The sequence below is a fragment of the Delphinus delphis genome, chromosome 20 (genome assembly GCF_949987515.2).
Source record: "Delphinus delphis chromosome 20, mDelDel1.2, whole genome shotgun sequence".
NCBI classification, from domain to species: Eukaryota; Metazoa; Chordata; class Mammalia; order Artiodactyla; family Delphinidae; genus Delphinus; species Delphinus delphis.
This window is the reverse complement of record NC_082702.1, coordinates 48665696-48789350: the sequence shown is the minus strand read 5'-3', so window position 1 is coordinate 48789350 and position 123655 is coordinate 48665696. Positions and strand designations below refer to the sequence as shown.

The window sequence follows — 123655 nt, the reverse complement described above, 5'->3', positions numbered from 1 at the left end:
AAGCTGGGTCGGGTCAGTCTCCACTTTCAGAGAGTTCAGTCTGGGAGGGGCAGTCCCGTGCACCAGCCATCTCCTTGTGTATCACACTGTATTCACATGAGGAGGAGATTCAGGTTCCCTCAGAGGAGGTTTTGGAGGAGCGAGGAGTTGGCCAGGTTTATAGTAAGTTCTGTGCAGTTGGTGGTACCATTTTGCAAATTTGGTAACTGAGTTTTGGAGACATTAAACAATTTGTCTGGGGTCACTCAGTGAGCAGGGAAGCCAGGATTTGAATCTTAGGAGGAAAGTGATGTCAATGGAGTATCCAGGCTGTCCCCATTTGTGTGACATAGAGAACATTTAAGTTCCCTAAAGATCCCTGGACGGTGGTCTAAGGCATGCAGGCAGTGTCAGTGGGGCAGGGAATCAGGACCCAGGCCTGGGGGGGTCAGGTGGACCTGGTGTGAGCCATGGTACAGGGATTAAAGCCTTCTGGGCCTTGTCTGTGGACCTGGGATAATAATAGCAACAACGGTGAGACCCCACATTTATCGTGGGCTTACTGTATACTTTCACTGCCTCAATTTTCCTCATCTCTAGACTGGGAATAACAAGACTAGTAATGAGAATAATAAATGATAGGTAGCATTTATTGAATATATTTTGCATGAAACTCTCTGTTCTAAGAGAAATACACACCCTGGTGTTCCTCATCTGTAGCCTGGGAATAATAATAAAAGTAATAATAAGAATAAATGATATGAATGATTTATTAAATACTTAATGGATTATAGGCCCCCGTTCAAAGTGATTCATGCATCTGAGTTTCCTTCACAGATGGACTGGGAATAATAATAAATCATCATAGTAATTAGTGATAGCTAACATTTTACTGAGTGTTTACTATATGCCAGGTCCTGTTCTGAGAAGAACAGACTAGACAGACAAGGGCCATGGGTCCCCAGGAAGTCTCTCATATTGTTAAGGGAATCACTGACTGAAACCACCTGCCCTGGCCAGGCCCAAGAGTACCACCTGCAGGAGTTCTCTTACAACAGGAGGTCCTGGTAAGGAATGCAGAACTAACAAGCTACCAGCACCCAGAAGAATTCGGGAAAGGTCAAAAGGAGACCAGGAAGGACCCTGAGTCAGAATGATTGGCCAGAGACAACCCGGAAACTAACCCCATCACCATAAAACCTGAGACTGCGAGCCACATGGCAGAGCGGTCCTCCTCGGTTCCCTTACCCTGCTGCTCTGCACCCGGGCGCCCCTCCCCAATAAAGTGTCTTGCTCTGTCAGCATGTGTGTCTCCTCGGACAATGCATGTCCGAGTGTCGAAGGCGTTCCCCTTCCAGGGCCAGCACTCGACCCCGTGCCTGGTCACCTCACTCGGCTCCACAACACTGGCCTCCTTCAGACGCTCCTCGCACTGGACAAACTCAGTCCCCTCCACAGCCCTTGTGGGCGCCATCCCCTCTGCCCAGCGCCCCTTCGCCCAGACACCTACGGTGCTCACTCCCTCGCCTGCCCCCCTCACCTCCCTGCTCAGGCACCACCACCTCAGTGACATCCTTCCTGACACTGCTACTTAAAATCCGGGGCCTACCATAGTGCCTGGTACACAGCAGACATTCAGCAAATGCTTGTTTAACCCACACGTGCTTAGCAGGTGGCAAGGTGCCCTTTGGAACTGGGTCCCCCAGGCCAGCCTCCTGAGCTGCTGACATCCTTAACAGTCCTGCACTCCGAGGAGACTGGGGTAAGGGCACCCCAGATGACGACACAGCAGGGCAAAAGCCCTGAGATGACAAGGTGCTTGGAGAAGGGTGGAAAATCAGCTGTGTGGCTTGAAGCAAACGTGTGAGGGTGTGAGAGGTGAGGCCAGGTAGGCGGGCAGGTCCGAGGGAGCCTGTGGGTAATGCAGGGACTCTGGGAGGCTGGGATTTTACTCTGAACCACAGGAGACTGACAGGACCTGCAGCGGGTTTTTAACACGTCCCTTCTAGCCCTTACTGGTAAAACAGACGGTTCAGGAACCCGAGATGAGGCCGCGGAGATGGAGTGGTCTTGACACCCACGCAGTCATTGAGCTGTCGGGGGCGTATACAGAGCTCCCGCGTCCTGAGCCGGCCCAGGGACTGGTGGGCAGAGTCCGGCGAGGCCCCGCCCAGACTTCCTGAACCACTCCCCCTTCTCCCGGAGAGAGGAAGGGCACGACCCCCACCCCCAATGACTCCTGTGGCACAGACTCAGCCGGGGAGTTGGAGGATGCTCCGCAAACGTCGCCTTTATTTCCGGGCGGCACTTGAAGGAAGGTGGGGCCGGGTGGGTCCTACTGGCCTAGGGGGGCGTCAGGGCCAGCTCCGCCGGCGGCGCCAGGTCGCCCTCGCTTGGGAGCTGGGGGCCGTCCTGCGGGGGCTGAGAGTCAGGCTTTGGGGCCCTGGAGCCCGCCGACGCTGACCCGCGCCGCCCTTTCCCTGTCCCCACCGCCCCGAGGACGCCCTGCACCCGCACACCCCCCTCTCAGAGGGGCTCCGGATCCCAGATCCCGCCCGCTGTGTCTCGGCCCGTCTTGCCTCCATCCCGGGCTCTCTACCTCTCCGGCCTGGTCCTCTGGGGTGGTCTGAGTCTGGGCGGGGACCTGCCCCCCGAGTTTCTCCAGCTCCGCCTTCAGCCTGCGGAGAAGGGTCAGAGGAGAGGAGGAAGAGAGAGGGAGTGTGGAGGGGGCACAGGGAGGAAGCGACTGATACTCTGAGCCCTGAAGACTGCAGAGAAGCCCCGGCGGGAGGAGAGCCCCGCCCGCGGAGGCCCCGCCCTTCTGGGAGGGGCAGAAGGGGAGGTGTTGGCGGGGCGGACCTCGGGCCCCCCCTCCTCCTTTCCCCTCTTACCCGTCTTTCTCTGCCGGGGCGCTCTGGACCTCGGGCGGCGAGCGCAGCCGTCTCTCCACCGTCTCCAGCTTTGCCCGCGCCTGCCTCTCTGCGGGTGGGCGGGGCGTCATGGGCGGAGCCGGGAGCTCCCGCCTGCCGCCCCGGCTCCTACCCCACCCCGCGCAGGAGTCCCACCTTCGGTGAGCAGCTGCTCCTTGCTGCTCTGCAGGGCACGGATCTCCCAGGCCAGTCGCTGCTTCAGCATCTGTGAAGAGAGAGAGGAGCCCTGTCCGTCCAGCTGTCCTCCTGGCCCCTCCTCCTTCGCGCCTCTCGGAAAGTCCTTACTTGAATTAGGGCGTTCATTCATTCATTCAGCTCTCCGTTAATTCAGTGTGCAGCTTCTGCTGTGGCCGGGCGCTGGCATAGATGCTCTCCCCCTTAATCACTCCCCATGTCCCCGTGTACCTTAAACCTCATCTCTTCCCACTGTCTCATCCCCCAGCCTCACTGTTTGCTCTTCCTCAAATACCCCAGGCACAGTTCAGCCTCCCCGGGACATTGGCACTCAGATACCCGCATGGCTTCCTCACTTCCTTCGTGTCTGTGTTCAAATGACACCTGCTCAGACAGGACTTCCCCACTGGCGTTACATGATCTATCTACTTATTTTCTTGTTTAGAGTCTGGGTATGCATCTCCTTGCTCCTAACCAACTTGGGGACAGCAAAGACTTGGCCCCTTTGGAATGCTGTTGGACACATCCAGAGACATGGGTTGAACGAAGGAATGCCCTGAACATGTCTGTCTGGTTCGGAGTTCCCATTTGCCACTGCAGGATAAGCACTGTAGGCAAGCAGGAGGGAAGCACGATCAGCAATGGCTGCTGCAACACTCTGGGCAATGGACGCTGGCTGTGGCAGTGGGGGATTATGAGATGTGGTTGGGTTTAAGGTAGAAGCTGAAGGACTGAGTAGAGGCGGTGAGAGGAAGAAAGGAGTCAAGGACTACCCCTCGGCATTGGGCCTGAGCAGTAGGCGGACCCTGGGCTGATCAGCAGAGACACTGAAGCCAGGGGAGGAGTGGCCTTGGTTGAGGCAATGATAATGGCTCACGTGGAATTCCCAGGGGTCCTTGTGCTGGCCTGTCAAATCCTCCAGACGTTCTTCCACGTGCAACCTAGGGGCCGACATCCAGGAATGAGAAAACACATGCTAGGACTGACACCCAGCCTGGCCCAGTCTGGGGGTTTCTCATTCATAGGCCTTCAGATCTTTGCCTGGTGGTCCCTTGCTAGGAGCCCCTTTATGGGCTTTTTCCTCCAAGCCTTGCTTCCAACAGCACCACTTCCAACAAACTCTCCCTCATGCAAGCCCCACTCCCATTCCCCACACCGCGCCACCCCAGGCCTTAGACCCAGGGTTACCCCGGCTTCCTCTGTCCTTGACTCTCTGTGATCTGAGAGTTATGGATAGAAATTTGTTCCATGTGCTCCGCCAACATGTACTTCCTGGGAAAGGCAAGAGAACCCTCAGTTATATTCTCTGAATGAGCCCCCACTCCTTCCAGCAGGAGAGGGGCTGGGAGTCCTCATTCTCCTTTCCTCTGAGCAAATGTGAACCTTCATAGGCCTCTCTTGACACTATCACCCTGTCCATTCTGTCCCCCATCAAACCATGCCTTCCCAAGAAACCTTTGTGAAGGGTACAGTAGTTTAGTTTCATAAATTATAAAGTCCTAGATTGAGGCCTGGATCTGCTATTCCACTGTGATTTGGACAAGTTATTTAACCTCTCTGGGTCTCAGTTTCCTCATATGTAAAATGGTGGTACTGTCATTGCGAGGATTAGTTGATAAATGAACATAAACTGCTCATCAGACAGTGGTAGGTGTGGTGTGGTTAAGCATATATACACTTTAACTAACTATCATCAAGTTTTACCACATTATTAAAATCATGATGTGCCAGCATTTGAGACTTCTGGTCACAAGAATGTAAAGGTTCAAAGGATGGAGAGATAGATGGATAGATGGCTGGATGGACAGTGAACTGGATGGGTGAATGGTAGGCTGGAGAGAGGATGTCTGGTTAGAGAAATGATGAGTGGAGGGGTGATGGATGGATGGAGAAATAAAGGAAAGATTGTCAGAAGGATGGATAGCTGTCTGGATGGATGGTTGGGGAGAGAAATGAACGGTTAAATGGATGATTGGAAAGGTGGAGAGAAGATGAATGAACGATTGGATGGGTGAAAGATGATTAGATGGAAGGCTGGAGAGATAATGGCTGTCTGTCTGGATGAAGAGTTGGATAGTTGGATAGATGTATGTATGGATGAGTGGGACAGTGGGTGGATGGGTGGGTAGATGGATGGCTGGGGTCATAAATGAGTAGACAGATAAACAAATGAATGGATGGCAGAAGAGCTGGCTAACCAATAGGGGAAGACTTAGAATAATACTAATGGGTGAAATTTATTTGATAAAGAAACTAGCAATGAATGATTAAATGAGTTCATTTTAACACCACCACTTAATACTAACGATGAGCAGGGGTGTCTCTTGTCTAGCCACTCGATTTTATAGAAAGGGAAAGTGAGGAGTGTGTGTCCAAGATCTATTTTCCCTAGCTCTTGCCCACTCCTCCCTCGGGCTGGGGAAAAAGGCGGGGAAGAGCTGGGCAGGACCTCTTACCTGTGAGCCTCACTTTCCTTCCTTTGGCAGTGCAGCTGGAGGGTCCTCAGTGCCTCTGTGGGAGGAGGAACCGAGGGGCTTTGTGAGAGCTCTTGAGAACTCAGGGCTGGGTAGAAGCAAGGGGCCTCGCATCATGCTGGGCATTGGAGGGCACTGAGGGACTTCAGTGCTTACTCCGAGTCAGATGGCAGCCAAGGGAGAGATTGAGCAGAGAGGGGGGCCACCCTGACTCAGGTGTCAGGGGGATTCCTCTGGCTGTCTGAGAACTTCAGGCATTTGTGGGGTGATGCGGTAGAATAATGAGGACGAAGCAGCTGGTAAATACCTTGCTTTTTGCTCAAAACCTCCTCCAGGTGCACTTTCTCTCCATTCACTGGAAAACACAATGACACTTTGAGTCTCCAGGGGGCCTCATCCTGTGCCCTGACTGCAACTTCATGCAAAAGGAAGGCCCAAGGTCACAAAGAAGATATGATACAGCCTCAGGGGAGGAGCGGTATCTCCTCACCAACCGTGCACCCATCTCCCGCTGGGGACCATCCTGGTCCAGCTTTTCCCGCTTGGGGCGCACATTCCCTGTAAGTGCTGAAGGAGTGAGGGGCTGCAGGGCTCCCTTGTGTACGATGTCTATGGTTTATACTGAGGGTAGAGATGATGAGAAATACAAAAGTACACCACGTCAAGTAGAAATAAAGGCTGTGAAGAAATAAATCAAGCAGGGGAATGAGAGAAGGTGGTGGTCTATTTCTAGAGGGGGTCATCAAGGTAGACCTGTTGGGGTGAAGTTTCAGCTGACAGCTGAAAGGTGACTCGAGATAGCACGAGGCAATGTGGATTATGTAGGACGAGAACCTCTCAGGTGGACGGAACAGCCCTTGCAAAGACCCTGAGGTGTGCACAGGAACGTCCGCACTGGTCATGAGATCTCTGGGTCCCTCTTCTGGTCCCACTTACAGGAGTCCAGGTCCCTACGCAGGGCCTCCCAGAGAGCTTGGGCTTCTCCCAGTTCCTCGCTGGATTTCTTCTTTGCTGGGTCAAAAAAGGGAAGAAGACATGGTGTGAGTGCAGCCACTAGCCTTGCTATTCTCTCACAGACCATGACACTGCACACTCATCTTCAGACAACTCGGAGGGGCCTGGATCTCATAGATGAAGAAGTGGAGACTTTCAAAGCCCAGGTCCCTCTTGGGCAGCTGGCCGTCTTACATCCCGGAGCTTACCTTGCTGAAGCTCATTAATCCGGTTAATCAGGTCTTCGACCTGTGGCTCCAGGCTTCCCTCTGCAGAAGGAAAGAAAGATTGAGCCAGAGAAGGCACATGCCTGGCTGTCTAAGGCAGAAGGAGGGGGCGGGTGTTGCCACTGTGTCTCTGCTGCTATAGATCAGAATTTATTGAGTGTGCGCTGTGTCCCAGGCTCTGTAAGAACCCCTTGCAGGGCTTGCATTCTGGGTGGGAGAGATGGACACTAAACAAAGATTCATGATGTCAATGCTGGTGGCAGGAAATGCCAGGAAGGGAAATAAAGTGAAGCAATGGGCTGAAGAATGAAAGGGTAGAAGGTGCCTCTTGAGATGTGGAGAGGCCCCAAATGATGTGAAGGAAGACAGCCCTGCAGTTCTGTGGGGTGGGGAGTGTGGAGTGGGGGACATGCCAGACAGGAGGATGATGCGTGCAAAGCCCCCGCAGTGGGGCTGAGTGAGGCGCATGCCCCAAATATACGGCCAAGCGGTCTGCTGTGGCTCGTGTGGCTCTAGTGAGCTGGTGGAGAGTAGCTGGAGGCCAAGTGGGGAAGTGGGAGTGGCAGGTCGCCCAGGGCCTCCTGGGATGTGGTAGAGACTTCTACATGGAGATCTGAATGCGGTGGGAGACAAGGGAGACGCCCCTGCCCCCCATGAAAAGGCTGGCGGGTGGGTTGTCGCTTCTGTCCACCTGGACTCTGGTGCTGACCTCATATGAGATATGGGGAAAATGCCACTTTTCATTATGACAGCTATCAAGTTCTCCAATGACAGGGAGATCAACTGTCTCTTTAGGGCGTCATCGCTAACGTCTCACATTCCGAATTTCAGTGCTCCGTATGGGGAAGTCCTCCTTGTGTCTCTCTGGCTTCAAGGTTGGAAGCACAGGGTTGAGATAAAAATCTGCCCAACCCTCGCTGGGTCTCACTACCAGCCTATGAGACACTCTGGAGTTAAGTTCAAGTTCTGGATTTCCAGAGGCCACCACCTTCATCTCCTGTGGCTTCCAGGAGACTGAGTGCTCTCTGAGGTGCTGATTATGATACAAATCCCTGGGGTCTTTGTTTTACTGGAGACGGGCAGAGTCACTGCATTTTCAATCACGCAATTCCCCTACCTAAGTTTAGTCTAGGCAGCAGCTCCAATGTACTTTTGCATGTGGCCACAGAGTTGGGGAAGGGGAGGTTCCCCTTTATTTGGAATAGACCAGTGGATTGTAGTATTTTAAGCTGCTGATGGACTGGGGGGGATCCAACCTCAAACATGGCCAGAACTCTGCCCCAGCCCTGTTGTGGGTACTGGATGCTGGCTGGCTCCCAGTCTCCCATCAACAAGCAAAGCAAGGTGCAAAGCTGTTTGCATTGCCATTTGTATATAAAAAAGGAGGGCAAAGAATACACACCCAAGAATGTATTTTTTTTAATGTCTAGAAAAATACCTAAGAATTTAAAAATAGCTGCTGCTGGCCTATGGGTCAGGGAAATGGATGGCTGGGGTGTGTGTGAGTGTGTGTGTGTGTGTGTGTGTGTGTGTGCATGTGTGCATGTGCGTGCATGCATATGAGTGTTGGAGGGTAGAGTTTTCTATCCCTTTATACTTCTCGAATTCTTTTTTTTTTTTTTGGTACGCAGGTCTCTCACTGTTGTGGCCTCTCCCGTTGCGGCGCACAGGCTCCGGATGCGCAGGCTCAGCGGCCATGGCTCACGGGCCCAGCCGCTCTGCGGCATGTGGGATCTTCCTGGACCAGGGCATGAATCCATGTCCTCTGCATCTGCAGGCGGACTCTCAACCACTGCACCACCAGGGAAGCCCTACTTCTTGAATTTTGAAGTTGTGTTTTTGGTTTAAAGAATTAAATTGTATAAGAGGGAGAAAGTGCAATGGGATAATTTCCCAAGGTTGTGAGTTGAGAGGGTGGGTTTGAACCACATCTTCCTGACTCAAAACCTCAGGCTAAGCCTCAGACACGAGGAGACACATGACCTTTCTGCAGCTTCTTCACCATTTCCAGCAACTCTTCAGTCTTCTTTGAAGACTTGGTCTGACCTGTGGAGATGAAAATCAGAATTGCAGCATCCAGTGACAGTGAGAGGGGACTGAGGAAAGGTCCAAGCTAATCTGGGCAGGGAGGAAGAAAGCCTCACTGGGTTCTGAGGACACCCCTGGGCTGAACCAAAGATAGGCTGAGGGGCAGCTCTCCAGCCAGAGCAGGGTCCCTGCAGGACCCCTGTCCTTGTTTTTTTTTTTTGGCTGCACCACACAGTTTGTGGAATTTTAGTTCCTTGACCAGGGATTGAACCCAGGCCCTTGGCAGTGAAAGCATGGAGTCCTAACCACTGGACCATCAAGGAGCTCCCAGAACCCCGTCTTGTGTCTCTAGGGTTGATGGCGTGTGCTAGATGAATCAGGACCCGTAATGGCCGTTTCTTCCTGAGAGGTCCAAGACCACCACAGACATCCCTTTAATGAAATTCAGGTGTGAGAGAAGGGGATGCCCTTTTGCTGCTACTGCTGTTCAAAATCAGTATGAAGTTGTAAGCAATGCAGTAGGACAGAACAATTTCATATGAATTTCTTTAAAATCATTATAGGCCACAATTTGCAAATTCTTAAAGAATTGATGGGTCTAGGAAATGGTTTACTAATGGCTGCTAACATCCACGAAAGACAACTGGATATTATAAGCCTCCTGATGGAAGAACATAACACCACCTGTGAAGGATTCTGCTCCCCTCAATCCCAACCAAAAAAAAAAAAAAAGGAAACTTCAACCTTTGTCACTTTTGCCAATGGGATAGGCAAAACCAGCATTTCATTTCAAACTTTCTGGTAGTAAATATTAAAAACTTACTCCTCTGGATCAGAAATTCCACCTCTAGATATTTTAAGGAAATAATTAAGGATGGTGGGCAAGATTGTTCCATTGTTCATAATCTTAAAAGACGGAAGCAACTTAAAGTTACCTTAGTTGACTACAGTACATTCAGAGGATAAAATTCTTTGCAGCCATTAAAACTCATGTTGTAAGTCAGGGGTTCTTGGGAATTCCCTGGAGGTCCAGTGGTTAGGACTCAGCACTCTCACTGCCGGGACCTGGGTTTGATCCCTGATCAGGAAACTAAGATCCCACGAGCCTCGGGGGAAAAAAACAATCAGGGCTTCTTGACCTAAGCTTATTAAATTTTGTTGAAATGTTTGGTGGTATGTTCATTTTCTTTACATCTTTTTGTCTTGTCTGAGATCTTTTACAAATTGGTATGTATTAATTTAATTTTGCATAAATCTCATTGCTTTTCTCTGGTATCATTGGTTGCTATGTCTCCTCTGGAGACTTTTATGTTCTTTAAATATTCTTAATATTTGGAATGAAATAAAAAAATTAAATCTACTTTAATAATGGAGATATTTGTGATTACTTGTTTTGTTTTTAATATTATGAAAATTTCCAAAGGCACATGGAAGTAGAGAGGATACCATGATGAACTCCAGTTTACTCAGTGTCCAGATCTGACAAGCATTAATATTTGCTTCAGCCGAAAAAAACATATTTGCTTCAGCTATGTTTTTCTTGTGCTAAAGTATTTTCAAGCAAGCCGCAGACTTCATGACATTTCATCCCTAGATACTTCATTGAGTCTCAACTAAAAAAAAAAAGTCTCAACTACTAGAAGACATTGTCTTAGATGACTCCAATCCTATAATCACACCGACAAGATTAGCAATCGTCACTAATCATCGGATCATTTATATCATAAAATGCCCACAACATATGTGGTTTCCCCTGATTGTCTCCATATGTCTTTCACAGCTGGCTTGTTGAACCATTTCTGTGAAAGCTCCGTCTGTGTTTTTCCTCTCCGCTGCATGTATTTTTTTATTGCAGTATAGTTGATTTACAACGTTGTGTTAGTTTCAGGTGTACAGCAAAGTGAATCAGTTATACATATACATATATCCACTCTTTTTTTTTTAAAGATTCTTTTCCCATATAGGCCATTACAGAGTATAGAATAGAGTTTCCTGTGCTATATAGCAGGTTCTTATTAGTTATCTATTTTATATATAGTAGTGTGTATATGTCAACCCCAATCTCCCAGTTTATCCCTCCTCCCACCCTTACCCCCTGGTAACCATAAGTTTGTTTTCTACATCCATGACTCTACCTCTGTTTTGTAAATTTGTACCCATTTGTACCTTTTTAAGATTCCACATATAAGCAACATCATACAATATTTGTCTTTCTGTGTCTGACTTACTTTACTCAGTATCACAATCTCTAGGTCCATCCCTGTTGCTACAAATGGCATTATTTTGTCCTTTTTTATGGCTGAGTAATATTTCATTTTATATATGTACCACATCTTCTTTATCCATTCTGCTGTTGATGGACATTTAGGTTGCTTCCATGTCCTAGCTATTGCAAATAGTGAACATTGGGGCACATGTATCTTTTAGAATTATGGTTTTCTCTGGTATATGCCCTCAGAATGGGAGAAAATATTTGTAAACGAAACAACTGACAAGGGATTAATCTCCAAAATATACAAACAGCTCATGCAGCTCAATTAAAAAAAAAAAAAACCACAATCAAAAACGGGCAGAAGATCTAAATAGACATTTCTCCAAAGAAGACATACAGATGGCCAAAAAGCACATGAAGAGATGCTCAACATCACTATTAGAGAAATGCAAATCAAAACTATAATGACGTATCACCTCACACCAGTCAGAATGACCGTCATCCAAAAATCTACAAACAATAAATGCTGGAGAGGGTGTGGAGAAAAGGGAACCCTCCTGCACTGTTGGTGGGAATGTAAATTGGTACAGTCACTAAGGAAAACAGTATGAAAATTCCTTAAAAAACTACAAATAAAAAAAAAAAAACTACAAATAGAACGACCATGTGATCCTCTCCACTGCATTGCTAGTCCTAGTCACACGGTAAGATCATAGGTGATCAGTAAATCTTTCAAATAGTCCAGCTAACATGTTGACAAAAGTTAAAAAAAATCAATGTGACAGGGCTTCCCTGGTAGCGCAGTGGTTGAGAGTCCGCCTGCCGATGCAGGGGACACGGGTTCGTGCCCCGGTCCGGGAGGATCCCACATGCCGCGGAGCAGCTGGGCCCGTGAGCCATGGCCGCTGAGCCTGCGCGTCCGGAGCCTGTGCTCCGTAACGGGAGAGGCCACAACAGCGAGAGGGCCGCATACCAAAAAAAAAAAAAAAGAAAAAAATCAATGTGACAAAACAAAACAGCCTATAGAGCATGAACCCCTTTGAAACACTTTATTTTGAAATAATTTCAGATGTATTGAATACATAAAAGCTGTAGAAATAGGCCACAGGGCTATTTGCCCTTGTATCAGATTTCCCATTTGTGAGCATTACTGCACATGAATTGCAGGCATCATGACCCATTATTTAATATTTCACTATATATTTCCTATTTATAAGGGGACTCTACCAGGTAACTGCAGTATAACCATCAAAACAGAGATGTTAATATTGACCAATATTAATGTATGATCCTCAGATGCCATTCAGCATTTTTTCTCTTATATATTAATATTATTTAGCACTACTTACATTTTCCTTTCTAAAAACTTACAAAAATGCTTCCACCTCTACACAGCCCCCCAAATCCAAGTCCCTTGTTGAGAGTCACCAGTTAGGCCTTTAGCCTTCAGACATTTTTCTAAGCAGCACACGTAGGGCTGTAGTTGAACTGCCTCTTCTTTTTTTCTTTTTCTTTTTTTTAATCCCAACTTGCTTTTCTCTCATAAGAATATGATCTCTTTTGAAGCTCACTCTCTGTTAATGAATCACCATCTTCTCCTTTTAAAATTAATTTTAATTAAATAAATTAAATTGGAATTTTTTTCCTGCCTCTTAAGAAAAAATGTCCACTATACAGGCATTCCATAATGCATGGATATACCTAAATTTAGTCATTTCGTGATTGCTCCTGTGTTTTGCTTCCATCAACAACATTCCAATGACCCTGCTTGGTCCACACATCTGTGTATTCTAAGATTACCAAGCATGGTGAGTGAAGATATGAAAATACCAGATATATTTTTCTAAAGCCAATTTTGATGGGTTAGAAATGGTAACTTGATATGCTTTTCAACTTTCTCCATTGCTGGCGAAGTTGATCATAACTTCCTTTTTTAAAAAAATTTGATAATGTCTTTTTTTTTTTTTTAAAGCACAGTGGCAGCTATACTAAGTGCTTTATAAGGAAGATTTATTGGCATGTCTTATTTCTTGTTGAAAGCTTGCACTCAATGTGAGGCTAAAATCTAAGAGAGCTCTCAGTGTTAGTTCATTATTCATGCAGTAAAAAAATTACTGAGCACCTACTATATGCCAAGCAGGCATTGTTTCAGGTGCTGGGGAAACGGCAATAATTGGTCTGTTCTCATGAAGCTCACATCCTAAGATAGACAATATACAAGTGCATAATTATTGTCATCTGCATAGATATATCTGGAAAGATGCAATCCAATGTGCTCATTAATATGATGGTTTAAAGAGTGTGTAGGAAAGGTGGTCAGAGATAAATGAAAGGAGGGCCAAGAGTCGAAACGCTTGATACAGAGTGATGGGTACAAGGGCATTCGTCACGCTATTTCCTGTGCTTTGGTACATTTTGAAAATTTCTATAATTAAAAAAAATGCTAGTGGCGAACAGGGGATCATTGTCTTGGGAGATTTTCTTCTTTTGGCTACACCTAAATTTCCAACTCCTTCTAGGAAAGTTTTGTCTTTCCTCTCACTGGGGTGTGTGGTGTCAATATCAACAAAATGCCCTGGAGAATTTTCTCCAAAGAAGCCGTCTGTGGGAGTGCCATTCACAATTAAGATTTAAGAGTCCATGCAAAGTGTGATATGGGCTGGGTGTGAAATGATGATATTGGGGAATTACTGTTAATTTTCTTAGCTACGGCAGCAGCTGAGTGGGTTCTGCGAGACCATCCACCCCTCTTTTGTTTGAAGAGATGCATACTGAAGTATTTAGTCTATTGTTTACTTTAAAATACGTAAGCAATATAGCCAATAAAGTTGACAGCAATTAATCGACCTGCTGAGAATATACATGTTATTTATCTGCACTTTGTTGAAGAGCTTTTTTTTTTTATAAAAGGCTTACAATTTTTCTTCTTTAAGTACCGCTATCAATGTTTCATTATTGTAAGGGCACGAAGCCTCCCTTCCTTCTACCCTGGCCACCAGAGCCCACTTGCCCTCACTACCTTCAGCCTCCTCAAGGACTACCGGCGGCGCCACCTCGGAAGGGTCCAACTTCCCCGCCATTTTCCAACGCTCGCACGAGTGGCGCGCCTGCGCTTGGGATGATGATTGGCTTAAAAAAAAATCACGCGAGTGGGGATAGGCTGTGCAGAGCGCACGCGTCCAGTGCGTGTCTGTGCGTCAGTTGACCAGGGTGAGGAGAAATGGGCTTTCAGCTCCCGGGAGGGGACAGCCCAGAGCCCCCGAGCAACAGTTGGCCCGCACGCGTGCACCACGAGGCCTGCAACTCCAGGTTAGAGAAAAGAAGGGCAAAACTAGGGTCTTGGTCGTTGGCGAGTGACTGCTGCGTGCACGCATGGAAATTACAGGCAGGTCTCGCCATCTCCCTCTCTAGGATGCTTGTGTTGTGCAGGTTGTGCAAGTCTGGGACAAATGTCCATACGCTGTGTGGTGGTACGCATGCGTTGAGTCCCTCTTCGTTCACGAATCCTCACTTAACAGCCTATGAGAGGTTAGGTCTCTCCATTTCACGAGTGAGTAGAATGAGCCGTGGAAGGTAAGTGGATCTATGTAAAAATTCTGCATCTCAGCCACCATGTGAAGTCAGGTGCTTTGCCGCGGGTTACAAAGACAGGTAGGCGCTGGAGGCCATCTTCTCAATACTAGCAGCAGCCAGCACTGAGGGGGGCCGTTTTTGACTGGGTGAAGGTGACGTACGTGAAGCACAAAGGAATGTCCTTATGGGGGTCGGTTTTAGGCTTTTTATATGCAGTTTTTTTCTTTAAAATATCTTCAGGCCGTTTCTGGGCACAGGCTGGTCCTGCATTCCAATTCCAGAACCCCCGTGGGCCACCCAAGGAGACCCTGGCCAGCCCTGGACCCTCAGGGCTGAGATCCCGTGGGGGAGGCAAACCCCTGATGCAGGACGGAGGGTGTGGTGCCCAGGACTGGAGGAGACGGTCCCTGATAGAGGTTGCAACATCATCCAAGTGAAGGAGGTGTGGCAGAGGGAGGGGAAGAGGGAGTCCTACGGATTTCCCCAGCGGTGGAGGGGCAGAAGGGGGCTGGGGAAGCAGCCTGCTCACCTGTGTGCAGTCACACTGCCACCCATGGCTCATGTGTGGGCAGCCCCCCAGATCTCGCTCCACTGCCCGGGGAGACAGGGACCAGCCACAGACACCACCACCAGCAACCTCCCCCTCCCCCCCGCCCCCGGCCCATTTCCAGGGTGGAGACAGGAAGTAAAAGCCAAAGGTGGTGGTTCCCCACACGGCACAGTCTGGGAGCTCCGCCTCTCAAGGTCCAGTAAACAGGCCGTTATGGGAAGCTTGGTCCGCGAAGGCAGCTGGGGCTGCTGGGGGTGTGGAGTACTTGGGTGGGTAACGAATGAACAGACGATCCTCCTCTTTCTTCACCCAACGCAGGAGTTTGGTCACTACGAGGATGGCACCTGCCTTGGTCACCAGGGGGCTGAGGCAGGTGTACAGCTCAAATTTGGAGGTCACCTGGGGTTTGAGAGGAGACAGGGTCAGCTGGGCCGGAGCTGGCCATGCCCGGTGCTGTCCACCCCACCCTAGCCCCATACCGGTCCCATTTGGAAGGTGCACCTGGCAGCAGCTCCTCCTTGGTGCTGCCTGGTCACTGGGCTAAAGTGGGTAAGCTGATGCTATCGTATCATGAGTGGGCCAAGGGATGAGCGAGATCTAGTGGCTTTAGCTGGGTGATGCTGGCTCTGTGTGTGTGTATGTACACTCTCTGGACCTCAGTTCACTCCTGTGTGCACTGGGGATGGTGACAACAATGCTTCATGTTTAATGAGCAATGGTTGTATACAAAGTCCTGTTCTAAGCGCCACACACCTGTTTTTATCATCTGTAGCCTGGGCAAAATAGGAGGATTAACGCAATTTAATCTTCATTCCAACCTGAGAGGCTTAACCTGACCAGGTCACCAGCACCTTTCCACATCACCTCTCTCTGCTCTCCCCCTCGCTCTCTCTGTTCCAGCCACTCTAGCCTCTCCTTGCTATTCCTCAAACATAACCAGGCTCAGCCTCACCTCATGGCATTTGCACAGTCCTTTCCCTCTGCCAGGTGTACTGTTCCTGGAGATACCCACACGACCTGGGACCTCCCCTCCTACGTGGATGTCATTTCCTGACCGCCCGATTTAAAATCCTGGGCCTACCAGATCTTGTTTTTGAAATACCGTCCTCCACTGAAAGGTACAAGGGCTCATTGGACAGATGGCCAATTTCAGGACTGGCACAGAGAAAGTACAAAATGAGCTTGGAATACCTTGTGCCAGAAAGTAAGAAGTGCTTAAGCGGTCACGCAGACGTGTCAAAAAGATACAGGGGCCAGTCTGGCTAAATCATGGCTCCTGCTGGCTAACTCAGAGACAATCTGAGCACACAAATAAATGAAAGGAAAAGACTTTAGCCCAATGAATTCAAGAAAATTCCATAATATAAAATTCAAAATTCAACAAATAAATAGGAGCAGGGAAAGTTCTTCCATACAGTAGAATCTCAACCAATAAATGAAGTTATGATGGAGTCAGAAAAGTAACCATCTGGCAAATACCGGAGAAACAACTGTCAAAGGCAAAAGTCAGTAATGGATATTAAAATTAGGGGATGGGGCTTCCCTGGTGGCGCAGTGGTTGAGAGTCCGCCTGCCGATGCAGGGGACACGGGTTCGTGCCCCGGTCCGGGAAGGTCCCACATGCCGCAGAGTGGCTGGGCCGGTGGCCATGGCCGCTGAGCCTGCGCGTCTGGAGCCTGTGCTCCACAACGGGAGAGGCCACAACAGTGAGAGGCCCGCATACCACAAAAAAAAAAAAAAAAAAAATTAGGGGATGAAAATACGGTGAAAAGAGAACACTGACATAATCACCACAAGATATTTACTAATTACAAAATCACCACAAGATATTTACTAATTACAAAGGGCAAAAACACCTAACTTTAAAGTGGAGAAACCCGGCAGCTACCACCTTAATGAAGCGACAGAAGTTAACATCATCAATGGGATACAGTGACGTTGTGGTCCTCCTGATATGAAGCAGAAAAGGACACAACATCACTTCTGTGATACACTTGCCCAAAATGCATGACCTCAATTTAGTCTTGATAAAATATTAGAAAAACCCAAGTTGAGGGACATTCTACAAACTAACTGGCTGGTACTTTCTAAAAGTGCCCAAGTCATAAAAGACAAAAAACCAACTGAGGAAATGTTCCAGAATAAACGAGGCTAGGGAGACACAGTAAACAAATCTAATATGTGATCCTGGACTGGATTCTGGACCAGTAAAAGGATATTAGTGGGACAAGTGGTGAAGTCTGAATGAGGTCTGTGGATAAGATGTGATTGTACTGATGTTAATTCCCTGATTTAATGAGTTCCTGTGGTTATGTTAACATCTGGAGAAACTACGTGAAGGACCTATTTAAAGTAACTTCTTGCAACTTCTTTGTAAGTCTAAAATTGCTTGAAAATGAAAGCTAAAGAAATTTTTTTTGATTAAATAAAATTCTCAGCCTAGAACAATGCCTGATACATAACAGGCATGCAAATAAATGATGTAATAAATATGCACTAAATAGCAGAATCTAGGGGAAAGTGCCGTTTCCCGTGGGGTCACCTGACCAAACGCCCTGAAGCTGACCTTGAATAGACCCATAGGAAGTGAGGACAGGAGCCCTGAGGAGACCCCAGGGAAGGATACCCCAGGTGGAAGGCACAGCAGGGGACCAAGCCTGTAGTGTTCAAGAGTGCTGGGAACTCATGGCGTCAAAGCTCAACTGGTACCTGCAGACACGTGGGCGGGGCTCATGGGAAATCGGCGAGCACAGTGATGGTGGATAACGGGGCCTCTTGAAAGTCAAAGACACTCTACTGGTGGCTAACCAGGAGACACTCTACTGTAGACTGGTGGTTTGTCTACAAGTGTCAATGCATGTGTCTAAAAAGAAGAAAACTTAATTTCTGTTTTATGTGAAGAACAAATTCAGATTTGGCACTTTTGTGTTTTAAGTGCCTAAGAATGGAAAGAGATAATTAAAGAGTATTAAAGAAATTTAAGATCATGAACTGGGAGAGTCCTAGGCATAACTGCTAAGAATCTTGGAAACAAAAAGAAGTTGAGTGTCTGTCATGCAGTTTCCTTAAGCTACAGTGAACACTGTACAGTGAACATCTTCTCTCTGGAAGAAGACAGAAACAAGGAGCAACTGTGCATGGTAATTTTCACTAAATTCTTCTAAGAATATTTACCTTGTTTACAACTGGATTCATTTATTCCTTCTAGTATTGACTGGAATACTCCAGTCAGATACAGGAATTTTTTGTGTAACTGTAATTTCAAAAATTTCCACATGATGGCAGAAGATCCTAATATCTGGAAACACGTTATTGAATGAAATTCAGAAAACTCTGTATTTCAATTTTACCTGAAATAGTATGCGTCTTTCCATATTTCTGCTAGTAATTTTCACACTTGTATTGTCTGATAGAGACAGTTACTGCTACTTAGAACATTTAAAATGTTTTCAGTAATTTTAAAATTTTAAAAATAAATTTGTTTTTCCAGAAAAAAAACCAAAAAACCACCAGACTCTCTACTGGTTGTTTCTCTGGTATTTACCAGATGGTTACTGTTGACCGAGGGAACGGTCAACAGAATGATGGAACTAAAGGTTCTGGGCACTGCAACTGCTGGGTTTCACAGACACACGGAGTGGCCAGGACACTTCTGGAGGCAGAACCGCAGCCCAGGCCAAGGCGTGGTGCACTTGAAGGAGGCCGTCACAGCTGGAGGGGATACAGGGGAGGGAAAGAAGGCTTGAAGTGGGGCAGTTAACTCCTTCAGAGCCCCCCACTCAACTCACCCAGGCCAGCAGCGTCTCCTTCTCAGCCACGTGGTAAATGAGGCGCAGGGGCCGGGAGGTGTTGTGGAGGCGCGCGTGCAGGCGGTGGTACAGGTCGGACAGGCGCTGTCGCTCCTCCTGTCTGCTGTATGGGGCCTCCAGCTCGGGGCTGCAGTGATGGACGGTGGTGGGGGACAAGGTCAGTCTAGGGCTTTCTTGGCTGGCCTATCTCCCCTCAGTCTAGGGAGTTAAGTTAGGAGCTGAGCCTCCCCCATTAGACTGGAGGCTTCACAGGGCCTAAGCTCCCCATCAGACTCGGGGATTCCTTGAGTCCTGGGGCCCTCCTCTCCATTAGAACAGGGGAATTCTCGAGGCTGCTGGCTGAGCCTCCCGCATCGGGCAGGCCCATTCTATTGCATCTCTCTAGAGCATGGCTGGCTCTCTCTCCAGACTCATGTCTATGAGTTGCCGAACCTTCCACTTAGATAAGCCTTCCCACCGGGCCACTTGCCTGCAGGGTAGGGGCCCACCTGGTAAACTGGGGCAGCTGGCGGTGATGGTCGGGGATGTCCAGCGGCTTATAGAGGAAGTGCCGGAGGCCGGCGGCCTCCACAGCCTGCACACTGTAGGCCGAGGCACCGGCCGATGGGGTGTTGGAGAAGCTGGCAGCTTCCCTGAGGGTGCGCATGGCCCCAAGGGAGTGCATGCCGTCCTCGACCAGGCGCCGGCAGGTGGCCATGTCGTGGAAGGCCTCGGGGTCGGTGCCGAGCAGCAGCAGGCAGACAGGCAAGGCGTCCAGGCGGGCCACGTAGGCGTAAAAGAAACCATCGGGATTGAAGCGGGGCAGGCACACAGGCGCCCAGGCCTCGCCCGCTGCAAAGGCCGGTGCCCCCACCCAGTCCAGCAGCAACTGCAGGTCGGCTGGGTCCAGCCGGCACTCGGCCAGCACAGTCCGCTCCTGGGCTGCTGTCACCAGGCGACCGCCAACCGCCAGCACTGAGAGGGCCAGGCCAGGCGCCGTGCAACGTCGGAGCAGCGCACCCAGCGCATCCCGCAGCGGGCGAGCGAGGGGGACGCAGCGCACGGCGCCCAGCAGCAGGGCACCCGGGTCCCGCTCCACACTGTCCAGAAGCCGGTCTAGAGTGCGCTCCGAGCCGGCCAGCAGGCGGCGGAGGTCGTAGTTCTGCTTGCGCGCGAAGATGCGGGCCACGCTGGCACGCGTCAGGGTGCTCACGATCTGTGCGTGCACGGCCATAAGCTCCCCCCGCAGCTGTGCTACTGACTGAGGCGTCCTTGACACGGCCACCAGCAGCAGTGGGCCCTGCTGCAGGAACACCAGCTTGTGGTCCTCTGGGGGAGGGAAGGGGCGGGGGTAGAGATGCGTCAGTGGTGACAAGACGGGCTCAGGTGGGGCTCTTCCACCCTTCCCCAGAAGGCATACACTCCTGGTCCAAGCCCACACGGTCACTCTAGGGACACAGCACTAAGGTAAGGACAAACTGGGGGAGTTTGGACATTTGCAGGGACACGATGGGATGGTCAGGGAATCAGGCACACAGCATGGAGTGAGGAAGATGCGGCAAGGACTAACAGAGCTAGAGAGGCACCAACTCAGCCCAACAGCCCCCAAACCCACCCTCTTAGGCAAGAAGGAAATATCCAGCCAGTTACTTAGATCCCAGTGAGTTAATCACTCAGAACCCATCAGGGCCAACAGACAGACAGACGCCTGGCCAGCCTCCACACACACTGACTCACTCCTAACTAGCTGGATAGTCCCCCAGGCAGCCAGCCAGACAGAAAGACCTACTGCCGGACAGACAGCCACAGTCCCAGTCACCATCACCTGTTCTGCCTCCTGCCCCTTTGCTCACCAGCATAGATGGCGCGAATGGCATCTCCTGCACTCTGCACAAAGGACACGAGAGCTGTCATCACACCCATGGTAGTTGACAATGCCTCCACGCTACCATACCGCGAGTAGATGGGCTTGCCAGCCTCACTCAGCACAAACACGTGCTTCCGCTTGCTGCGCCAGTCCTCGTCACTGGGGTCCCCGCCCTGGCCCCCTGAGCCACTCTCAGGGCCGCCCACGGGACTGTTCTCAGAGGCTGCCGGACCCCAGAGCCCATAGGTGCATGATGGAGCCTCGGACTGGAGCAGCAGGCCGGGTGGCTGGTCCTTGGTCTCGGATCCTGAAAGGGAGCCCCTGGTGAGTCATCTGCCTGTGGACTCCCATTAACCCCATGTGCCCACAGACCAACCAAATCCCTACCAGCCCTGCAATGACCCCCTGCTGCTGACACAGTCCTCCAGGTGTCTCCTCTGCCCCTCAATGACATCCACTAACACTTACGTTTCAACGATCCCCCTAAAACTCCAATAATCCCATCTCACTGTCATTACTGAACCCTTTATATCCCTACAGACTAATTATTCCCCTTTCAATGACTGCCATTCCGAAGTCTTCAAAGCACTCCACTGCCTCCGAATGAGTATCAATATCTTCATCTTCAATGATTTCCCCCATTAGTCTCGGACCCCTCATTTATTTTCCTGGTGTCTACTCACCCCTCAATAGCTACCATTACATCTATTAACATCTGTGTCTTTGAATGTGCCCCTCACCACCCTAACCCCTTATTTATTCTCACTGATGTCCACTGATCCTCATGACCCCATTGACTCTCCCAGTCTTGGTGATGACCACTAATCCAAATTCTGCCACGATTATCCACTAACATCTGGATCTTTAGGACTCCCCTCACCCCCTATTCATTCCCACTGCTGTTCACTAACATTCCAATGACCCCACATTAACGTCACTAATACCTGGGTCTTCAATGACCTTCAATGACTGCCCCGACCCACAATTTAATCTACTCCATGTCCACTGCATTCCCAAGAATGACCACCGTTAACCACCTCTACTAACATCCAAGACTTCCAGTGACCTCCACTGACTCCCCTGACTTTTATTCTCATTGATATGACTTCCCTTTATTCTCACTGTTATCCACTCCCCTCCCTACAATAACCACCATAACATCCACTAACACACAGGACTTTAATGATCTCTGTTGCCCTTCACCATGACCATCATTAACATTCACCAATGAAATCCACAATTTCATTGCCCTCTACTGACTACCCTCCCATTTATTTTAGTTGATGTCCACTGATCCCCAGTGACAGCCAGTGTTATCCACTGGCAAACTATATATCAGTACTTTCCTCATAAAATCCCAATGACCTCATATTCCCTCATTTTCTCATTGACAGTCCCCAAGTACCTACTCCCATACTTGCCAACAAGCTCTCAAAGACGCCCTCCCCCCCAATTACTGACTGATTTTCAGTGAAGTGTACTGATCCTTCCCAATGACCCCATTAACATCCACTAATTCCAAAGTGGTCAATGAGCACTCATTCCGCAATGACTTCCGCTGATCCTCCACTCTATACCTTTACACGTACACCAGAGTCTTCAAAGATCTTCCTACTGGTCCTCTGACTCCCCAGATAATTTCACTGATGTCCACTGTCTCCCCATCAATGATCATCATTAACGTCCACTAAGATCTGGTTCCTTAAAGACTCCCTCCAACAACTCCCATCAACTCCTCAATGATGTAAATACTCTGAGCGCCCACTGGCCCCCACTGATCCCCTTTCCCACCTCAATGATTTAAAGACCCCAAAGGGGTCAAAGGGGGACTGACTTCTAAATAGTCCCCCTTTGACCGTATTAATATTTTTTTGGTCATTCACTGACCTTAACATCCTCAATCCCTAGTGCCCCTCTCTAACCCCAACGGATCCCTTTCTGATTCGTCCATTACCTAAATTCATACCAACTCCCCAGTGAACATCCATTGACGCCCATTCATTTCTTTTTCACTCCTCAATCATTTAAACTACAACCTGAGTACACAATGACTTCCCACTGACCCAAGCTATGGTTTAAACTACTTCCCCGAGTCCCAAAAGGCTCCCCTCTGGTCCCCCATGGACCTCCCCCAACAATAACACCCACTAGGGATTCCTTCCAAGACCCCAGTGAAGGGAATGCATACCTGTTTTCTCCACGCTCGCATCTCCAGTACCGGGTAGGTCCCTGCAAATCCCTCCACCGTCTCTAGCCTCCCCACTGGGGAACCGCATCTCCTCCAAGTCCTCCGCGTCCCCGGGGGCTGGGGCAGCAGTGCCTCCTCCGGCCTCCATCTGCACATCCCTGTGGGGGAGGGGAATGGAGAATGACCCGCAGCAAAAGAAACTTCTTAAAAGCTGTTACTGAACCTGGCCCCCTTGTACACACTCCTGGGGCTCGTTTCCCCTCGCGTTTCAACAGGATGAGACATTCAAAAACACGACCACATACTTGCAACCTCCAACACTTTCCGAAAAGTGAGGCTCTACCGAGCCTCTGGAAATAAAGATATATAAACACCTGTTTTAACTCCGTATCTCAATTGGCCAGGTACCATTACTTCCCGCAGCCGCGGAAGCATCACACTTCCGGATGTGGCCGCTCTCCTGCCACACTTCCGGGTGCGACGCGGCTCTGAAGACACTTCCGGTTGCGGACCTTCATTCGCTCGCTGGGCCGGACCCCTCTCTCCCGCCACCCACTTGTGTTCCCTCACCGTAGAGAAGGCGCGCGCCACTCCCGGATCTACGTCGGATCTGGCCCGGAACCCAGAGCCCTTTCTGCCCTCGTTCCCACCGCACCCGCACCAGCGGCTAACAGGGGCGAGTCCGGGCCACTTCTCGTACCCAAGGTTGCCGGCGTGAGGGGAGCGCGGCTCACGTTCAGCCAATCCGGAGTACGGAGGGCGGCACTGCCTCCTTTATGGCCCAATCAAGCGAAGCCGGTCCCCTCCGACCGTTCCGCCGCTTTCCGTCGGCTTCGTATCTCCACCAATACTGTGCGTCGGATTGCTATTGCACCCGCCGATCCCTTGACTGACATCTCTCTGGACCCAATCGAAGATTCGAGCCTATTCCTCTCTTCACTGGAGGAGGTTCGCAGCCTAGGTCATGATAGATGCCCGTGCCTGGTCTATAGACGTGCTCGCCAGAATTGAGGCAACTTCACCCTCCTTTATCCACCAGGAAAGGCAGGGGCGTGAGGGTGGAGTGGAGTCTGACAGAGAGAAAATGATTGACGGACAGTCACCGCTTCCAATCGGAGTGCCGTGCGCAGGCTGGCCAGCCTATGGGACTCAGATTCTAAGGCGAGAGGCGGGCCTCTCAGATGTAGGAAGTATTCGTGGGTGTCTGGGTATTCAGGCAGGCGAAGGGCTTAGCGGCCTCTGGAAAAAGGCAAGCGCGAGCCGTGGACATGCTCATGGCGCAGAGGGGTGAGTTTGTAAAGGCAATGTGTAGGCTGACCAGGGCCTGCCCAGACCGGCAAAAGGCCGAGCTGACCTCGCTTCCGAAGATAGGGCTCTGTGGGCGGAGCCATGCAGATTAGGAGCCCAGGCCTAACTAGGGTGCTTGTGGGCGAGGCTTTGGGAGCCTTCTGAGACCTCGTTGGTTGAGGAAAATGCCCCTTCGGCCTCTGAGCGCCACCACTGGCTGGACGAGGGTAGGGCAAGATGCCCGCCGCTGGGATCCGTCCCCTGGAGGGTGTCTAAGCTAGCTTAGAGGAGTGCGCGGTCCGGATGATCCGATATTCTTTTCCTGGGCTGCATCAGGCGGTCCTAGCCGACAAATTTAGTGTGAGGGTGAGCGCAGATGTAGACAGTCCTGCTCTGGATTCTCCTTCTTTGCTCTGAATGTCTCTGCCCGCGACTCCTTGTCTCTGAGCCTCTTTCTCTCTCTGTGTCTGGATGTCTCTTTGCGTCTGCATCTCTGTCTCTCTTCCGATGTTTATGTCCCCGTGTGTCTGTGTGCCCTCCTTCCTTATCCCTTTAGCTCTTTTTACGTCTTTTTCTCCAGGTCTTTGTCTTAGTCGTTCTTCAGTTTTCTCTCCTCCAATATCTCCCTTTCTCTCTCTTCCTCTGTGTCGCTCTCACTTTGCTCTCAGTTGATCTCTGGCTTCCCACTCTTTCCCCTTTGGTCAACCGAATGGAGCTCAATGAGGCAAAGTCCCTGAGGACCAGCCTACTTGGAACCCCGACCTCCACTGCCCACAGGATTCCCATTTACGTTGAGCAATCTTAGGAGAAGTTGACTCTCATTGTTACCGAGTCCAAGCTCGTTCTGCTCGCCGCATGACAGGACAATAAATCAAGACAGGAGGTGTTGGGGCAAGGAATAACAACTTTATTTGGAAAGCTGGGAGTCTGAGAAGATGGCAGACTAGGGTCCTAGAGAACCGTCTTGCAGGGGGTCTGGATGCAAGTTTCTTTTTTTTTAATTAATTTATTTTTGGCTGAGTTGGGTCTTTGCTGCTGCGCACGGGCTTTCTCTAGTTGTGGCGAGCGGGGGCTACTCTTCCTTGCGGTGCTTGGGCTTCTCATTGCAGTGGCTTCTCTTGTTGCGGAGCATGGGCTCTAGGCGGGCGGGCTTCAGTAGTTGAGGCTCACGGGCTCTAGAGCGCAGGCTCAGTAGTCGTGGCGCATGGGCTTAGTTGCTCCGCGGCATGTGGGATCTTCCCAGACCAGGGCTTGAACCCGTGTCCCCTGCATTGGCAGACGGATTCTTAACCACTGCACCACCAGGGAAGCCCTGGATGCTAGTTTCTTTTATAGAACAGAGAGGAGGCAAGTGAGGAGGTAAAGTAAAAAGCCCATACGTTTTGCAAATATCTTCTGATTTCACCAGACTCAAGGAGGGGATATGTTAATTTCTTCTTTCCTGCAGTCATTCACAGGTAGCTTGGGTCAGGATGTTTCCCCGTGAGCTGAACGAAGGTATTTTAGTTTAACTTTCAGGCAGAGGGGGCAGGGTTACCTGAGACGGGCCATTAAGTATGTATGCTTCATGCTATAGGCAACATCCTTTTAGTGATTAACTTGTAACAAAAGCAACGGAAATCAAAGGTTAAAGTAAAAGAAACAGATCTAATATGGAGTCAGATTTGTTATTCCCTATTACAATTCCCCACTGTCAATGTCCATTCCACAATCTTATGGGAAAAGGGGCAATGACCCCTCTGGCTACTTCCTGCTAGATAGGGGTGATGTGGGTGATTGTAGAATGGAATTGATCAGCCTTGGGCTGATAAGAATATTCTATTCTAGTCTAAGAATAGTCCTTAGAATCTTTGGTAGATAGGACAATTCTCAATTATTTGAACCCGATGAAATCCCTCAGTCCTTCTGTTGTCTAATTTGTAATTGGACTTGGGGGTTTTGGTTCAAGTTTCTATACATATCTATTAATTTTAACTTTCTGACTGTGTCATAATTACACTAGATTGCTGTGTTGTTCAGTTGAACAAGATTAAACAAGTAGGTTGACCCACCCTTCTCCAGTTATAATGAAATTGCAATCTCAATACTTATCATTTTTGAAGAGCAAACTTAAGTCTTCTAAGGGTTCACAAACCCATTGTTCTCTAGGCCTTTCGGGAGTTGGGCCATTTTCTGATGACGGTGGTGCTGCTTTAATCTGAGTATGATAAATCCATGGCTTTTCTTCAGCTAACTTGACAGATGAGTGCACGGTAAGTAATACCACATGTGGTCCTGTCCGCCTTGCAGTCAGCTGAACTTCAGGCCCTTGTTCTCTCCAGGTTTTAAGGAAGACTCAGTCTCTGGGTCGGAAAGGATGTAAGGCTACTTCAGTTGGATAGGCAGACCTGTTGGAGGCAAACTCTTGAAGAGAGGTCAGTATAGTGCCCCAAATTTTAACTAATTAGCAACAGCTAGATCTTTCAGAGCGTTTACAGATTCCCTGGTCCAGGTAGACACCTGGACCTACCATAAAATATTTCACAGGGGCTTAATTTAAGCCTGCTTCTGGGAGCCACTCTGATCCATAGCAGGGCAGCTGGCAGAGCCTTATCCCCAGTTAAATTATTCTCTTGACCTATTTTAGCAGTGCTTCTTTTTAATATATGATTCATTTTCTCATTTTTTTCCCTGTTGATTGTGGTCCCAGGATGAATGTAACTGCCCATTAATTTGTAGTGCTTTAGACGTCATTTGTTGGATTATGCTAGAGGCAAAAGCAAGCCTGTTATCACTTTGAAGGGTGTTAGGCAGTCCAAACCCGGGGATAATTTCCTTAAGGAGGGCTGGAACCACTTCAGAGAATTTTCCTGTCCTGGTGGGTTATGCTTCCGCCCATCCTGCAAAAGTGTCCACAAAGTCTAGCAGATATCTGAAATTTCCTACAGCTCAAGGCATTTGAGTCAACTTTATTTGCCAGTCCTCAGTGGGGCAGGTTCCTCTGTGTTGGGTCCCCATCTGGGGAGGCCTAACAGAAGCCTTTGAATTATTTTTACCCCAAATCATGCAATTCTGGGTGACTCACTGGATGGTTTTTTGTAGGTTAGGCCCCATTATATACTTTCGAATCCATCGTAAGGTGGCATCTCTCCCGTGATGGGTACAATTATGAATGTGCTACAGCACAGTGTCCAGGAGTATCTCAGGAATCAAAACAATTCCTTGTGCACTACATTTCCAGCCAGGTGATGTGTGGTCAAGAGTGAAACCCCACTCTTCGGCCCTCTCCTTGTCCTTTTCTGAATACACTGCCTGGTGTTTTGACAAGTCAGTCTGTGGGAGAAGTGATCCTATCATGGCTTGATGGTTGCCTTCTTTGCTCCCTTCTTTGCAGCTTTGGTCAGCTAACCAGTTGCCCTCTATTATATGAGTTTCACCCTTTTGGTGGCCTGGGCAGTGCATTATGGCCAATTGGGAGGGCTTATGGACTGCTTCTAACAGTGAAACCACTAGGTGGCATTTCGGGGGGCTCCAGGGAGCTCCGGTTCTTTATGTCTCAGCACAGAAAGAATTAAGCGAGAGGCAAAGTGATAGATAAGAAGTGATTTATTGGAATAGGACACTTGTGAGGCTTACAAGTGGGTGGGTGAGAGGGTGCTGCACCCTGAGAACTCAGTGGGCTACAGTTTTATAATCAGAGGAAAAGTGGGGAGGGGGAGATGACCACCTTCTTCCTCATTCTTGAGTAGATGTCACAGTTCCATCATCAGGTCATCCTCCAGGTTGGGCAGGGGAGTTTTCTTGTCCCTACATGGTCAAGCCAGGAGCGTCATGGCACTATGGAAAAATGATTTCAGCTCTCGGTACAATGAGGGTCTTTCACTTTGAAATGTCACCTTTCCATAAATTATTGTTTTTTATGTGTGCAGAGAGCATGTCCTAGGGGTCATTAACTTACTGAGCTCACTGGGCAGGATATGGCTCTCATGACACCATTGTTTTATTGTTTTGGGGCATTTCTCATGCTTCTGTTCCATGGTTTTATTGCTAAGCAAGCCTGCTTGGTTTTGCGGTTAAGCAAACCTGCTTTCTTGAGTGATCATTAACTTACAGGGGTCTCCCACCCCTTTTTCTTTACCTACAATACCCTAGTGGGATTAACTATTTAATTACCTACTTTGTCCCTTTACTCTGTCTCTATCAATAGTGACAGGATTTCAGAAGAACGTTTTATGTCTTTATTGTTCGAAGTGAGGAACCCCTTTTCCTTCCAGATTGCCCCGTGAGCATGCACCACGGAGAACACATAGCAAAGAGTCTGTGTATATATTTACTCCCTTGCCTTCAGTGGGAGTAGGGCTCTTGTCAGTGCAATGATTTCCGCCTTCTGAGCTGAGCTCCCTGCGGGGCAGGGCTTTTGCTTCAACAATCTTTTTAAGGTTTACCACCACATACCCAGTGTGTTGGCTACCTTGGTCCATGCAGCTGCTTCCATCGGTGAACAGTTCCATATCTGGCTCAGCTGAGGGTTGGTCCGTTAAGTCTGGTCTGCTAGAGTACACTAGCTCAATGAAGTGTAGGCAGTTGTGCTCTGGGAATTGTGCAGCATCAATTGGGAGCAATGTGGCTGGATTTAGGGCTGAAGTGACCTGAAGTCTTACGTTGGAATTGTCTAAGAGAATGGCTTGGTACTTTCCCATTCTCCCAGAACTCAGCCAATAGCCCCCTTTTTGTTCCAGTAAAGAAAGGACGTGGCGAGGGACATCCACAGTGGTGGGTTGCCCCAGAGTAAACTTCTCAGCTTCCTGAAGTCTGTCACATGTAGTGGCTACAACTCGAAGGCAAGGTGGCCGTCCCTTAACAGTCTCTTCTAGTTGTTTTGAGAAGTAGGCAGTGGGTGAGGGGATATTCCCCAGAGCTTGAATTAACACCCCAAGACTTATGCCTTGCCTTTCATGGACATACAATTTGAAAGGTTTCTTTCAGTCTGGTAATCCCAAAGTCGGGGCTGAGACTAAGTTTGTTTTTATTTCAAAGGCTGTTTGGCACTCTTTAGTCCAAGTAAGGGTCTCAAGATCATGTCCCTTTAAAGCCTCATAGAGGGGTTTTCCTATGAGATCCAAATCTGACAGAACCCTGCCATTCCCAGGAACCCTCTCAGTTGCCTGTGGGTCTTGGGTATTCCCAAGCCTGCAATTGCCTGTTTTCTATCAGGCAAAAGATCCCGCTGTCCTTGGGAGAGGAAAGAGCCCAGATAGGTGACTTGCTTACATATCTGGGCCTCTTTCTGGGAGACCTTATATCCACAACTGGCCAAATCGTTCAGGGTTCTGATGGTATCTTATAGACATTTATCATATGTAGGACTTGCTATGAGCAAATTGTCCACATGTTGGAGTTAGACTCCTTCATCCAATATTAAGTTTCTGAGGTCCCTAGCCAACATTTCCCCAAACGAAGTAGTGTTACTGAATGAATCAGGTCCTGCAGCTTGCCGCTTACAAAATCAATACTCACAAATGTCGGTAGAAAGAAAAGGTGCCTTTAATCAGAACACCAGCAATCTGGGAAGATGGTGGCCTCAACCCAAAACCACCTCCAAAGATTTTGCTCAGAAATCAAAGTTTTGAAAGGGAAACAGAGAAGGAATCTCAGTTAATCATTGAGATGGGGGTCAGAGTTAGCGCCACCGCCCACTGTGTGCAGGCTTGTCGACTTCTGATCTTCCTCTAGACATTATCTTGTTCACAGAGTTTGCTCACACAGTTTGTTCCAGAGTTTACTGAAAGGGAAGCTAGGGAAGAGATCTGGTCATCTGTTAATTACTTATTCTTCATTTTTACTGCTTTGATCTATGGAAAGAACCGAAAAGTTAGGTAAGGTATTGTTTGATTAAAAGATTTGAAAGGTGTGCTTGGGTCAGATATGAGTAGAGCATGGGGCTGCTTGGTTTAAAAGTTAGTTACAATATAGCCTTGCTAAAGTGACAAGGAAAGGGGCTTCCTGCTGAGGGCGGTTTCCTGCAAAGAGCAGCTTACCGTAGGGGAATTCTTAAATCCTTGAGGCAGGACAATCCAACAATACTGTTGGACTACCTGTGTTTCTGGGTCCTGCCACGTAAAAGCAAATAGCTGCTGTGATTCTTCTGCGATAGGAATGCAGAAAAAAGCATGTTTCAAGTCCCAAACCGAGAGCCAGCTGTATTCTCCAGCAATCGCTGTGAGCAGTGTACGGATTAGGTGCCACAGGGTGCAAATCTTTGACTATTTCATTCATAGGCCTCAAGTCTTGGACAAAGCAATACTCTGCCGAGTTTGGCTTTGACCGGGAGAATAGGGGGGTTGTTCAGGGACTTGCAAGGTTTAATCAGTCCTGTTTTCAAAAACTTTTTGAGAATTGGCTGAATTCCCTTTTGGGCCTCTTGACTCAGAGGATATTGTTTTAGATTAGGTGTCCCAGCATTCCTTTTTAATGGGATTCATATTGGCCATGCATTTTTGGCTTTCCCTGGGGTGCTGTCAGCCTACACTTCTGGCCTTACCTTTTCATAGACTTCAGGGGGGAAAAGAGCTCCGTCTCCTTTTCTGGGGTTTCCATGAGCCCCATCTGTAGGCTCAAAGCGTGCTCTGGTGGGTCCCTGATGTCAAGCTATTCTGTCAAAAATGTTACTTGAGCTTTTAATTTACAAAGGAGGTCCTGTCCCAAAGGAGGGATTGGACACTCTGGCATATATAAGAAAATGTGTTTCAGGGTGAGGTCCCCTAGTTGACATTCTAGAGGTTGTAAGAATGAACGATTTTGTACTTCTCCAGAGACTCGCATGACCAGGATGGATTGAGATGTTTTCTGTGCCACCTTGGTGTTTACCACAGAATATGTTGCACCCATGTCTATTAGAAAGTCAATCAACTTTTTCCGCACTGTCAAAGTTGCCCGGGACTCCTGTGGGGAGATTGGAATTTGATGCCTCAAGTCCAAGGGAGCCCCCGGGCCTCTTCACTTACCATGAGCTTTCCTCTCTTTCTACCATGCAAGAGAGCCTCCCTGCTTCCTCTTATCGTTTTTGTTCCTGTGTTTCAGCCTAGGGCAATCTTTTTTCCAGTGCCCTTCCTCCTTAACAGTAAGCCCATCGTTCTTTCCCCAGTGGTGGCTTACCTCTCTTTGGGTTACTCACCTTCTGGGAATCCAATGCTGCTGCCAGAGAAGTGGTGTTCTGTTTTGCATCTTCTTTCTTCTGTCGTCATCCCCTGTTGTTGAACACGTTAAAAGCAACACCTACCAATTGAGAAGGGTCCATTCCAAATGCACCATCTAACTTTTGTAGTTTTCTTCTTACATCTGGGGAGCTTTGCCCGATGAAGGTCATATTTGCCATCCTTTTATTCTCGGGCCTCAGGATCTGCATCCCTGTAGCATCTATGAGCTTGATAAATTCTATAAACGCTGATGGATTCTCACTGGGTTTTTGTTCTATCTCCTGAATTTTGTTTAAGCTCTTTTGCCTAGGTACCCCCTTTTGAAGACCCGCTACACTTTCTATTGATATAATGCTCTAGGTGTGGCATGCGTCCATTTTTAGGTCCCAATTAGGCTCAGCAATAGGAATGCCAGATTTGCTTCTGGAGTTTCACCTGGATCTGCTAGATAGAGCTGGTGTGCTTCCTCTCTAGCCTTGTCAACAACCATCCTCCTTTCATCCCCAGTAAGCATCCTATTCTTAAGAGTGTGAATGTCCGCCCGAGTGGCATGTTGAGTGGCAAAGACAGATATAAAAAGTTCAGTCATGCAGAGGGGGTCCTCTCGGTAAGCAGGGTTATGGTCTTTCCAGTTTAGCAAATTGTAAGGCACGGCACCAAAGACGGAGGAGAGCTTAAACAAGCTTTATTTGGGAACGCTCCCGGGCGAGGTTCACTGGTCCGAGAGAAAGGGGCCAGAGAAGTCGCGCTCGGGTGCGGGCATGAACAAAATTTATAGGGGCGGACGCAGGTGAGGTGCTTGCTGTGTGAAGCAGCCCTTTTTTGGTAATCTCTCGGGTGTTGTGGCAATGTCAGGTGTCGGTTGCATCAGCCTCAGAGCCGTTGGTTCCGCCCCTCGGGGAGCGGGAAGACGGGGGCCGAGTGGTGTGGCAATGTCAGGAGTGGTTGCATCAGCCACTTTGGCGGGGGTTCCGTCTGGCTCCCTGGGCCCTTCCCCGGACCTGCTGGCCTTACACAAATATGAAGTTGAGAATGGATTGTGCATCCATAGAAACCTATCTGGTTGGCCATTTGCATGAAAGCCTTCTATGGGATATCAGCACAAGGGGAATTTCCCAGCTCCGGAAGTGGCTCCAGGTCCAAACTGAGTGCGCTGTTGGGTTTTAAGTGGTGATACCAAACCAGGTCTCCGTGCCCCAGCGGTTAACCTAGAAACGTCTACTTGATCCCCATTAGTAGGGGAAACAGGAGGCGGTAAAAGGGGTGAATATATTGGCGGCATGGGGACGGTCGGCACAGCTGCTGGTACAGTCGGCTCTGCCGGTGGGGGAAGCGGATAGGCTACAGTTCCGTTTTTTTTTTCCCTTTTTTGTTTGTTTTTTGCGGTACGCGGGCCTCTCACTGCTGCGGTCTCTCCCGTTGCGGAGCACAGGCTCCGGACGCGCAGGCTCAGCGGCCATGACTCACGGGCCCAGCCGCTCCGCGGCATGTGGGATCTTCCCGGACCGGGGCATGAACCCGTGTCCCCTGCATCGGCAGGCGGACTCTCAACCACTGCGCCACCAGGGAAACCCCCGGGGTAAGTTTTGACATAACATGTCCCCGCTGTCATTTCCTCTCTCTCCCTATTGTATAACAGATTTTCCCTTGGGTTTCCTTTCAGACCGATGCACCGTAAGGCGTTAGCCCTCTGACTCCTTTTCCTCCTGATGTAATAGTATAAATGCTTCAGTGTGTAGGATCTTGTCATTTTCCCCTGCTCTTTCACAAAACAATTCTAACTGCAAGATCGTATAATAATTGAGTGAGTTATTCAGGGGCCATCGCTCTTCTGATCCTAACACATATTGTGGCCATACACTACTACAATATAATATCATCTCTTTCTTAGTTCTAGGCTTGTTATCGAGTCCAAGCTCATTCTCCTTGCTGCAAGACAGGCCAATAAATCGGGAGCGAAGGTGTTGGGGCATGGAATGACCACTTTGTTTGGAATGCCGGGAGTCGAAGCAAATGGCGGACCAGTGTCCTAGAGAAGCATCTTACTAGGGTCTGGATGCTAGTTTCTTTTAGAGAACACGTAAAGGGGGAGGTGAGGAGGTAGAATAAAAGGCCATGAGTTGTTGCAAACATCTCCTGGCTTAATCCAGACTCCCGGAGGGGATGTGTTAATTTCTTGTTGCCTGCAGCCATTTACAGGTGGGCTGGGTCAGGATGTTTCCTGTGAGCTGAACAAAGGTATTTTAGTTTAACATTCAGGCATGGGGCTGGGGGTGCGGCAGGGCTCTCAGAGAAGACAGGCCATTATGTATATTTTAAGCTATAGGCAACATTCCTTTAGTGATTATCTTGTAGTAAAAATAGAAAACAAAAGTTAAAATAAAAGAAAGATGTAATACGAAACCAGATTAGTTCTTCCCTGTTACAGGGCCTGATGTAAGGCCGGCACGTTACAGAAAGCCAGGCTCTTGACATAAAGCTAAGCTCTTGAAGAAAAGCAGGGTTAGGAAAGTTAAACCGGGATAAGACGGGTAAAGCCAGATCACCTGACGAAAACCCTGAAAACCTGAGGTCATGCCAGGCAGGAGGAATGCCATAAAACAGGGTCAGGTGAGGTAAAGCAAAGTCAGCTGATGTAAAGCCTAGAAGTGTCGTAAAGCATTGTCAAGTGATGTAAAACAGGGTAAGGTGACGTAAAGCCTGGGAAATTAATGTAAACAAAGCCTGGTAGTGCCGTAAAGCATTGTCAACTGAAGTAGAGCAGGGTAAAGTGTCATAAAGCAGGGTCAGGTGACGTAAATGCCAGGAAACTGAGGTAAAGTATGCGGACCCTTGTATTTAGTGCCAGTTATGTTACAAAAGCTGGGCACATGACGTTCAGCCCAAAGACCAGACATAAAGAGGGAACGTGAAATAAAGCTGTGGCACCAGCTATGAAGCCGGGAACCTGAGGTAAGGCCGGGGCAACTGACCTAAAGCCGAGGGATAAACGTCAGGAAGAAAACATCCTGGATTTCACCCTAGGGGTCTGGCTCCATTCTCTTTGATGTGCTTTGTGGAAACTTGTCACAAGCCTCTAGTGTCTGTGCGTCATCCCCGTTATATTGACATAGTGTTGGTGGTGATGTCAGCAAGGTTACTGATAATACACACTTCATGAGTTCATCGTCAGGCAGGTATATCCTTCAATGTTTCCTCCTACTTGTAGCCCCAGAACCCTTCACCCCCCCACCCCGCCCCCCACCCCAGTCTGCTGTAGCTGAGGGAGCCAGGTGGGTCTCAGGCCTCCACCAGGTCCTGTTGAAAGAACAAGACTGGCCCTTCATCCCACAGAAACTCTTCTGTCCCATTTCATTCCTTTTCTCCCCGTAGATGACCAAAAGCTTTGTGAGGACATTTGCTGTCTTCTAATTAGCCACGTCATTGATTCTGCTTGAGGACAGCCATGAGGCTGGAGTCCCAAGCAAAGATTTCCTCGTGTGGGCTTCGTGACCCACGCCAGTCTCCTTGCCCTGCACGATTCCCTGTAGCTGGGTCTCAGACATGGGCCTGGCCACACAGAACCTCTCACGTAAGGTCTTCTGCCCTGAGTTGACTCCAGGACACTGTGCTGCAGAACAAGGAGTCCTAGAGGATTCCTCCCCTGCCTCAGCGTCCTCTGAGCTTCTGGAACTGACTCTTGTGAACCACAATGTGTCCTTTTATGGAGCTATCTGGACACATTGTTCTGGCTCTAATGTTGTACCGTGTGTTCCCTCAAAGTTCTCTGTATAACAGGTTATCTGAGTCACAGTATTTGCCCTATGGATTCCTGGATGGTGCTGCATTTTGAGCAAAACCAGGTTTCCTGGTACACAACACGTGGGATGAAACGGCACCACAAGCAGCTGACCCTGCAGCTCTCCAGGACTATGGCTTGTTTTCCCTCCATGTTCCCTACTGCTTCTCCGTGTTCCTTGTTCTCTGCTTTTTCTTCTCCTTCCCTGCGTTCACTCACTGACCCTGCTCTCCTTCCTCCTCCCCAGTGCCTGTTCCTGTTCCCAGCTCCTTTACCACGTTCCCTGATCCCTCTCTTCCTACTTTCTGATCCCGTTGCTGTTCTCTGTGTGATCTGGTCTCTGTTTTTCCTCCCCGTTCTCTTCCCGCTCACTCTCAGCCTGTCTCCATCTATCTGCTCCGTGGCTTCACCAAGACTCTGTTTCCTCTTCTCAAATATTTGATTCACTTCTCTTCTCTAGTTGGGGTAGACTGCAGTAATGGAGAGCAGACGGGGACCGACTTTGCTGTACTTTGTAGGTAGATTTCAAAACAAATGTGGGTTGCTGCTTTCCTGAACTCCTGTCCCATGAAGAAGCCCCATTTGCATGAAAACATTGAGTTCAGTCCACTTGCTGGTGACCGGCTCCTGAGGCCCTCTCTGCTTGCCCACCGTCAATGAAACTATATAAATAAGAGCCTCCCGCATTTCACTGCACCTCACCCAGTTGGTTAGTTGTCTTAATCTCTAAGCTCGTAAATCTCCCCAAGCCTGTCAATGTTCCCAAACACCTGAAGACTGCCAGGCTCACCAGTCATTCCAAACACACCATTCTTGCTAATCCCATCACCCCTCCTCCAAGCCCCCAAAGCTCACTAAGCACATGAATTCTTATCTGCATGTGGGCACTTGTTTTGTTTTGTAACAATTCACGAAGTTGTACACTTATGTTCACACATCAGTATAATAGAATAAATAAGTATACCCAAATTGTCCTCTCCTCTCTGCCTCTTCATTCTTGTACTTTGCTATTTGAATTCTTCCTCACCTGCAAGTCACACTCCTGGCGCTGTTTTTTCCTCAGTCTCAAGTATAGTCTGCATCCTTACCCCACTGAGAGTATAAAACCTCAAGCTAGAGAGGGTGCTTGATCCAGAGTGTTTTGTGGGTAAGAAAACTTTCATCATGTGAACCTCTCTTAAAGATCATGGAAGCCTTGAGTCGTCTGGGATAGGGAGACAGGGAGAACATCTGGCCTGTTTGGAGGGTTGAGTGTTACATTTGACTGGTAAATCCCACAAGGTCTTAGACACGCACAGGAGATGGTCTTGAGATGTGGGTGTAGTTCGAAGAATAGGGTCGTGCCTCATGGATGCCATTGGCAGCTTGACCCTTTTCCTCTGATGAGCCTGTAAGCCTGGCTCCCAGTCCAAGGCAGGGACAGGGCTATGGCTCATGGGGTAATGGACAGGTCTGTGGAAAAGGGCATGGTGCATGGGGAGAGGTTCCTGTGCTGCCTGTGACTTCCTCCTATCTACAATCTGGTTTTCCTCTGAATCCCAGTGGACCTATATCCCTCTTCCTGCTCTCCTGTTCTCAGAGGGTCTTTGGGGGGGTACACGGCTCGAGGCAGGAGGCACTCACATTGGGAGTTCAGGCGTCATCATGGCAGACAAGATGAGCTAGTCAAGGCCCATCCTGCCAAACCCTGTCTCCTCCACTGTACCCTGGGGACTTTGAGAGGTCCAGAGCGTGCCTGATCGAATGGATTTAATTCTGAAGTGAGTGATCTCCTGCTGTGTACGGAGAAGATCTTGGAGAATGGTTATGACCTGGGGTCACAGTCCAAGAGGAGAGCCCTGGAGGAGAACAGGGCCACCAGAGCCTGACCTGCCTGCGTCCTCTAGCCAAACACCCGCTTGGCCCTGGGCCTTGCCAGGACTGGGAAGGAGCTGATGGTCTGGTTACAGACCAGTGTGTATCCAGAATTTATGAAGCATGGTGACTGCTTTCTGACCCCTAATTGCCCTCTCACCAAGTCCTTGATTCAATCCGCACATTTCCTTGCTTGACTTGTGCTCTCCTATGATTGCTGCACATAGGGTCTCCAGGGGTCAAGGAGACCTGAGACGTCAGCAAGCTGTAGTGCAGACCAGATGAGCTGGTTGAGGCCTCAAAGACTCAGATAAGAGAAAGCCTGCTTTTCTCCCCATCCCATAATGAGGCATGGACTGGCCTTAGTAATGGCTTGGGCATGGCCAGCCCCATAGATTGGGGTGGGAGCCACGAGCATTGATTATTGACCTGTGCATCTCCTTCCACTGAGGGCCTGAGAGGTCTTGGACATTCTTAGGCTGAAGATGAAGCCATTAATGTTGCATATAATTAGCCCAGTCTAGGACCTGGGAGCTTCATAACTGGCCTCAGATCTTTGTGTGACCTTCCACAAGATCTAGCCAGGGCCTTCCTAGGGCCTAATGTATGGCTACATAAGTACTTGAGATCTCTGTTCCCTTCCATGAAATGGGATCATTCCAGTAATTTGCAAAAGGAAATACACCAGAGGTGTTTCACCCATACCTGGACCTGATCTAGATGATAAGATTCCGGATTTTTTAGCTTATACTTTAATGGGAATTTGGGAGACCTTGGGAGGGGATGAGAGTATTTTGCCTGTGGAAGTGTTGTGAATTTTAGGTGCCAGAGGGTGAACTGTAGTAAACAGCCTCTAAGATACCCTTCGATTATTCCTGCCTCTTGTTGCTCATACTTGTGTGTAAACCCGTCCATCTGAGTGTGCACTCGATTTAATGACGGTTCTGAGGCATAGAATGTTGCAGAGTAATGGGATGCCATTTGCTGATTAGGTTATAAAGACTGCATCTTCCTTCTTGGGCAAACTCTTTTGATCTCCCTCATCTTTCTTGCTCTAGGGGAAGCCAGCTGCCATGTCATGAGGCAGGTGAAGAGGGTCTCAAGGCAAAAAACTGAGTTCTTCCAAGAGCCAAGTAAGTAACCTGAGAGGCATAGCCTCCTCCACTCGAGTCTTGAGATGTCTGTGGTTCTGATTTTCTTCTTGATCATAGTCTCACAAATCACCCTGAACCACAATCACCAAAGCTGAAAAAAGAACCTTTTGAAACATTGGACTCCATTAAACTTTAAATTATGCTATTTGAAAGATGTTGTTAAAAGAACAAAAGGAGGGCTTCCCTGGTGGCACAGTGGTTGAGAGTCCGCCTGCCGATGCAGGGGACACGGGTTCGTGCCCTGGTCCGGGAAGATCCCACATGCCACGGAGCGGCTGGGCCCGTGAGCCATGGCTGCTGAGCCTGCGCGCGTCCGGAGCCTGTGCTCCGCAATGGGAGAGGCCACAACAGTGAGAGGCCCGCGTACAGTTAAAAAAAAAAAAAAGAATAAAAGGCAAGCAACAGATTAGGGAAAAATCACATAGCTAATAAGGGACTGTATCTTGAATACATAAAGAACTCTCAAATTTCAACAAGAATATGAATAACCAAATACAAAATTGGCAAAAAATTGAACAACTACTTTACAAAAGAAGTTCTACATATGGTAAATAAGCATATAGAAGGGGCTGAACTAATTAGTCATTGGAGAACTGCAAATTAAAATCACAAAGAGATACTACTGCATATTTAATAAAATGTCTAACATAAAAAAGTAATGAAATTTAGAAAATCAAGAGGATAAACAGTAGCATCAACACCACAAGACAGTTAGTGGGAATTTTAGCAAAATGTGTGCAAGACCTGTATCCAGGTAACTATAGAATTTTGCTGCAAGAAACCAAGAAGATGTAAATACGTTGGGATGTATACTATGATCATTGATTGGAGAACTCCACAGAAGTTTCATTTTTTAATATAATAGTAATGAAAACCGTAATGTGCATTTTTCAGGAAACTTATGAGATTATTTTAATATTTACATGAAAATGCAAATATTTTAGAGTAGTTAAAACCATTTAAAAAATGAGGGAAGACCTACACTAGCAGGTTTAATCACATACTTAGATTATATTAAAGAAATATAGGGCTTCCCTGGTAGCGCAGTGGTTGAGAGTCCGCCTGCCGGTGCAGGGTACACGGGTTCGTGCCCCGGTCTGGGAAGATCCCACGTGCTGCAGAGCGGCTGGGCCTGTGAACCATGGCCGCTGAGCCTGCGCGTCCGGAGCCTGTGCTCCGCAATGGGAGAGGCCACAACAGTGAGAGGCCCGCGTACCGCAAAAAAAAAAAAAAAAAAAAGAAATATATATGGTAGTGAGAAAGTTTACACATATAGATCAATGGACCACACTAGAGAACTCCTCCCCCCCACACCTCTACGGTGCAACAAAAATGACAAGATAATTCAATGGGGAAATGATGGTCTTGCCAACAAATGGAGTTGGAACAGTAAATATTCATACAGAAAAAAAAATACTCAACCCTAAATTAACACCATACAATGAATTAATACAAAATACGTCAATCACCTAAGCATAAAAGTTAGAATTTTACATTTCTAGAAGAAAACATGGAAGAAAAATTTTCACAGTCTTGGGTTAGGAACGTTTTTTTCCACTTATGTCTCCAAAAGCATCAATCATGCAAAAAAAAAAAATGAATTGGACTTCAAAATACACCACGAAAATAAAAACAAATAACACAGACTGAGAGAGAGAATATGATAGATTAGATAGATAGATAATTGACAAAGAAATTTTACCAAAGAAAGTGTGCATTTGGTAAATAAGCACATACAAGATGATCAACATCATTAAGGATTGGAGAAATGCAATTTAAAACCACAGTGAGATACCACTGCACATTTAAAAATTTTTAAATGTCTCAAATTCTCAGACAAAGAATATATGGAAAGAACTCTTAATAAGAAGAATACAACCCATAGATACTTTTTAAACTAAGGTACGCACATGACTAATCAGTACACGACAGGTGCTGAATATCATAAACCAAACTGGGAATTCACATTTAATCCAGAATTATCTGTTGTTTGTGGCCAGTCCCCTCAGTGTCACTGCAGCCTCCACGGGAAAACAGATTGTCCTTCATTTTCTTTTTTTTTTTTTTGCGGTACACGGGCCTTTCACTGCTGTGGCCTCTCCCGTTGTGGAGCACAGGCTCCGGACGCGCAGGCTCAGCGGCCATGGCTCACGGGCCCAGCCGCTCCACGGCACGTGGGATCTTCCCGGATCGGAGCACGAACCCATGTCCCCAGCATCGGCAGGCGGACTCAACCACTGCGCCACCAGGGAAGCCCATGTCCTTCATTTTCAACCCCCATCAAATCTCCCAGATTGCACAGGCCCATCGATTCATGTTAGGGGAGCCTGGAAAGGGTCTCTGCACACTTTCTCCTTCAAAGGTTTGGGTATATATAAGGATAAATTCTTTAGTCTCTTCATAGCAGGGAATTCCTGAATTGTAACTCCTTTCTTACCCTGGCCAGCCTCCTGTGTTAAATTCCAGGATCCTGGCCATATTAGCAGGAATATGCCTGTCCATGAAATTAACATTTAAACAAATGAACTTTTCCAACCTCCATGTCCCCACCAAAATACAAGGTCTTTAAAAACGGCTCTGGGTGAATGGGGTTGGGTGAATTCCTAGAGCCCAGCAAATTCTCTTGAAATATTAGGACTCTGGATTCCCACAGATTCCCTTGTATTAATCACCTCTTACTGCTTTAACAACTTATCACAACTTCAGTGGCTTAAAACAGTACAAATGTGTCTTATTACAGTTCTATAGGTTAGAAACCCAACATGGATCTCACTCACCAGGCTAAAAATCAGGATGTGATTGGGAGGGCTTCCCTGGTGGCGCAGTGGTTAAGAATCCGCCTGCCAATGCAGGGGACACGTGTTCAAGTCCTGGTCCGGGAAGATCCCACATGCCGCGGAGTAGCTAAGCCTGTGCGCCTCAACTACTGAGTGTATGCTCTAGAGACCACGAGCCACAACTGCTGAGCCCGTCTGCCACAGCTACTGAAGCCCACATGCCTAGAGCCTGTGCTTGTGCTCTTGTGCTCCGCAACAAGAGAACCCACCACAATGAGAAGCCCATGCACCACAATGAAGAGTAGTCCCTACTCACCGTAACTGGAGAAAGCCTGCACATAGCAACAAAAACCCAACTCAGCCAAAAAACCAAACTAATTAATTAATTAATTTAAAAAAAAGATCATTGGGGATGTGTTCTTTTCTGGAGGTTCTAGAGGAGAACCTGTTTCCTTGCTTTTTCTAGCTTCTACAATCTTCCTATATTCCTTGGGTCATGGTCTCCTGCCTTCATATCCAAAGCTGACAGTGTTGCATCTCTCTGAGTACTCTTCTGTCACCACATTTACTTTTCTGACTGAGATCTAAGAAAGGTTCTCTACTTTTCAATATTCACACAGTTAAATCGGGTCCACCCAGATAATCCAGAATAATCTCCCCAACTCAGTGTCCTTAAATTTAATCATGCCAACAAGCTCTCTTTTGCTATGTAAGGTAACATAATCACAGGTTCTTGGGATTAAGACACAGACATATTGGGAGGGGGGCATTATTCTGCTATGGATTGAATTATGTCCACCCAAATCCATATGTTAAAGCCTTAACCCCCAGTGTGATGGTATTTGGAGGTAGGGCCTTTGGGATGTAATTAGGTTTAGAGAGCCGTGAGGATGGGTCTTCATCATGGAGTTAGTGGCCTTATAAGAAGAGACCAGAGAGCTTGCTCACTCTCCACCATGTGAGAATACAGTAAGAAGGCAGTGATCTGCAAACCAGAAAGTGGGCCCTCACCAGAAACCAGATCTGTCATCACCTTGGTTTTGGACTTCCCAGGCTGCAGAACTGTGAGGAATAAACATCTGTTGTTTAAGCTACCCAGTCTATGCTATTTTATTATAGCCGCTTAAGCTGCCTAAAACACTTGCATACTCTTCAGGCCATGCCACACTCCTGTTTTTCATTATAGATGATCAAGGCAACTGAGAGAGTATATGAGTTCATTTGTATAACTTCTAAGGAGGATAACTATTTACATCCAAAAGTAGACATCGCGGGAGAAGTTGAACTTCTCAGGAGGCACTTACCTTGGTTCCTCATCTAGGCTAAGCTGACCATTGTCCAGACTCCTACCCCTAACCCTTGGTATGCGTTCCTCAAAAGTATACCCAACCCATCTTCCCAGGACAAAAGGTTCCACTCCCTGCACATTATTCTTCATGAGTCTCCCAGTACTGACCAGCCATGTCCATTCTATACCTGCCCCAGGGTGCCCTGAGTCTCTGGAACAGACTATTTGTAAACCACAACGTGTTCTTGTCTGTGGATATCTACACACACTGAGGTGGCTCCGGGCTATGACCTCTGTTCCCATGAGCCTTTCTGAATCACAAGAAATTAAAACTGAATATATGCAGCAGGAATTACTAGGGAAGATTTCTAGCTGGGAGTAGCAGCAAGGCAAACTCTGGGTCTACAAGGGAGAATGCAGCTATGCTATTTTAGACTGTGTCTTGGGCTTGTTGAATATTATATGGCATGGTTCCTTTTATTTATTTATTATTTATTTATTTATTTTATGGTGTTGCATTTGCTTTTTTTTCTTCCAGTTGTATTGAGATGTAATTGACATACAGCACTGTATAAGTTTAAGATGTACAGCATAATGATTTGACTTATATACATCATGAAATGATTACCACAATAACTTTAGCGAACATCCATCATTTTATATAGACAAAATTAAAGAAACAGAAAAAGATTTTTTCCTTGTGATTGGAACTCTTAAGGTTTACTCTTGTAACAACTTTAATATATAACATATATATGAGCACTGTATATGATAGTGATAATTATATTTGTTCATATCGTACATTACATCCCAGGTACTTATTTATCTTATAACTGGAAGTTTGTGCTTTTGACAGACTTCTTCCAATTTCCCCTTCCCCCAACGACTGCCTCAGGTAACCTGATCTCTCTTTCTATGAGTTTGTTTGTTTGTTTGTACATGGTTCCTTTGAAAATCTTCCATTTTAGTAAGTGATCAATCTGTTTTGGTCTGGAACGCATATTCTGACCTGCTTTTATGGGCTGTAGCTCAGCTATGAATTTAGCTTTCAAAGCCTTTGCAGTGTGACTCTTGTCTCCCTCACGTGTGTGCTACCCAGAGGCCAATTTTGAAACTTGTTTGGTTTTCTATATTGTAATTCACTTCTCAAACCTTCTTCTGTGTTGGTTATAGCCCCTTTCATACGTACATTTCTTAAGGGTCTACCAGGACATCAAATACAGATTTAGTGAATCCCTTTCTCCTGCTCCATCATTTCCATAAAGCTCCCCATACTCTCTAGCTGGGATAGGAAAAAATGCCATCTTGTTATTGTAGGGAAGCAATGAGGATGTAGGAATGGAATTTCAAGCTCTAGGCAACAAGATGACAGCAGTCACACACACACTGAGGGAGAAGCAGACTACAGAATTAGTCCAGGGAAGTCACTAAACAGACAAATAAAAATCCATCAACTACAACCACCCACAAGGCAGCAACAGAATCTAAAGTTAGTATAACATACTGTCTAAAATGCCAGTTTTTCAAGAATGCATGCAAAGAAGCAGGAAAGTGTGCCTTATACACAGGAAGAAAAAAATCTGTCAATAGAAATCTTCTCTGAGGGGGCTAAGATGTTGGACTTAGTTGAAAAGGACTTCAAAACAGGTGTTATAAATATGCCTTAAAAACTAAAGAATCAAAGAAAATACAATTACATGACTCATAAAATTGATAACATGGATAAATACATTGAAATCATACATATGAACTAGTAGGAATATCTGGAGTTAAATAAGTACAATAACTGGTATGGGTGATTCACTGGAGAGGTTCAACAGCAGATATGAGCTAGCAGAAGGAAAAATCTGCAAAACTGAAGATAGATCAATACAGATTGTCCAATTGATGGACATAAAAGAATGTTTTCAAAGAAAAATAAGAGAATCTTAAGAGACCCTTGGGAAACCATTAAACATACTACATTAAACATGCAATGCTAATCCCAGAGAGAGACGGAAGGAAGGAAAGGAGGAAGGGAGGGAGGGAGGAGGGAAGGAAGGAAGGAAGGAAGGGAGGGGTCAAAAAGAGACATTTAATGGCTGAAAGCTCAGATATGAGGAAAAGTATTAATATGTGCATTTAAGAAGTTCAACAAATTCAGAATAGGTTAAGCACAAAGAATTCTACACCTAGATGCTGGGGATGACATATACCTAGCCTAGGCCACTGTTCTAAAGTGCTGCTCCTTTGGCGTTCTTGGCTGAGACACTCCACAGAGTTTCTGTAGGGCTCTCAAGCTACTTAGGAGATAAATAGTCAACTGTATTTTATTTTCGTCTTTTGGGCATATCTGTGAGAGAAATACAGGCTGATGATGGGTTCACAAATCAATTGGAATCATTCTTCTTAGGTTACTTAATGCAAGTCACCAACTCCACCTGCCCTAGACTCCTTTGCTTTATTTTGTTTATTCTTAGGAAGGGCCTTTTCACAATTTTGTTTTTACATTTTAACTTGTTAAATGAACTTTAATTTTGGAAATTTAGTATGGAGAGTTCCTGTATACCTTTCATCCGGTTTCCCCAGGGAAAGTACCTAAAATACATGGTATGCAACCATTGTACATTCGTTAAAACTATTAAATTAGCGTTGGTACAATATTATGAGCTAAACTATAAACTTTATTCATGTTTAATCAGTCTTGCCACCCATATCCTTTTTCACTTCCTTGGTCAAATTCTGGATAACAGATGACATTGACTCCTTAAGTGCCATTAGTCTTCTACAATATGTGGCAGTTTTCAATCTTTCCTAGCTTTTCATGACCTTGAGAGTTTTGAAGAGTACTAGTCAGGTATTTTATAGAATGTCCCTCATTGTTGTCTGTCTGGTGTTTTCTCTTGTTTAAATTTGGGTTATGGATTTTCAAGAAGAATACCATAGAGGTATTCCCCTTCTCATTGTATCATGTCAGGTGATACATGATATCAGTATGAACCATCACTGGTGATATTCACCTTGATCACTTAGTTGAAGGTGTCTGTCAGGTTTCTCCACTGTAAAGTTGCTAATTTTACCTTTTCATACTTTATTCTTTGGAAGTGAGTGAGTCATTAAGTCCAGTCTGCGCTCAAAGAAGGAAGTGAAGTCCTCTAGGGCAGTGGTCCCCAACCCCCAGGCTGTGGACCTGTAGTGGGCTGCAGCCTGTTAGGAACCAGGCTGCACAGCAGGAGGTGAGCGATGGTCAAGGGAGCGAAGCTTCATCTGCTGCTCCCCATCGCTCCCCATCGCTCGCATTACCGCCTGAACCATCGCTCGCATTACCGCCTGAACCATCGCTTGCATTACCACCTGATCTATTCCCCCCAACTCCTCATCTGTGGAAAAATTGTCTCCCACAAAACCGGGCCCTGGTGCCAAAAAGTTGTGGACCAGTGCTCTAGCGGTATCTACGTATGTTATTTGGAAAACTTTTGTACGAAGGATTTGCCTCTTTTCCTCATTTATTTCTTTATTCAATCTTTAATTTATATCCATATAATTAGTGATATTTATTTTTTCTTTTTGGGCATAATCCTATACTGTCACTATATATTTTGGGCAAATTATTCCAGCTTTAGCCATTGAGATCTCTTTGAGATCAACTCCTGTTTCCTTTTGGGATATCTGTAATTCTTATGTATTTATTTAAATTTTGTGCTTTCTTCTCGGCCATGGTCACCGAGGGGTGGAGAAAATGGAGGAGAGGTGGGTTCAAGGGTTACAGACTTTCAGTTATAGATAAGTTCTGGGGATTGAGTGTACTGCATGTGCCGTAGTTAATGATACTGTGCTGTATACTTGAAACTTGCTAAGAGAGTATGTTAAGGGTTCTCACAGCACTGAAATAATTTTTAAAAGAAAATGCAACTATATGAGATGATAGATGTATTAATTTAGCTTGACTGTGGTCATCATTTCACAATGTATACATATATCAAACCATCATGTTAACTTCTTTAAATATATACAGTTTTATCAATTATACCTCAATAGCTGGAAAAATCTGTACATCCTTGATTTGTGGCACAAGATGATGCCCTGGGATCATTTTGCATTGTCCCTGCTTCTGTCCTGGAATCAGCCATTTCTCCCTGGTGCTGCACTCTTTGTCACGTTCTACCAAATATTTTCCTAACTCAGAGCCTTTCAAGGGCTTCCCACTAAGTCAATACCTATGAAAAGGTCATAATGTATTCCAGTGAGGGACACGTTGAGCCTGCTAGGAAAGTAGAGACAATGTCTCAGTATAATGACAGTACATAGATATCATGTACTGGCAAGAGCCATGGAGTGGATGTGGAACCAGACTCTGAGGTTGCTGGCCAGGTGGTATTGAAGATTCCATTTGGATCAGAACACCAAGGATACAGGATTTAACACCAAGGCAGGAACTGTTTTAGATGGTGTCAACCTGTCTCTAGGATGGCTCCTGGCAATGTGTAATAACTATAAAGTACTTGATGGAGAAAAACCAGAAATGCCATAGCAGACAGAAGAAGGTAACATAGACCCATAGAAGTAGGCGTGTTGGAGTGGATTAACTACGTAAGACGAGAAAAACTATCAGACCACTCAGTTCTTTAAGAGGGCCCATGAGATAACCGTTTATATCATCCATAAGTAATGTACTGGGGAGAAAGGCATCAGAATCATAGCAAGTTATTTAGTGGCTCCCCTCTAAGCTCAGTACTGAAGATAGGAAATGCCATTCAGATCTGAGATCGCTAATAGCATTGGAAATGGTAGGTAACCAAGAATATAGGTACTAGGTATAGGATTTAACCGTCAAAAGCCTGGTGATACAATTATCTTCGTGAGCTACAAGGTGGGAATGGAAGACAAAGGGGCCTGAATGGCTGAAAGTAATCGAGTTAAGTAATAGAAAAGAGTCCCCCTCAAGCAGATTAGATGGGCAGCCATCATGGTAGTTCTCAGTCTGTACAATCAAATGAAGTAAAAGAGGGATGGGAGGCTCAGGGAAGCCGTCAAAATGAACACTTCCCCAGTCCTGAGCCACTGTCTTTACTGGGAACACACTAAATGCTGGAGAGGATTGGTCCACAGAAGGGAAGACCCTATAACACCATACAGTAAACATTTTCCTGGTCCTCCAATGGGACTCTGGACCTTTTGGTAACTATATACTGGGACAAGGAGTCTAACTGAGCATTTCCATCACTGTTCAGCGCGGGTCTGAGTTCACATTGCTATCCGGAGAAACAAGTTTGATTGGGATCATATGAGAGCCAGGTAATTAGTAGAATCCTGGCCCCAATACAGCTCACTCTGGGTTGACCAGGTCCACATAAACTATGCTTGCACTGGATCATTCCCAGGTGAAAACTTAGGATCCTCTCAGGTCTGTTCTGAGCATGTGCCTTGTCCTGGGCCTGTGCATAACCTTCTAACTTCCCTGTCTATGTGAGTGCTTTTGAATGCGTGATTTCCCAGAGAAAGTCTTCCCAGATTTTGCTCTGAAGTTTTGCTCTCTGGCCTTAAGCAATCTATTGAATGTTTTGAAGGTAATATTTTTGCCCCAGGCATCTGAGGGTAGTTAATAGGCCTTGTAGTGTTTCTGAGGAATGCCTGTTACTTTTCTGCTCTGTTGTGCTGGCTTCCAAGTTAGATGAAACAGAGATGAGGAACTTTTATTAGTTTTATAGGTAGCCCCCAGACAGATCTGAACAGATATACAGTAATTTGAAAAAAAGATCTACTCAGTTCCTTCCTGATCCAGGGAGAAGCGTTCCTTTCAGGGAATGCAGGTTGCTACTGCTTTAAAACTGCTGCTTGGCTGGGGAGAGGGGTGGAATAAGGGCAAATAAAATAACCACAAAACTTTTCTGCAATTTTGAAGATTCATTTTTTTCTTGATTCATCATTGGCTTAATTGAGGTACATTGTTGATTGCTGGAGAGTTCTGATAAAATTGGTTCTGATAGTTTCTGTTTTTGATGTGTCTGTGGGGAGACAAGAGCTTAGAGCTGCCATTTTGCTGACATTACTCTTCCAGATACTGGCTTTTAAATACCATTCTCTGATTTTAAAAAATATGGGGTTTGCAAATGGGTACAGGAGCCAACCTGAAATTGCTCCCAGTAAGCAAAGCTGGAACAATTTGAGCAAATACATAGATAATACTAGTACTGGATTATATAACCCAAGAAACTAAATATCCACGAGTCTATGAAAATGTGAATGAATCATTGAATGCATAAATAGATGGGGGGAAAGGAGGTCGATCTTCCTTATAGAACAATTTGAACTGATTCCAATTACTTTCCCTTCCCTGGAGTGTAGGCTGGACTTCTAGCTCACTTCCTAATGTTAGGGTATGGAGGGAATTCCCTTGGAAGTCCAGTGGTTAGGACTCTGCACTTTCATCCCTGAGGGCGCAGGTTCAATCCCTGGTTGGGGAACTGAGATCCCACAAGCCTTGCGGTGCGGCCAAAAAAAAAAGAAAAGAAGAGATAGGGTATGGAGAGAGAAAAGAAAAAGTGGCTTTACAGTGGAGAAGACATGGTAGAAACCACCTTAACCAAATGATCAGGATTAACATCACCAGAGATACCACGGGCATATAACGTACTCCTGTTATGATTTCATGAGAAGGGTACTTGCTCTTCGGGGATTTTTTTCTCCCATAAAAAATGTAACCCTAGTCTAATAATGAGAATACAGGAGACAGAAATCGAGGGATATAGTACAAAATATATGATCGATACTGTTTACATTTTCTAAGTTGTACAAAAAAGGACTAAGAAACTGTCGCAGGTCAGAGGAGACGAAGGAAACATGGTGACTAGATGCTGCGATCTGGATTAGCTTCTGGCACAGAAAACGACGTTAGTGGGGACACTGGTGAAATCTGAACAGGGTCTGTCATTTAGCTAATAGTACTGTGCCCATGTTAACTTTCCAGTTTTGACAAATGTACCCTGGTTATGTAAGATATTCTCCTTAGGGCAAACTAGGTTAAGGCTGTAAACAATTCTGTGTACCCTCTTAGAATGTTTTCTGCAAATCTAAATTTATTCTAAAGTCTAAAAATGAATAGAACAAAACAAAATAGAGAATGCGCTGTCTTTGAAGGACTCTAGAAAAGTTTGGTGTTGTGAAATTGTTAAAAGGAGACATTTAATCAGTTCCCAAAATATGAACTGTTCAGACTCATATCTGCCGTACATCTCCTACAACTCTAACTTGTGTCTGCACCTTACTGTGTTGTCATAGTGTTGGCTGTGCTGTATTTTATTTTTGGAAACATGTTTTACTTAAAAGTAGTCAAACTCACTAACAATTTCCTGCATATTTTGTGCCTTTTGCATCTTGAAGTCCTAAAGATAGTCTCCTTTGTGTTATGATAAAATTTTAAAAGTTTTACTCTTTGGGAGCTAGAATACCCTCCCCTCTCTTGCCCAATGATTCTTGGGTTCAGCAAATCATCTAGGGAATGTTCGGGGCATGTCAGGTGGAGTTTGACTCCAGATCCCACTGGATCTGTTTCTTTGTCCAGGCTGTGTTTTGCTTTGGATGGAGTGAGAAGATGGCAGGAATGTTGGAATGGGAAGGGTTAGGGTCAGGCATGAGTTTGCTGGATGAATAAGAGATAAAAGGTAAATGAAGGGCTTACCTGGTGGCGCAGAGGTTGAGAGTCCGCCTGCCGATGTAGGGGACGCGGGTTCGTGCCCTGATCCGGGAGGATCCCACGTGCCGGCGGAGTGGCTGGGCCCGTGAGTCATGGCCGCTGAGCCTGCGCGTTGGAGCCTGTGCTCCGCAACGGGAGAGGCCACAACAGTGAGAGGCCCGCGTGCCACACACACAAAAAAAAAAAAAGGTAGATGAAGAATACAGAGGATCAAGGGGATTTTTCATCAGGATGGAGTTTGTTATCCTGAGATTTATTTTCATAAATTTTATTAATGCATATGTTACTTATAGAAAGTAAACAAAACTTAAGGGTACAACTCAATGAACTTTCAGAAAATCACCCCAGCTTGTCCCCATTTCCCACATCAAGGAACCAAACATTATAACCCTACAGTGAAAGGACAGGCTGAAGTACTGCTTGGACTACTTCAAGTAGTTTAAATGAACTGGAGGAGTTTTTGCATTCCACGTAGTTGTTAGTGGTCTGGATGGAAAGGTCATAGGATTAACAGTTGGATGAGCTGGTGGGGTCCTTGGGTGGAACAGTAGAGTTGTGCCCAGAAAAGTTATCATGTGTGCTGGGGAACTGTTGGGATTCAGGCTGTAAGTGGGCAGGTGTACATCAGGATTCTTCTTTGGAGGGGAAGGATTGGGCGCCACATCAACTTGGGTCCATTCACAGCCACCAGTCATGGAGGGCACACACTTGGAGTGCAAGGACTGGTTTCCTACCCATAAGCGGCAGCCTACATCCAATGAATGGTCTCGATGGGATATAAAAGTCCACAGACAACCCATTCCTGAAAATATAAACCCCATTCTGTGAGCCCACATATCGATACTCACTACCCCACATATGTCCATCAGTGTCTCCATACACCACCGTCATCAACCCCAAAAGCCCTGTCACTTATCCCACAAACCCAGTTCACACTCCACAGTTCCAGTGAGGTTTGTGGGCAAGGCCCCAGGTAGGCCAAGAAAGAAGAGAAGCATCAAGACCCTCCTGCCATCTCTGCTCACGTACAGACTGTGGTCCTTCTCAGAAATGACCAGTAGGTGGCAGAAAAATATATGATTTGGGTATGTAGACATGTGCTCCCAAAATTATGGAGCTTTGACAGTCTAGAGTTTTTCTAAGGACACCGGCTCATCTGCCTGGTGAATACTGAGAATTACAGATCATCGTGATATCATCAAATTTTCCATCAAGACGTTTTGTTCTCAGCCCACCACTTATAACACTGCCCACCTACTTCTATGTCACTTGTCCAAATCTGTACTTGTCAGAATAGTGTTGTGGTTAATCTCACCTTTCTCTTTGTTAAAACCCATTAGGAGGAAATAATCTACTTTTCTTTTTTTAAGGGATTTAAAAATTTATTTATTTTTTTTGGTTGCATTGGGTTTTTGTTGCTGTGCGTGGGCTTTCTCTAGTTGAGGTGAACAGGGGCTACTCTTTGTTGCAGTGCGCGGGCTTCTCATTGCAGTGGCTTCTTTTGTTGTGGCGCTCGGGCTCTAGGTGCATGGGCTTCAGTAGTTGTGGCTCACGGGCTCTAGAGCACAGTCTCAGTAATTGTGGCGTGCAGGCTCAGTAGTTGTGGCTCACGGGCTTAGGTGCTCTGCAGCATGTGGGATCTTCCCAGACCAGGGATTGAACCCATGTCCCCTGCATTGGCAGGCGGATTATTAACCACTGCGCCACCAGGGAAGTCCCTCTACTTTGAAAACTATAAAAGTCTTGAATGTGGTATTTCACGTTTCCTACTAGAGTTTTCTGCATTACAATAGAGATTTGGCAATCCAAAGTGATGAATGTGTAATAGAATGGTGTGTGAATAATTTTGGACAAGGAAAGAGTTCATGTGCTTTTGAAATTAACTTGGTGGAGGCAGCCGTATAATTTTAGTAATAATAATAAAAGCTGATATTTATTTAGCACTTACTATATGCTAGGCACTGTATGAAGCATTTCATATTGGCACATTTAATTTTCACAATAACCCTAAGAAGTGATGGCTATTTAACAATTTTTTTTTTTTTTTTACTAAGAAGTACACCGATGCCCAGAAAGTTCAAGTAATTTGTTCAAGGTCCTACAATTAGAAAACTGCTCAGGACTTTTCCTTTTTATCTGTTCATACTACATGCAGTTAACAATGTGGTGCTTGTTGTTAGCATTGCTGGAGCCTTATGAATTCAGGTGAAATGTTATTGTTCTCTTGACACTGTGACGCGTGGGTTAAAATCTTCTTCCTAGATCTGGGAAACAGTTTTAGCTGTGTTATCTTGAGTAAGTGTGACCATAAATGAATGCTTAAGGGAGCACTGTGATAGCATCCAGGCTGATGTTAGAGAATATTTTCAACCAGGACTGTCTTGCTGGCCCCAGGTTACATGACCCTATTTTATATTATGTTCTGTTATGTTGTTATGTTATTTTTCAGGCCGTGCCGTGTGGCATGTGGGATCTTAGTTCGCTGACCAGTGATGGAACCCGGGCCGCCTGCATTGGGAGCGTGGAGTCTTAACCACTGGACCGCCAGAGAAGTCCCATGACCCTCTTTTAGCATGATGGAGTGGTTAAAACACACATCCTAGCTGCCAGGGACCATCTTGAGTCTATCTTCTCCCTCCTGCACAGGCAGAACATCACTCAGTTCTTCCAACCTGGTGTGTTTCTCTGGTGGTCTAGTTTGATGCTCATGGGCTTTGTGGAACAGCTCAGCCTCAGCACCCCTGGGACTGAGTGAGTTTTGTCAGCGATGTGTTGTGTTGTGTTTTGCCACGGTCCTGTGCCTAGAAAACAGCCTCCCTACTCACTGGCCCATCTCCTAACACTTGTGATAGTGGTTAGGATGCTGGGTTGAAAGTAAGAGAACCCAGCTCTGGTGAGCTCATTAAAAGGGAGGTAAGGAATCAGGGCCTACCTCATGGCACATTGGATGGAAAGCAGCTGAACTTCAGGAGGGATGGAATCAGAAACTGGAAATCCTGAGGTTTCTTTCTCTGCCCTCTGCCTATACCTCTGTCCAAACATCCTTATACCTCTCTCCACACCTCTCTCTATATCTTTGTTATTTACTTCTGAGGCCCCTGCTTTCCTTGTTTCTGAATGAAAATCCTAACCACACAAAGCTCTCAAATTCCCTTGTTTCGTGTTTAGCCACATAGGAAGATCTGCCTTGTCGGCCCCAATTCCAAGTTCCTCAGCAAATATCTGATGAGTTCAGTTCTGAGACTTGCCTTTTACCAGTCAGCTGTGGGTAGAGCCAAATCACGTGGTACACACATGGCTTCTGGGAGCCTGTCCCTACGGTGTGAGAGAGAGGGGCTCCAGAAGGAGTGCACAGATCCACAAAGCTGCAACAGACAGAGAAGCGTCTCTCCATAGCTGTGCTTGGGTAGACCTTGCTCAGAACAGTAACAGGGTAGTGAATGGTGTATGAGGCCCGCTCTGGGGCATTCTCTGAGTTCCTGGTGGATGATTGCCATGTGATCACAGGTGTCTCTGGTCAGAGAACACTTTCGCTTGAGAGAGCTGTAAGGGCTGTGATCTCCGTCTCCTGTTTTCTGAAAGTGGCGCTCCTCTTCTCTTTTAGGAACTTCTCCTCCCTCACCCTTGTGGCCCTTTGGTCCATGAATCACCTGGCCCCACCCTTCCCTGGACAGAGGAGTCAAGGCTTGGGCCAAGCCCGTCCAATTGGAGTACCACAGCCCAGACCTTAGTGACCGGTCGGTGAAGGGCACATGACCCCGGGGTGGTCTCCTTGGAAATTTTCATGCCTGAAAAGAGAAACGACTGCCTTTTTTCAGTGGGGTGGCTGAGCCGGCGGATAGGAGCCCATCGGAGGAAAGGTGCCAAAAGAATCCAGAGAGTGTGAGGTGGAGAGGTAGATCAGGAGGCCTCAAGGTACCCAGTTTTTGCGTCAAGCCAGGTCTGAAGCCAGAGGCAGTTCTGTATTTCCTCACTGTGAGATCCCATAAATTCTTCCTCTTTTGCTTAAGTTACTTTGAGCTACTTTTCTGTCTCTTACAACCTAATGCACTCTCTTGTTTGCCTAAACCCACAACAGTCTCTGAAGGTCTTCACAGGCCCTGTTTAATCATTTCATTCACGGTTGTTTATTTGTAAGTCTCTTCAAAGGAGAGCATCTAACTAATCATCAACAGAGCCCCAGAATGTCACCCTTCATCACCCTTCAAAGTAGGCTCACATCTGATGCTGGGATTAGTAACACTTGGTGTTGCATCGTGAATGAATTCACAGGCTTAGTGATGTTATCTTGTTATCTGTTTTCTCTTAGATGAATCATTTAGGGACAAGATCATGAAATAAGTTTTAGAAAATTGCCTAACTTGAGGGGAAAATCCACTACATTTTTTTCACCCTTAATGTTAGGCATTCCTAAAGCCTAAATACAGAATCATGTGGAAAGGAGGGATAGTTACATCCACATAGAAATGCTGTGGTGTCAAGAGCATGTGTTAACCACACACCCAGATCACTTAAATTAGTGGAAGATCTGATCCTTATCATTTGTTTGCGTTACTCACCTCCCTGACAAGCAATGGTGGTATCAACCAAATGTTATACGGATCCCTAAATTTACCTTAGCCTGCAAAAATAAAAACTGAGCTCAGAGTATGTGAAAGAAATTTGGAACATGCTTGGAAGAAAATCTGGAAATTACTAAGAGCATTATTTTTTAACATATATATACCAAGCATCATGAAGGTTAAGACATTTCCATCTTCTGTCATTAACAACATGAGTTGCAGTCTCATAGGGAAGGACCTCATTTGAGTCACATTCTCAGCAAACATCCTGAAAGACCAGAAGGCAAGACCCCTACACTCCAGTAGTCAAATTTTGAGATTAAGTTTTTGCGTGAACTTAGTGGATCCTAGATGAGAAAATTCAACAAGAAAAAAAAATGAGGACAAATCTGTAATGGTCAGCATTTAATTTTTTTGCATTAGTTTAGAGTCAGTGGTTATAGATATAGTCATAAATTTAGTACGTTATAGCAGAGGCTTACAAAGGAATTGTAATTTAAATATAATGCATTCATTACATATTTAAGTAAATTTCACTTTGAAAAGAGAGAAAGTATATTTCTAAAATATACTCAGAGGTAGAGTGTGTTTCTCATTGCATCATGTCAGGGGATATATGGTTTCAGTAAAAATTATCACTGCTGAAATTAGCCTTGATTGCTTGCTTAAGATGTGTCTTCACTACTTCTCTATTATAAAATCATGATTTTCTTCTTTCCATATTCTATTCTTTGGCATATGGCAAGTCTTCCCCATACTGAAGGGGAAGGAAATGAATTTCCACTTCTTAGAAGGCAGGTATCTCAACATGTTATTTGGAATTCTTCCATAAGGAAGATTTGTTCCCTCCATTTATTTATTCAATATTTTATAAATATTGGTATGGGCTGATGGATATTTATTTTTTTCTTTGGGGTATAATTCAATATTATATATTTATTTTGCTAGGAAAATTGTCCCATATTTTATTTATTTATTTATTTATTTATTTATTTATTTTTGCGGTACGCGGGCCTTTCACTGTTGTGGCCTCTCCCGTTGCAGAGCACAGGCTCCGGACGCGCAGGCTCAGCGGCCATGGTTCATGGGCCTAGCCGCTCCACGGCACGTGGGATCTTCCCGGACCAGGGCACGAACCCGTGTCCCCTGCATCGGCAGGCAGACTCTCAACCACTGCACCACCAGGGAAGCCCTGTCCCATGTTTTAATTTTTCCATTTGTTATATAGTTTTCTAGGAAAATGGTTCCAGCCTTGTCTGTTGGGCGTTCTTTCATACTGATTCATGTGTCCTTATAACATAGATGGGATCATCTTGTGTTTTACCTGGCCCAGCCCTGTATTCAGCCCTTTTTCCAAAGAGCTCTGGTTTCCCTTTAATGGATAATGGTGTTTAGAAACCAAGATCTGTGCACTGAATGTGCTCATTGCTTTCAAGGTGTCAGTGCTTCTAGGTCTGCTCAGGAGACAGAGCCAAGAAACAGACAAAGAAACAAATAAATATTCAGTAAATATCTATTCAATGAATAGCTTTTATATATATATATATACTGCTAATTTTGTATATAAGCATATCTATAATTATTTCTGCATCTGAGTATCTGAATATATAGTAAAATAGACATGAATACTCACTGCACTGATATCTCTGACTATTCTGTCACCACAAAATGCAATGTATTCAATAGCATTTCTCTCCCTTGCTTATGCAGGGGGGCTGGATGAGTTCAATGGTGGCACCGAGAGGCCCTAGAAGAGGGCATGGGGACAAGAAACTGATCTTTGACCTATTTGTGACCTCCTCCTGAGGCAAAAGGCAGGGTGTGTGATTGAAGTCAGGGCTTATAGCCTCAAAAAGATTGTATGTTGTTTGTTGGGGTATGTTGTGACTGTGTGCTTGCGTAGACTTGGGCATTCTCAGAGGAGGGGGGAGACTAGGGCATGGCCTCACTCTGGTGAGTGCCCAGCATGGGGTGAGGGTGTAGGGACATGGCTACGTCCAAGAAAATTCACGGCCAATTTAGAAGGAAAATGGGGGGTAACGACTGTGGGGACTAATCTCTGAGCAGATTACAGAGTTTACTCTACAGAGTTCTTTCATATCCCAGGACCTTTATAACCAGGGCCAAGAAAGTCGTCATAAGAATGTTGGCATTCTCTTTGGGAGTATTGATTTCCCTTTAGGAAATGGGGATGATTTCGGTACACTGTTAATTTACATTAATATAACATTATAACCATGATTAATACTACCCTGGTGAATCCTGTTGTTGTCCCTTAATCTATACAAAATTGGGATAGTTATGATGCATCGTTGATATTACTTTTGCCTTTATAATTGAAATTAATCCTATAATTAGGAATGAAGAGATACTTGTAAATTAGGGGGATAAATCTATATTTTTATGAGTATTCGTGAGGTGTAAAAGAGGTAGATCGTGACTTATTAAAGCTATGTTAGTAACAGTAACTACTAACCATAGAGTATACAATACAAATCCATAGTTTTTGAGCGTTCACTTGGTTTCGGGTCATACCTCAAGTGTATTCCGTGCATTAAACGTGTAACCTTGTCGGTAATCCTGTAAGAGAAGTTCTGTGATTACCTGCATTTCATAGTTGAGGAATCTGAGGCAAAAAGCTGTTGAATGACTTGTGCTGAGGTACTTCGGTCGGGAGTTCATGCAACTTGGATTTTAACCCAAGCACCTTGAGTCCATGCTCTATTTATTTAACCTCTGTGTTTCTCATGGTGATTAAAAGAATACTTATCATAAGTCACTAGTATTATTTATCTACATCCTGTCAATATTATGTCAATTAAAGACAGGGAGACTGCAAGAAGGTCTTTTCCTAAATCTTTCCTTATCCCCCACGCTCCCACCTGGCTCCCACCTTCCTGGTGGTCTCTGCCTCTTCCTGCCTCTCATCACCATGCCTGCTCTTGTGCACTATTACACCACTGGATTGTTGCTTAGAAGTTGGGGAGTCTGTTAAGAATGCAAGGTCCTGGGGACTTCCCTGGCGGTCCAGTGGTTAAGACTTCGCCTTCCAATGCAGGGGGTGCAGGTTCGATCCCTAGTCGGGGAGCTAAGATCCCACATGCCTCACGGGCAAAAAACTGAAACATAAAACAGAAGCAGTATTATAAAAAATTCAATAAAGACTTAAAAAAAATGGTCCACATCAAAAAAAAAAAATCTTAAAAAAGAAAAAGAAGAATGCAAGGTCCTTTGCTGTGGTGTTTCACCATTTGGTTCGAAGGGGTGAGAGTTCACCCTGCTCAGGTGGTTGAGGGAAGGATCCCAGGTATGAGTGCAATGGGGCTGCACATTTTGTATTTTGAGTCTTGGCTGGAGGCACATGAGTGGGATCTTGAATACCTAGACATGAGGGGTCCCATGCATACTCTTTCCACCCTCTCGATCATTGCTGCTTTATTCTAGGACTTGGCCATGTCAGCAGGAAAATGTAGCCCTATGAGAGCGCATTAGCAGGGAAACCCTACCAATTCCTCCCCATAGGTGTCTCCCCTCGAGAACAGAAGATTTTGGCCAACAGAAGATTCTGACTGAGAGAATGTGCAGGGAGGGTGTCTGGAGTCTAACAGGTCTGGGTTACACACAAACACCACAGTCATTCCACCCCACACATATTCCTGAGTGCCATATCACTCTCTTTCCTCCACAGGTGATCAGATCTCTTGAGGAGAAATTTGAATTTATCTATGCTAGTGGTAAGGAAAATTAGCATGGTTACATTCCTGAGTGGAGTTCTCAGCAAAAATACCCAATCTAGGATGAGTCACACACCCCCTAGCCCTTTGCCTTCTCTCACCCGCTGGCATGGAACCCTCAGTTTTGGCCAACAGAACAGAAATATAATCTGTCTTTAGTAACTTAGAACATTGTGCTCCCCCCCGGGACTGCTCATCTATAGCTGATTTGTTTCCCTGCCTGGGGTTCCCTGAGGCCATTAGGGCTAGGTTCACTTAAACCACAGAGTGGACACAGTGTGCTGACCTTCCAAATTTGACTTCTGTCTTCATGAGCAGTTTTGAGTAACAGTAAATCAAAATTGAATAGACGTAGCATGAAATACGGAAAAGCGTATAACTAAGATACCTTCTCCATATCTACAGGACAGGTCATTCTACCATGAATGACCCATCCGCTGTTCTTTCAGCCCAGGACCTGGTGCCTACTCTCTTTGTGCCTTGCTGCCTCTCCCTCTTCCTTTCCTCCTCTCCTCTCTATCCTCTTGGCCGTTCCGTAGTTCCTTTTTTTAAATCTGTGTTTGCCCTTTCTCTTTGATGAGCTTCTGATCTTCCCTGTTCTCTGTTGTCACTACCTGCTTCACTTGCTACTGTTTGCTCCACTTGCTGTCTTTTTGTTCCTTCCCTCTCCTCCCAGGACTCTGCCAATCCTTCATCTTCTGTTCCACCTTTTTTCTATTGTCTGCATTGAACAGGGCACAGAATTAAGACATGGTAAACTTTGCTCTGCTTTCTGCATCTTCCAGAGAGATTTCCGTAGGGATAGTGGTCACTGCTTACTCATACTCATACAGTCATATAGGCAAGATTTCTCCTGCCCTGTCTTCAAGGTATACAATTTACCAAACCAAGCACCTGTCTAAACTGTGTGAACAGTTCTGAAATAACTTGAATAAGACCCTCACAGACGTCATGCCAACCTCCTCAAATCTAATAACACTTAAGTGGTTTGTGTTTTCTTTCTTGATCCAGATTCTGGTAAGAGGAATACTAGGAGTTGTAGAATTTGATAGAGCGGTGTCCATAGGAAACACACACATTTCTCCTTGGAGTTTTTTTTTTTTTAATTGAAGTATAGTTGATTTATAATATTGTGTTAGTTTCAGGTGTAAAGTGATTAAGTTGCATATGTATATTCAGATTATTTTCCACTATAGGTTATTATGAGATATTGAATATAGTTTCCTGTGTTATACAGTAAATCCTTGCTGCTTATATATTTTATGTATAGTAGCGTGTATCTGTTAATCACATACTCCTAATTTATCCCTCCCTCCACTCCCTTTCCCCTTTGGTACCATAAGTTTGTTTTCTGTGTCTGCGAGTCTGTTTCTGTTTTGTATATAGATTCATTTATATTATTTCTTAGATTCCACATGTAAGTCATATCATATGATATTTGTCTTTTTTTCATAAATTTATTTATTTTGTTTATTTTTGGCTGTGTTGGGTCTTCATTGCTGTGTGTGGGCTTTCTCTAGTTGCAGCGAGTGGGGTCTACTCTTTGTTGTGGTGCATGGGCTTCTCATTGCGGTGGCTTCTCATTGTGGAGCATGGGCTCTAAGTGCTTGGGCTTCAGTAGTTGCAGCATGGGGGCTCAGTAGTTATGGCTCACAGGCTCTAGAGCACAGGCTTAGTAGTTATGGCGCATGGGCTTAGTTGCTCTGTGGCATGTGGGATCTTCCTGGACCAGGGATCGAACCCATGTCCCCTGCATTGGCAGGAGGATTCTCAACCACTGTGCCACCAGGGAAGCCCCTGATATTTGTCTTTGTCTGACTTACTTAGTATGATAATCTCTAGGTCCATCTATGTTGCTGCAAATGACAATATTTCACTCTTTTTTATGGCTGAGTAATATTCCATTGTATGTATATGCCATATCTTCTTAAACCAGTTGTCTGTTGATTGGCACTTGGGTTGCTTCCATGTCTTAACTATTGTAAATAGTGCTGCTATGAACATTGGGGCACATGTATCATTTTGAATTAGAGTTTTCATCTTTTCCAGGTATATGTTCAGGAGTGGGATTGCTGGATCGTAATGCAGCTCTATTTTTAGATATTTAAGGAACCTCCATACTGTTTTCCATAGTGGCTGCACCAATTTACATTCCCACAAACAGTGTAGGAGAGTTCCCTTTTCTCCACACACTCTCCAACATTTATTATTTTTAGGCTTTTTGGTGATAACCATTCTGTCCAGTGCGAGGTGCTACCTCACTGTGGTTTTGACTTGCATTTCTCTAATAATTAGCAATGGTGAGCATCTTTTCATGTGCCTGTTGGCCATCTGTATGTCTTTTTTGGAGAAATGTCTATTTAGGTCTTCTGCCCTTTTTTCGACTGGTTGTTTGTTTTTCTGATATTGAGTTGTATGACCTGTTTGTAAATTTTGGAAATTAAGCCCTGTTGGTCGCATCATTTGTAAATATATTCTCCTTTCAATAGGTTGTCTTTTCATTTTGTTGATGATTTCCTTTGCTGTGCAAAAGCTCTTAAGTTGGAATAGGCCCCATTTATTTATTTTTGCTTTTATTTCTTTTTGCCTTGGGAGTTGGATCTAAGAAAATATTGCCACAATTTATGTCTGAGAATGTTTTGCCTATGTTCCTTTCTAGGAGTTTTATGGTGTCATGATTTATAGTTAGGTCTTTAAACCATTTTGAGTTTATTTTTGTATATGGTGTGAGGAAGTGTTCTGATTTCACTGATTTACATGAGGCTGTCCAGCTTTCCCAGTACCACTTGCTGAAGAGACTGTCTTTTCTCCACTGTCTATTCTTGCCTCCTTTACTGTAGATTAATTAACCCTAGAGGTATGGGTTTATTTCTGGGCTGTCTATTCTGTTCCATTGATCCATATATCTGTTTTTGTGCCAGTATCACACTGTTTTGATTACTATAGCTTTGTAGTATTATCTGAAGTCTAGGAGGGTTATGCCTCCAGCTTTGTTCTTTTTCCTCAAAATTACATTGGCAATTCTGGGTCTTCTGTGGTCCCATATAACTTTTAGGATTGTTTGTTCTAGTTCCATGAAAAATGTCATGGGTATTTTGATAGGAATCACATTAAATCTGTAGATTGCTTTGGGTAGTATGGCCGTTTAAACAATATTAATTCTTCCAATCCAAGAGAGTGGAATATCTTTACATTTCTTTGAACCATCATCAATTTCCTTTATCAGTGTTTTATGATTTTCAGCATATATGTCTTTCACCTCCTTGGTCAGGTTTATTCCTAGGTATTTTATTTTTTGATGTGACTCCTACTAGGGCTACAGACAGTCAGTGACTTGGATCTTGGTCTCCAAAAATATAACTGGGATAGGTATAAGAAGTAATAAAATGATGGTTACCAATTTAATCAAATATGTTAAAGAAATGGACACACAACACGACATGCACATTTCAATCACACAGTCTAAAGAATTTTTATGAATAAACACACTATGTAACAATACCTCGGTCAAGATATAGAACAATAGCATAAATACTCCAATTCCCTCATATCCCTTTGGAGTTAATCATTCACCCATGCCAGCTTTGGACAAACATTGACCTAATTTCTATAAATATTGATTAATTTTGCATATTTTAGAATTTAATATAAATAAGTTAATGTAGCATAATCTCTTTGGTAAATGGCTTCTTCCTCTCAGCACAGTCATTTTAAAATTTATCCATGTTGCCTGTACTAATAGTTCATTCCCTTTCTTATTAGTCACTGTTACAATGTATGAATAAACCAAAATTTGTTTATTCAATCAATTTCTGATGGAAAATTGTTTTCTCTCAAGATTTTGGCCATTATGAATAAAGCTGTTATATATAGTCCTTACCAGTCTCTGTTGTCATATGCTTTCATTATTTGTGTAAATTCTAAGGCTGTAATCTGTTGATCATATGATAATTTTATTAGCTTCATAAGAAACTGCTGGGCTTTTTCCAAATTGGTTGTCATATTTTGTACTCCCAAGAGCAATTTAGAAGAGTTCCAGGTGATTCCCTGGGTGGCGCAGCGGTTAAGAATCCGCCTGCCAATGCAGGGGACATGGGCTCGAGCCCTGGTCTGAGAAGATCCCACATGCTGCAGAGCAACTAAGCCTGTACACCACAACTCCGGAGCCTGTGCTCTAGAACCCGCGAGCCACAATTACTGAGCCTGTGTGCCTCAACTACTGAAGCCCGTGTGCCTAGAGCCCATGCTCCGCCACAAGAGAAGCCACTGCAATGAGAAGCCCACACACCACAAGGAAGAGTAGCCCCTGCTCACCTCAACTAGAGAAAGCCCACACGCAGCAACGAAGACCCAACACAGCCAAAAATAAATAAAATAAATAAATTAGGGGCTTCCCTGGTGGCGCAGTGGTTGAGAGTCCACCTGCTCATGCAGGGGACATGGGTTCGTGCCCCAGTCTGAGAAGAACCCACATGCCGCGGAGCGGCTGGGCCCGTGAGCCATGGCCGCTGAGCCTGCAGGTCTGGAGCCTGTGCTCTGCAACAGGAGAGGCCACAACAGTCAGAGGCCTGCGTACCGCAAAAACAAACAAAAAAATTAATTAATTAATTTAAAAAAAGAAAAAAAAAGAGTTCCAGGTACTTCAAATCCTTGTCAACACTTGGTATTATCAGTCATTAATTTAGCCACTGTAGTGGATGTGAAGTTGTATCCTGCAGAGGTTTTACATATATTTTTGCAATAAATATTATAATGGACTATTAGACATTCATGTACCATGTTTTATAAAATATTCAAATACTTTGCCCATTTGTATTGTTTCTCTTTTTATTATTGAGTGGTAAGAGGTTTTTAAATTTTCTTTAATGTATTCTGGATACAGGTTGTTTGTCAGATAATATATACTTTGCATATAACACTTCTTTCCGAAGCTTATTGTTTTATTTTTGGAATTACAGCTTTTGAAGTGTGGAAGTCTTATATTTTAATGAGGCACAATTTGTCAGTTTGTCTTTTGTAGATTTTTGCTTTTGGTGAGTATCTGTTGCCTGGGCCACTGATAGATTTTATTTCACTTAGGCACTCACCACACTAAGCTAGGAAATATATGTTATCAATGTATACACAAATATTTTAAAACATTTTTGTAACTGTGTGTGTGTGTATGTGTGCGTCTATGTGTGTGTGTGTGTGTGTGTGTGTGTGTGTGTGTGTGTGGCCTTGTAGTCACAGAAAACCTCCTTGTGCCCATTGGGTTCCCCCAGTCTGTGACAGGTATGCCATCTGTCCCATAGTTGCTCTATTTTTTGAATCATCCTCTGATTCCAGGGTGGATAGTTGAACTCCAGGGAGGATGAGATCACAGGCAATTGGTCTATGGATTTTGCAGCCTCCCATTATGCTTATTTACCATAACTATACCCACTCAGATTCTTAATTCTTTTTCCAGGAGCTCTGTCTTATTCTGAGAGCTTTTAATGGGAGGACCTCCTTCTTGGAAACTTGAAATTGGGAGTCTGGATAAATTAGGTGGGGATTGTAGAGGTGTAATTACCAGGCAGTGCCTTTATTCCTGACACCGCATGTAAGTCCGCCCAGATTTCTGAGTCTGGGCCAGGAACACCATCTCCCCTGCAGGGCTTCCTCTCTCAGAATGGACACAGATGCTTCGGGAAGCTTTGTGCCCAAGGGTAGGGACCATAAATCTGAGTAGATGTATGTAAAAACTACATAAACCTGATACTCTAGTTGATAAAATTATTTTCACAGGTGTATATGTTGAAAATTCTGAAACTACTTTATATGTATACTAGAGTCGAACAAATAAGTAAATAAATTATATAAAATGGGAATCAGGTTTCTTATTGTCAGAGAAAAAATGTACAAATAATCAAGGGTTGAGGGCTAGAATTAACCCTGTATTACTCTATAGTTGGAGATAGTATGAACTCATGTTTATTTAATATATATTGAGGGAGATATAGAAGTAGTTACGTCTATGTGTATATACATGAATTAGTAGCTCTGTTTACTGAGAGGGCCTGGAAGCAGTGACCCCAGTGACAGTGAACAACCCAGCACCCAGGTATGGGTTTCTAAATTCCATTGTTCAGTTATAGAAAAAAAAATAACCATGGGCATGGTCAATAGAGTGTAGAAAAGGAAAAGTCATGGCTTTACAGTGGAGAACCCTGGCAGACACCACCTTAACCAAGTAGTCATTATTAATATCATGAGTGATGTAGTGTCAATGCTATGTACTTGTGCTGTGGTGCAATGAAAAAAGCATTTCCTCTTTGTGGTCCTCTTCCCCAAAATTGATAGCCTCAGTCTGATCATGAAAACACATCAGCCAAACCCAACTTGAGGAACAGCCTGTGAAACACCTGACCAGAAAAATTGCAAGGTCATCAAAAACAAAGTTAAACTAAAAAGCTATCACAGACCAGAGAAGACCGAGGAGGCAGGTTGACTAATTTCTGCAGTATCCAGGTTTGGGTTCTGGCACAGGTGAAAGGAAAAGGTGTAGAAGTCTGAACAGAGTGTCATTCAGTTCATAGTATTGTATTCATGTTAATTACTTAGTTTTGCCAAATGTATCATCATTACATAAGATGTTATCATTAGGGCAAACTAGGTAAAGGGTACATATGAATTCTGTGTAATCATTTTGGTACTTTTTTTTGTAAATCCAAAATTATTCCAAAATTGAAAAAATTAATTGAATAAAATGAATAAAGAGAGAAGACACTGTTTTCAGAAGGACTGTGGAAAATTTTCAAGGGGAAAAATTGTGTTCAAAGGAAAACTTCAATTAATTCCTTAAAACATTCATTGTTGAGACCTCATTTTTACCATAATGCTGTAAGTCTGCTATCATTCCAATCTATGTCTGCATCTTATATTTTTATAGTGTTCATGGTGCTTTATTTTACTTTTGGAAAGATGTTTTATTTTCAAAGTAGTCAAATTTATTAATATTTTTCTTCATATTGTGTGCCTTTTGAGTTTGAAGTCCTAAAAATATTCCTCTTTTTGTTCTTGTAAAAGTTTGAGTTTCATATTTTATTCTCAGGACTTTACTCTGACAAAGAATGATTTTTATATTTGCAAAGGAGTCTTGATTCAGTGGGAATAAGGAATATTTTTTCTCCCTGGCCCAGTAATTCTTACTTCTGCATATCATGTGGGAAAGGGTCAGGGCATGTCAGGTGGAGACTGACTCCAGTCTCTCTGGATTTATCCCTTTGTGTGAGCCCAGGGCTCTTGCTTTTGGTAGGTTGAGGAAATGTCAGGAACTCTGGAATGAGAGGGATTAAGGTCAGGCATGCTGTTGCTGGATGAATAAGAGATAAGAGGTGATTGAAGAATTGAGAAGATAAAAGGAATTTGTTACCAGGGTTGGGTTTGCAAGCTTGGGATTTATTTTTATAAATTTTATTGATGCATACACTACTTGCAAAAAGTAAACAAAACTTAAGTGTTCATCTCAATGAATGTATACAAAACTAACTCAATTCTGTTAAGAATAGCCACGTCAAAAAACAATATTAAAACCCTATAATGTAAAAGGTAAGCATCTCAGGAATTGTTTCTGGAGTAGTGGTTTCGGGTTGATAATTATGGGTCTGGATTCTGGTCCATTCACAGTGACCATAGCACGTGAGGGCACACATGGCGTACAAGGACTGGTTTCCTTCCCATATATGGTAGTCACAGGCTCTCTGTTGCCACACACACTCTTTGAAATCAGGTTGAGGGCAAGGGCGCCAGCAGAGGAGGCATGGCTGAACCTAGAGGTGGAGAGAGACCCAGGGCTTGTTGCCACCTGCTACCCACTCCTGTTCACAACCCCACCCTAAAAAGACAAGGGTCTGAATACAGGTAGAGGCTAAAGGGAAGAGTGAGGGGGGCAGGGAACAGGAGGGAAACTGGGGCAGGAGGCGGCCAGGGAATAGGAGGAAGGTGAGAGAGCAGGGGTCATCCACAGAGGGAGATAGAAGGGAGAGAGCCCTGGACACAAGGACGTGGGACAACCACCAGTGCCTGGGCTGCAGAGAAAAAAGGCTTAGGAGGCCACTCACGTGACATTTGCATCTTTTTTTGTACAGTGCCTTGAAACCTAGTCTCTGCTCACTGGTGAGCCGGTACCAGAAGTATACCGGGTGGCATTTTGTGAAGTACAGCGCCTCCCTCCTCAGATACCCTGCGGTGATCAGAGTGCACGCCCTGAGAGTCAGCACAGCCTGTGTGGGTGACCCCAGAGAAGGACACGCTCTGGCCCCTAGGTAGTTGGCCCCAGAGGGTCTGGAAACCCTGAGGCTGGTATGGAGTCAGCCATGAATGATGGTCCAGCATTCTTCCCTGGGAAGTATCTGTCAGATCATGGAGAAGGGGCCCTTGGTCCTCGGTGGTGCTACAGTTGCAGAAGTAGAGTGGGTAGCAAGGTGGAGGGGCTGCATGTGGACAGGGTGCTCGCCTGCAATATGTAATTGTGATTGTTGAGAAGTCCTCACCTCATAACCACAGCTATCCCAATCCTTGGATGTGTAAACATAATTGATTTTGGGGGCCTTCCTGGGAAACTTGAGTATCTGTGATGGGAGGGATAGAAAGAGTAGGACCTCAGTTTTTCATAGAAGTTGCTGGTCTCTAGAAAACATCCAATTCCCTTGGCAAGAGCAGATTGGACAGCTTGTGATTTTGAGGGAAGAGGGTAAGAAGGAAGTGTTGGGTAAAAAATTAAAATGCTGTACTAAATGGTTTTAGCTCTGAGAGGGGAAAAATCCCTTTCATAGCTGTTGACTACAGAGCAAAATTAAATCCCTGTTACCATTCAGTAAAGCTGGTTATGAACAGCTAAGCTCAATTTTGAGTTGAGAAACTCAGAATTTGACCATCTTGCTATGTCGCCTAAAGAGTAAATGGTCTAAGTAAAGCCGAAAGTACTAATTAGAACATAAAAAGATGGAGAGTTTTACGATGTTTCAGTTGAGTGACAAAGTTTGGTAGAATGACTAAAACAAAACTATGGCGGCAGGGCAGGGAGAAGAGCAAGGAAATTTTGAATTAATTTTTAATATTTATTTTCACATTTGCTTCATTGACGATAAGAATAGTATCCATACCTCATTCCTTGATTCAAGTATTATTTATTGAGTGCCTAGTATAAGCCAGGACCTGAGGAAATGGGACGAAGACAGTCTTTGCCCTTAAGGGTTCCAAGTTAATAGGAGAGTATGTTGGTGGTGGTAGGTAGCTAAGAAGTGTGTCATAATAGTGTGACAAGTGCATTAGGACACATAAGAGACACCTTATATGGTCTTGAGGGTGGGATAGAGCATGAGAGGGATTTATTCTAAGCTTGAAACTTAGAGAAATGTGCAAAAAGTAACAATAGAACAGGAATCTTAATAGTTAATTACTATGTTTCGATGGAATCAACTCTACAATGGGAGATAGAATTGACCTGGCTGGTGACAAGGAACCAGTCTCACAGTTGTTGTTTTATGTATCTATAAGATTAAAAAGAGCAAGTGAAGGTAACTTAAGATGTTGTTTCTTTATAAAAGTTATAGATACAATGAAATATATATTATGAATAATATGTGTGTGTGTGTATATATATATATATATATATATAAAAACATGAAAGACATGAAAAGGAAATCAAAGACAGGTGAAAAGATTTTGAGTCAAAAGATAATAGGGACATATGACTTTAACAAGCAAGAGCAAGCTTAAATAACTATTAAGAATAATTAATACTAATATTCTTATAATTAATATTCTTGACATACACACTGCTATACTTAAAATGGATAACCAACAAGGACCTACTGTATAGCACAGGCAGCTCTGCTCAGTATTATGTAACAATCTAATCAGGAAAAGAATTTGAAAAAGAAAAAAAATATTAACATGCACAATTTTGAAATAAAGCAAGAGATGACAGCATGTCCTTTCAAAGTCATACTAGGTCATTGGTGAAAGGTCTCATCCAAGGATTATTTAATTATCTAAGCGAATGCGTCCGTGTTTAACTTTTTTCCTTATTATTTGATGGGAGCATTGAAACTCTGATCTTAGACGTTAAATTTTACACTTCTTTCCAGTCAGAAATCTAAACTCCAAAGATTTCAGTTTATGGCCCTGAAGGGCATTAACCAGTTTTGCATCTATTAACAAGTTTATTTCAGCATCCCATTGAATGACTATTTAAATTTCTGTTCCTTGAATTCTACTTTGAACCAGGTGTACCATCTAAGTGATTTCTTAAGTTATTAAATATATATTGAATTAAATAGTTGACATGTGCTTATCGTATGTTTACATGAGTCAAATTTTTACCTTTTTGAAATTATCCTTCAGTAAAAGTCATTACTTTTCTAGGGAAGTCCAGCAGGAAATATTGATGTTTTGAGACATTATTTGATAATGGACAACACAGGACCACTCGGTTAGACTAATTCGAAAGCCTCATTTGCTATTGGCCTGCAAACTGGGTCAAAAGACTGAAGTTCCCAATGGGCTCCATCCCAGAGATAAGGCCCTAGAGATAAAATGGTCCTCCAGCCCATCCAGATCCAGTCTTATTGTTGAGTGAAGAATCCATTATTTTGTTCTAGCAGTATTTTTATATGTGTACAAAAACAAATTTGAAAGGATAATCACCATATCTCAGAGCAGGAAGGTATAAAATTATAAGGGATTTTCACTTCCCACTTTATACAATTGTATCATTTAAACATTTGAAAGTGAGCATATATTAGCTTTAATAAAACAATAAAAATATCCCGCATTGAAAAATGTCAATTTCGTATTACTTATTTATGTCACCCTTTGCAATCATCATGGATAATTTGAGGTGGACTCTCCTACTTAAATGTTTTCCTCCATTGGATGAATATTTAAAGTTCAATAATAATAATGCTGTTACTGGCAGTGCGCTCCTCTCCCCAATTGAACCTATTCCCTGAACCAATACTGTGTATCATGTATGAGATATTTGATATATGTTATCTCATTTAATCCTCAGTACTTTTTTTGGAGTGGATGTAACGATCACATTTTAGGGATAAGGTAAACAGAGGCCTTAAAAGGTTAAATTATTTAGTCAAGCCAAGTTGGGATTTCATGGTCCCCAATTCCATGCCTCTTCTGCTATTCCACACCACCTCTGTTCTGCTGTGTAGTGTTCATATTAAAATGCAAAAACATGAGCAAATTTCCAGAATGCAAGGCCCCAGTCATTTCATTATTCCTTTGAGATAAATCTAATCTGGTCACAAAAAACTCGGAAGGTGTGAATTGCATAATGATGATGGGTGAGGGCCACTGTTTTCACAGATCTCTCCATCCCAGATTCGTTTCCCTGTAGAAGTAGTAAAGCCAGTCGGCAGCATCACTCTTCAAAGAATTAGAAAACAAGGAGCACAAAATCATTTCCAAGTCACCTGCTGCCAGAAAATAAGATTTGAATGGATTTTCTAATGTTTCAAAGTACTTCTTTGCGGATAGATAAGAAATTCATAAAACCAGCCATGAGAGTTATGTTGCCTGTAAGTGTAAACAGTCATGATAGAAGAATGACTGCAAACACCCAGAGAGCCTTTTAAGAGGAGACGGATAATAGGTTATACATCTCAGAGAGGAAGAAAAAGGCCCCTTTGATCATTCTCATGCAAATCCCCGGTAGCCGACAGAAAGCTGCTTTAGGTTGTGCCGTATTTTCTTTTTAAAATGCGTATGGAACAACTAGCTTAGAAGTAATGATGTCCTTTTGAAGATGTTTTTTCTTAAATTGGAAACAATTATGGGAGTTAGACTCTTCCTTTTTTAAAATAGAAATTTCTCTGTAACTCAGCCGCTGGAAAATTCCTTCAGAGGCGAAGAGAACACAACAATGCAATTAGCTTCTGGATTTGTTTATCACAGTGGCTTAGAGTCCCCTCTCCTTTCTCTCCATCTTGTATGTAATCAGAAAAAAGAGGCACAAAACACCAGCACCAGCTGCCTCATTTCCTATTCCTTGGATTTCAATAGAGGCACAAAAAATGGCCTCCTGACTCAGCTGAATGCGGTAGAACGTTGCAGTTAAGAACCTTTTTTTGTTTGTCTGTTTAATTTGCTGCGACCTATTTCTCCAAACACAATTCCTTCCTGGTGCCCTTGACTTCTCTGGCCATTGTGATGGGTCACCGGTGGTCAGATCACGTGGGATCCCTTATTGGTTGCTTCCCTCTGGCTCTCTCTCCAATTGTTTGGAACAGTGGTATAATTCTGCAGAGTGTAGTGGCACTCCCCAGTCAGATGGGGAGGTAGGAGCACCTTTGCCCAAGTCCTTCTCCCAGCCTAGAATGCCCTACTCCCCTTCCTCCACCAGTATCTTCAAGGTACAGCTTCAGTGCCACCTCTCCCACTGACAGACTCCTTCCCACCATCAGGCATTGCAGAACTTTCACAAACTTAATCACCAGACCCACAGAAGAGACCAGGACTTAATTATTCTCTAATTATTTTTGGGTAATGTAGCTTAGAGTTATTTGTTTCTTCATTAATTGAACACCATCCTTGGGGTCTTCTGGAGGATGGATTGAAGATGAAGAACACATAGTCCATGCCCTTAAGGACCTGCCAGTTTCCTGGCAGTGGCAGACAAGTCAGCAGCTTTCACAGCCGGGTAGGAAAACTCCCCTCAAATTTGAATTGTTCCAAACTGAACCTTGTCTCCTTCCCCCAAACTAAATGGCAACAGCAATCAGTCCCGAAGTGACTCAAGTCCATCCCCTTGGGGTCACCCTTGCCTCTGCCTTCTCCCCATTCCCAGGTCCAGTTATTAATGACCAAGTCAGCAATCCCAGAACCTGATGAGCACCCCTGGGCCTTCACCCACACTGGGCCTTCTGCCTGAATATTCTTCTTTAGTCTGGTGAGATCAAGAGAAAGGAGTCTGTGAGGACTAACGCAAAGTCTAGGAAAAGTTTGCATGGGACCTATATGAGTTATGACTATTATTATTTGAAAAGGCAGAAAACTCAACTCAAGCTGCCTTAAATAATCAACGAACTTTATTGGCCAGTAGGGAAAGGGTGAGCCTTGGTCCGGGGCTCCAGTGATCTGACCAGGATTCAGTTTCTTTCTCCATTTCTTTTTTTCTTTGGTGCTTACTCCAATTTCTAGTAGTCTTTCCCCTCTCGTCCCCAAGATGGTACCAGCAACTTCTTTGGCTACATATGTCCTGCTTCTGTCCAGAGGGATCGGAGAGGGTCTGTTTCTCAGAAGTCTGCAGAAATTTCATTGATCACTGACTCAGGTTGGATTATGTGTCCACCCTGAACTGACCACTGTGGCCATGAGAAGGGTCATTTAGAGTGGCCTATGGCAATACAGATTCACTCTAGACTTGGAAGTGAGGTTAAGACTACCCAAGCCATAGCAGGGAATAGTTTTTCGAAGAAAGTTCGGGTGCTGCAGCCGGTAGGGAAGTGGGGAGGCTGAGAAAGCAGTAAACAAATGTCCCTTCTAGGGCCCAATCCATGCATGCTTTGATGGCATGATGCAGGTTCGGACTGAGTGATGGCAGCTGTGGGAAGCCAGCGGGATCTTAAGGAGTCCATTCTTTTCAGATTTCTCTCTCTTAATTATTGGAAAGAATAGTGATGAAGGGAAAGGAGAGATTTTAGAAGCCAGTAGAATGTTAGAGAGTATGATAATGTGTAAAGAGTATGGCAGTCCTTTTGGGGAGGAATTAAACCAATCTGTGTCATGACAAATGGAAAAATCAAGGTTAAATAAATCCAACAAATGAATACATGACTGTGTATTAAAGCCTTTCTGTCATTCATCAAGGAAGAGCTGAGTATTAGAAACAAGACACTTGTTCATTGCTCTTTGCATTTTACGTATGGACTTGAGAGTAAATGAATCCGTTTCATACAGTCTAAGGCAATTAAGAAGGAAGAGCTCCCCCAAGTGGCAGATGATGTAGAAACATTGTGCTCACCCACCTTACCACTCTGTTGTCCTAGAGACTAGTAAATTAGTTAACTGTCTAAATGTTATAATTTCTCCTCAATTTAGTTTTATTTAAATTTTTTTTATTTTTAAAGATTTATTTATTTATTTTGGCTGCATCGGGTCTTAGTTGCAGCACGTGGGATCTTCGTTGAGGCACACGGGATCTTTCCTTGTGGCATGAGGGCTCTTTGCTGCGGCATGCGGGCTTCGCTCTAGTTGTGGTGTGCGGGTTTTCTCTTCTCTAGTTGTGGCACGCGGGCTCCAGAGAGCATGGGCTCTGTAGTTTGCGGCTCGCGGGCTCTCTCGTTGAGGCGTGCGAGCTCAGTAGTTGTGTCGCGTGGGCTTAGTTGCCCCGCGGCATGTGGGATCTTAGTTCCCTGACCAGGGATGGAACCCGCATCCCCTGCATTGGAAGGTGAATTCTTTACCACTGGACCACCAGGGAAGTCCCTCAATTTAGTTTTATTAATGAAGGAAGTATAGATATACTTCTTTAAACAAAGATTTACAATCTGAGGGGACACTAGAACATCAGAGTATTAGAGCTAGCAGGGACCAGCCAGGATGACTTATCTGGTAGATGAGAAAACAGATTGGGAGAGAGAAGTGACAGGCTGATGCCATGTGGAGAATCAGTGGCTAAACTATCGGTCTTTGAATAGCCAGTCTGGGGGTTGAGCCTCCTTGAGGACTCAGGCCTTTGTTTTTCTTCCCCTCTCATGTAAGATCTCAGGGGCAGCTCCTGGAAAGTGTTAAGCTGGAAAAGATGCCTGGGAACCAGTGAGTTCTTCTTCTTCTTCTTTTTTAATGGCTTTATTAAACTATAATTGATATGCAAAACCTGCACATATTTAATGTACATTAAATTTGATGTGTTTGGACATATAGGTACACCTGTGAAATTATGATTTCACTTATGTGAGGTACTTAAAATTGTCCAGGGTGGGATGCCTTTTATGCGGGCATAAAGGCTGTTGTCCTAAAAAATGACCAGTAGATGGCAGAAAAAATCCATGTACCTGGTAAGGAGGCACCTGTTCCTAAAAGTCTGAAGCTCTGAGTATCTGTTATATCAGGAGATCAGTTCTCTGCCTGGTGAGTATAGAGACTTACGGAGCACTGTGATACCAGCCCACCCCCATGTCAGTCCTCCAGATCTTTACCTCTTTCAAGAGTCTGATGGTTAATCTCATTCTTCTTTTCATTAAAACATATTAGGAGGAAATAATCCACTTGGAAAACTATTTTATGAAAGGCTTGAATGACCGACCATTAGGTCGTATTTCATATTTCCTACTAGAATTTTCTTGCGTTACAGTAGAGATTATTTGACAACCCAAAGTGATGAATCTCTGATGGCCTGAGTGGTGTCTGAAATAGTTTTGGATGAGGCAAAGTTCACCTGCCACTGAAATCGAATCAGTGGAGGCAGCCAGGTACTTCTAGTAATAATAATAACGTATATTTATTCAGCATTTATCATGGGCCAGGTACTATACTAAGCACTTTGTATTAGTAAACTTATTTAATATTCACAATAATCATATGAAGAAATGCATATTAAAGCTGTTTTACAGAAAAGTATACGGAAGCCCAGAGAGTTTAAGCAATTTGCTAAAGGTCATATAATTAGAAAAATGTAAGTGATTTAAAAAAATGTATTTCTAGTACACGGAATTTACAACATTGGTGCTTGATGTCAGCATAGTTAGGGCTTCATGAATGCAGATGAAACGTGATTGTCTCTTTGGCCCTGAGATGCGTGTACTAAAATCTTCTGCTCATCACTGGACCACTGGAAAGAATGAATCTGGGAAACTGATTTAGCTGGATTTTCCTGAGTAAGGATGAGCATAAATTCTTAAGGGAGGATTGTGGCAATGTCAAGGCGAATGTTAGCAGAGTATTTTAAAGTGGGACTTTCCTGCCAGCTCCAGGTTACATGGCCTTCCTTAGTGCCATGGAACAGTTAAATCACACATCCTAGCTGCTTTGAGATGCCCGCTCAAGTCTACCCTCCATCTCCTTTGCAGACAGAACACATCCAATGTGATGTGTTTCTCTGTTGTATAACCTGATATTCAAGAACTTTATGCGGGATGTCAGCACCCCTGGAACAGAGTGAGTTTTGTCAGTGATGTCGTGTGCTGTGTCACAGCCTTGTGCGTCGCAAACAGCCTCCCTATTCACTGGCCCATCTCCTAACACTTGCTGCAGTTGTTAGGATTCTGGATTGAAAGTAAGAGAACCCACCTCGAGGCAGCTCATTCAAAAAGTGGCTACAAAATCAGTTCAAGTGTACCTCATGGCACATAGGATGGGAAGGAGCTGGACTTCAAGAGTGACGGAATCCAAACCTGGAAAGATCCTGAGATCTCTTTCTCTGTCCATCTCCTGCCCCTGCTTATGCTTCTCTCTGTACATATTCATTCATCTTATTTCTTAGACCTGAACTTTTCCTGCATCTTCATAAATATCCTGGCCACCCACAACTCTAAAATCCTCATGTTATGTGTTCTGCCACACAAGAAAATGTGACTTGTTGGTCCCCTAACCAAGTTCCTCACAGAAATATATGATGGGCTTCTTCTGGGACATTATTATGCAAACACCTTAATTTTTCTTCGTCTCAGGCCATGGCATGTTTTAGAAGTTTGTTTTGCTTTTTCATCATAGTGGGGCTTTTCTTGCTTACTTTTAGATAAGGCTGTGGCAGTTCTTCCAATATAACCTGTTAATTTCAAAAGACTTCGTGAGTTGGCTGTAATTCACATTCTCAGAATTGGGAAAATCTGTGTCTTTTGAGATAGAAGAGTTCCTTTTTCTTTTTCCTTTTTTTCCCCCCCTAAAATATGAGAATGCTAGTTTTTCAGGTGCCATGAGGCTCTTTGACAACACACAGGCTGCTTTAGTTGTTTTCAATGAACATTATCGGCAGCTGCTCAGCTGTGAGAATGCTTTTTTTTTTTTTTTTAATTTTCGGGGATGATGGAGAGCCTCCTGTAAGCTGTGCACCCTGAAGCTCGCAGAATCACTGATGACCTCCTGGGTACCAGGGACGCCCCTTGCGACCTGCAGGGGGCGCAAGCACTCCTCGTTTCTTTAAGCACGTGAGCAGGTGAAGGCTCCGGTGAGAGTGTCAAGTGGGCACCATCTAAGTTTGGACCGCAGTTTCCTCTTTGTATTGCCCTTTCTCCCCTGCATGCTCACGCTGGTGTGATGGGAGGTTGATCTGTGGAACTTGTCCGGTTGCCAGATCCTCACAGAAGTCTCCAAGCTGTCTCTTGGTGCCTCCGTCGTCATTCCAGTCACCTTCCCTGCCAAGCTGATATAAACGGAAGATTAGGAAGATGGGCTGGGGTGCGCCCTGGCTCTTCCCGCTGCGATTCTCCACCTGCACTCCAGCCTTTTAGAGATTTTCCAAGACCATCCTTTAGGAAGAATGCAGGGTTTCAGAAGACAGGCAATCTCTTTCCCTAACTAGATGTGTCTGCTTATATAGGAAACTGGCTTGAAGAGTAGGAGAGAGAGTTGATACAGGCTGCAAGGAGAAAGGAAGATAGATTGCGGTGGAACCCCAGTAATTCTGGAGGATCAAGGTCATGAATCAAGAAGTCTACTGAAGAATAAGCCGGTCTTGAGTATCCTCACCGGCTTTATCTTATAATAAATAGTTATTATAAATTCCCTTTCTCATACCATAGAACAAAAATCAATTCCAGGTGGCCAGTAGACCTAAATATGAGACGTAAAACAAGAACGGTTCTAGAATATAATTTAGGAGAATATCCTCATGACTCGGTGGCTGACAAGAGTCTCTTGAACAGGATACACCCACACACCCACGTGCCGTGTGCCAACGCTCTGCAGGACCAGGTGTTTTACAAAGTTTGTTTTCCACTCACACAATCCATTGAGGTAAAAACAACTCTCCGCTTTTGAGTCTCGGGAACTTAAAATTCCACATCTGACAGGTTGCCGGTTTTGCAAAGCTGATGAGTATGTGATGAGAAGTCTGATTGGCGTTCTCATCCAAGCTCTCACCCCAACCCACAAGTTGGCTGCAATGATATTTGTAGTTAAAATCAGGGCTCTTTTCAAACAGAAGTGTTAGTCTCAAATTATGAGAAAAAAAATCTAATGTTAAAAAAAAATCTAATGTTCATTAATCACCTATCATGCCAGGGACTAAGTGAGCTCATTCATACACACGACCTTGCTCAATCCTTACGATGGTCCTACGAGGCAAATATAATTGCGCCCATTTTTATAGCTGATGAAATGAATTGATAGAGAAGTGAAACGTCCTCCCCAAGGTCACAAAGCTAGCAACCGCAGGAGCCAGGATTGGATGCAGAGAGTCATCTTCATTTACTATCCATGAAGCAAAAAGGGTAGGGGATTATTTGGATTAGAAATTTTCCAGAACATACGCTACCCACTGCTGGTCTCCATTGTAGGATGACCTCAGTTTTCCTTCCATGGAACCGTAGGGTTTCTATGTACCTTCTTCTCAATAGCCAGGCGAGTGTTTATTTTCCAGTGAGACTCAGATGTGTTTGGGGCCAGATTCATTTGGCTTTTGGAAATGTTTGCTGAGTGATTTTAAATGGCACGTCTAGCCACGGGGGTATAGGTGTTCTGTGCTTGATATTTCAGAGTAGTGATCAGTGCTTCCTTGTTTTTCTTTCTTTCTTTCTTTTTTTTTTTTTTTTTGGCCGTGCAGCATGGGGGATCTTAGTTCCCCCACCAGGGACCAAACCTGCGCCCCCTGCATTGGAAGCACGGCGTCTTAACCACTGGACCGCCAGGGAAGTCCCGATCAGTGCTTCCTTTGGAAACATTTAAATTTTCAATTTTATCAGACATATAGAATTGGAATACATATGGAAGAGTACAGTGGGGCAGAGTATAATATCTATTTTGTTGTTTCAGGAAATATTTCTTTATTGTCCAAAAACATAAAAAAATAAATGTTCAGAAGCAGAGAGAATATCATTGATGAAGATCAGTTATCCTACTCTTTGACTCAATCCTTTTTATTTTTTGCCTTCCCCTATTTCCCTCCAAGATTATGCACAGACTTTTCTGTGAAATCTGTTTTTCATTCAGTCTCTCTCCCTCCCTCTCCTTCCCTTCTCTCTCTCTCTCACTCTAAGGGCCCAACACTCAAGACAAGAAGTAGATGCAGGTTTGACACTAGCTTGAGGGTGGAGAGGGCCATGTGAAAGTTGTGAGAAGGAAATGAATTCGGCTGCCTCTTCCCCTCCTGTAATCAAGAATTGTAGAAAAGATGCTTCCCTAACATCTGGGAGTGGACTTGGTGGGCAGTGATTGCCATCTCTGTGGGATAGCCTCAAATACAATAACATAAACTAACCTCAGAGAGAGATGTTGAAACAGCAGGTGGAACCAGAAACACCCAGCCTTGGAGCTGATAAACCCAGTGGTGACTTTATTAGGAAACAACCACATACTGTAATAGGATAAACCCATCCATGACTTTTTTTAAAGAAAATAATGGTACCACCTTATCTTGTATTTTAAATTATTTTAGGTGTTTTGTTGAAAGTCACGAGTGAGTACAGCTCCTTTGAGAAGCGGTTTATCCTGGATGGAGAGTTAGAGAATAATAAAGTTATGCAGCTGCTAAAATACTTATTTAGAAGGATGGGATCTAGATGTGAGACGTTTAGGAACTTGGGACTGCAGGTTTGGGGGAGGGTGCTAACCTGTAGAATTAATCAGATTCTTTCAATTTCAGCTTACCTCAGGGAGAGGCAAAGTACGTTCAGATGTTACCTGTGAGGAAGGACAGCTAACAAGTCACAGAATGCCCGAAGCGGGCAGTCTCCCTGGATCCAGAAACTTCAAGCAGTAGGACCTGGGAGAATATGCAGTCTATGGAGTCTGTGGCAGATAAAAGACAATGAATTTCTAACATCAGACAGCTTCAGTCTGATGGGTGGGCACCAGAGCTAAGTTTAAAGAGTGGTGCCTAAAATACCACTTGCTGGTTCCGTGTATCCATCCTCGATGAGGGGTCTGTTTCTTTAAGTCTTATTTCACATCTTATTTAAGGGCTAACATAAGAAACCGGTTATGTTAGTTCAGAGTTGAGTTCTAGTTTTTTACTAAAATGAATTTTATTAAACAGCAACAACAATAGCAATGAAACGGGAAGATCTGATGGAAGGAATTAGGTTTGAAATTAGATATCACTGGAGTTTAAAACCTTAAAAATGTTTTTTCCAATTTTATTGTGATACAGTTGACATACATCACTGTATATGTTTTAAGGTGTAGAGCATAATTATTTGACTTACATATGTCATGAAATGATTACCACAGTAAGCTCAGTGAACATCCGTCACCTCACATAGATACAAAATTAGGGAAAGAGAAAAAAATTATTTTTCCTTGAGGAGAAGTCTTCGGATTTACTCTCTTAATTTTCATACGTAATATACAGTAGTGTTAATTACATTCATCATGTTGTATATTACATCCCTAGTACTTATTTATCTTATGACTAGAAGTTTGTGCCTTTAGAATGCCTTCATCTAATTATCCCTTCCCCCATCCCCCTGCCTCTGTTAACCTCAAATCTGATCTCTTTTTCCATGAGTTTGTTTGTTTGTTTGTTTTGGAAGTACATTGACCTACAAAGTTTTGAACACTTCCTGGTGAACAGGACAGTGATTCCATGTTATTATACATTTCAAAACGTTCGCCATGATAAGCCTAGTTACCATCTGTCACCATACAAAGACATCACATGATCATTGACTCTATTCCCCACACTGTACATTTCATACTGTGACCTTTATTTTGTAACTGGTAGTTTACACCTCTTGATCCCCTTCACCTCTCTCCTCCCCTCACTACCCTGTCCTCTGGCAACCACCTGTTTGTTCTCTGTATCTATGACTCTGTTTTTGTTGTGTTTGTTCATCTGTTTTGTTTTTCAGATTCCACATATAAGTGAAGTCACGCAGTATTTGTCTTTCTCTTTCTGACTTATTTCACTAAGCATAATACCCTCTAAGTCCACCCATGTTATCACAGATGGCCAGATTTCATTCTTTTTATGGCTGAGTAATATTCTGTGTGTGTGTGTGTGTGTGTGTGTGTGTGTGTATCACATCTTCTTTATCCATTAATTTATCAATGGGCACTTAGGTTGCTTGAATATCTTGGCTATTGTAAATAATGCTGCAATGAACCAGTGGGTGCGTATATATTTTTTCAGTTAGTGTTTTCATTTTCTTCAGATAAATACCCTGGAGTGGAATTGCTGGATCATATGGTAGTTCTCTTTTTAATTTTTTGAGGAATCTCCATACTGTTTTTCATAGTGGCCGTACCAGTGTACATTCCCATCAACAGTGCGTGAGGGTTCCTCCTCTTCCACATTCTCGTCAACACGTGCTATCTGTTGTCTTTTGGATGACAGCCATTCTGATAGGTGTGAGGTGATATCTCATCGTGGTTTTGACTTGCAGTTCCCTGATTCTTAGTGACGTTGAGCATCTTTTCATATGCCTATCGGCCATCTGTATGTCTCCTTTGAAAAAATGTCTATTTTGGGTCCATCCCATTTTTCAATTGGGTTTTTTTAAAAACCAGTTCTTTGTGTATTTTGGACATTAGTGCTCCTCTCTGTTTTTGGGTTGTCTACCTGGGGGTGTAGGTCTTGACTATATCACATCACACTCCTCCTACCCATCTTGTTGTGGTTCCTTTTTTATATCTTTAGCGATAGAAGATCTTTTATGCTAGTCTTCTCATCAGTAGTTGTTCTGTAAATAGCTATTACTTTGGTCAGCCGTGGGAGGGGGTGAGCTCAGTGTCTTCCTACTCCACCATCTTGGCTGCCCCTCCTGGGGTTTGACACCTTGCTTTGCCATTTCTTAGCTGAGTGACCTTAGTCAGATGACTTAATTATTTTGGTTTTCAGCCTTCTCAGTTCTAAAATTGGGTAATTGATATGTAACCTTCAGGGTTGTTGTGAAAAACAAGTGAAATCCCTACTTCAGTGCCTGAAAGTTTGTGTGCAGTCAATAAACAATTGTGTGTAAGTGAATATTACTTCAGTCTCTTGGTTACACACATCAAGGGATTTATATTTACCCCTACTCCTTTGTCCCTGGCTGGCACTAACCTTTCTAATAAATACAGAACTTACAGGTATAGAGTTCATGAAGAAACAACCAATTTTTTGTTAACTTACTTTGCAGATGCAAAGCATTTTAGGAATAGTAGATTCAGTGCTTGCAGCTGCAAAACTTCCATTAAGTTTTATGTATCGTCCTCTTCTCTTCCCTTGATGAAATAAAATGCTAGAGATACGTATATTGAGTAACAATTAGAATTAGTGAGAGACAATGACCAAGTCTTTTTTTTTTTTTTTTGGCGGTACGTGGGCCCCTCACTGTTGTGGCCTCTCCCATTGTGGAGCACGGGCTCCAGACGCGCAGGCTCAGCGGCCATGGCTCACGGGCCCAGCCGCTCCGCGGCATGCAGGATCCTCCCGGACCGGGGCACGAACCCGCGTCCCCTGCATCGGCAGGCGGACTCTCAATCACTGCGCCACCAGGGAAGCCCTGACCAAGTCTTTAAAACTCTCAAATAAGAGGAAAGTTGGCCATCCTTTGGGAGGAAAGAAAGCCCTCCTTTACCTCAATTAACAGGTGAAACCACCAGGATTCTGCCTAAATAACAAAAGTAATTGAAGTTGCATTTATATGTCACAAGAGAATCTTTTTTTTTTAAACATCTTTATTGGCGTATAATTGCTTTACAATGGTGTGTTAGTCTCTGCTGTATAACAAAGTGATTCAGCTATATGTATACATATATCCCCATATCCCCTCCCTCTTGTGCCTCCCTCCCACCCTCCCTATCCCACCCCTCTAGGTGGAAACAAAGCACCTAGCTGATCTCCCTGTGCTATGTGGCTGCTTCCCACTAGCTATCTATTTTATATTTGGTAGTGTAAATATGTCCATGCCACTCTCTTACTTCATCCCAGCTTACCCTTCCCCCTCCCCGTGTCCTCAAGTCCATTCTTTACGTCTGCGTCTTTATTCCTGTCCTGCCCCTAGGTTCTTCAGAAACTATTTTTTTTTTAGATTCCATATATATGTGTTAGCATACGGTATTTGTTTTTCTCTTTCTGACTTACTTCACTCTGTATGACAGACTCTAGGTCCATCCACCTCACTACAAATAACTCAATTTCATTTCTTTTTATGGCTCAGTAATATTCCATTGTATATATGTGCCACATCTTCTTTATCCGTTCATCTGTCGATGGACATTTAGGTTGCTTCCATGTCCTGGCTATAGTAAATACAGTTGCAATGAACATTGTGGTACATGACTTTGAATTATGGTTTTCTCAGGGAATATGGCCAGTACTGGGATTGCTAGGCTGTATGGTAGTTCTATTTTTAGTTTTTTGAGGAACCTCCATACTGTTCTCCATAGCGGCTGTATCAATTTACATTCCCACCAGCAGTGCAAGAGGGTTCCCTCTTCTCCACACCCCCTCCAGCATTTATTGTTGGTAGAGTTTTTCAGTGATGACCATTCTGACTGGTGTGAGGTGATACCTCACTGTAGTTTTGTTTTGTTTTGTTTTGTTTTGTTTTTTTGCGGTGTGCGGGCCTCTCACTGTTGTGGCCTCTCCCGTTGCGGAGCACAGGCTCCGGATGCGCAGGCTCAGCGGCCATGGCTCACAGGCCCAGCCGCTCCACGGCATGTGGGATCTTCCCGGGCTGGGGCACGAACCCATGTCCCCTGCATCGGCAGGCGGACTCTCAACCACTGTGCCACCAGGGAAGCCCCTCACTGTAGTTTTGATTTGCATTTCTCTAATGATTAATGATGTTGAGCATACTTTCATGTGTTTGTTGGCCATCTGTATATCTTCTTTTGAGAAATGTCTGTTTAGGTCTTCTGCCCATTTTTGGATTGGGTTGTTTGTTTTTTTTTGATATTGAGCTGCATGAGCTGCTTGTATATTTTGGAGATTAATCCTTTGTCCGTTGCTTCGTTTGCAAATATTTTCTCCCATTCTGAGGGTTGGCTTTTAGTCTTGTTTGTGGTTTCCTTTGCTGTGCAAAAGCTTTTAAGTTCCATTAGGTCCCATTTGTTTATTTTGTTTTTATTTCCATTTCTCTAGGAGGTGGGTCAAAAGGATCTTGCTGTGATTTATGTCATACAGTGTTCTTCCTATATTTTCCTCTAACAGTTTTATAGCATCTGGCCTTACATTTAGGTCTTTAATCCATTTGGAGTTTATTTTTGTGTATAGTGTTAGGGAGTGTTCTAATTTCATTCTTTTATATGTCGCTGAGAATAGATGCATCTTTGAGGACAAAATTTAAGGTGTACTTTGAAGATAACTCAGAGATATTAGACACAACATCAAAACTTGATTTCCTATGGGACAGCTTGAGTGAGAACTCACTGTAGTAGTGTTTAAAAAGTGAAAGCTTAGAGAAATCCAGGCCATCTGCTTCCCCTTAACTCCTTTTTCCCAGAGCTCAGCCCTCTGGCATGGAGGTAAGATCTTCAAGGTAGTGGTAAATTTCAGCTCTGTGTTTAACTGAGCTAGCTGGGAACCAGGTCAATTGTAGTTGTTCCTTTTTCTTTTTTTTCTTTTTTCATTTTCTTTTTTTTTGCCACACCACGAAGCTTGCAGGACCTTAATTCCCTGACCAGGGATCAAACCCAGGCCGGCCCTCGGCAGTGAAAGCGCAGAGTCCTGACCACTGTACTGCCAGGGAATTCCCCAATTGTAGTTTCTTTTTTTTTTTTTTTAATTAATTTTGATTGGAGTATAGTTGCTTTACAATGTTGTGTAAGCTTCTACTGCACAGCAAAATGAATCAGCCATACTTATACATATATCCCCTCCCTTTTGGAATTCCCTCCCGTTTAGGACACCACAGTGCATTAAGTAGAGTTCCCTGTGCTCTGCAGTAGGTTCCCCTCAGTTGTCCCCAATTGTAGTTTCTTACAAAGACAAAGCTGATGGCTGAATTTCAACCATTTTATCTCTTTATTCTGTGCTTCTACTGTTGATACTAATATTTACAGCCAGATCCCTACATACGTTTTACAGTTGCTGAATCAGAATAGTGACATAGAGGGCTGTGGCCCCAACGAATGGAAAATGACTCCCCGTAGCTTACATGCAAAAGAAAGTTATTTCGTTATAACCAGGTTAAAACCAGTTATAACCAGGAAGATGACTGGTTAGCTCAACAGATTGAAGGGAGAATTGAAAATCAGTCAGGCACAGTGTCAAGGCAGCTCTAAGAGTCCAGTAGCAGGTGCGATTGGTCATTCTTCTTTGGAGACAAATGAGAATATATAGCAATGGCTTAGATCCACCTTCATTCCCATGGTGCGTCATTTCTCTTGAGACTCAAGTTCTGGGAAGTGGAGTCAAATTGTCCTGAATGTCCAGTGAGGAGGGGAAGAGTGTAGGGCACTATGATTGACACAACGAAAGGCATTGATCAGTTTTGCAAGGAAAAATCAGAGCGCTGTTACTTAAAGAACATTGGAAGTATTCTGGGCAGGCAAGACCTGTCCCTACAAGTGACATCTCGCTGGCAGGTAATGATTTTACCTAGAGTGGAGCTTTCCCAGTAAATCAGTTGCTAATGATGAGTGAAGTGTAATGGCAGCTAATTATCTGACTGACACCTCACTCCTATTAGAGCTTAGCAATGGCAGGCCAATGGCATAGGTGACGTTACAAAAAAGGGAAAAAGAGGAGAGAGCAAGGAAGAAGAGGAAGAAGGAGGGAAGAAGAAACAGTGGCTCACATCACAGCCGCCATAACCAGTACAGTGCCCTTCACATAGCTCTCTCATCATGCCACGTGGTGGCTGGAAGGGCATGCAGGTAGGACCTATCCCCAGAAAGAAAACCTTTCATCTAGATCAGCACTGTCTGGTAGAAATATAGTGCCGGCCATGTAAGTAATTTTAAATTATCTTATAAGATACACTAAAAGAAAAGTAAAAAGTAACAGGTGAAATTATTTTTAATAATTTGATTTCTTCTCTCAAAATATTTTGAGGTCAATGTATAATTAATGCAAAATGTGAGTGAGATACGTTACCATTTCTTCATGCTAAAGTTTTGAAATCTAGGGTGTTTTTTATGCTTACCGCACCCCTCAGTTTGGACTAGCCCCATTTTAATAGCCACAAGTGGTTAGTGGCTACCATATTGGACAATAGAGGCTTAGACGATTCTGGCATTCCGGCATTACTTTGAAACATCAGATCACTTGTATAATTATTGTACAGTTGTACCATAGTATCTGAGGCGTGCGTGAGGGCCAGGTGTCCTGGTTTTCTTTCATTTTAAGCAAAAGTAAAGGTAAACACACTTTACTTCCATTCCATGTTTACTGAGCTAAGGTGGTTGGTTTGTTTTTCTGATTCACGTTTGTCGTTTTTCCCAGTTCCTCTTCTGAGGAGTAATCAGTGTTCTGTGAAACTTCCGCAGAAGTTCCTTGGAGACAAAAGAGAGGACCCTGGTACCTATGAGGAACATGAGTCCAGGAGACAATCAATAACTTGTCCAAAGATTTGCCAGCTCGGTGGTTGCTGAGCTGGGATTGCAGTCTCGTTTGCTTTCTCCGCACTGTAGCCCTGAGCTTTGTCTTGCATCAGACCCATCTCATTTCTTTGCTGTTGACCTTGGTGTGTAGCTTCCTGGACCCTGAACCTCCAGGAGAGGATGGAGATGGTCAAAGGAGAGCCGCCCTGCCCCGTGAGGGTGAGGAACTAGATCAGGGGTAAGAGGAAGCTGCCTCTGTTTAGTCTGCTCTGTACAAAGGTGGTCACTTACATCCACGTCTTTAAAAAATTTATAGCCTAATGACTACATGTTTGCTGATGTGAGCATTTTAAACCTTCAGTGTCCTGGTTACAGGGAAGCTTGGAGAATGACTCTGTTTGTCTCCATCAATGGTTTCCCTTCAAGCTCATAGGCCGGTGTGGAGCATTTGTAATTTTTTTAAACAGTAGCTTTCTTGTCTTTATGACAAAAGTACATGCTTCATGTGGAAAATTTGGGGAAAAAATAGGTCTGTGTCACACACAGAAATAAATACATACATACAATACATACGTATGTAAATCAATCAATAAATGTCACCTGTTTTCCTAGCGGTTGGGGCAGGGGAAGAAGCTCAAAATTTTGTATTTTGCTATATTTCTTTATGGTGTTTTTTCAAGATATATGAATATAACATTTATACAGTTTATTGTTTCAATAACAATGAGAGTCTACTGTACAATTGGTTTATCACTTACTTCTTTTTACCCTTTGCTTCACTGCTTCCCATGGTAGATTTTGATTTCTGATCCTTCCCCTGGGTCACCAGGATGGCTTCACATAAGTCCTTTCTCTCTGGCCTCATGATCCAGCTGTGCCCTGGGTCTCCATGGAGGGAGGGCATAGACCAGTGCTCACCATGTCTTCTGGGCTCAGCACACCTGTGGGACAGGCCTGGCAAAGGAGGAAATTGGGGGACCACAGAATCGACCAGCCACTCTGACTCCCATTGGGTTCCCTGAGGAGCCCCAGGACTGAGTATCCCAGTAGGTTAATATTTCTGAATGTACAAAAGCCTGTTTTCGTACAGTTGCAAATATAGCAAGAAGTACGTCTAAGGGCTTCTGTGAATTTGGAAGAAGGGTGTTCACTACTCTGGGGCTCCACCAGAGGGGGGACTGGAAGGAAACAGAGTTCAGGACTGTGAACGAATATGTGTTCTTACCCCAGTTTGCGGTGGGCAGACACAGTCACGTGAAAGCTAGGACCATGCCATCTGGCCAGCAGATGCCTGGACCCTTCTAGCCCCACAACACACACTCGCCCCATCAGTCCCCAGAGAGGCTTAGCAAGCAGACAGCGAGGGCTAGCCTTCACCTCCTTGGGGATACGGAACCCAGATGGGCCTTGGGAAGAGGAGCCGGTTGTCCAGGTGGTAGGTGTGCGGGCAGTGGGAAGTCATGTTGATGCATGTCTGCCCCCATGAGTTAATGCTCCTACTTTCCAGGCACATGTGGTTGGAGCAAAGAGTTCACTTCCACTGAGGGAGAGACCCTTAGTTTCCTTCTCCCCCAAATCGGGGAGCAATTGATGGTATTCTTCCCACTAGCAAACACCGAGAAATTTTTCTTTTACTAGCTTTTTACAGATGTCTTAATTGACCTACTCCCAAAATTCATCCTAACACGTGCCGATGACTACAACAGAGAAGCAGGGGGAGAGAGATTTTTCAGCCTGCTAATGTATGAATAACAACACCTCTTTTTCTCCCCCTTTACTTAAGAAATAAAGTATACTGTCTACCAAGAGAGAAGATGACAGGCGTGTATGCAGAGATAATTGCATGAATTTGCCTCTCTGTTTGTCTAGTGAAATCAGCTCTGTTTCAAAGAAGATTTTTTTTTAAATGCTTTCCCGGAGTTACTTTCCTCCTGTTGATCCCCTTCTGATGGTTGACAGTAAGGTTTGCCAGTTTCCTTTTCCCAGAAATGTTACGCTCACATCAGGATTCTCTCCAGCAGTGTTCCTACAGAGCTCTTGACTGTTCTTTTCCTCCAGCCAGGCCAGTCTGGTTCTAGAACCAGATCAAACATTCTGCCATTTACACTCTGTCTGGCTCTGGGCAAATCACACCACCTCTGTGAGCCAGATTCCTCACCTGCAAGGTGGGGATGATTCTCTCGACCACACGGGTGTGGTGTGGATACAACGAGATGGTGATTGTGAAGGCTCCAGAGACAGTGCACGGCTTATAAAAAGCACCAATCAATGTCATCGTCCATCTCTCCTGCCCCACGGAATAATGATAACAATTCCTACCATTATTGAGCACGTGGTGTGCGCCAGGCATCTCACTGGCATGTTCTTGTTTAATCCTCAGGATGTGGGAACAGTCTGACGAGGTGAGCATTACAAGTCCTTTTGCAGATGAGGAAAATGAGAGATTTAGGGATTCAACTCTGGTCCATTCACTATAAATGAGGGAGCCAGAATTTGATGCGTGTAACTTCAGAAGGGATCATCTCAAGCGCTGCACTGGAGTTCTTCCTCACAGGGAAATCTTATTGTCTAAAACATCCTAAATAAGCTTGCTCGTGGGAGGTGTGTGCGCGTGTGTGTGTGTGTGTGTGTGTGTGTATGTTTTACCACTTGGGAATAAAATGTGAGTACATGTTAGGCACTTAAAATTACTCCTCTTTGGGCTTCCCTGGTGGCGCAGTGGTTGAGAATCTGCCTGCCAATGCAGGGAACACGGGTTCGCGCCCCGGTCCGGGAAGATCCCACATGCCGCGGAGCAACTAGGCCCGTGAGCCACAGCTACTGAGCCTGCGCGTCTGGAGCCTGTGCTCCGCAACGGGAGAGGCCGCGATAGTGAGAGGTCCGCGCACCGCGATGAAGAGTGGTCCCCACTCACCGCAACTAGAGAAAGCCCTCGCACAGAAACGAAGACCCAACACAGTCAAAAATAAATAAATAAATAAATTTAAAAAATGACTCCTCTTTTCCTACCCGGTGACGCTGCTGGTTTCCCATAACTCTGCACTCCAGAGCACGTGGAAACCAAGCCCTGCCCCAGGTTCCCTCCTTCCTGGTGGAGGACTCCCTTTCAGAGTAGAGGGACCTAGAATGCCATGTCCTCTGTCCCTCAGAGGCACCTGACCACTCAGTCCCTTGTGATGCAAACTCAGAAGCTCACTGGAGAGGTTGTACCACCCTGCAAGCAGCATCTACTCCTGTGTCAACTTAGAAAGGTAGTGAGCCAGCCCTGGGAGACAGTCCTTCTCCTCCTTATCAACACACGCTGCCTGTCAGTTGCCGCTTTCTTTGAAAATAACCAATTTATTTTCATCATTATATTGATGCATCCTGCTTCCCCTGCCACAGCAATGCTCTCGGACTCCTGCTCTTTGAATCCGTGAATTACTTCTTAGGCCAGGTCCTGGGCTGGATGCTGGGGAATCAGTGGAGGCCAAATCAGGTTATGTGAGGAATGCCACACTCTCTGGCCAGGAGAACAGACAGTAAACAAAATATTCCATATAAATTGTTTGCAAGAGAACTACCTGCAGTTAAGAGAAGTATAGAATGCTATGCAAACACAAGACGAGGGGGCCTAAGAGGACCTGGGATGTAGGAGTAGAGGGGTATTAGTTTCTCGTTGCTGCTGTAACAAAATATGCGTGGAAGCTTAAAAAAAATCTTAAGGTTCTGAAGGTCAGAAGTCTGAACTGGGTCTTACAGGGCTAAAATCAAGGTGTTGGAAGGGCTGTGTTTCTCCTGGAGGCAGGAGTGGAGAATCTATTTCCTTACCTTTTCCATCTTCTAGAGGTTGCCCACATTCCTTGGTTTGTGACTCCCAGCCAGTAATTACATCACTCCAACCACCACTTTTGCAGTCATATCTTCTCTGACTCCCCTGCCTTCTACTTTTCCTGGATCACGACCCTTGTGATTTCTTTGGGACCAGTGAGATAAGCCAGGATAATCTTCCCATATCAAGATTCGTAACTTAATTGCATCTCAAGATCTCTTCTGCCCTGTAACATACTCACAGCTTTCAGGAATTAGGATGTAGATCAGTGGAGAGGCCATTGTTCTGCCTACCACCTGGAGTAAAAGAGGAGTTGAGGAAAAAAACCAGGAAGAGCAAAAGCATTTAGAAGAATACACACGGGATAGTAGGAGGGAAGCAGGTGTTGTGGGCAGCAAGGACCCACCACCCAGAGAGAGTGCCCTGTGGAAAGGTCCAGAGGTGGGCAGAGATGTGCTGCCTGGACCCGAAAGAGTCCTGGGTTGGTGTTGTAGAGAGAATGAGAGCACATGAGGTCAAAGCAGCTGGCAGTGGTCCACTCATGAAGGACTTGGCTCTGCTCTGAGAGGACTAAGACGGAGGACTTCAGCAGGGAAGGGGTGGCTTCACATCCAGGCTTTAAAAGATGACTTCGATGGTGTCTGGGGGATCACATTAGAGGGGGGCAAGAATGAATTCCAGGGGGCATGGCAGTGAGAAGGAAGAGATCATTGTGGCTTGTCTAGGATGGTGGGGTCAGATTCAGGAGATATTCAAGAGGTGGATGAAGGTGAGGTGTCAGGGGTAACGTCAAGGCTTCCGGCATGAACACTAGTGTGACTGGCGGCACCTGCATGAAGACAGGAAGCTTTGAAGGAGTGAAGGTGTGTGGTGAGTTCAAGAATAACGTTTTGGACCTAGCTTGAGTTACCAATATGACATTTAAATTGAGCTGTTGAGTAGGCCTACTGGTATGTCATAAGTCAAGGCCGGTCCTCTTTCAGAGATATTTATTCAAGCAGTATGACAGGCTACAAGGAGATAGGATTTGGAAGCAAAGGTTTACGTGAGTCCTCTTTTTCCATCAATGTTCTGTATGACTGGGTCAAGCCATATAGATCCTCAGAGCCCCAGTTTCCTCATTTTAAAAATCATTAGTAAAATTTCTGTCCTGCTGATAATACCAGATTGTTCTGAAGATCAAATGATAAAGTAAATATGAAAGTGCTTCGTAACTTTTAAATGTTTTATAAATGTTATTTTAATGTTTTTTTTAGTAGGATTAATGATTCAGGTACGTAAAGTAGGAGGGGGCATATTACCGTTATTGATTACAAAATCATCTTAATCACATTGTATAGTATTTTGTCCACCTTCTCTCTCCGTGGACTAAATAATTCCACTTCCCATATCGTCTTTGAGATTCCATGTTCTAATCATTTGATCATCTCTGTGGACAGAGCTGGCCCTGGACAAAACTGCCAGGAGAGTGGGGGGGGAGGCGGAGTCCTATGATGCGGTGGCGGGAGAGGTGACAGGAGAGTGCTCATTGGAGAGGAGGTTAGGAGAACGTTCCTGAAATGTTTACTGTCTGCCAGCACCTCGCAACTGCTTTACGACATGGGCGTTCTTTTCCCATTTTACTGATAAGGATGCAGAGTGTTCGGGGCGTTCATTGACCTTGTGGATGGAGGCTGGTGGGTGATGCAGCCCTCAGCATCTGGAGTCCATGCTTCCCTCCATGCCCAAAGCCTCCGGGGAACAGGAAGAGTGGGACTTTTGTGCCCCGTTGTCCCCTGGAGGTGCTCATTGAGCTGACACTTTTCCGGTTGAAAAAGAAGAATCTGACTGATACTCACTGAGGTGTTTTTGACTTCCCTGTGAGCTCCTCAGCCCAGAACAGAGCTCTCTGAAAATAGAAACTCTCCGTGTTAGCCATATTTATGGAGGTGATCATTTTGCCATGTATACAAATGTTGAATCATTATGTTGTACATCTGAAACTGATACAGTGTTATATGGCAATTAGACTTCAATAAGAAAAAAGAAAATGGAAGCTCTCTCTTTTATTGTTGTTCTTTAATATTCTGAAGCTTCTAGTAGGTGTGCAATACAATTTTTTTGTAACTGAATAAATGAGTCCTCTCAGTGTCATTTCTATTATAAAAACGATTCAGAAATGGCAATGGCTCCCTTTGGCAGTATTTCAGATGGAGAGAAAGCCTGGAAGAGTAATTGACGGTGTGCATTCTGTAATCTAAGGGGTCATCCTCCAATCAGGCTCCCTACTTCGTAGACTCATAATCCTTACTGACGCTGGAGCTCTTCTCTGGAAGGCACCTCTCCAAATTCTGCGTCTGACCCTGCTCTCATCCCTGCTTAGCACAATGAGGCCCAAGTTCCCAGCCTGCCCGGGATACAGGGTGGTATTTCCTATTTGCTTTCTTTCCTCAGAAAAACAATTCAGTGCATGGAACAACAACAACAAAAACATAGCAGACACAAGCATTTTCATTTGTAGTGGCAAAGTCTGGGATATATGCCCTCTATAACAATTAGGCTTTTTGTTGCCTTCGATCTTCAGTAATATCTTACACCTTGACATGATTTCTGATGTGACATTTCCCTGTAGAGATGCGAGTTAAGACGTTGGTACTGACTTTGCATTTGAGAGGAAGTTGTTACTGCAGCACTTGCAGTTTAGAAGATACAGGAAAATAAGTCATCTTTGCATGATTTATTCCCAAAGCCCATTATCACAAAATGCCCCTGATAATTCAGGTTCATATTAAATTTCTGCCATTCAGAGAAAGGACAGTTTGGGCAAATAAGTGCTCATTAAAATTTATTTAGAGGGAATATTTTCCATTAGGGTGTTTCATTATTTAAGAAAGAAATAGAAGCCTAGGCAGTAATGCATAATGCTCACACCAACATGGCGTTTCAGATAAATTACATGTGGATGAGGGTGAATGTGTTTGGGTTGGGAAGGCTGAGTGATTCTAGCAGGTACTGTAGTTGCATAATTATAAGCCAGGTTGAAAGAAGTTGCTGAAAAGCAAGGATGAGCCCAAAGAAATCCACCAACAAGCCAATAAAAAATTATTCCATGCTGGTCTAATTTTTGTTCCTTTTGAAACTGAGGGTTGGGGCCTCCGTATCGGTGGAGCCGGCGTGTGTGTATTACTGTGAGTCTGTGGGTGGTTAAGAGGCTAGACAGGCAATACAGGGGGTGAGTAGAGAATAATGGGCACCCTGAGGGATACCGACCCTAACTCAAGGCACCACACTTCATTATTTTTAAGGCAGAGGAAGGATGGCTGGGGCCAGATGTGGGGTTTGGCTCACCAGTGCGCAGCCAGGACATTTCAATAACCACACATCTCTCTTAAAGAGCTGCATTTTCACTCACCACTGAGGCTGGATAATATTCTTTCACACAGCCTCAGGGAAGTTCTCAAGGTGCCCTCTTTCTGCGTCGAGGAGGTCCTTCGTGCAGACGCCTTGGATGATTTCCCTTCCTCTCAAAACAGGATCTGGTACCACTTCCATGTGTGTGGGGGGATGTTCCCCACACCAGCCAGCGAATCTTGGGACACCAGCTGCGTGTCTTACAATTCAACTCAATTCAGCTGCTTGGAGACTACATCATATTCCACGAGTTAAGTGTTCAGTCCTACAAGACTGTCTGATCAGGCCTCCCAAGGTGGCTGCTGTCTTGCTCTCTGTACCTCCCCTGCTTCACCTATACTCTACTCACGTGACCGACCTTCCTACGTACTTACCCCTGCCCCCGCTAGTGATTGTTCTAATCTTTTTTTTTTTTTTTTTTTTTTTGCGGTACGCGGGCCTCTCACTGCTGTGGCCTCTCCCATTGTGGAGCACAGGCTCCGGACTCGCAGGCTCAGCGGCCATGGCTCACGGGCCCAGCCGCTCCGCGGCATGTGGGATCTTCTCGGACCGGGGCACGAACCCGTGTCCCCTGCATCGGCAGGTGGACTCTCAACCACTGCGCCACCAGGGAAGCCCTGTTCTAATGCTTAGGTCAGAACATCTTCACCTGTTAGCTTATCAAAGGGGCCAGGAGGGGCCTCGTGCCCCTTTGCTAGTTTCCCTGGTAACCGATGAGCCCATCCGATGTCAATTCTCCCTATAACTAGGAACCTCCCTCTCCCCTGGGAGCGAAGACTTCTGCCACATCCTGCATGCCGCCGGAAGCACACGGTGCGATGTTGTTCCAGGACCTTGCTGCAGATATGTAAAGTCCCTCTAACCATTAAACCACTGACGTCTCTGTCTCTGACTCCAGGCTCTTTCTTTCGTCTTAGAGCTGGGTAAGTACCGACCTTGCAGGCCTGCGGGGTGCAGCCCAGCAAACACTCCTCTCCCTCCCTCTTCCTCCTTCCCGCCCACTTCAGATGCAAGTTGCAAGGCCAGTTGGTTATCTGTGCTTCTGACCTACTGGCTAGAAATCAGGGGTTCCCAAGAGCCCCTCCTTGGGTTCAATTAATTTGCTAGAGTGGCTCATTGATTTTAAGAGAAACATTTTACTTACTAGATGAGCAGTTTATTATGAAAGGGTGTAACTGAGGAATAGGCAGATGGAAGAGATGCACAGGGCAAGGCGTGTGGAAAGGGTGTGGAGCTCCCAGGACCTCTCCAGGCCTGCCATTCTCCCAGAATCTCCACCTGTTCACCAACCCGGAAGCTCTCCAAACCCTGTCCTTTTGGGGGTTTACGGAGGCTTCATTACATAGGCAGAAGCACATAGGCATGAATAATTAAATCATTGGCCATTGGTAATTGGTTCAACTTCCAGCCCATTGTTCCCTTCCCGGAGGTTGTTGGTGGTGGGGGGATACTGAAAATTCTAACCCTCTAATCATGTGATTGGTTCCCCTGGCAACTAGCCCTCATCCCTAAGTTACCTAAGGGCTTTACAAAAGTCACCTCACTGACATAGTAAAAGACACCTTTATCCCTCTTATCACAGGAAATTCCAAGGCTGAAGACCAAATACATATTTGAAGAACCTCAATTAATACCAAGCCAAACAACTACAGAGAACACCACACCCAAGTACATTATATTCAAACTGCTGAACACCAAAGATAAAGAGAAAATCTTAACAGTGGTTGAGCTAGCTGTGCGTTTTGTTGTTGCTCTGGTTACCCTCAGTGGACCCCCAGCTTTGAATTCTTCCAGCTTTGCCTTGTGCTTGAGATGGGGACAGGTTATCAGAGGTTTTCTCCATGTTCTTATGCCCCCCGCCACCCCCTCAGCTTTAGGCTTTCCCTCTGAGCCAGAACCTCAGAGATCATTGTTCTGCATGGTCTTGCCCCATTCTGTGTGATGGACAGTTGATCTTTGTAATTGATCCTCACTGGCCCCATTGAGGTGCGAAAGGGTATTCTCTGGTTTTCCCTCTTAAGCCTCAATCTTAGGCTTCTGTTGTATTCCTGGGGCTCATTGGTGGAGGTTACTCAGTGATTCTGCCACTCCTGCAAAAATAGAGAATTTCTAATGATCTGAGCCCACATGGTTTCCTGAGACTCTCCGAACAGTAGTGTGAGTTGTGCCCTCCTTTCTTTGCTGCAGTGGGTCTTTGCCTGTGTTCTAAGTTTGGCAGTTCTTGCCACCCTTTCCTCAACAGCTTAATGCTTTTGTTCCATGGAGGAGGAAGATCTGGGTGGGGATTTAGGCCTTCTGAACCACCCTGTTCTTCATCTTGCTTCTGATGTCCATAAAGAATAACCTGTGAGTTGGTACAAACTCCCTTTATATCTGAATCTCCCAGGGGTTCTATGCTCTCACACTTGCCTAAACTGGTCTTCAGCAAGTTGTTAGAATTTTTAGCTGAAATCTTGCCCACTTGTGTGGCATATGTGGCTTGACTTGGTGAAGTAGAATACTCGTACTCAAGGCAAAGTGCTTTCCGTATCAAGCCTTTCTCTGATTCCGGGGAGTGCAGCCCATGCTGGGGGAAGGAATTCTTAGCCAACCTTGGCCATGGGGTTAGTTCTCTTGGTCTAAACTCACTCTCTGCACCTAGCACCAATGCTAGGCAACTACTGCTTTTAGATAGTTCCTTTTCCGGGAGCAGAGGGCTGTGGCCCAAGCTGCAGATAAATTCCTAAAACTGTATATTTATGTTATGATCTAGCAAATTATGTACTCTTTAAGATTAAATGTGGTAATCCATTAAATTCCCTATGAAACGTCATAACCTGTGGATACATGCAGAGCAGAAGGAATCTCCTCAGCCCCTAATTAGGCACGTGTGCATTCAATAAGTTACCCCAAATTGCAACTCACACAGGCTAGAGCACCGCAACAGATCTTTCTGGGGGAAATGTATTTGTAAGATTTACTCTGAGGTCCAAACTTTTAGAATAAGGGGAAAGTACTTATCCTGGGAGAAGAGGGAGCCCTTTCAGTACATTACCAGGACTTGTTGGCTGCTTATATAATAGCCGTTACCCCCATTTTGCTTTTTAAATATCCCAGGTTTTTCTCAGGTACCCACCTTCTTTGTTATGGTGAAGTTTAATCACATTAATTTCCCTTGCTAGGAATGGGTTTAGGAACAGACTTAGGAAAAATTATGACCCAGGAGGTGAGGGGTGTGTGTGTGTGTGTGTGTATGAGGCAAAGGACTGCTGGGTGGGTTGCTAAGATTTATTTTTTGGAGGGGACATTGTGACAAAAGCCCTTCTTTAACTGGATTTTGTTGGCTGACACCTGGGGTGGTGGCAGCAATCTATGTTGTAGAAGAGCAGGAAGAATGTAGCTCCTTGATAATGTCATTGAGACACTAAAATAAAAATAAAGCCACCCTATAAATAACTAATGAAATGATAGTATAGGTAACTTTAAAATACGAACCAACATTCTAATTTAATTAAAAAGTATCTTATTTCCTGTAATAGTCAAAGGAAGATATATCCCTAGTGTGAAAGATATATATAATATAAAAGTATATGGACTTAAATGTGGACCTTTCTCTTTACCACAATCTTCCTTTCCTGGGCCTGATCTTACTTCCTGAGAGGTAACCAATGACCGCTGTTGGGTATGTATTCTTTTTACTCTTTTACTTTGTACTTAAGTACTAATGTATGCTTACATTTGCCCATATAGTTTTATTTTACAAAATGGAATCATAGCACGTGTCTTCAATGGGATTTTTTTTCACTTAATTTTAACGTCTTTAGGTTATATTTCCTAGTCATCACGTACAGTGTATATCTGTGTACATATAAAAGCAATTTAGTAAGACAGACTCCTAGAAGAGGGCTTGCTGTGTCAGAGGCTGTGCCTGTTTCACTTTTGGCTGATGTGACCAGATTGCTATCTGAATCAGCTTTAGCAAGGTATGCTCTCACCAAAAGTGTATGGGAAAAAGCATTCTATATTTCCTGGAAAACTTTTTGGAGGGCAAAAGACGATCAGACTAATAAGCTGTTTTGTGATAGGTATCAGATTTTACCTTTTTACACTCTTTGACACAGCCATTCCACTTCTAGAAATTAATCCTACAGATATATTACACAGGTAGATAAAGATAAAAGAATGGCAGATACAGCAGTACTCCTAATCTTGAAGAATTAGGGACAACTCAGTGTCTGGCAAAAGGCAAGTCGTTCAATGAATTTTGATACAAGAGACTGTGTGCTTGAGAAGAGACATTTAATATGTCAAATAACCACCCAGCTCAGGGAATATATGTTCAAAGATCACAACCTGAAAATCTAATGGTTTAGTTCCAGCTGTCTTGGGACAGCTCCATAAACATTTACCCCACTGGTAAAAGGTTGAGATCTAGCAAATGAGGCAACAAAATAGAGGACTTCAAATTTATATTCTCAAGTGTTTTATTGTAATTTATTTAAAAGACAAAAAATAAATAAACTGACCTCAGGCTTTAAAAAATGAGTATCAAAATAAACCAACAGAAATTAGGAAGAAAAGTTAATTGACATGAAAGCTATGAAAATTTAAAGCAGAAGTGCAAGCAGAAATGTTTGACAGGATACATGAAATTGTGCAGATAACCTCCAGCCCCCGCCCCCCGCCCCAGTATCCATACCTGTCGTTTTATCCAGGAATAGAAGTTTGATTTTTTTTTTTTTTTTTTTTGGGGCTGGAAATCTACTCAGGCTGCATTCCTAGCACTCCCTTGCCTCATACTGTGGCTCTATGATTAATTCAGGCAGATGATACATTAACAAAAGTATGGTCAGGAACTTCTGGGAAGGCTAATAAGGGGGCTGAATTACTGGTGAAGTGATTCTTTTATCTTTCCCTTCTTCTGCCTGCTACTGGCCAGAAAGACGAATCTGATCATTAGAGCACCACAGTCGTTGTGAATGATAAGATCACAAGGATGGAAGCTAGGCTGGGGAATCACAGCTTGAAGACTGTGTCTGGGTCCCTGATGATGCCAGAGTGCTAACACAACAGTCCCAGGCTGCACACCTCTGGACCTCTTTTACATGAGAGAGAAATGAACTTTTTCTTGTTTAAGACACTGTTCCTTAATTTTTCGTGTGATATATAACATGTTCTGTGTTACGTGATACAGAATACACATTTTTGTTTAAAAAGAATAATAGAATAAAAAAGGAAATTCCTGGCAAACGTAATTAAGAGGGAGCGAGAGAAAGAGAAAATAAATGTACAATGTTAATAATGAGATACATTAAAGCTTAAAGATTTATATTAAAGCAGCTTGTACAAACTCATGATAATAAATTTGGAAACTGAGAGAAATGGACAACTTACTATCAAAACATAAAATATCCCATTTGACCCAAAAATGATACAGAAAATTTGAACAGACCAATAACCACAGCTGAATTCAGTGGCAGGCTCAGATGGTTTTACTGCTGAGTTTAATCTCAGTTCATAGATCATGTAATTCCTATGCTATTTAAATAATTGCAGTCCACAGAAAGAGATGAAAGACCCCTAATTCATTGTATAAAGTATCATAAAGATAGCACACCAGAGAAAATAAGATGAATTTTGATTACAAGTATAGAAACAAATATTTCAAATAAACTATTGGAAGTCTGAATCCAGCTATCCATTTATAAAATTATGATATAAACAAATGGGATTAATTTCAGTAATGCAAGGACTTCAGAAACAAGAACTTTATCAACATATTTCATTCTACCAACAAACTAAAGGACATCAATAGATGTTGAAAAGTTATTCAGTTAAATACAGAGCTACTGTGAATAACTGCAAAGAGTTGGATTAGAAGAAAGCTATTTAAACAAATGCTATTTACTAAAATAACCAGTGATATATTTTTTTAAATTTGTTTATTTTATTTATTTATTTTTGGCTACGTTGGGTCTTCGTTGCCCGTGCGTGGGCTTTCTCTAGTTGTGGTGAGCGGGGGCCACTCTTCATTGCGGTGCAAGGGCTTCTCGTTGTGGTGCCTTCTCTTGTTGCCGAGCATGGGCTCTGGGCGTGCGGTGGGCTCAGTAGTTGTGGCTCCTGGGCTCTAGAGCGCAGGCTCAGTACTTGTGGCGCATGGGCTTAGCTGCTCTGCGGCATGTGGGATCTTCCTGGACCGGGGCTCGAACCCGTGTCCCCTGCATTGGCAGGTGTATTCTTAACCACTGCGCTACCAGGGAAGCCCCAACCAATGATATTCTAAAGGGTAAAATATTAGTGTCATTTACCATTAAAAACTGGAATCAGCACTGCTCACTTCGCATATTCCTTAATTTTCACTTTAGCCCTTTGAGAAGGAGACTTAATATCCTCGTTTTCAAGGTGGAGAAAGTGAGGCTGAAAGCGGCTAGGGTAATTTACTCTAGCTAGTTAGCAGGGAGTCAGGTTTTGCACTCAGGCAATCTGGTGCAGGGCATTTTTTCTTTCTCCTGCATCTAAGCCTGTTTATTTAGTTTCCCCTGACCTCTGCCAGCAGCTTCGCCCGCAGCTTCTGGAACCCAGGAGGCCCGGCCGCCCACTGCAGAGCCACGACATTGAGGTCCACGGGGGTGTCACGGTCAGGGGGTCCACCACTTCCTTCCGAATCAGCCTGTCATACAAGCAAGGGTGGCCACGGCGCCCGGCACGGCGTCGTCCGGGCCGGCGCGGGTCACGGCGCACACGTCACTCACCGCGCATGCGCCGGCCGACACGGTCCACGGGTCGCCAAATGCGGCGGGAAGCGAGTCGTAGGCCAGACGTGAGCCTTTTCTCCCCCCGCGTGGGACCTCACGATGCGCGACAGCTGCTCTAGCTCGGTTGTGTACAGGCTCATAAAACCTTGGCCTCGGGGGCCAGACGGAGCCGGAAGCTGGCAGCACCTTGTCCTTGCCTGCGGGCTGCCCTAGGCCTGGTGGGGCGTCACCCGGGAGGCTCCCCGAGGCGGCCCTGGGCGTGCGGGGGTTGAGGAGCCTCTCACGGTGACCGCCTCCTTCTCCAGAGAGCCGCACGCCCAGTCCGCTGCTTCGGCCACTGCGGCGCTTAATGCTGCTCGCACCGCGCGCCCCGCAGCCTCTCGCAGGCCTGTGTCCGCCAGGCGATCTCCTCCTTCCGGTGCAGATGTACCTCGCATTGGCTCACGCTCATACAGGAAGCCATCTGTGGGGATGAAGGGGTCCTGGCAGGGCTGCGGAGACGGGCAGCAGCATCGGGTCCTTGACAGCATCCCGCCCGAGGAATGCTCCGGGCTCCATAGCCTGAGGCCGCCGTGTCCTCGTTCTCACGGTGAGTGTAGACGGCCCCCGCCGTGCAGTTCTTCCTGTGTCTATTGACCCTCACAGTCGCCTCTTCTTTCCTGCCTGGCTTTTCCAACATCGCCCCTCCCGCCGGAAAGGAACCAGAGAATTAGGTCTCCTATTAATTCAGCCAGCTCTCTTTGGATTGGTGTTTTCAGGCCGTGTCTTTTTCCAGCCCTTTCCTGTTTATCTGTTCCTTCTGTTGAAAGTTGGTATTTTGTGGGTGACAGATAGTTATTTATTTTAAAATTCGGTTTGACAGCCTCTCTTACTTGTAGTGTTTACACAATTTATATTTAATGTTATTATTGACATGGTGGGATTTAAATCTGCCATCTTGCCTTTTGTTTTCTATTTGTCCCACCTGTTTTTGGATCCTTTCCCCCTCTTTCCTGCCTTCTTTGGGGTTAATAGAGTATTTTTTTAAGTGCTGTCGTTTTGATAAGCTCACTGTGTATCCAGATGAATAAACTCTTGTCCTTCCTTATAAAAGAGTTGTTTCTCCAATAGTGCAGACTATCTGCCTGGATAAAGTGAATTGCAAGAATTTTCTGAAGGTAATAGTGAAGTTATTTCTTAGGTTGCTGTCTTATCTTTCTGCACTAGGCTCTGCTGGAGCAAATAGTTAATGCTGTGTTTGACACAGGTCATCTCAGCTCTCAGAACAAATATTTAAGTTTAATTTATCCACAGAGTAAGAGAATGGATGAAGCATGGCATTATTACACTCCTGAATATTTTACAGCAGTGAAAATTAATGTAGCCAAAGGAATTAGCATGAAAATGCTGAATCTCAAAAACAGTGAAAAGAAAGCAAGTTGTTAATGATTACATACAGTATGAAATCATTCATGTCAGTTTAAGAACAGATAAGTAGTTAAACTACAAATCAAATAAAACAGGAACGATGAAAACAAAATTCAGAAGAGTTCCTTGCCCCTTTTCCCACAAGATAAAATAAGAGAAGGCAGTGATCAGGGAGTGTCCCAGTGAGAGTTTCAAGTAGTTCTGTCCATTTGTTAAGGTAAATGGACTATTCATGGTTCTTTAACTTATACACGTGCAAACTCTGTATACATTATATATTTTTTTATTTTTAGAAATATTCATTTTAAGAATGCGAAATACTAAGCTTTCGTGGTACTGAAAACATGCAGTCCTCCTCTTCTTGTTTCATCAAATATCATCAGGCACGCAGTCACCAGTAAACCGAGGTCTTTTCAGGTTGCCTCCACAGTCCAGCCCTCAGTTTTATCTGCAAGACAGGGAGAAACGTTTTATGACCACTAAAGTTCCTTACAGATAAATAAAATGCTTTGGTTTTATAACGGTATTTGAACCTGCCCCCCCCCCCGGAATCCCACCTGGAATCAGAATGTATCATTACTCGATTTCAATCTTCTTTTTTTTTTTTTTTTGGAGCAGCAGCTAATGCAATGTGAACAAGAAATATTTACAATAAATATTGGGGAAAAGAGACATGTTGGTGACGTGATTGTAAAGTTAAAAAGCCCATAAAGTTCTATAAAATATGAGAATTAAGAAAAGAATTTGATAACGTAGTGAAGGAAATCATGAAGTGCCGAGTGCTGAGGGTGCTTTCTATGATAAGTGCTAAGAAGAAAAAAAGAGTAAGATGTTGTGTAAGAGATTGTGAAGAGGCTAGCTGAGAGGGATCGAAGAAGGTGTCTCTGAAGAGGTGACATTTTAGCAAGACCTTGAATGATTAGACTTGTGTTGACCTGAGATGCAGGATGAGTGTCAAATGTTACACCTTGAGGTACCCCCAGTCGGCGACGCATGGTTTCAGGGAAGGAGGTGGTGATAGATTTAAAGGACCCGAAGGACACAACTTTTTCCAGGGGAACGTTGGAAGATACTGGCAGGAGTCCGCGAAAGGAGCTTACTCTGCATGGTCGTAGGCAGAGAGCGTCTTGCCCAGCTTCCAGCCATTCTGCTGTTCCTGATGGGCTGGCCGATGGTGAGCCAGGCCAGGAGCTGGGAATGGCTCTTTACAGATCTCAGATTTATCCTCATTTTGGGGGAAGAACAAACCCTTCTACCTAAGCCTGCTGGTTTTGGACATGTTGGAAACATTCTTTTCCTGCAAGGGAGAGGAAAAATTCCAACAGCCAAAGACGACCAAGGCAAACTCTTTGTCCAACAAAGAAGATTTACTGACTTACTGCAACGGGGCGGGGACTGGGGGGGGTATGCTAGTGAACTGTGAAGTGTCTCTTGATAAGAAGGAGCCGGGAGGGTGTTTTTAAACTGAGGCTTGTGCTTGAGTTAAATGATTCTTAGGAAGGGTTAGAGGCAGCAGGAATCATCTCTGAGTTACTTGCTATCATGGAGAGGTGGAAGTTGCAAAGCTGGGCTAGGGACATCTTTTGTGAGAAACCAGTAGCCCTCAAAGAAGAGGGTCATTATGATACTCTACGGCCGCATCATGACCTTTGGAGAAATATTCTTTAATGTTAACTTTGCAGTTGGCTTTATTGTGTCTGTTATCAAAATCTGGTTAATGGCAGGCCTGATATTTAATACCTCAGAGGAAAAGTGTCCCTGACATCTTTAGGAAATCAGGGGTGTGATCAATAGTGTTTTTAGCCCCGTTGTGCTTGAAGTGCAGAATAAACCCACAGAATAGCCACAGGCTGGTTTAAGTTGGACCAGGTATCTTCCATCCAAGGCAGATTGGCCCTAGTTAGGAATAGAGTCTGAATTGAAATGGCCTATTTTGCTGAACTGCAAAGTGAATCTAAATACGTATTTTTTTATTGAACCAAAAAAATTTTCCCCAAAAGCTATTACTCAAGGGAAAACAACCTAACAAACCAGTTCAAATGAAAATGTGACCAAGCTAACTTTTTTGTTTTTTATTATTGTAAAAACACATAACATTAAATTTGCCATCTTGGCCATTTTGAAGTGTACAGTTCAGTAGTTTAACGTATATTCACATTATTGTGTAAAGTATATTTACATTATTGTCTAAATTCAGATCTCTAGAACTTTATCATTTTGCAACACTGAAACTCTACATCTGTTAAACACTACTTCCCTCCTTCCCTCCCCTCAGCCCTTGGGAACTACCTTTCTGTTTTCTGTTTCTATAATTTTGACTCTTTTAGATATTTCATATGAGTGGACTTATATATTTATTTGTCTTTTTGCACCTGACTTATTTCATTTAGCATAAATGTCCTCGGGGTTCATCCATGTTGTAGCCTGATAGGATTTCCTTCCTTTTTAAGGCTGCGTAAAATTCAATCTTATGTATGTACCACATGTTTTTATCCATTAATCTGTTGTGGGAATTTGGGTTGCTTTCACCTCCTGGCTATTGTTAATTATGCTGCAATGCACATGGATGTGCAAATGTCTCTTCAGGATCCTGCTCTGAGTTCACTGTATATATACCCAGAAGTGAGATTGCTGGATCATATGGTAATCCTATTTTTTAATTTTCTGAGGAAGCTCCGTATTTCCTCCATATGGAACGCCATTGTTTTCCATAATGGCTACCCCATTTGCATTCCCAGCAATGCACAAGGATTCTAACTTCACATCCTCCAGAACAATTATTTTCTTTTGATAACTGGCACCCCAGATGGATATGAGGTGCTATTTCATTGTGGTTTTGATTTACATTTCTCTAATTATAAGTGATGTTGAGGATCTCTTTATGTGCTTATTGGTCATTTGTATATCTTCTTTGGAAAAATATCTATTAAAGTTCTTTGTCCATTTTTTAAATCAGATTTTTAGTTTCTTGTCATTGTTGAGTTACATAAGCTTCTTATACATTCGAGATGTTAACCCTTTATCAGGTATATGATTTGCAGTTATTTTCTCCCATTCTATAGGTACCTTTTCACTCTGTTCATTGTTTCTTTTGACATGAAGAAAATTTTAAGTTTAGTATAGTCCTTTTTGTCTGTTTTTAATTTTGTTTCTTGTGCTTTTGGTATATCATATCCGAGAAATCATTACAAAATCCAGTGTCCTGAAGCTTTTCCCTTATGTTTTCTTTTTTTAATTTCATTTTTTTTTTTATACAGCAGGTTCTTATTAGTCATCCATTTTATACACATCAGTGTATACCTGTCAATCCCAATCGCCCAATTCATCACCACCCCCCCAGCCCCCGCCGCTTTCCCCCCTTGGTGTCCATATGTTTGTTCTCTACATCTGTGTCTCAATTTCTGCCTGCAAACCGGTTCATCCGTACCATTTTTCTAGAATCCACATATATGCGTTAACATACGATATTTGTTTTTCTCTTTCTGGCTTCCTTCACTCTGTATGACAGTCTCTAGATGCATCCACGTCTCTACAAATGGCCCAATTGCGTTCCTTTTTAAGGTTGAGTAATATTCCATTGTATATATGTACCACATCTTCTGTATCCATTCGTCTGTCGATGGACATTTAGGTTGCTTCCATGACCTGGCTATTGTAAATAGTGCTGCAATGAACATTGGGGTGCATGTGTCTTTTTGAATTATGGCTTTATCTGGGTATATGCCCAGTAGTGGGATTGCTGGGTCATATGGTAATTCTATTTTTAGTTTTTTAAGGAACCTCCTTACTGTTATACATAGTGGCTGTATCAATTTACATTCCCACCAACAGTGCAGAGGGGTGCCTTTTCTCCACACCCTCTCCAGCATTTGTTGTTTGTAGTTTTTCTGATGATGCCCATTCTAACTGGTGTGAGGTGATACCTCATTATAGTTTTGATTTGCATTTCTCTAATAATTAGTGATGTTGAGCTGCTTTTCATGTGCTTCTTGGCCATCTGTATGTCTTCTTTGGAGAAATGTGTAGGTATTCTGCCCATTTTCAGATTGGGTTGTTTGTTTTTTTAATATTGAGCTGCATGAGCTGTTTATATATTTTGGAGATCAATCCTTTGTCAGTTGCTTCGTTTGCAAATATTTTCTCCCATTCTGAGGGTTGTCTTTTCATCTTGTTTATGGTTTCCTTTGCTGTGCAAAAGCTTTTAAGTTTCATTAGATCCCATTTGTTTATTTTTGTTTTTATTTCCATTACTCTAGGAGGTGGATCAAAAAAGATCTTGCTGTGATTTATGTCAAAGAGTGTTCTTCCTGTGTTTTCCTCTAAGAGTTTTATAGTGTCCGGTCTTACATTTAGGTCTCTAATCCATTTTGAGTTTATTTTTGTGTATGGTGTTAGGGAGTGTTCTAATTTCATTCTTTTACATGTAGCTGTCCAGTTTTTCCAGCACCACTTACTGAAGAGACTGTCTTTTCTCCATTGTATATCCTTGCCTCCTTTGTCATAGGTTAGTTAACCATAGGTGCGTGGGTTTATCTCTGGGCTTTCTATCGTGTTCCATTGATCTGTATTTCTGTTTTTATGCCAGTACCATACTCTCTTAATTACTGTAGCTTTGTAGTATAGTCTGAAGTCAGGGAGTCTAATTCCTCCAGCTCCATTTTTTTCCCTCCAGACTGCTTTGGCTATTCAGGGCCTTTTGTGTCTCCAAACAAATTTTAAGATTTTTTTGTTCTAGTTCTGTAAAAAATGCCATTGGTAATTTGATAAGGATTGCATTGAAACTGTAGATTGCTGTGGGTAGTATAGTCATATTCACAATATTGATTCTTCCAATCCAGGAACATGGTATATGTCTCCATATGTTGGTATCATTTTTAATTTCTTTCATCAGTGTCTTATACTTTTCTGAATACAGGTCTTTTGTCTCCCTAGGTAGGTTTATTCCTAGGTATTTTTTTCTTTTTGTTGCAATAGTAAATGGCAGTGTTTTCTTAATTTCTCTTTCAGATTTTTCATCATTAGTGTATAGGAATGCAAGAGATTTCTGTGCATTAATTTTGTATCCTGTAACTTTACCAAATTCATTGACTAGCTCGAGTAGTTTTCTGGTGGCATCTTTAGGATTCTCTATGTATAGTATCATGTCATCTGCAAACAGTGACAGTTTTACTTGCTCTTTTCCAATTTGTATTCCTTTTATTCTTTTTTCTTCTCTGATTGCCATGGCTAGGACTTGCAAAACTATGTTGAATAATAGTAGTGAGAGTGAACATCCTTGTCTTGTTCCTGATCTTAGAGGAAATGCTTTCAGTTTCTCACCATTGAGAGTGATGTTTGCTGTGGGTTTTTCATATATGGCCTTTATTATGTTGAAGTAGGTCCCTCTATGCCCACTTTCTGGAGAGTTTTTATCACAAATGAGTGTTGAATTTTGTCAAAAGCTTTTTCTTCATCAATTGAGATGAACATATGGTTTTTCTTCTTCAATTTGTTAATATGGTGTATCACATTTTTTTGTGTGTATATTGAAGAATCCTTGCATCTCTGGGAAAAATCCCACTTGATCATGGTGTATGATCCTTTTACTGTGTTGTTGGATTGTGTTTGCTAGTGTTTTGTTGAGGATTTTTGCATCTATATTCATCAGTGATATTGGTCTGTAATTTTCTTTTTTTGTAGTATCTTTGTCTGGTTTTGGTATCAGGGTGATGGTGGCCTCACAGAATGAGTTTGGGAGTGTTCCTTCCTCTGCAATTTTTTGGAGGAGTTTGAGAAGGATGGGTGTTAGCTCTTCTCTAAATGTTTGATAGTATTCACCTGTGAAGCCATCTGGTCCTGGACTTAAGTTTGTTGGAAGATTTTTAATCACAGTTTCAATTTCATGACTTGTGATTGGTCTGTTCATATTTTCTATTTCTTCCTTGTTCAGTCTTAGAAGGTTATACCTTTCTAAGAATTTGCCCATTTCTTCCAGGTTGTCCATTTTATTGGCGTACAGTTGCTTGTAGTAGTCTCTTAGGATGCTTTGTATTTCTGCGGTGTCAGTTGTAACTTCTCCATTTTCATTTCTAATTTTATTGATTTGAGTCCTCTCCCTCTTTTTCTTGATGAGTTTGGCTAATGGTTTATCAATTTTGTTTATCTTCTCATAGAACCAGCTTTTAGTTTTATTGATCTTTGCTATTGTTTTCTTTGTTTCTATTTCATTTATTTCTGCTCTGGTCTTTATGATTTCTTTCCTTGTGCTAACTTTGGGTTTTGTGTGTTCTTCTTTTTCTAGTTCCTATAGGTGTAAGGTTAGATTGTTTATTTGAGATTTTTCTTGTTTCTTGAGGTAGGCTTGTATAGCTATAAACTTCCCTCTTAGAACTGCTTTTGCTGCGTCCCATAGGTTTTGGATCATTGGATTTTCATTGTCATTTGTCTCTAGGTATTTTTTGATTTCCTCTTTGATTTCTTCAGTGATCTCTTGGTTATTTAGTAACGTATTGTTTAGCTTCCATGTGTTTGGGGTTTTTAGTTTTTTTTCCCGTGTAATTGACTTCTAATCTCATAGCATTGTGGTCAGAAAAGATGCTTGATATGATTTTAATTTTCTTAAATTTACTGAGGCTTGATTTGTGACCCAAGATGTGATCTATCCTAGAGAATGTTCTGTGTGCACTTGAGAAGAAAGTGTAATCTGCTGTTTTTGGATGGAATGTCCTATAAATATCAATTAAATCTATCTGGTCTGTTGTGTCATTTAAAGCTTGTGTTTCCTTATTAATTTTCTGTTTGGATGATCTGTCCATTGGTGTATGTGAGGTGTTGAAGTCCCCCACTATTATTGTGTTACTGTCAATTTCCTCTTTTATAGCTGTTAGCGGTTGCCTTATGTATTGAGGTGCTCCTATGTTGGGTGCATATATATTTACAATTGTTATATCTTCTTCTTGGATTGATCCCTTGATCATTATGTAGCGTCCTTCCTTGTCTCTTGTAACAGTATTTATTTTAAAGTCTATTCTATATGATATGAATATTGCTACTCCAGCTTTCTTTTGATTTCCATTTGCACAGAATATCATTTTCCATCCCTTCACTTTCAGTCTGTATGTGTCTCTAGGTCTGAAGTGGGTCTGTTTTAGACAGCAAATATATATGGATCTTATTTTTGTATCCATTCAGCAAGCCTGTGTCTTTTGGTTGGAGCACTTAATCCATTCACATTTAAGGTAATTATCAATATGTATGTTCCTATTACCATTTTCTTAATTGTTTTGGGTTTGTTTTTGTAGGTCCTTTTCTTCTCTCATGTTTCCCACTTAGAGAAGTTCATTTAGCATTTGTTGTAGAGCTGGTTTGGTGGTGCTGAATTCTCTTAGCTTTGGTTGTCTGTAAAGCTTTTGATTTCTCCATCGAATCTGAATGAGATCCTTGCCGGGTAGAGTAATCTTGGTTGTAGGTTCTTCCCTTTCATCACTTTAAGTATATCATGCCACTCCCTTCTGGCTTGTAGAGTTTCTGCTGAGAAATCAGCTGTTAACCTTATGGGAGTTCCCTTGTATGTTCTTTGCCATTTTTCCCTTGCTGCTTACAATAATTTTTCTTTGTCTTTAATTTTTGCCAGTTTGATTACTATGTGTCTCGGCGTGTTTCTCCTTGGGTTTATCCTGCCTGGGACTCTCTGTGCTTCTTGGACTTGGGTGGCTATTTCCTCTCCCATGTTAGGGAAGTTTTCGACTATAATCTCTTCAAATATTTTCTCTGGTTCTTTCTCTCTCTCTTCTCCTTCTGGGACCCCTATAATGCGAATGTTGTTGCATTTAGTGTTGTCCCAGAGGTCTCTTAGGCTGTCTTCATTTCCTTTCATTCTTTTTTCTTTATTCTGTTCCACAGCAGTGAATTCCACCATCCTGTCTTCCAGGTCACTTATCCGTTCTTCTGCCTCGGTTATTCTGCTATTGATCCCTTCTAGTGTATTTTTCATTTCAGTTATTGTATTGTTCATCTCTGTTTGTTTGTTCTTTAATTCTTCTAGGTGTTTGTTCTTTAATTCTTGTAGGTTTTTGTTAAACATTTCTTGCATCTTCTCGATCTTTGCCTCCATTCTTTTTCCGAGGTCCTGGATCATCTTCACTATCATTATTCTGAATTCTTTTTCTGGAAGGTTGCCTATCTCCACTTCATTTAGTTGTTTTTCTGGGGTTTTATCTTGTTCCTTCATCTGGTACATAGCCCTCTGCCTTTTCATCTTGTCTGTCTTTCTGTGAATGTGGTTTTTGTTCCACAGGCTGAAGGATGGTAGTTCTTGCTCCTGCTGTCTGCCCTCTGGTGGATGAGGCTATCTAAGAGGCTTGTGCAAGTTTCCTGATGGGAGGGACTGGTGGTGGGTAGAGCTGGGTGTTGCTCTGGTGGGCAGAGCTCAGTAAAACGTTAATCCCCTTGTCTTCTAATGGGTGGGGCTGGGTTCCCTCCCTCTTGGTTGTTTGGCTTGAGGCAACCCAACACTGGAGGCTACCCGGGTTCTTTGGTGGGGCTAATGGCAGACTCTTGGAGGGCTCACGCCAAGGAGTACTTCCCAGAACTTCTGCTGCCAGTGTCCTTGTCCTCAGTGTGAGCCACAGCCACCCCCCGCCTCTGCAGGAGACCCTCCAACACTAGCAGGTGGGTCTGGTTCAGTCTCCTGTGGGGTCACTGCTCCTCCCCCTGGGTCCCAACGCGCACACTACTTTGTGTGTGCCCTCCAAGAGTGGAGTGTGTTCCCCCCAGTCCTTTCGAAGTCCTGCAGTCAAAGCCTTCAAAGTCTGATTCTCTAGGAATTCCTCCTCCCATTGCCGGACCCCCAGGTTGGGAAGCCTGACGTGGGGCTCAGAACCTTCACTCCAGTGGGTGGACTTCTGTGGTATAAGTGTTCTCCAGTTTGTGAGTCACCCACCCTGCAGTGATGGGATTTGATTTTATTGTGATTGCGCCCCTCCTACAGTGTCATTGAGGCTTCTCCTTTGTCTTTGGATGTGATGTATCTTTTTTGGTGAGTTCCAGTGTCTTCCTGTCGATGATTGTTCAGCAGTTAGTTGTGATTCTGCTGTTCTCGAAAGAGGGAGTGAGAGCACGTCCTTCTACTCTACCATCTTGAACCAATCTTCCTTACGTTTTCTTTTAGTTTAGTAGTTTTAGGTCTTACATTTAGATCTTTAATCCATTTTGAGTTAACTTTTGTGTATTATGTCATTGATGACACAAATTTCTTCTTTTTATATTGCATATCTATTAACATAGTCTTATAATTACTTTTTATGCTTAAAAAATTCTATACATATTTTTAAGGGATTTACTAATCTGTTTTCCAATACAGCAGGCTTCTATATTTGTCTATGTATTTATCCTTACAATGACCCTGATGAGAGAGAGTGGAGTGTGTCAGGAAATCCCGCCTGGGTTTTTTTTTTTAATTTGTTATTTATTTATTTAGCTGCACCGGGTCTTAGTTGCAGCATGCGGGATCTAGTTTCCTGATCAGGGATGGAACCTGGGCCCCCTGCATTGGGAGCGCAGAGTCTTACCCACTGGACCACCAGGGAAGTCCCCCCGCCTGGGTTTTGATGCGGTTGTCTTCATGCTTACCTGGGGGTGCAGGAACCTTGTAATTGGTGTCTGGATGTCTCACAGAGGTATTTTGTTGGCTTTCTGTTGTTAAATCCCTGTCTCTGTGGGGGAAGGAGGGTCTGGGGCTTCCTATTCTACTGTCTTGCTGATGTCACGCCTCCCAGCCTACTTTTCCAAACCAGAACCTCCAAACACTTTCTACTCGATTTAGTTAAGGATCTTTAGCACAGAGTTTTTAGAGAATCTGTGTGGTTGGAAATGTCTGGAAGAGACTGGAAGGAAGCATAGCAACTTACATTCGAGTTTATTAAGCAGAAGCAGTGTGCTTTGCTCCTCCCTGCCTCAGCCTTCTCTTCAGAAGTGTTATGGACACACATTTTCAGATTTCATGACAGGCGCTGGGGGCACAAAGAGAAATGGCACTACCCATGTCCTCATTTTATATTGGCTTGGCCAGAAAGTTCATTCAGGTTTTTCTGGAACATCTTATGGGAAAACCAGAATGAACTTTTTGGCCAACCCAATAGAATTAGAAACTGAAGTTTAAAGAAGTTAAAGAAAGTAACCAAGAAATACATCTGGTAATTGACTAAGCTGGGATTTCAGTTCATGCCTGTCTGAACCCAGTTCCTTCAAGAAAACTATTGTTGGAAAGGAAATAAGACTTGGACAGCTCTAGGCAACTACTATAGATGTCTCCTAGGTGTTTTCTGCTCACACAATCCTTTTTCCTCTTCAAAGTTTTTTATTTTCCTATCTCACCTCTGCTCCTCGATCTGATGGCCTATTTCTCCCTTTGTTACCCTCCTTCACTTAGAAGCCCAACATAGGTTTGTATGAAGCAATGATATAAGAAAGAGCCATCCTTAGCTTTCTCTGGGTTCAAAGAGAAAATTAGGCTTCAGTGAAGAACCAGAAATTGACTGAGCTGATATATGATTTTCAGTAGATATTCTTGGCTGTGGGCTTCTTTTCTTCTGTTTATAAAATGAAGGTAGTTAAGCCCACCTCCAAGTGAGAGGTTCTACCCTCGAGATTGACAGAAACTCAGTGGAGGTGGCACAGCCGTTTCAAAGAGTGCTATGGTTGAGCCTCCTGCAGTTTTCAGTTAGAAGGTTACTAGGAATATAGCTATCAGTGTAGAAAAAAAACATCTTTGACTGTCCACTCAAGAGTTTAGGTGGGGCTTCCCTGGTGGTGCAGTGGTTGAGGGTCCGCCTGCCGATGCAGGGGACGCGGGTTCATGCCCGGTCCGGGAAGATCCCACATGCCGCGGAGCGGCTAGGCCCGTGCATCCGGAGCCTGTGCTCCGCGGCGGGAGAGGCCACAGTAGTGAGAGGCCCGCGTACCGCAAAAAAAAAAAAAAAAAAAAAAAGTTTAGGTGGCAAGCCTGGGACGCTAGTGGGATATCAGGGTGTTGTTATTGGAAGAAATACCACCTCTTATTTTCCTCTCCCCATAAGAGGTTTGAGCAGATCAATGAAATGGGAACTAAATTCAGAGTGCTGCTTTTGAAGGCCTCCAGCCAAGAGAAGGGTGACCTTGCATCTCCCTCCAAACTGGCGCAAACAGTGAGACGCTAATATGGAAGGAAGGAGTTTTCTTTGTTAGTATTTGTTTCGGTCATGAGGTAAAATCAGAAGAGGGAATGACGTGCAGTGCAGTGCACAGTATTTAATCTTTCTCTTTGGTGTTTTCCCTCTTCCTTTCTCTCCATCCTGTAAGTGGCTGCTCACAGAGAGAGCACTTAACGAGCTGTGGCAGCAGATGCCTGCTTGCTCTGCAGTCCTTCAGTGCATATAGATAAAGCAGACCTGAGGAGTGAACAGTATTTTTCTCCAGCCAATCCAGAATTGAGAGCACTAGTAACTGCTTTCAAGGAAAGATGGTCCTCTCCGGACAGCGATGGTATCCTGTGGGTAGCCGAAGAAGATTATTTTTTATTTTCTTAAGTAGGTGGATCATATAATGTCTGGGGCATGTGTGCCTTAAGCGAAGAACCTTAACTGTGGGCATTCTTATGTCTCATAAGGATTTCAATATTCCCACTTTTAAATTAATGAGTACACACACCCAGCTGTTAGGACACACTCTGCTAGAGGAAAATAACTAATCAAAATATCTCCAAGTTCTGTTTAAAAAAAAAAAAGAGGACTACTTAATTTTCTCAGTATCTTGAGGAGATTTAAATTTTTAGTACAAGATTTGTTTCCTTTACATGTATATAACTGGGAAGTTATTGTATTTGTGAAATCTAGAAACCTGGAATTTTAGCTTCTACGTAAAATCCCTTAAAATGTGAATATGTATATACCATATTTTCAAAATAAAAATAGTTCTTGGGGGCTTCCCTGGTGGAGCAGTGATTAAGAATCCACCTGCCAATGCAGGGGACACGGGTTTGAGCCCTGGTCTGGGAAGATCCCACATGCGGTGGAGCAACTAAGCCTGTGCACCACAACTACTGAGCCTGCGCTCCAGAGCCCGTGAGCCACAACTACTGAAGCCTGTGCACCTAGAGCCTGTGCTCCACAACAAGAAAAGCCATGACAATGAGAAGCCTGCGCCCCGCAATGAAGAGTAGCCCCCGCTCACTGCAACTAGAGAAAGCCTGCGCGCAGCAACAAAGACCCAACGCAGCCAAAAATAAAATAAATTTTTAAAAAAAGTTCTTGGTTCACCTGTATATAAAAATTGCATTCCCATAAACATAGAGATTTCCTGTGATTTAATTTCCTAAGCACTGCTTTTGCGCTTTTGTCTGCCTTCCTCTTTCAGCATGCTTTTATCATTCAGAGATACAGATATAGAAGGCAAGTGTTTTGAAAACACTAGTTAATGCTACAAGCACCATACAACCTTACATTCATCAAGAATTTAGGATAAACTTGAGAAGTGCTTTACTTGTTTTTCCTTATAATGGTTATTCTGAAATAGAAGGCCCTTCCCAAGACACACTAACAACTCTACTTTAATATAGCTCTGCAGCCAAAACACAGAACCTCCGAAAGTTCACAGTGGACCGAAGATCCACCAGTTTCCAATGTTATCTGTGTTTATGAGACCTATTTTATTGAAAAAAACAGAATGCCCCAGTAGAATAGAATTTGTTTAAAGAGCATGCTCTCAAAGGGAGATCCTGGAAATGAGAGAGGCATCAAATGGCTGAGATGAGCTATCTACGCACCTCTGTCTGGGAAGCTAAACATGCAAGAGTGACCTGAGAGAATCCAGTGGAAAGAGAACACCAGGGATATTGGAGAACTAGCTGTGACTTTGAATGCTTTCCCCAAAATCAGCACAGACACAGATTGATCAGTAGAGGGTGGACGTATTAGCAGCTTGAGATGCTCGAGCACAAATCTTGCCCCTATTGTTAGCTAGCCAGTAAACAATACAGATACAGGAGCAGCCCCCAAGAAACCGGGATAGAAAATAAAAGCAAGAATAAACAGAACACACTACCTGGGAGAGATTTTTTTGCAGTTTAAGTCCAGACAAGTAAATAATAATAATAATAATAGTAGTTATAATAGTAATTATTATTACTCTTTATAGAATAATAATAAAAAGAATCCACAGCTCCTACAGTATATTATCTCGAAAGGAATCCACAGTGTCTACTATGTATTATCTAAAATTTCCACTTTTCAAGCAAAAAGTATAAAACATGCAAAGAAGTGAATGTGTGAGTGATGCACAGGGGGGAAAAGCAATAACAACAGACTCTGTAAGTACAGGATATTGGATTTAGCAGTCAGAGACTTAAATCAGTGTTCACAAATATGTGCAGAGATTTAAGGAAATTATATTCAAAAAATTAAAGGAAATACAGTGTCAGTGGTGCTCCAAGTGAGGCATCTCAGCAGAAACATTGAAATTATAAAAATGAACTAAATGGTGTTTTTAGGCTTGAAAATGATAATACTGAAATTAAATATTTACTGGGCAGGATTACTGGTATATTTTAGATGTTAGAAGAAATAGTGAACTTTCTGATAGGTCAACAGAAATTACCCAACCCAAAAAACAGAAGAAAAAGGAGATTGAAGATAAATGAACAGAGGAGGTCAGACTGAAAAATGGCAGAGTAAGGAGACAATTCTTATGTCCAAAAATCAGTGATGAAAGTGGACAGAGTTTTCCAAAACAGCCACTTTAGGACTCTGGAAATTAACCAAAGGCACACAGCAATCTGACAAGCATTTATTAAAGATAAATACTTGAACTTTGGATAAGAACAATAGGAGTTTATGGCATTTTAGCCTGGGGGTACTCTCATCCCACCCCATCTCCCCCAATTCTCTCAGCTCCATTGGCATAGTAGTTCTACCAGGGCAGGATAAGATGTGAAAACCAGAAGCTTTGCTCTCAGAGAGGGTTGACTTAAATTGGACTGTGGTATTGAAAAAAATGAATGTTCTTGGGAATTGTTCCTGGGAAATGGTAGCAAATGAACAAGGAAGACCAATATAACAGCTAGTCTGATGTTGTAATCATAGGTGGGGAAAGCAATGGAGAGGCAGACTAGCCAGAAATGTAGCAGGGAAATTTGGGAATGAAATAGCCATAGTGGATGACAATAAGCTCCCACACATCCTTGGAAGTCCTTGCAGTTGTGCACATGCATCAGGCTACATAAGCTTAGGAGACACTGAGAGGTCCCTAGCATTTTACATGTCCCTGGCTGAACATGATGCCTTGCACACAGCAACATTTATGAGACATGTAAATAAGTAGGAACATGTAACACATACACAGGGGAAAAAATTAGTCGATAAAAATGGTCTCTGAGGGATCCCAGGTGTTGGACTTAGAAGACAGAGACTTCAGAGTAGCTATGATAAATAAGTTCCAAGAACTAATGGAAAGCATGTCATACTGTTACTCTTTATGGAATAATAATAAAAAGAATCCACAGACTGACTCATATAATAAGTGGTCTAAATAAAGAGATAGACGTTATATTTAAAAAAAGAACCAAATGGAAATTCTGGAGTTGTAAGATACAGTAACTGAAATGAAAAAGAAGTCACTAAAGGTGTTCAACAGTGACGTGAGATGGCAGAAGAATAAGAAAACAGGAAGCTAGAACAATAGAATTTATCCAGTCTGAATAAAGGAAAGAAAAAAAGAATAAAGAGAAATGAACAAATCCTCAGAGACCTTGTGAGGCACCATGAAGGAACCATTGTATGCATAATGGGAATTGCAAAAAGAGAAGAGAGAAATGAATAGAAAACATATTTGAATACATAATGGCTGATATCTTCCCAAAGTTGATGAAAAAAATTAATTTTACAGCTCCTTAGGAAACATTTGACAATCTTTAAAATCTTTAACATAGAGCTATGATCCATTCCAGTTATTCCACTCCTAGAAGTCTACTCAAGAGAAAGGAGTCATAGCCATACAAAGACTTACACATTATTCTTAAAAGCGAAAAACTGTCCAAATCCCCCTTTAGTTGTTAACTGCATGAGCAAAATATGGTATATCTATATAACACTATCAGGCAGTCAAAAGGAACAACCTACACCAACAAGGATGCATTTCAGAAACATAATTCTAAGTGAAAGCAGTCGGACAGGTAAGACTGCCCATTGTCTGATTCCATTTACTTGAAATTCCTAGAAAAGTCAAAACTATGGAGACATGAAACAGAACAGTTTTTGCCTGGGGCTGATTCTAGATGTGGGGATTGACCAAAAATGGGCAGGAGGGAACTTTTGGGGGTGGTAGAAGTATTCTACAACTATACAAATTTACAAAAACTCACCAAACTATATACTAAAAATGGGTGAATTTTATGGTATGGAAATTTTACCTCAGCGAAGCTAACCAAGGTCTCAAATGACATTTCAGAGAGGAATACACAGGGGCATTCAGCCATGTGGTGGATAGTTCTGATAGATTTGCATTTGGAGAGTAACTGTCTCTGTAGAGGTCAGACTTCTTGATCTTGTATTATTCTTAACAATATTGGTATTGCTGTTATTAAACAAGATGATATCACCTATTTCTAAATCAATGTCTAAAAAGTGTTCTTTATATTGGAAGCAACACCATCTCAAAAGATCTGATTCTTTTGCCTATACTTTCTTGGTTGTGGAATTGAGGGTGATATCCAAATATGCCAGACTCTTGGAAGACATAAGGAGGATAACTCTCGTCCTGATAAATCCTTCGCGTTCTTCTGATGGACTCTGGGCAGAGTGATAACACTGTGGGAGAAAGTAGGACAGGAAGATAAGAAAACACTGCACGGGCTGTGATGTTTTTCTGTGAGACTGTAACTTATGCATTCTTCTTCCAGAGCAGGGAAAATCATACTACACAGAACAGAAGAGATATGCTGTTGAGTTTGTAATTTAAAAGGGAACGAAAGCGTTTCACCCGTCTCCGAACCCGCAGCTGTCCTTCCTCTGCCTTGACATAGTTTTTCAGGCTAGGGCTTGAGAGTTTCTTCTCAAAGGAGAAAGCTGCACATGGGACTTTCGGGATCAGCGTGGAGCTGCCGAGAGACATCACTGGTTTTGTCAGAAAGAGCCTCATCAAGAATAAACTCAAGGGCTTCCCTGGTGGCTCAGTGGTTGAGAATCTGCCTGCCAGTGCAGGGGACACAGGTTCGAGCCCTGGCCCGGGAAGATCCCACATGCCGCGGAGCAACTAGGCCCGTGAGCCACAACTACTGAGCCTGCGCGTCTGGAGCCTGTGCTCCGCAACAAGAGAGGCCGCGATAGTGAGAGGCCCGCGCACCGCGATGAAGTGTGGCCCCCGCTCGCCGCAACTAGAGAAAGCCCTCGCACAGAAACGAAGACCCAACACAGCCAAAATAAGTAAATAGCGTTCCCTTTAAAAAAAAAACAAGGAATAAACTCAATTCCCTAGGAAAAAGACTGCACAGTGCCATTTCCGGAATAAATACATGCGATGATCTCTTTCAGGAAAATAGATGACTTCCTTATTCAGTCCTGGCACAGATGAGAGGCAGAGCAGTGCCTTTGAGTCCTGAGGATGGCACCTGGAGGTCCCGTTGAAGGGCAGAGTCCCCTTCAGCAGGGCTGGGGTGGGGCTCCGAGGTCACACTTTGAGTAGCAAGGAATGAGAGGGTTTTGTCAACGTTAGAAGAATAAAGTACAGTTTGTTTGAAGAGTGACTCAGGAAGAAATGATTTTCTTTTTCATTAATATTCCTTTCATTTCAGTCGGAGACAATGAGATTTTTGTGGAATTCAGGGAGATGAAAAGTAATTTGATTATTGTTTTTGAAGGCTTTAGGAAGAAACAGCTGTTTTCACTCAGCCAGTGGGCTAATCAAGGTCTCAAGTGATGTTTCCAAAGCTTACACTGAGTCGTTCAGCCATAACGTCAGGGAGAATAGTTCTGATAAGGGCTTGCATTCAGAAAGAAACTGTCTCTAAGATCAAATTCCTTGCCTTCTTTATTACATTTAACTACTTGTATTATTATCGTTAAGCAAGGGGAAATCACCTGTCAAGTGATTTCAAAAGTGACTGTTATAGGGATGTGTGCATCCTGAAAATGCACAAAAGGATCTTCTGGCTTTGGGAAGAAGAGACTAGAACTTCTATACTTTTCGAAATGTAAGAATGAAAAAATAAATTAAGCTTTACTATTACCCACTATAATTTTTTTTTTTTTTTTTTTTTTTTGCGTTACGCGGGCCTCTCACTGTTGTGGCCTCTCCCATTGCGGAGCACAGGCTCTGGACGCACAGGCTCAGCGGCCGTGGCTCACGGGCCCAGCCGCTCCGCGGCATGTGGGATCTTCCCGGACCGGGGCACGAACCCGTGTCCTGGACTCTCAACCACTGCGCCACCAGGGAAGCCTACCCACTATAATTTCATAACATTTTAAAGGTGTACTATTATTGGGTATTCCAGAAAGAAAAAAAAATGCCGACCATTAAACCATGACCCAGTGCCTTCTTTTAAATCTTACACTTACTGAAAGAGCCCCTTTCTACTTACAGAGACATAATATAGATTTTAAAATCATATATTGCTCTTGTGCGTACATGAAAAAGAGAATGAAGTTCCCGTATGCTCAGGTAATGACTAGGCCACAGCTGCTCTGGCCAACAGAGATCAATCATGAGATACATCTCGATTTCAGAGCCACTAGGGTGTGAAAGCCTGTGTCTTCAGATCACTGAAATATGGTCAGATGCAGAGTAATCTTATACAGGCATGCCTTGGAGACATTGTGGGTTTGGCACCAGACCACCGCAGTAAAACAGATAACACAATAAAGTGAATCACATTAACTTTTTAGTTTCCCAGTGCATATAAAAGTTATGTTTGCACTATACTATAACCTATTAAATGTGCAATAGCATTGTGGCTAAAAATGTTGATATTTTGACTTCTTTCCATGAGTCATGAATGTTCATGGCATCTTGAATGGTGAATCCTTTCCAGAAGGTTTTCAATTGACTTTGCCCAGATCCGTCAGAAGAATCACTCTCTATGGCAACAATAGCCTTACAGAATGTATTTCTTAAATAATAAGCTTGAAAGTTGGAGTTATTTCTTGATCCATGGGCTGTGGAGTGGATGTTGTGTTCACAGGCATGGAAACAACATTAATCTCCCTCAGAGCTCTTGGGCGACCAGGTGCATTGTCATTGAGCAGTAATATCAGTATTTTGAAAGGAATCTTTTTTTCTGAGCACCAGGTCTCAACAGTGGGCTTAAAATATTCGGTAAACCATGTTGTAAACACATGCGCTGCCATCTAGGCTTTGTTGCTCCATTTATAGAGCACAGGCAGAGTAGATTTAGCTTCAGTCTTAAGGGCTGCAGGATTTTTGGAATGGTAAATGAGCAGCGGTTTCAACTCCAAGTCACTAGCTGTGTTAGCCCATAACTGGAGAGTCAGCCTGTCCTTTGAAGCTTTGAAGCCAGGCATTGACTTCTCCTCTCCAGCTGTGAAAGTCCTGGGTGGCATCTTCTTCCAGTAGAAGGCTGTTTTGTCTGCACTGAAAATCTGTCGTTTGGTGTGGCTACGTTCATTAATGATCTCAGCTAGATCTTCTGGATAACTTGCTGCAGCTTCTGCATCAGCACTTGCTGCTTCACCTGGCACTTTTATGTTATGGAAATAGCTTCTTTCCTTAAACTCCATGAACCAACCTCTGCTAGCTTCAGAGGAAGCTTTTCTTCTGCAGCTTCCTCACCTCTCTCAGCCTTCATAGAATTGAAGAGAGTTAGGACCTTACTCTGGTTTAGGCTTTGGTTTAAGGGAATGTCGTGGCTGGTTTGATATTCTGTCTGGACCGTTAAAAATTTCTCCATATCAGCAATAAGGCTGTTTTGATTTCATATCATTCACAGGAGTAGCACTTTTAATTTCCTTCAAGAACTTTTCCTTTGCATTCACAAAGTAGCTAACTGTTCGGTGCAAGAGGCCTAGCTTTCAGCCTATCTTGGCTTTCAACATGCCTTCCTCACTAAGCTTAATCATTTCTAACTTTCGATTTAAAGTGAGAGACGTGTGACTCTTCCATTCAGTCGGACACTTAGAGGTCACTGTAGGGTTATTAATTGGCCTGATTTCATCTTGTTGTGTTTCAGGGAATAGGGAGGCCTGAGGAGAGGTAGAGAGCCAAGGAACAGCTGGTCGGTGGAGCAGTCAGAAGACACATTTATCAGTTAGGTTTGCGGTCTTATGTGGATGCAGTTCATAGCGCCTCCAAAACAATTAGGATGGTGAGATAAAAAATCACTGAATCACAGGTCACCAAAACAAATATAACAGTACTGAAAAAGTTTGAAATATTGAGAGGATTACCAGAATGTGACACAGAGGCCCAAAGTGAGCAAATGCTGTTGGAAAAATGGTGTTGATAGACTTGCTTGACGTGGGGTTGCCACATGTTTTATTTGTAAAAAATGCAGTGTCGGGCTTCCCTGGTGGCGCAGTGGTTGTGAGTCTGCCTGCCGATGCAGGGGACATGGGTTCGTGCCCCGCTCTAGGAGGATCCCACATGCCGCGGAGCGGCTGGGCCCGTGAGCCATGGCCGCTGAGCCTGCGCGTCTGGAGCCTGTGCTCCACAACGGGAGAGGCCGCAACAGTGAGAGGCCCGCGTACCGCCAAAAAAACCCAAACAAAAAACCCCCCCAAAAAACAAACAAACAAAACAATTCAGTGTCTGTGGTTGCTGCCCACATTTCTAAAGAAATGCTGAAAGAAAAAGGAGGTGCTATGACACATTGATTTTGCCCCAGAATGACTGTGACGCTTATTTTTACCTCTTTTCCTGGTGGCACTCACAGTACTGGTGGACAAAATGGTTGGAGTGAACTCAAGTTGCCCAGGCCCTGGCCACCCTGTGTGCCGACACCAGGACAGACTGGAGCTGGCCCTCAGGACATCACAGGATGCGGACACTCCCCCTCTCCAGCTCCCTCCTCACCTGCCTCCTCAGAACAGTCCAGGCTTCCCCGCCAGGGTCCACATTTATTATCCTGAAGCTCAATAAAATTAGCACCCTGTAGAGGGAGTTTGCTCAGTTAAGCCCTGTTTATTTTCTCCAGGATTAAGAAGCAAACTCCCAGGCATTGCTGACTAGTCATAAGTGAGCTCTGGTGAGGAAGACGGGAACAATTCTAATCTAGCCTCCCCTTCTCTCTCTCTCACTATTTGTTCTCTCTCTCATGTGATAATATGAGGTTTTGACTTCATTTATATAGCAAAAGGACTCTACCAGTGAAAGGGCCTTTTTTTTTTTTTTTTTTTGCTTTTAGATTGTAACTGAACTCAGCAGAACCTTACCCTGGAGAGTGCGATAAGCAGAGCAGACATCTGCTATGATATTTATTTGAGATGCTTATTTTAAGTATATGATAATCCCAATATTAACTAGACTTGCAGAAAAAAACATTAAAAAAAAGAAAAACGAATTATTGTTCATATGAAATACCAAAACTGTAATTGAGAAAAAAAAGTCGTAGGGTAAGTTAAGCTTCATTGGGAAATATTTTTTCATCTTTATGGTTTATGCCCATTTGGATACAATAAATAAAAATGCTTTGTTCAGTTCCCCGTGGTGATGGGAACCAAATAGTTTTAGAATGTTCAATAAAAATGGAAAAGACATAAATATTTCTTACAGCTTCCTAGGTGGGTGATCAGTAGTACCAAACTGATCATAAGCAGATGCCTAAGAAATAATAAATGCACTAATTAATGAAGCTTAAAATGTGAACTAGATATGGAGCCAGCAATGCACTCATGCATAACGCCTATCTTTAAAAATAATAAAGATGGGGCAGAGTCAAGATGGTGGAGCAGTAGGATGTGGAGTTTGCGTCTCCTCACAGCTAGGACGCCTACCAAGCACCGGTGGGGGACCTTGGAGACCTAAGGGGATGGGAGGAACCCCCGAGTCACTGGGTAGGACATGGGGGGAGGGAGAGGGGAGGAGAAGTGGAGGTGGGACAGGACCAGCACCCCTCAGGGGCGGCTGGGAGAGGGGAGGGGTTCCCACGCCCGGAGGAGCCCATTCACAGCAACAGGATCAACAGGGATAGGGAGAGACCCTCGGGGGATCAAAGGATTAGAAGGGAATGTGGCCAGCGTTTACCCCACCTGCTTGGCCCCTGGCGAGCCTGCTGGGGTCCTGGACCAAAACCCCTGCATTCCAAGGCCCCCTCTGGCCGCAAGGAGCCTAAGCCCCGTCCCCACACCCCCAGGGCCTTTTCCTGAACCTAGGCCCTGCCCCCTGCCTGAGCCCTGCCCCGCCACAAGCAAGGCCCTTTCTGGCTTTTTTTTTTTTTTTTTTGCTCTTGTGGTTCTGTTTTACCTTGTTGTTTCATTTATATTTTTGTTTTTTCTAAAAAATTTTTTTTTCTAATTTTATTTTTTATTCTTTGTTATTGTTCTGCCCCCCGCCCCCCGCCTTTTTCTCCCGATGCAGCTTGCAGGATCTTGGCTCCCAGGCCTGGTGTTGGGCCTGCACTCCTGTGGTGGAAGTGTCAAGTCCAAACTGTTGGACTAACACAACCTCAGACCCCAGGGAATATTCATCAGAGTGAGGTCTCCTGGAGGTCCTCATCTCAGCACCAAGACCCAGCTCTACCCACTGCCTGCAAAATCCAGGGCTGGATGCCTCAGGCCAAACAATCAGTAAGACAGGAATGCAGCCACACCCATCAAAAAAAATGAGATGGCAAAAATATATGTTACAGACAAAGGAGCAAGGTAAAAACCTACAAAACCAAATAAGTGAAGAGGAAATAAGTAACCTACCTAAAAAAGAATTCAGAGCAATGATAGTAAAGATGATCCAAAATCTCGGAAATAGAATGGAGGCACGCATCAAGAAAATACAAGAAATGTTTAACAAAGACCTAGAAGAACTAAAGCACAAACAATGATGAACAACACAATAACTGAAATGAAAAGTACTCTAGAAGGAATCAATAGCAGAATAACTGAGGCAGATAAGTGAGCTGGAAGACAGATGGTGGAAATAACTGCCAAGGAGCAGAATAAAGAAAAAAAGAATGAAAAGAATTGAGGGCAGTCTCAGAGACTTCTGGGACAACATTAAATGCACCAACATTTGAATTACAGGGGTCACAGAAGAAGAAGAAAAAGAGTCTGAAAATATATATGAAGAGATTATAGTTGAAAACTTCCCTAACATGGGAAGGGAAATAGCCACCCAAGTCCAGGAAGTGCAGAGAGTCCCATACAGGATAAACGCTAGGAGAAACACATCAAGACACATATTAGACTAACAAAAAATAAATTAAAAAAAATAAAAGTGGCAAGGGAAAAGCAAAAAATAACATACAAGGGAATCCACGTAAGATTATCAGCTGATTTTTCAGTGGAAACTCCGCAGGCCAGAAGGGAGTGGCAGGATATACTTACAGTGATGAAAGAGCAACACCTACAACCAAGATTACTCTACCCAGCAAGGATCTCATTCAGATTCGATGGAGACATCAAAAGTTTTACAGACAAGCAAAAGCTAAGAGAATTCAAAACCACCAAATCAGCTTTACAGCAAATGCAGCAAAGGAACTTCTCTAGGTGGGAAACACAGAGAAAAAAAGACCCACAAAAACAAACCCAAAACAATTAAGAAAATAGTAATAGGAACATACATATCGATAATTACCTTGAATGTAAATGGACTGAATGCTCCAACCAAAAGACACAGACTGGCTGAATGGATACAAAAGCAAGATCTGTGTATGTGCTGTCTACAAGAGACCCACTTCAGACCTAGGGACACATAGCGACTCAAAGTGAGGGGATGGAAAAAGATATTCTATGCAAATGGAAATCAGAAGAAAGCTGGAGTAGCAGTACTCATGTCTGATAAAATAGACTTTAAAATAAATACTGTTAACACCCCACTTAACACCAATGGACAGATAATCCAGACAGAAAATAAATAAGGAAACACAAGCTTTAAATGACACAATAGACCAGGTAGAGTTAATCGATATTTATAGTACATTCCACTGGAAAGCGGCAGAATACACTTTCTTCTCAAGTGCACACGGAGCATTCTCCAGGATAGGTCACATCTTGGGTCACAAATCAAGCCTTGGAAAATTTAAGAAAACTGAAATCTTATCAGGTATGTTTTCCAACCACAATGCTATGAAATTACAAATCAGTTACTGGAAAAAAAATGTAAAAAACACAAACACATAGAGGCTAAACAGCACACTGCTAAATAACCAAGAGATCACTGAAGAAATCAAAGAGGAAATAAAAAAATACCTAGAAATGAATGACAATGAAAACATGATGAACCAAAACCTATGGCCGCAGCAAAAGCAGTTCTAAGAGGGAAGTTTAT

General features: G+C 44.0%; 2 protein-coding genes, 1 long non-coding RNA gene and 1 pseudogene across 7 annotated transcripts; 1 reads left to right on the top strand and 3 right to left on the bottom strand.

The window, feature by feature from the left end:
- Nucleotides 1-2398: 2398 nt before the first annotated feature.
- On the bottom strand, nt 2399-14131 carry SYCE1L (synaptonemal complex central element protein 1 like). The gene is made up of 11 exons (XM_060000407.1): nt 14037-14131; nt 8761-8823; nt 6760-6819; nt 6494-6568; nt 5865-5912; nt 5540-5594; nt 4272-4355; nt 3961-4024; nt 3045-3114; nt 2871-2958; nt 2399-2657 (listed from the first exon to the last, which is right to left on the bottom strand). The coding sequence occupies exons 1-11, from the start codon at nt 14095-14097 to the stop codon at nt 2408-2410; spliced, it is 918 nt and encodes a 305-aa protein (XP_059856390.1). The 5' UTR covers nt 14098-14131; the 3' UTR covers nt 2399-2407.
- A 1115-nt stretch (nt 14132-15246) lies between these two features.
- MON1B (MON1 homolog B, secretory trafficking associated) lies at nt 15247-31444 on the bottom strand. 4 transcript variants are annotated; one of them, XM_060000403.1, is made up of 6 exons: nt 31424-31444; nt 22984-23141; nt 20782-21102; nt 19438-20257; nt 18929-19076; nt 15247-15539 (listed from the first exon to the last, which is right to left on the bottom strand). In XM_060000403.1, exons 2-6 carry the CDS (start codon nt 23129-23131, stop codon nt 15330-15332), a joined length of 1647 nt encoding a protein of 548 aa, XP_059856386.1. In that variant the 5' UTR covers nt 23132-23141; nt 31424-31444; the 3' UTR covers nt 15247-15329. The 4 variants fall into 4 exon arrangements, with proteins under 4 accessions (XP_059856386.1, XP_059856389.1, XP_059856387.1 ...); XM_060000406.1 differs by lacking the exon at nt 31424-31444 and adding an exon at nt 23684-23745; XM_060000404.1 differs by lacking the exon at nt 31424-31444 and adding an exon at nt 23554-23688.
- On the top strand, nt 24053-93764 carry LOC132416804 (uncharacterized). Of its 2 annotated transcripts, XR_009517728.1 has the most exons (5): nt 24189-24270; nt 26419-26522; nt 38136-38210; nt 92825-92998; nt 93658-93764. It is a non-coding gene; the product is annotated as an uncharacterized lncRNA (long non-coding RNA). The 2 variants fall into 2 exon arrangements; XR_009517729.1 differs by lacking the exon at nt 26419-26522 and having other exon boundaries at nt 24053-24270.
- Nucleotides 93765-98719: 4955 nt separating this feature from the next.
- Nucleotides 98720-99737, bottom strand: LOC132416074 (nitric oxide synthase-interacting protein pseudogene; annotated as a pseudogene).
- Nucleotides 99738-123655: the final 23918 nt, after the last annotated feature.

Bases quoted from the DNA above. Each gene is read 5' to 3' on its own strand.
- SYCE1L (XM_060000407.1), bottom strand. From the start codon at position 14,097: ATGGCGGGGAAGTTGGACCCTTCCGAGGTGGCGCCGCCGGTAGTCCTT. The intron at 5,913-6,493 runs GTAAGTGGGACC...TGTGTTTTCCAG, and splicing joins GCGTAGGGACCTGGACTCCT to TGAATGGAGAGAAAGTGCAC. The intron at 5,595-5,864 runs GTATTTACCAGC...CTCCTCCCACAG, and splicing joins GGTTTTGAGCAAAAAGCAAG to AGGCACTGAGGACCCTCCAG.
- MON1B (XM_060000403.1), bottom strand. From the start codon at position 23,131: ATGGAGGCCGGAGGAGGCACTGCTGCCCCAGCCCCCGGGGACGCGGAG. The intron at 21,103-22,983 runs GTATGCATTCCC...GCTCCCTTTCAG, and splicing joins TGCGAGCGTGGAGAAAACAG to GATCCGAGACCAAGGACCAG. The intron at 20,258-20,781 runs GTGAGCAAAGGG...TCCCTCCCCCAG, and splicing joins CATTCGCGCCATCTATGCTG to AGGACCACAAGCTGGTGTTC.